The sequence below is a fragment of the Schistocerca piceifrons genome, chromosome 4 (genome assembly GCF_021461385.2).
Source record: "Schistocerca piceifrons isolate TAMUIC-IGC-003096 chromosome 4, iqSchPice1.1, whole genome shotgun sequence".
NCBI classification, from domain to species: Eukaryota; Metazoa; Arthropoda; class Insecta; order Orthoptera; family Acrididae; genus Schistocerca; species Schistocerca piceifrons.
In genome coordinates this window covers 795,221,016-795,355,478 of record NC_060141.1, presented here as the reverse complement: position 1 = coordinate 795,355,478, position 134,463 = coordinate 795,221,016, and the positions used below count along the sequence as shown (strand labels likewise).

General features: G+C 42.6%; 1 protein-coding gene across 1 annotated transcript; it reads left to right on the top strand.

Annotated features, from left to right (window-relative positions):
* Positions 1-32,066: 32,066 nt before the first annotated feature.
* Positions 32,067-117,523, top strand: LOC124796173 (zinc finger protein on ecdysone puffs-like). Its single transcript, XM_047260264.1, has 3 exons — positions 32,067-32,391; positions 106,614-106,750; positions 117,014-117,523. The coding sequence occupies exons 1-3, from the start codon at positions 32,067-32,069 to the stop codon at positions 117,146-117,148; spliced, it is 597 nt and encodes a 198-aa protein (XP_047116220.1). The 3' UTR covers positions 117,149-117,523.
* The last annotated feature ends 16,940 nt before the right edge of the window (positions 117,524-134,463 follow it).

Sequence of the window (134,463 nt, the reverse complement as noted above, 5' to 3'; positions counted from 1 at the left end):
GTGACTTACCAAACAAAAGCACTGGCATGTTGAAAGGCACACAAACATACACAAAATTCAAGCTTTCGCAACCAACGGTTGATTCATCAGGAAAGAGGGAAGGAGAGGGAAAGACGAAAGGAAGTGGGTTTTAAGGGAGAGGGTAAGGAGTCATTCCAATCCCGGGAGCGGAAAGACTTACCTTAGGGGGAAAAAAGGACAGGTATACACTTGCACACACGCACATATCCATCCACACATACAGACACAAGCAGACATATGTCTGATGAGGCAACAGTTTGTTGCGAAAGCTTGAATTTTGTGTGTATGTTTGTGTTTGTTTGTGTGTCTATCGACCTGCCAGCGCTTTTGTTCGGTAAGTCACCTCATCTTTGTTTTTTTATATATATAACATTTAAAAATTTGTTACGTCTTTGTGCCATTCATAACTTGGTTGAAACAGGCACATATGTGAACTACTCTTTACATTTATGTTGCATGCAATGCAGCATGAGGTGAATCATAAGGAACTTGTTTTCTTTGCTTTGTGTTAATATCTGTCTACCTTTTACACTTCTTGGAGCTGCTGTGGCATGGAACTTGCTTTCTGTTAATGACTGTCTAAAGGCAACAAAGCAGGAACTGATTTTGTAATATGGGTGTTATGTGTTGTTTAACATCAAACTTCTTGTAGACATGTCATGAAGCAACCAACTACCACTTCACAATATATTATCTCTGTTAGAGATTTTTGTCTTTAATAACTTATAAGAACTATAAAATAACAGTAACACCTCATGTTTCACCAAAAAACTGCCAAGAGGTAATGATTGGTATTCAATTTGACCAACTAAGAAGCATACAATTGCCCCTTTTCCATGTAGGAAATTGAAACTACTTGGTCCATGCACGTTAGTACTGTCCATTGCCGGACTGTATGTGGCATGATGCCTTATCGAAGGCGACCGGAACAGTCGTGGGGTGGCCAAGAAAGTGCGGCGGGACCAAACGGAGAGTGGCCCACGAGCAAACAAATGAATGGAAAGGACGGACATGAAACAAAGACGGACAATCGAGAGAGACCTTACGACGACAACACGCAAGAAGCAACAGGATGACAGAGACAACCAAATGAATCAAAGACATCCACTAGTAATGAAAGCAAAGAACGGTAACACGCTGCCTGTTGAGGCAGGTGCTTAAATACATGATCGGGGCACCGCTATTGGCTGCTGAGACCACGTGTTCCACTGTGGCATCATCGCATTAAACATGGGCCAGGAGGTGTGCGCCGCCACGGCTTATGGCACAATGGTGCAGAGACCTCTAGGGGTCTTCGATGTCCATGCTGTCTGGCACGTATTCCAAATCTGCAGCGCACGGTACCAGAGATTGTGTTGAGCTGCAACCCCGTATGTCAGTCTGTTCATATAGCAATGTGTTGTCAATTTTTATTTAATGTATGGCTTGAAATTCATTTTTCTATCTTTTGCCATCTGATGTTTTATTAATGAAATGTATACTACCGATGATAATTTTACATTTGTTTTATACTGAGATGATGATGATTTTTCGCTCTTCTGTAAAACTAAATTTTTTGACATATGAGGTTGTTGCTTAACACCATCTTTATGTCATTTGCATGACAGATAAAACTTCGCATGACAGATAAAACTTTTTCTCTTTGATCTTTGAAGGAACATGCTCATACTCAATGGGTATAGTCCTTTGTAAGCAAGGAACAATTCTAGATTAACAAGTAGCTATCATAGTATCATAAAGTTACATATGGAAGACCTTTAATAGTATGGCAAATTGTTGTGTTATTTGGGTTCTAAAGGCAGTTTATCAGCTGGTATAGTATGGGTTCAAGAAGCATAGGTCCTTGTGTGACTCTTCAAGCTTTCCCACTGGATATGTTGTAAATAGTCTTCACGGGTTTACTGCCGGATCAAGTTGTGCAAATTCCACAATATTTCCTCAGAGCAACTGTCTGACATCTTCAGGTGATTTAACCTTGCTGGTGGCTAGGTACGACTGACAGTATCCGCACGTCAATGCCCTGTTTCTAGAACAAGCGCGCAAAGAATGCACAGGCGGCGTGGGTCCATCTTTAATAACCTGGTCCTTCTGATGGAATCAATATATAAAGTATTCTTATGTTTCTAATGATTTTTGGAGACTTTTTTGATGTTGTTATGACTTATGACACCACTTGATGGCACAGGATTGTATATCAGTTTCATGGCTAAAATTTTCATGATCATATTTCACAGCTTTTGTAAATCTTCCTTTCAAAATGAAGTGTTAGGTATCACTTAGGAATATATTCCCAGACTGTATCATACAATAAAGAATTATCTGTCAGGGGGACATAATTAGGGTAGTCTGGTTTGGGATCACTATGTTCCGTGTTGATTATTGTGATATTGGGCGGCAATGTCAAGTTTGCTTGGGAGCTATGGTTTCCTGTTGTTCATTTGGTTTCTTTGTTATCTCACAGTTGGACTTCATTTCTCAGAGCACTGCAGTTATCACTGGAAGATAAGAATACAATCCAATATCCAAATTCTCAAAATAAATACAACGCTTCTCAGAAACAATGTGTCGTATAATGTATCCTTATTTACATTGTCCGTGTGTAACAACATTTGCTTATTATTCAGAACTTCACAAATACATTAATATGGACTATGTCCAAAAATGCCTGTTCAAAGTAAAATAGATTTGAATTGAATATTACGTACCACAGTTTATTTCTTGTTTCCATGATGTCATTGTGATTGTCACAACTGTTCTCCTTCCATAGCTTACATCACATCTGCAAGGCAGGACCCACCAACGCAGAATAAACTACCCAACCAGCAGGTATTCCGAATATCGTAAGATTGCCGTTGCTGTTGTGGCTTAGAGATACGCTGTGTCATCCATTCCATTATTCATGCGCATAAAGAAAACAAACACCCCAACAGCAGGCTATAAAAATTTGTTTCTTAACTCAACTTTTTATGGTGATGTTTATCATTTATTGGTTTGGTAGATGCTAGTGCAACCCATCACTTCACCAAAGTGATATGTTACACCACAGATTCTTCCCATTAGGCAGATGGTGTCAATGGTGTCATCACTATTGAAAAGCACAAATAAAAATTTGAACATTTGAAGTTCAAAACTAATTTTAACCTTCTTAACTAAAATTATTGACAGCTTCTCACCCCCCGCCCCAACCCCCCCACCCCTCCACCCACTCCTTCCCCGTCCATCCCACCCCCTCACACACACACACACACACACACACACACACACACACACACACTTTTTTTTGTGATGTACGATGACAACTGTAGTTGCATTTCTTTTGTGATAAATATACCTATTCATGTGGAATGCCCCACAAAGAATACACCCCTAGCAGGCAATCATTCTTTTAGTATGAATATGAATCCTCAGATAGCAAATATGTATTACCAATAATTAAACAGTTTTACAGCATCTTTTCATTTTATATGCATGGACCATCCATTACTAGAACCTGTAGTACAGTAGCCCTTTCAGCATAATCATCCATATTTCATCCAGCCAACTATATTTTTTGCAGAACACGGGCTTCACTAAGCATACTCATTATATCTTTGGAAATCGTTCAATGTGTTCTACACTTTTGGCAAGCCTGTGAATACAGGTTTTGGTAAGGGTTCTGCAGTGGAGACTATTGAATATGGAAAAGAGGTATGATAGCCATGGCACTCCAAGTGGGGAAAAGAGAATGAAAAAGAAAGACTAGGGATGGTAGAACCTAAGAAAGAAATAAGATGGACTACAAAGACTAATGCCCATTCCTCTCCAAGGATCTCACCCTGGAAGGTTCTGTACCAATGGGTCAGAGAATGAAGGTATTTGTCAATTGTATAGAGCTAACTCCATCAACTTCTACTCATCAGGCCCTGAAAAATTGTTCTTACACCCTACTATTAATGCCTAGTGGAGAAGTTAGCAACATGATACAGTAATCACCTTTTTGTTAGTATACTCACAGTCAAATTAAACCAATTCCATGAACTAAGTTAACCAAACTTCCCATAAAATAATCCTCTAATACAAAATGTTAGCAGACTTAATTCCCACTTCCTCTAGGAAGAGTATATGAAACTCTACAAATCCAACAAAGCTATAATGGCCTATTGTGCTGTGTAATGTATTATAGGAAAAACAACATCTATTTTTATGTCATTGGATTCCTTGTCAAGCACTTATGAGACACATTAGAGCATGTAGAGGTAAATAATACTTTCAGTATTTTTGAGGCTGCCACCAAACCAGATGAGTCACATTTTGTTGTTGGACAGTCTAGAATTAATTAGTTGTTGTTCCAGTCCTGAAGGACATTATACAAAACTCAGATGCTTGCATCTTTATGATTCTGGCTTTAAGTTAGCCTATTGGACAGACAACAAACTTGGGTAAGTTCATCTCCTTTGCTACTTTGGAGGAACCTCTAAACTAACAGTACCTACTTCTGCAGTAAATGTCAAGGTACACCTCTTTCCACAGAAAGACTATGTCTACATGGTCATTTAACTCTTCACAGCAATAGTGTCCCTACTTACATATCCTCCTTTCTCACCACCAGGTATATGTCATCCTCTTCCTCTAGGTTCACACAAAAAGACTAGGATACAATATTCTGTTAATACCCCTAAACTGTACCCTCTTTCTCACTCCTATTGTATCCCAAATTCATACCTGGTTTTTAATCTGCATTCTGTGTACTCCTCTGTATATAAACAATCATTATTTGCCTATATGCTCCTTCAACTCTGAATGTCTTCCTATTATGTGTTTTTAACCTGTCATATTTACACTTTATGGATAAAGGTATAGCTTCCTTGATTTCCCTGTCAAAACCCATGATACAAACAGCCAGTACCACTTAGAAGAAATAACTCATCCATTACAGGTTTCGTAGCCCATCTTCTGGCCAATATTTGCTAGTTTTTATTGTTTGTCAAATATGAATGAAACCCTATGTTATGCATTACACACCATTTTCCCATTGAGCATGAGTTAGTTGTTTTATCATATTGCTCAGAAAGTATAATACACATGCTGTGCTGTGGGGTGATGGACATGAACACACTTCATACGCCGTGATCGCATTGCAGATGTGTAAATGTGTCTGCAGTGCAGTCACGTCATATGAAATGTGTTCATTGTCAGTTGCAATTTAAAGAAGGTGGGAAGAAGGGTGAGAGAGCTATACAGAAATCTAATTCTGAAGAAATATAGCAGACTATAGCAGACAGCTCAATACGAAGCGGACATCAATTTGCTAAATTCACACAGGATGTGAATTTATCTGAGATGTGGTTTCTCAGTCACACATATTTTGATCATTTCTATGTTATACAGACATTTTTCTTTACCTCTTGAAGCATGTATTAAGAAAACAGCCTTCGGATATGGAATCCCTACAATTTTGTATGGACCTTCATAACTATAGAAAAACTTGCTCATTTCTTCCTTAATTGTGAACAAGGATGAATAGCTTTTACTACACAATGTCATTCTGCTTAAAATTCAGGACAGTTGCTTTATAATTATGTTCTCACACTCAACACTGAGCTGCTTGTTTCAGATACCTCTCTACCTTTTCTTGTAAATCGCTGTAAATTACCTCCTTCATATTTTTAATACTAGTAAACAACTGTACAACAATAAAAACAATACATACTACCTAAAAATTATCACCCAGTAAAAGACTTAAAAGTATCAGAACTTAAATATAGACCTCATTTATATTGTCATGTCTTCTTAGGTTGATAGTTTCAGGGACAGGAGATCCCAGTTCTGCTACTGACTTCCTGAAAGTCAAGACCCAATATTTCCTTATGCAGTTTTCATTATCTAATCTTTTGACTTCCCCTGTTCACATCCTTGTTTACTGTAAGGTATAGCACAAACAAAATGATTCTTTGTGTCTACCTCTACCCACACCTAGGGTATAGACAAACCTTAAGTCTCTCCCTACAACATGTCTGTTCAGTAATCCATTACTTTTTAATGTATACAATACATCTATGTCGCTTAGCATACTTTGCCCCTCATTGTTTTATCTATCTAGAACCAGTTTTCTGACGGCTAATAACTATAGACTTACTAGTTTGTGTACACTGTATTCATAACTTAACTGTTCAGTTGAATACTCATTCAGGTACAAATATCTGTGATAACAATGCTTAAAACCAATTTATGTCTGAATATAATTACTGTGAACCGTGATTTCCAAACATTCACCCACAGTGTGTGCGAAAGTTATGTATTCATTTGAGCATTGATTAGAGTCCAAATATTTCTCACAATCAGGCTTACAGCCATTGTACATTGTAATAACAAATTTCTTTGTAAGCCAGTAACTTTACCCGTACCTTTATATGTGTAGAACTTTTAACTCATTTACCTCCATAGTTGTTTTATTTATACTTAGATTGAGTAATTTGTCCTCTGTTCTCTTCTTTTCTACATTAGAATGAGGTGTACTGATAGAGGATTCAATCTTTCCTGGTACTTTATGATAAATTAAGTTAACTACACTCCTGGAAATTGAAATAAGAACACCGTGAATTCATTGTCCCAGGAAGGGGAATCTTTATTGACACATTCCTGGGGTCAGATACATCACATGATCACACTGACAGAACCACAGGCACATAGACACAGGCAACAGAGCATGCACAATGTCGGCACTAGTACAGTGTATATCCACCTTTCGCAGCAATGCAGGCTGCTATTCTCCCATGGAGACGATCGTAGAGATGCTGAATGTAGTCCTGTGGAACGGCTTGCCATGCCATTTCCACCTGGCGCCTCAGTTGGACCAGCGTTCGTGCTGGACGTGCAGACCGCGTGAGACGACGCTTCATCCAGTCCCAAACATGCTCAATGGGGGACAGATCCGGAGATCTTGCTGGCCAGGGTAGTTGACTTACACCTTCTAGAGCACGTTGGGTGGCACGGGATACATGCGGACGTGCATTGTCCTGTTGGAACAGCAAGTTTCCTTGCCGGTCTAGGAATGGTAGAACGATGGGTTCGATGACGATTTGGATGTACCGTGCACTATTCAGTGTCCCCTCGACGATCACCAGTGGTGTACGGCCAGTGTAGGAGATCGCTCCCCACACCATGATGCTGGGTGTTGGCCCTGTGTGCCTCGGTCGTATGCAGTCCTGATTGTGGCGCTCACCTGCACGGCGCCAAACACGCATACGACCATCATTGGCACCAAGGCAGAAGCGACTCTCATCGCTGAAGACGACATGTCTCCATTCGTCCCTCCATTCACGCCTGTCGCGACACCACTGGAGGCGGGCTACACGATGTTGGGGCGTGAGCGGAAGACGGCCTAACGGTGTGCGGGACCGTAGCCCAGCTTCATGGAGACGGTTGCGAATGGTCCTCGCCGATACCCCAGGAGCAACAGTGTCCCTAATTTGCTGGGAAGTGGCGGTGCGGTCCCCTACGGCACTGCGTAGGATCCTACGGTCTTGGCGTGCATCCGTGCGTCGCTGCGGTCCGGTCCCAGGTCGATGGGCACGTGCACCTTCCGCCGACCACTGGCGACAACATCGATGTACTGTGGAGACCTCACGCCTCACGTGTTGAGCAATTCGGCGGTACGTCCACCCGGCCTCCCGCATGCCCACTATACGCCCTCGCTCAAAGTCCGTTAACTGCACATACGGTTCACGTCCACGCTGTCGCGGCATGCTACCAGTGTTAAAGACTGCGATGGAGCTCCGTATGCCACGGCAAACTGGCTGACACTGACGGCGGCGGTGAACAAATGCTGCGCAGCTAGTGCCATTCGACGGCCAACACCGTGGTTCCTGGTGTGTCCGCTGTGCCGTGCGTGTGATTATTGCTTGTACAGCCCTCTCGCAGTGTCCGGAGCAAGTATGGTGGGTCTGACACACCGGTGTCAATGTGTTCTTTTTTCCATTTCCAGGAGTGTATATGCTCCTCCAAGCTAACAAATCTTTGCTTTGCTCCAGCACTCTTAACTTCATTTGTCTCTTTATCAGTTCTGAATTGTGCCCTAAAAGTAATAAACCATTGTCACATTACTGCCTGTACGCCTCTTGTCACTGCTGTCAAGATGCTGACAGGAAGCTGGATCAATGTAACAGTTGGATTGCATTGTCATGAATGAGTGTGTAGCTGCCGTTGCTGTTGCTGTAGGTTGATGAGTCACAGCTGTGATCTGTGATGCCTGCTGCAAACTTGTCATGGGGCAAATGGTACCTCTGAAGCCCTCTGAAATTGTAGTCAAAGCTCTTCTGACTCGTGGACTAGTTAGTTTCTTTTTCGTTGTAATTACAGTCAAACAATTTAACAATTGTTCATCAAGTACTCTAATCTCTTCAGTATTGTTAAGTTGCAGCACTGTCAGTTGCTTTTGTGCAGGAGCGTAATCTTGGCTGTTGACTTCCATTGCTAAGGCTACAGCTGTCAACTCGGGTAGATACTCATACAATAAATTTACCAACCTTCTTCAACAATTTAATTTGCTGGGGAGTTGCGATTTCCTGTTATTCATCAGCGATTTCCTGTTATTCATCATATTTCTTCACACTTGTCAATACCTCTAAATTAGACTTCATTTCTCAAAGTATTGTAGTTATTGCTGGAAATTAAGAATTCAGTCTAGTATCCAAAATCTCAAAATAAATACGATGCTTCTCAGAAACAACAAGTCACATACTGATGAGCCAAAACATTATGACCACCTACTTAAAGCTTTACATACAGCATAGTGAACACATTATTGTCCCCAAGATAGACACGAAGCCCACGCCTACTACAGTAGTACAAGTTTATATGCCAAATAGCTCTGCAGATGATGAAGAAATTGATGAAATGTATGATGAGATAAAAGAAATAATTCAGGTAGTGAAGGGAGAAGAAAATTTAATAGTCATGGGTGACTGGGATTCGAGAGTAGGAAAATGGAGAGAAGGAAACATAGTAGGTGAATATGGATTGGGGCTAAGAAACGAAAGAGGAAGCCGCCTGGTAGAATTTTGTGCAGAGCATAGCTAACACTTGGTTTAAGAATCATGAAAGGAGGTTGTATACATGGAAGAACCCTGGAGATACAAAAAGGTATGAGATAGATTATATAATGGTAAGACAGAGATTTAGGAACCAGGTTTTAAATTGTAAGACATTTCCAGGTGCAGGTGTGGTCTCTGACCACAATCTATTGGTTATGAACTATAGATTAAAACTGAAGAAACTGCAAAAAGGTGGGAATTTAAGGAGATGGGACCTGGATAAACTGAAAGAACCAGAGGTTGTACAGAGTTTCAGGGAGAGTATAAGGGAACAATTGACAGGAATGGGGGCAAGAAATACAGTAGAAGAAGAAGGAGTAGCTTTGAGGGATGAAATAGTTAAGGCAGCAGAGGATCAAATAGGTAAAAAGACGAGGGCTAGTAGAACCCTTGGGTAACAGAAGAAATATTGAATTTAATTGATGAAAAGAGAAAATATGAAAATGCAGTAAATGAAGCAGGCAAAAAGGAATACAAACGTCTCAAAAATGATATCGACAGGAAGTGCAAAATGGCTAAGCAGGAAAGGCTAGAGGACAAATGTAAGGATGTAGAGGCTTATCTCACTGGGGGTAAGATAGATAACTACCTACAGGAAAATTAGAGAGACCTTTGGAGAAAAGAGAACCACTTGTATGAATATCAAGAGCTCAGATGGAAACCCAGTTCTAAGCAAAGAAGGGAAAGCAGAAAGGTGGATGGAGTATATAGAGGGTCTATACAAGGGCGATGTACTCGAGGACAATATTATGGAAATGGAAGAGGCTGTAGATGAAGATGAAATGGAGATATGATACTGCGTGAAGAGTTTGACAGAGCACTGAAAGACCTGAGTCGAAACAAGGCCCCCGGAGTAGACAACATTCCATTAGAACTACTGACAGCCTTGGGAGAGCCAGTCCTGACAAAACTCTACCATCTGGTGAGCAAGATGTATGAGACAGGCGAAATACCCTCACACTTCTATAAGAATATAATAATTCCAATCCCAAAGAAGGCAGGTGTTGACAGATGTGAAAATTACCGAACTATCAGTTTAAAAAGTCACAGCTGCAAAATACTAACGCAAATTCTTTACAGACGAATGGAAAAACTGGTAGAAGCCGACCTCGGGGAAGATCAGTTTGGATTCCGTAGAAATGTTGGAACACGTGAGGCAATGCTGACCCTACGACTTATCTGAGAAGATAGATTAAGGAAAGGCAAACCTACGTTTCTAGCATTTGTAGACTTAGAGAAAGCTTTTGACAATGTTGATTGGAATGCTCTCTTTCAAATTCTGAAGGTAGCAGGGGTAAAATACAGGGAGCGAAAGGCTATTTACAATTTGTACAGAAAGCAGATGGCAGTTATAAGAGTTGAGGGGTATGAAAGGGAAGCAGCGGTTGGGAAGGGAGTGAGACAGGGTTGTAGCCTATCGCCGATGTTATTCAATCTGTATATTGCGCAAGCAGTAAAGGAAACAAAATAAAAATTTGGAATAGGAATTAAAAATCCATGGAGAAGAAATAAAAACTTTGAGGTTCGCCGATGATATTGTAATTCTGTCAGAGACAGCAAGGGACTTGGAAGAGCAGTTGAACGGAATGGACAGTGTCTTGAAAGGAGGGTATAAGTTGAACATCAACAAAAGCAAAATGAGGATAATGGAATGTAGTTGAATTAAGTCGGGTGATGCTGAGTGAATTAGATTAGGAAATGAGACACTTAAGGTAGTAAAGGAGTTTTACTATTTGGGGAGCAAAATAACTGATGATGGTCGAAGTAGAGAGGATATAAAATGTAGACTGGCAATGGCAAGGAAAGCATTTCTGAAGAAGAAAAATTTGTTAACGTGGAGTATAGATTTAAATGTCAGGAAGTCGTTTCTGAAAGTATTTGTATGGAGTGTAGCCATGTATGGAAGTGAAACGTGGACGATAAATAGTTTAGACAAGAAGAGAATAGAAGCTTTCAGAATGTGGTGTTACAGAAGAATGCTGAAGATTAGGTGGGTACATCACATAACTAATGAGGTGGTATTGAATAGAGTTGGGGAGAAGAGGAGCTTGTGGCACAACTTGACTAGAAGAAGGGATCGGTTGGTAGGACATGTTCTGGGACATTGAGGGATCACCAATTTAGTATTGGAGGGCAGCGTGGAGGGTAAAAATCATAGAGCGAGATCAGGTATAGAAGGATGTAGGCTGCAGTAGGTACTGGGAGATGAAGAAGCTTGCACAGGATAGAGCAGCATGGAGAGCTGCATCAAACCAGTCTCAGGACTGGAGACCATAACAACAACTACTTAAAGCATGTTGGTCCACCTCTGGAATGCAATTCGTCAGTGATTCTACATGCCGTTGATTCGACAAGTACTTGATAGGTTTCCAGAGGTTTGTGGTACCAGATACCTTCGCACAGGTGGCACATTTCCCATAATTTATGGGTAGCTGGTTAGTTGGTGCGGAGCTGACACTCGATAGCATTTCACTTGGGCTTTGTTAGATTCAGGTAAGCCGAATTTGATGCCAAGACATCAATGTGAGTTCACTATCAAACCACTGCAGCACGATTTTAGCCTTGTGATTGGGGCACTTGTCATGTTGGTAAATGCCACTGCTGTTGGATAAGACATGAAGTGTAAGTGGTTACAGATGGTCCGTAATAATGTTCACAAAGTCCACAGCTATTACCTCAGGTCCTATGGAAGCCCAGGCGAATGTCTCCCATAACATAGTACTGTTCCACTGGCCTGCGTCCGTGGCCAGCTGCATGTTTCGAGGAGCCTTTCACTTGGATGATGACGTATCTGGCCACGACAATCAACCTGGTTTAACAATAAATGGGTTTCATATGATCAGGTGACAGTTCCAGTGATCCGCATTCCAATCTTCATGATACCATGCGCTCTGTAATCATAATTGACAGTGTTCTTGGGTATACGTGGGAACACATAAGGGACGTCAGCTGCAGAACACCGGGTTTAACACTGTGCACTGAACGATGTGCTCCAAAATGCTTGTACCTGCACCAGCACAATACTCTGTCACAAGATTTACCACAAATTGCTGCCTATCCTGCTTTAGTGAGAGGGTAAGCCTCTGATCCCTATGTTCTGTGATGAGGTGTGGATGTCCAACTTCTTGGCTCCTACTCATGGTTTCAGCATTCTTCAACCACTTTTCATAGGTGCTCATGACATTAGCATGTAAACTGCTGATGAGTTTCGCCATTTGTGAGATACTCGCTCCCAGGCACTGGGCCACAATGATCTGGCTTTTGTCAAAGTCACTTAAGTTGGGAATTTCTGCATTGTGCCACTTGTCATCACTAGAAGGATTCCAAATTGACCTGTGCTCCACTCATATAGTTCTCATACCATGTCTTGTACCCTCAGTGCAACCATGGAGCATCCAGCCTCGTGATGGGGTCATAATGTTTTGGCTCATCAGTGTTTGTTATACCCTCATTTACAAAGGCCACGTATAACAAAGTTTGCTCATTATTCAGAACATCACAAATACCTAAATATGGACTATGCCCAAAACTACCTGTTTAAGCTATCGGATTCCTGTAGAATATTACAAATAAGTTTGTTTCTTATTCCTGTGAAGTCATTGTGAATCTCACAGTCATTTTTCTTCCATGGATTGCATCATACCTGCAGGGCAGGATCCAACGACATGCAATGAAGTGTCATTATGCTTTCTAATAGAAGAAATAAGGACTGAACAGTAACAAATTTTTGTCGTAATGAACTTCATCCTTTTGAAATGGTACAACCTCACTTGATGAATGCTTTGCCTAAATGCTATGTTACTTTTGTTCTTGGGCTGCCTTCTTTCTTTACTTCCATAGAGGTGACTTTGTTCGTGGATATTTCATATTACTCGGGATCTGGTATCAGAGTTTAAACTTGTGCAGTGCTTACATGTTGTTTTTAGAGTCATATTTACGTTACATACACGTTCTATAATCTGAAATTACTGTATTCAAAACTATTAAGTGCAAAGAACATATAATGCATGAAGAGAGTCATGCTAAACATTTTCTGATGAAGTATCAAGATGTAATAATATTTATACCCAAGGCGCATCCCCTCCACATGTCTGGGGGTGGTGGGGTACTGTCTGGTCACAAAATGGGCAAGGGGTTGCAGCAGAAGCTGTGTTTGAATCTCTGTCAGGCATTCTACACACATCTTGCATGCTGGATGTTGTTGGTTGTATTGCCACCAGCACAGGATTCCTTGTCAAGTTAATTTGGTATTCTCCATCCTTACTGACCAGATTCATGAATCCCTATTTCAGTGGAAATCTTGATAATGCTGTCCCTACAGCCAGTTGCTTGGTATCTCACTTTATGCTGTGGTCTGTAATCACTGATTGCTCTTCGCGACCCATCTGTACATGCCTGATGAGCTCCTTACTGCATTGAGGGACACACTGTCATGCTTGTGTTTGCCTGATGCGTGGATAGCCAGATTCACATGAGATGCTGTATATGCTGGATACGTTTAGTTTTAGTGAGTCCTTCACAGAGCCAAAGCACTCTTTTATCATAAGCGGTGGCTGGAAGATGGTTTTTATGTTGGATTTTTCAGTCAGCAATCAGCCTCACAATTTTGACTGATAGAGAGTCTCTTGTCTTTCTCCCCCGCCCCCCCCCCCCCCCCCCAGCTTTTTCTGATTTGTTGCATCTTTCCTCTTCTCAACTGCCCCATTAATCTGTGCTACTTTTCACCTATTTTTGGAGAACACTTCCTTCAGCAGGTGTTGTAGGCTGACAGGTGTTTTGTGTTTTTGTCGAATGTGACTTGTGCTCTATTTTCTAGTGTTGGTAGCACTGCGTACCATTGTGCTGTATGATGACAACTCATTGCATACAGGTTCAGCAGGTATAGATCTATGTGGGTCTTCCTCCTATGTATTTCTTGGTCTAGTGTACCATCTGCCTTCGTTATTAGTTTGTGTAATAAATGAAGACAAACATTCTCCTCTATTGCCACAGTGAATGTAATGTGATAAGATCTTATGGGACCAAACTGCTGAGGTCATTGGTCCCTAAGCTTACACACTACTTAATCTAACTTAAACTAACTTACGCTAAGGACAACACACACACCCATGCCTGAGGGAAGCCTTGAACCTCTGACGGAGGGAGCTGCGCAGACTGTGACAAGGCATCTCAGACTGTGTGGCTACCCTGCGCAGCGAATGTAATGTTTTGGTGGGTACTGTTAAAGAGATCCAGAAACCCATCCAGTTCCTGTCTGGTATGCTCCCACACCATGAAAGTATTGTTGTCATAGTGGAAGAAGTGTTTGCTATTTCAAGAGCCAACATCAAATCCTGCCTGTCCCAGTTCATACCACTATCCAACTGTGACCCTCCAACACTCACACGTAACCTTCCCCTGGTCACCTTCCAGGAATTCCTAACTTCCAATCTTGCCTCACCATCCTTCCTCAGGTTCCTTTCAGCAGAAAGAAGTACTGCCTTACACAAACTAAAAACAGATCCTGACCTGATCATCCTCCTGGCAGACAAAGGTTCCACTACTGTTGTGATGAACCAGAGTGGCTACCTGGCAGAGGGTCCCTGCCAATTGTCCAACACCTCCACCTACAAGCTCTACCAAAGTGACTCCATCCCAGAAGTCCAACATAACCTCCAATCCTTGATGGAATCTGTAGGCCCTTCCCAGAACCTCTTCCCTGAATCCATCTTCCTTCTCATCCAAAAAACAGCCCACACACCCACCTTCTACATGCTCCCCAAAATCCTCAAACCTAACAATCCTGGGCACCCCATTGTGGTTGGTTACAGTGGCCCCACCAACAGAATTTTGGCCCTTGTTGACCAATATCTGCAATCAACTGTCCAAAACCTAGCCTTTCATATTAAAGATACCAACCACTCCTGCAATGGCTCTCCACAGTCCACACACCCTTACCTCCCAGGTCTTTACTCGTCACTGTAGATGCAAGCTCCTTATACACCAACATCCCTCATGCCCATGGCCTTGCAGCAATTGAACACTACCTATTCAGTGCTCTACATATTCAAAACCCACCAGTTCATTCCTCGTACACCTAACCAACTACATCCCAGTCCGTAACTACTTCACCTCGACGGGAAGGTATACAAACAAATTTCTGGCACAGCCATGGGCACACCTGGCAACCACTTAATGGGGCATCTAGAGGAAACATTCCTAGCTACCCCAAACCCCAGTCTGGTTCAGGTTTATTGATGATATGTTTACAATCTGGACCCAAAGCCACGACACCTTGTCCTCATTATTCCACAATCTCAACACCTTCTCTCCCATCTACTTCACTTGGTCCTCCTCCACCCATCACACCATCTTCTTAGACATCAATCTCCTCCTCTCAGATGTCTCCATCCATACCTCAGCCCTCATCAAACCCCGGTGTCATTGCAGTCCATAGGGTGATGAAAAAGGTAGATGCATCCCTGCCCATACACACTCTTTTTCTCACTTTTGATAGAGCGGTGCATTCGTCAGAGGTCAAAGCAGGCAATGAAGTTGTCACAGTCTGACTGCTCATTCTGAACCTGATGCACTGCTACTGGGATGTCCTGTTGACACCCGGCCAATTGTGTAACCTGTGATAGGGATGCTCACGAGGGCGATTGTCTGCCTCTTTTTCCCTGCTGCATCATTTGCAATGCGACCATGCAGACATGCAACCTCAAATTCAGCAACACACTTGTAAAGTCACCCAGTTTCACATTAGCATCCCTGTCTTCCACTCCAGCTGTGCAACAGGCCACGAACTTCTGCCTCAAGGGGCGAGGTCACCTGCTACACAACCGGCAGGCTGAAAGGACAGAAGGAATACTCCCACGAAGCCTTCTTTCATCCCTCCAGCCAACAAACATCAGAGTCTTCCTCCACCAACCAGAAGGGCTCTAAGAAATCAGACAAAGGCAAATGGTCTTCTCCTTCACTGATGTGAAGATCGTCTTCAGTGGTGTCACCACATGATACTCTCACCTGGCCAGCCTACGTGTTGCCGCTGTGCACCGCGAACTGTTTTTCTGCCCTGGACTTGCAGACCGACAGAAGGAGAATGCTGATGTCTCTATAGATCTCATGGAGCAGGATCCTCCAGCCTGTGAGCCCTGTAGCAGTGTCTTCAAAGGCTGGCACTCAGCAGCTGCCAAGGTGACACCCCTCTCATTTTTTCGCTCCTCCCCTTTCTTTGTCATGACTCTCCTCCAATGGAATGTTCGTGGCCTTAGATCCAACAAAGAGGACTTGGGACTGCTCTTTAAATCACAGTTCTCTGCCTTGTGGAAACAAAATTGCATCCTCACAATGGCTTTGATCTCTCGCATTTCTTTCTGGTCCAACTTCACCTTCCCTCCAAGGACGACAGTATTCTGTCTCATGGGGGAGTCATGCTGCTTATCCGGGATGACATGCAGAATCATACTATCTCCCTGCCTGTCCAGCTTCAAACTGATGCAGTCTGCATTTCCGTTCCTCACTTCACATTTTACTTTCATACTATTTACAGCCCCCCATCATTCAGTGTCACCAGGGCAGACTTCCTCCAGCTTATTGGGCAACTCCTTTCTGCTGTTCGGTGACTTCAGTGTACATCATCTCCTTTTGCACTCTCCCAGAACCTGTCATAGTGGTGCCCTCCTGTTGGTCCTTCTCAATCAACTTAACCTCATCTGACTTAACACAGGAGAACCCACGTTCCTTTCAGACTGGAGGCACATATATTCCCATTTGGACCGCTCCTTCTGCACTGCCCAGCTTGTCCATTGTCTTGAGTTGTCCATTATCTCTGACACATACTTGAGTGACCATTTCCTGTGTGCTATCCATTGCTGACCTACATGCACACCCAAATGGCAGCTTTCTAAAGCGAATTGGAGGCTTTACTCCTCCCTGGTGACCTTCAACAAACATCATTTCCCCAGTTGCGATGACCATGTAGAATATCTTACAAACATTATTCTTACCACCAAAGAACTTTCCATTCCTCGCACTTCCTCTTTACCATGCCGTGTCCTGGTCCCTTGGTGAACTGAGGCATTCTACATTCTAATGACTTAAAGTGTGAGTGTGAATCTGGATTATATTGGTTTATTCCCCCAAACCAACTTCCACTTCTTCACGAGGTTACTTACTTGGAACCGAGTGAGGTAGCGCCGTGGTTAGACACTGGACTCGCATTCGGGAGGACGACAGTTCAATCCCGCGTCCGGCCATTCTGATTTAGGTTTTCCGTGATTTCCCTAAATCGCTCCAGGCAAATGCCGGGATGGTTCCTTTGAAAGGGCAAGGCCGACTTCCTTCTTCATCCTTCCCTAATCCGATGAGACCGATGACCTCGCTGTCTGGTCTCCTTACCCAAACATCCCAACCCAACCCCAACTTACTTGGGACTTGCAGTCACTCTTCTTTACTGGCTAGCCGGCTGGAGGAAACTCTCTTGACTTATTCTCTATTGAATAACGCTAGGTACAGGAATTTTTAGACTCATTCTACTTATGAAATAAGTAGACATACAAACTTTACTTTTTATCAGTTAACGATGTATTTACCCTCCATACGCAATAAAGCTCTCACTTTCCACATAAATTTGTAACTTCCTGTAAGTCTCTCATACAGCCGAATGTCAGAAACAAATTGAGTTACAGTTAAAAGAAAGTTGGCTTAGATACCATAACTTTTCTTAACATGAATCAGAAAATAAGTCTTGCCTATAGCAAGCTTACGTCAAGAGTTCTTTTTCAACTGTCCTTGTTTTAATAACAATAATCAATGAGACAATAAGCACAGAGCTGCATGTAAACTCCATGGTTCTTCCTTACAAACTCACTAAAACATCTATGGATTGCCCGACAGGTAGTTGTTGGTGCCGTTCATCCACCGTGTCTACTTTCTTCCCGCGACTGATTTTAAACCTGCACACACAAACATGTGATGCACAATAGGTAGGATTCTACCATCCCACACTCATATCTGGAGTATCATGTCTTCGAGATGGTAGAAGGCTGAGTGGTTCTAGAATTTACACAGAAATTCTCGAATCACTACAGCATGCTGCAATGCAATTCGTGCACAGAGATGTGCTCTCCATGATTTTATCTGTCACCCTACAATGGCAAGCTGCATTTGTTATAAACAGTTACGTGCTCATTGTCATTGTGTTCTTCAGCATAGCAAAGAAGCTAGCTGGTTTTCATTTACTAGTTCTTTCAACAGTTCCACTCCCTCTTCCATCGTGTGGGCCAACCTCCGACGGCTCTCTGGGACCAAGGTCCATCCCCCAGTTTCTGGCCTGACCATAGCAGATGATATCTTATTGAACCCTATTGGTATCTTCAACATCTTGGGCCATTAGTTTGTGGAGATTTCAAGCTCCACCATCTATCACCCTGCCTTCCTCCATCGGAAACAAGTGGAGGTGGCTCAGGCGATATCCTGCTCTTCTCAGAGTCGTGGGTGCTACAGTGCTGCGTTTAGTATGGGAGAGCTAGATCATGCTCTCACTTCATCCCGATCCTCCAACCCAGAGCTGGATGATGTTCACAGTCGGATGTTGCAGAACCTTTCCCTAGTGCTCAAGCACTTTCTCCTTTGTACATACAATCGCATCTGGGAAGAGGGCACCTTTCTTAAATGCTGGTGTGCAGCCACTGTCATACACGTACCTAAGCCCAGTATGGTGGTTAGAGTCTCGCAATTTACTAACCACTGCACAGTGTGGATTTTAAGTGCACCGTTCTGCAGTTGACCATTGTGTCACTTTGTCATCCCATGTCATGAGTGGTTTTCTTTGGAAACACTTGACTGTGGCATGTTTTTCGATATGTAGAAAACCTATGACACCTGGTGGAGGACTGGTATGCTGCATACTCTGTACATGTGGGTCTTCCGTGGGTGCATGCCCCATTTCCTTCAGGATTAAAAAAAAAAAAGTATTCAAGGTACGTGTGGATTCTGACTTGTTGGACACCTTTATCCAGGAAAGTGATGTGAATCAGGGTTCCATCGTGAGCATCATCCTCTTTGCTATCACCATTGACTCTTACAATAGCCTGTCCCCCACTGGGCATCTCTGGCTCCCTTTTCATTAATGATTTTGCCATCTGTTGCAGTTCTCCACAGACTTGTCTCCCTGAGTGGCTTCTTCAGCATTGTCTTCTACTCATGGAGCATGGACAATGGCTTTCGTTTTTCCATCAACAAAACCACTTGTGTGAATTTCTGACAGTGCAATTGGTTTCTTCCACTGTCTTTACATCTTGGGCATGTTGCTCTTCTGTTCATTGAAGCTACGGAATTCCTGGGACTCATGATTGATAGGAAACTGTCTTGGTCCTTCCACGTGTGTTACTTGGCTGTCCACTGTATGCGGTCCCTCAGTGTCATGTGTGTCCTCAGCAGTACTTCCTGGGGAGCGGATCAGTCCACCTTTCTCTCTCTGTAGGCTATAGGTGTTTCATTTATGCATCTGCACATCTGTTCCTTTTATGCCGTCTCATTACTATCCACCAACGTGGCATCCCTTTGATCACTGGCACCTTTTACTCTAACCTTGTTGAGAATCTGTATGCAGAAGCTGCTGCACTGCTACTGCCATACTACCTTGATTTCCTCCTCAGCATATACACATTCCATTTGCCTGCCATGCCTGGCTACTCATCTTATGGCTCCTTCTTTGATTGCCAGTATGGAGCGTGTGCCTCTTCCTGTTACCTCCCGGAATTCACTTTTGGCTGTTGCTCCAACCGCTTAACTTCACACTACCTGCCTCTTCCTTGATGGGTGTGAATCCTTCACCACTTTGGCCTTGTGCAGCAGCCTGTGTTCACCATGGCCGTCATTCACTTCCTAAGGACACTACTCCAGCCTCGCTCTGTCACTATAATTTTCTTGATCTTCGCACAGAACCTCACGATAGTACCTTTGTGTACACTGATGGCTCTCGGACTGACTGTGGTGTCGAGTGTGATGTTTTTCAGTACTGGCTTCAGTAATACTGCTTACTATGTACAGCAGAGCTCTTTGTCCTGTGTCAGGCCATGCACACAGGCTTTTCAATTGCATCATGTGCTCTCACTCTCTCAGTGCCCTTCAAAACCTCTGTGTGCTGTACACTGTCCATCCCTTCATGCATCAGGTCCAGGCAAGCTGTCACTTGCTTACTCTTGATGGAGCAACAGTGATGTTTATGTGGGTTCCTGGTCACATTGGTCTGACAGGAAACAAGGCCACTGACTCTGCTGCTGATGCTGCAGTCCTTGTCTCTCAGCCTGCTAGTTCTTACATCCCCCCTGATGATCTCTGTGTTGCCATTGTCAGCAGGTGGTGTCACTTTGGCACCACAACTGGTCCTGCCTCCATGGGAACAAGCTCCAGGTTATTAGGCCTCTCCCAGTGGCTTCGAAGACCTCTCAGTCCTCCCACTATGAGGATATCATTTTAGTTAGGTTGGGTATTGGACACTGTCTTTTTAGCCATCAGCATTTGTTAAGTGGTTCTCCCCTAATACTTCATACTCATTGCACTCAACCTTTGACTGTCTGCCATTTCCTGATGGAATGCCCTTTTTTTAACCGCCTACATTCCTGTTTGTGTTAGCCGTCTGAGTTATTGGCCGTTTTAGCAAACGACATGTGGGCTGTCGTCCGCATTTTCCTTTTTGTCCATCATGTCAGTATGCAAAGGAAATTTAATCTTTAGTTTAGGACCTCCATTTCTGTATGGCTTTTTTTATGGGCCTTTCTCCATGCCCCTGTTTTTAGCTGCATTTCCTTCCATCGATTGAGTTTAACTTGTAGTCATTTTTAACTCCTTTTTTGTCTTTGTGTTCTGCAATTCTGGCGTGGGCACGTATGACTCTAGTTGTTTTTGTGCCTAAAACAAAACAAACAAGAAGGAAAACCAAAAGTACCTGCACTTCGACAGCTGCCACCAGTTTCACAACAAAGAATCCCTCCCATACAGCCTTACCGCCTGTGGCAGATGCATCTGCAGTGATGAGAACTGCCTCACCCAGTATGCTGAAGGACTAACGAAGGTCTTCATAGACAGGCCATAGCCTCCATACCTAATATACACACAGATATTTCGTGCTGCATCCCCACACGGACTTGATCCACACATACATCCCAAGAACCAACAACAAAGAAGTGCCCCCTCTTCATGCAGTACCACCCAGGATTGGAACAACTGAAACATACATCGTCAGGGCTTTGATTATCCATCATCATGCCCTGAAACAAGAGAATCCTACCCAAGATATTTCCATCCCCTCAAAAAGTGGTTTTTTTGCCACCCACCTAACCTCCACAGCATCCTAGTCCATCCTTACGCCACTCCCACCCCAATCTCCTACCACTGGGATCATATCCTTGTGGAAGACCCAGATGCAAGACCTGTCCTATCCACCCAGCACCACTTCTCCAGTCCTGTCAAGGTTTATCCTAACCCATCCGAGGCTGGCCCACCTGTGAAAGCAGGCATGTTATATACCAGCTGTGCTGCAACCACTGCACAGTGTTATACATTGATGTGACAACCAACCAACTGTCAATGAGAATGAATGGCCACCACCAAACTGTTGCCAAAAACAATGTGACTACCCAGTGGCACGAAATGCAGCAGAGCTCAGCAAGTGAGATTTCAATGACTGCTTCAAAACCTCTGCCATATGGACCCTCCCCACCACTTGAAGATTTTCTGAGCTTGACAGATGGAAGCTATCCTTACAGCTCTTCCTTTGCTCCTGTAACCTCCCTGGCCTAAATGTAAGGTAACTCACTGTCCCCTCATGCCGTGTCCATAGCAGTACACACCCAGCTGGTGTGTACTGCCATCACACACTCTAGTCTATGAAACCGTGTGCCCAGCTGTTTGCCATCAGCTCATTCTACCTGCACCCCCTAGCTAGTCCATAGACGGCTTCCCATTCTCCCATGAGCCTCTCCGCGCTTCCCCCAACCCCCTCCCTCCCTCCCGCCTCTCTCCATCCCTCATCCCACTCCACCCTCCAGCCCCACCTCACCCCCTTACCCCAGTACTCTCACTGGGGGACAGAAAAGAGCTGGCAGTCAAGTGAGCACAAAGTAAGGAGACAGGAATGTGTGTGAGTGAGTGTTTTTTTTTTCCCCCCCTTCTCCCACAAGCTTGAGGAACGAATCTCTTTCCGAAGCTAGCAAAGCTCTGTACTTTTTGTTTGTGTACCTGTCGACGACACAGCGCATGTGCATTTCAGTGAGTCATCTTCTTTATTCCTAAATAATGTAACTTCTTACATATATACACCATCAGCAGGTTGTTGTTGTGGTCTTCAGTCCAGAGACTAGTTTGATGCAGCTCTTCGTGCTACCCTATACTGTGCAAGCTTTTTCATCTCCTAGTACGTATTGCAACTTACATCCTTCTGAATCTGCTTAGTGTTTTCATCTCTTGGTCTCCCTCTACGATTTTTATTCTCCACGCTGCCCTTCAATACTAAATTGGTGATCCCTTGATACCTCAGAACATGTCCTACCAACCGATCCCTTTTTCTAGTCAAATTGTGCCACAAATTTCTCTTCTCCCCAATTCTATTCAATACCTCCTCATTAGTTATGTGATCTATCCATCTAATCTTCATAATCTTCAGCATTCTTCTGTAGCACAACATTTCGAAAGCCTCTATTCTCTTCCTGTCCAAACTATTTATTGTCCATGTTTCTCTTCCATACATGACTACACTCATACAAATACTTTAAGAAACGACTTCCTGTCACTTATATCTATAGTCAATGTTAACAAACTTCTCTTCTTCAGAAACGCTTTCCTTGTCATTGCCAGTCTACATTCGAGGCGCTCAGTCCGGAACCGCGCGACTACTACGGTCGCAGGTTCGAATCCTGCCTCGGGCATGGATGTGTGTGATGTCCTTAGGTTAGTTAGGTTTAAGTAGTTCTAAGTTATAGGGGACTGATTACCACAGATGTTTAGTCCCATAGTGCTCAGAGCCATTTGAACCAGTCCACATTTTATATCCTCTCTACTTCAACTATCATTATTTTGCTCGCCAAATAGCAAAACTCATCTACTACTTTAAGTCTTAATCTAATTCCCTCAGCATCACCTGATTTAATTCGACTCCATTCCATTATCCTCGTTTTGCTCTTGTTGATGTTCATCTTACATCCTCCTTTCAAGACACTGTCCATTCCATTCAATTGCTCTTCCAGGTCCTTTGCTGTCTCTGACAGAATTACAATATCATCGGCGAACCTCAAAGTTTTTATTTCTTCTCCATGGATTTTTAATTCCTACTCCAAATTCTTATTTTGTTTCCTTTACTGCTTGCGCAATATACAGATTGAATAACATCGGCGATAGGCTACAACCATGTCTCACTCCCTTCCCAACCACTGCTTCCCTTTCATGCCCCCTTGACTCTTATAACTGCCATCTGGTTTCTGTACAGATTGTAAATAGCCTTTTGCTCCCTGTATTTTACCCCTGCCACCTTCAGAATTTGAAAGAGAGTATTCCGGCCAACATTGTCAAAAGCTTTCTCTAAGTCTACAAATGCTAGAAACGTAGGTTTGCCTTTCCTTAATCTATCTTCTAAGATAAGTCGTAGGGTCAGTATTGCCTCACGTGTTCCAACATTTCTATGGAATCCAAACTGATCTTCCCCAAGGTCGGCGTCTACCAGTGTTTCCATTCATCAGTAAAGAATTTGTGCTACTATTTTGCAGCCATGACTTATTAAGCTGATAGTTCGGTAATTTTCACATCTGTCAACACCTGTTTTCTTTGGGATTGGAATTATTATGTTCTTCTTGAAATCGGAGGGTATTTCGCCTGTCTCATACATCTTGCTCACCAGATGGTAGAGTTTTGTCAGGGCTGGCTCTCCCAATGCTATCAGTAGTTCTAATGGAATGTTGTCTACTCCCAGGGCCTTGTTTCAACATAGGTTTTTCAGTGCTCTGTCAAACTCTTCGTGCAGTGTCATATCTCTCATTTCATCTTCACCTACATTCTCTTCCATTTCCCATAATGTTGTCCTCAAGTACATCGCCCTTGTATAGCCCTCTATATACTCCTTCCACCTTTCTGCTTTCCCTTCTTTGCTTAGAACTGGGTTTCCATCTGAGCTCTTGATATTCATACTAGTGGTTCTGTTTTCTCCAAAGGTCTCTCCAATTTTCCTGTAGGCATTATCTATGTTAACCCTAGTGATATATGCCTCTACATCCTTACATTTGTCCTCTAGCTATCTCTGCTTATCCATTTTGCACTTACTGTTGATATCATTTTTGAGACATTCGTATTCCTTTTTGTCTGCTTCATTTACTGCAGTTTTATATTTTTCCTTTCATCAATTAAATTCAAAATATCTTCTGTTGTGCAAGGATTTCTACTAGCACTTGTCTTTTTACCTACTTGATCTTCTGCTACCGTCACTATTTCATCTCTTAAAGCTACCCATTCTTCTCCTACTGTATTTCTTGCCCGCATTCTTGTCAATCATTCCCTAATGCTCTCTCTGAAACTCTGTACAACCTCTGGTTCTGTCAGTTTATCCAGGCCCCATCTCCTTAAATTCCCACCTTTTGCAGTTCATGACCAATAGATTGTGGTCAGAGTCCACATCTGCCCCTGGAAATGTCTTACAATTTAAAACCTAGTTTCTAAATCTCTGTCTTTCTATTATATAATCTATCTGAAACCTTCTAGTATCTCCAGGCCACTTCCCATGTATACATCCTTCTTTCATGACTCTTGTACCAAGTGTTAGCTATGATTAAGTTATCCTCTGTGCAAAATTCTACCAGGCGGCTTCCTCTTTCATTCCTTACCCCAAGTCTATATTCACCTACTACGTTTCCTTCTCTTCCTTTTCCTACTACCAAATTCCAGTCACCCATGATTATTAAATTTTCTTCTCCCTTCACTATCTGAATAATTTCTTTCATCTCATCATACATTTCATCACTCTCTTCATCTATCAGCAGTTATGTAAATTATTAGTGTTACACCTAAGTGAGTTAGCATTGTTCAGGCTTAGTGTTTTTACCAGTCTTGATGTGGTATATAGGGGCATGAACAGTGATCACTGTGAAGGACACAGAGATGATTTGTACTCATGGGAGACAGCAATATCATCGCATCACATACCTTAAAAAGGGCCTCGTTGTGGTTCTCCATATGATCAGCTGGTGAAATCATGCAGTATCTGGATTTGTGAGGCTTTAGGATGTGACAGTGGTCCATTGTTGATCTGCATGGAAATGTGGGGGCAGGCATACTCATTGTTAGGGTTCTGGTCAACCACGTCTGTCCATCACAAGGGAGGATCACCATATTGTGCATTGCACATATTGTAACCCCTCCACATCTATACCTGCCATTTGAGAACTCCTTTCAACATTCTGTGTCATCTACACCCTTGGTGAGAGACCAGCTGCAGCCAGACAAGGGAACTACCATAGCAAGCATAGGGTGCCGCTAACATCAATACACAAACAGCTGTGTTTTGAATGATGCTGTGACCAGGAAGCTGCCAAATGGTGAATCAGGGTTTTGCACTATCCAGGATGACCATCGTCTGATAACGTGGTGATGACCTAGGGAGAGGTCCCATTCTTCCAATTTTTTTTGGAGAGATATAGCTTTGTTATTTGTGGCATCATGGTGTGCGGAGTCATCAAATGTGACTTCTGGTCATGGCTAGTGGTGATTGAGGGAACATAGTTGGCGCAGTGATGTTCTGTACCCATATGTGACCCCGTGCATTACTGTTGTGATGCCATTTTTCAGCATTTTCATCCACACGACACATGTGTCTGTGAACTTTTGCATGATGTTGAGGTACTCGCATAACCAACAGGATCCCCAGATTTGTCCCTGATAAAATGTGTGGGATACTCTTGGACCTCAACTCTGTCCCAGTGCCAGTATCCAGGATGTCAAGTACGAGTTACAAAAGTTGTGGACCAGCTTGCTCCAGGAGAGGATACAGAGGCCTTACGACACCCTCCCCAGCCATATCAGTGTGTAAACTTGACTTGGTTTTGTAATCAGTGAAATAACAACACATACCCTCTCAAACTGTAATGTTTGATTTCATTTCATTTCCTCTTCCCCTTGTGGATGCTTCACTATTTTGTCAGGAAGAATATTTCAAATTCAGCTACAAGTTCTACAAGCAAACAGATGGCTTGGCAATTTCGGTCAATATGATTTGCTAATTGAAATACATAAAACTTAGAAACAGCTCCACAAAAATATAAAGTTTGCCTTGGAGCACCAAGCAGATGAATTCCTACCCATAAGTATTTAGTTACGGAATAAAGAAAATCCTATTTTGAAGTTTATTGGAAATTCTCAAGGACTCTCACTACTATCTGTCACTCTTCTTGCAATCCCCAGCACACAGATAGGCAGTATTTTTGTACTAACTCAATAAACGTTGTGACAAAGCAAGCAGGGATAATTTTAATTCCCCCCTAGTTTCGCCATCTGTCTCCTTAAATTCATTTTTTCATGATTAACTATTTGTCATTAACATACATGAATATAATCTGTGTTTTCATAAAAGGGAAAGATTAGCGCTTCGTTTTAAAGACTATAACACCAGATCTAATTTTGTGCTTAGTTTTAGGTATGTAATTGATTTTCTAATTTATTTTGACTATTCCTAGTTAGTATATTTTGTTATAGGGTGAAATCAGTAATTGTTTCTAAACTTAAATTCTATTGTTGACATATAAACAAATATAAATTCTGTAATAATTATAAACATTTGGAAGACAAAATACTAGTAATCTTAAAGTATCTATTTAGCTCTATTTGAAAACATGTTTGCAAAGCCAGCCCTTAATTAATTCCAAAGTAATTAACAGTTCTGTCAAAAGTATTGTTTACGTAACTATATTTGTTAATTTCATGATGTAAACAAATAATTCGGCCTAGCTCCTGTAGTAGAGGAAACTGTTAAAAAGAACTAATTTTTCAATGTATTCAGTTAATCGAATGAGTTAAGTATTAATTTTAATTTCTGTAAATTAAACATCAAACAATGTGTACTTTCAGGGCCTATTATTGTGACGATATATAACGGCCTGATTTTTAGTCACGATACAGTCAGTCCACGGCCGAGTTTCAGATGAGAAACCTTTATTCGTTAGACCACCACACACACACACACACACACACACACACACACACACACACACACACACACACACACACACACACACAGAGAGAGAGAGAGAGAGAGAGAGAGAGAGAGAGAGAGAGAGAGAGTCAACACAAGATAAAAAAATAGAATGTTGGTATTCCAGTTGCTATGGGTTTATTTATCAATTTTCATTTTTTATTTGTAGCTGCCTGAGTTTACATATTGTCATTTTACCATAGTCAGTAGAGCTGTGGACAGTAGAAAATGGAGTGCCAAGTGGAGAAATTGGAACATTTCTGGTGTATCCTTCTGTTTGAGTACAGTAGAGGGATGATAGTAGCGGAGGTAGCCAGAAGCATTTGTGCCATGTAAGGGGATAAGCAATTGGATGGGGCACAGCAACAAAATGGTTTTCTGGAAGAACGTTTTGACATTAGTGACTATTTATGTTCAGGAAGACCTTTGGGATTTGATAAAGATCATTTAAACACATTAATCCACAGTGATCCATATTGCTGTACTCAAGAACTGGTAGATGTGATGAACTGTGATCATTCCACCACCATGTGATATTTCTTTGCAATGGGGAAGGTTAAAAAATTGGAATTTTTAACTTTGTGCAGCCCTGTCAGCAACTGTGATAATTGAACATGTAACATGGCAGCCTGAGCTGCAAATAGAATCCAAACTTTACCCAGGTTTCAGCCAAAATATTATGGCCTTGTTCAGAAGCAAGTGACACTAAACTGCTTCTGAAGAAGGCCAAATTATTTTGGCTGAAACCTGGGTGAAGTTTGGTTTCTCATTTGCAAATGAGGCTGACGTGTTACATGTTTAAAAAATTGGGTGCATGGGTACTGCATCCTTTAAGCTGATATCACAAATATCAGCAGGTGACCACATATGCATCTCAGTTTGCTTGTCATCAGTTGGCTCATGAACAACACCAACCATTCCTGACCAACTATTCCTGATCTGTATTGTTACTGGTAATGAGAAATTGTGTTTTTATACTAACATAAGGAAAAGAAAGAAATGGTTGGACCAAACAATGACCCACTGGCACCCACAACAGGTAATGTTATGCATCTGATGGAGTAGCGACAATGGTGGACTACAAATTGCTTCCCTTGTCAACAACTGAGATGTCTTGCAGAGACAATCCAAGAACACTAACCAGGAAGACTGTGTGAAGTGATGCTACTCCATGATAACGCCCACCCACATTCTGCTAGATGACAAAGAACAATATACAGGAGTTGGGCCTGGGAAGTCATTCCGCATTCACTTTATTCACCTGATCTTGCACTCTCAGATTTCATCTTTCCTGCTCTCTAGCAAACAACCTGCAATGAACTTCCTTTCTCTAAGAAAATGGGCTCCAAACATGGCTCAATGAGTTCTTTGTCTCAAAACCACATGATTTCTACAGTCGCAGAGTAGGAAAGTTACTCCAGTGTCAGCAGACTGTTCTGAATAGTGAAGGATAATATATTATTGATGACTAAAGTCTTCTTTATGTGTATCTGTTGTGTTCATTAAACTTACAGAAAAATGCTATGAACTTTTGCACCAACCCAATATAATACACTCATTGCACTTGTTAGCTTCTAATGCTCACTACACAGTATTTGCTGATTTCATTTTCTAGTGCTAATTGTAGTCATGCCTTAGTTTCCCTCTAGAATTTTAAACTCCCCCACCCTCTGTTTACAAACACTATCTCCATTATCAAATTGACTGTTCATCGATACCTCTGGTTGTATCTTATAAAACTGGTCCCTTTTCCATACAATCTTTAGCATTTATCTGTAGCACCACTTTTGAAAAGCTTCTGTTTGAAGTTTTAACAACTCAAGAATCAGCCTGTGATCATTTAAAGGTATTCATAGTTATACTGTATTACTCATTATCTATGAAATCAAAGCCACCATGTAACTTTTCAGTTATGTTTAAAAGTAATTGTATGTTTCTACTGTCAGACATTGTCAAGGATTACTCCGAAAAGATGTGTATACAAATCATCTATGTCTTGTCAATTTAAATAAATCCACCAAAAGATGAAAGTATAATTTTAGTGACTAGTTACAGTTAGTTGTGTTTTCAATTCATAGCCAGTTACTGTTCAAAAACAACAGTAACATTTGTAGTATAATACACAGTGGAGAAATGACTTACACTATCAGTCACCATTGCGAAGTGTGGTAAAGAAAGAAGCTAGGTATTCACCCATAAACCTCTTTGGCCAAGTGTCCATTGATGTGAATAATCTAATGTACAGGGTGATACGCATAAGATGTAACATCCCTTTTACTTTGTGAGCGTTAACACATATCGAAATGTGATTTTTCAGCAAATATTAGAGTGTAGTGTCGAGGGGCATGTATGTTTCTGTTTGGTTAATGTTTCTAGCACTGGTATCAAAGGAGATACTGAAAAAAGTATTTTTTTTTTATTTTTATGAAACCACATAACTGTTTGTAACTGCATTCGATAGCTCTTGAGAAGACAATTACAGTGATATAGCATTTGTTAACGCTGACATTGAAACCTGTCATTAAAAAAAAAAATGAGAAATGTCCTAGAGTGTGAGAGCAAATTGGCTGAAAATGGCATTTGCAGTGCAAACACTGCTGAGCTGACTGTGTAATTGTATACCTAAAGGTAGGCCCTTGAACCAACTTATGACCTAGATGCAGGTTCCCCTACAAATGTTGTTTATCAAAATACGACGTATGCGAGACTCTAGCACATCACAAAAGGTTTAGGAAAAATATTTCACATTAGTGTATCCTCCCAGATTTATGTCAGCTGAAACAGAGAAATCAGCTGTTCACCCTTCAAAAATAAATAGGTCTTATATGCTGCAAAAAGAAACTAGTGTATTAAATTGCTTCGTAGAGGTTAAAGAGTCCTGTCAGACAACTGTCTCTACCTACGCAGCTATAAATTATATCATATGGGATACATTTGTTGAACTAAAACTTTTATTAAAAATACTTTGGTGATTACCTGTGCACTGCAAAATAAATATTCGTTTGTGGTTTCACGCTGAATGGAAGCATGTAATGACAGAGTTACCACCTACATGCAGTACACGCTGTCGAACTTATTTGACATTGCAATGCAATTTTATACACATGTAAATGAAATAAATAATTTACTATCAGTGATTTGGTAACCACTCAGATCACATAACATAGATTTTGCTTCCAAAAAACATGTGTTCAAACTGTTGATCATGGACTGAAAGGCATATTTGCAGCTGCCATTCAAAAGAATGATAAACAGCTGGAATTACAGTGAATGATATGGTAGAGAATGCTCTGGCAATCCAAATTTCATCGTATCCAACATCCAGGAAAGTTCTTATTCAATATTTGCATTGCAACATGGGTTGAGTGAGTTGGACAACTGTTGTGTTGGAGCCACATACACTGTCGAATATCCAGTGATACCTCATCTAGAAAAACCAGCAGAATGTTCATCAGAAACTGTGCATATGAATATCCATTTAGAATGCTTGGGATGAAGTAAGATCACAATGCAATTTCTTATGATGCCGCACCATATGTTTATGCTCCACGTCTGTTGATACTACACCTGACAAAACCAATATGAATTTTGCTGCTCATTAGTGCATTTTATGCAGATTTAAATTAGTGTGGTTAGTAAATGTTGATTCATTGGTAGAGAGCACACGTTGGAAAAACATAGGTTGTCTCTCAGTTGCTGAAGGGTAAACCGACATAATTCTGTACGTTGTTTGAAATCACAGCCATTGAGTGCATGATGTAGTGACAGATGATGGGAGTAGATATTCTGTAGATGCAGGATGTGATGGCACTTGTCTGGTTGAGTCCGCATTCCTTGGCAGTATGTCTTGCACCACTGTTCAGATTCATTAGCATCATAAGCAGAATAACTTCTTTGTGTTCTCTGTCAGTTCCAACCTTCTTTCTTGTACTCTTTTTGATGTTCAAGCAGCGTGTCTGCACTAGTGTCTTAATAACTGGTCCAGTTGCCTGGCACATCAGACATAGGCAAGCTGGATAGATAGCTCTACACCACTCTGTTGTTTTTATGACATTTCTTTTACATTTACTGTATAAAAGTACTATATCAAACTTATCGTCATTGGTTTACATGCCTGCACACAATGAATGTTGAAGCAGAATTAAGTGGCCTGCAGTGCAGAGAAGTAGACAGGCAAATGCTTGGCAGTGTTTGCACCGCTAATGCTGATTCCAGCCACCATGCTGTCAAATTCTAGGACATTTCTGGACTTTTTTTACTACAGATTTCAATGTCAGCATTAACAGATCACTGTAATTGTCTTCTCTAGAGCTATTGAATGCATTTATAAAAATTATACATTCAGTTTTAAAAAACATACTTGCTTCAGTATCTCCATTGATACCAGCACTAAAAACACTAACCAAACAAAAAAGATATGTGCTGCTCAACACTCAAACATTTGCTGAAAACCGCATTTCAGTATGTGTAATCATTCACAAAAAAAAGGGATGTTAGGTCATCCAATGTGACTCAACCTGTCAATTGCAGACTGAAATAAACTTATTTTGGGACTTATTGCATAGCATTATTGAAAAAGTGATGTTCTCTTGAAGTTCCGGAACCTTTTCAAATCTTTATGCCCCTTATTGTTTTAATAGTCCCTGAATGATTATGGATAGAAGAAATACTAATCGAAATGTTTCATTTGTAAAACATTTGCAGCTGGTGAGAGAAATCATAGGCTCCGCAGCTTCCGAGAGGAAGAGGAGGAAGAAGAGAAAATGCTGGAGGAGGAGGAAGAGGAGGAGGAGGAGGAGGAGGAGGAGGAGGAGGAGGGTAGTGGTAGTGATGGTGATAGTGACATTCATGATAATGATGAAGAAAGAGAGGAAGGAGAAAGCAGCATTCACAACAATGACCAACGAGAGAAGGCCGTTGAGACAAGAAGTGTTGAACATGAAGTCAATATAAACACGGACCAACAGTCAGCAGATGAATGTATTGGTAATATTGAATGCACCAAAGACGCTAAAAGTAAACATGCTGATGAAAAAGAAGCACAGCAGCAAACCGATTTACCTGAATATAACTCTGATGTTCCGGTAGGTAAGTAATGCTTAATGACTTTCTTCTAATTTTGCTTTACAGTGGAATTTAGAGGCACACTTTCCCCATTTGACTGACTTTTGTTATCAGATCTTAGTTATAATTTTGAAAGTGCGTTGGCTCATACTTTATAATAATGGGATACTTTGGCTGAAATATCTCTAGTGAATTTACCATATTTATTATTCCAACAAAATTCGTTTTAATTTGTCATTGCAAAAATATCCTAGATAAAAGCACAGCGTACGTGTAATAGTGGTTCATTGTTTTTAAATTGACATATGTTACAGGAGTTTCACATTAAGAAATTTATCAAAATACAACATGGAATTGCATGCAAAAGTAGTATCTTATTTTAGTCTGGAAAATATGTACTTATTGTCAAAAAATAGTTATTTTCAAATGTGTTCAACAGATCCCGGCTATCTCGCTTAACTTCTATAACATCCTGATTGGAACCTACATTTTTTCATTATATATATATAAAACAAAGATGATGTAACTTACCAAATGAAAGCGTTGGTATGTTGATAGACACACAAACAAACACAAACACACACACACAAAATTCAAGCTTTCGCAACCCACGGTTGCTTCATCAGGAAAGAGGGAAAGAGAGGGAAAGTCAAAAGCATGTGGGTTTTAAGGGAGAGGGTAAGGAGTCATTCCAATCCCGGGAGTGGAAAGACTTACCTTAGGGGGAAAAAAGGACAGGTATACACACACACACACACACACACACACACACACACACACACACACACACACACACACACACACACATATCCAGCCACACATATACAGACACAAGCAGACATTTGTAAAGGCAAAGAGTTTGGGCAGAGATGTCATTAGAGGCGGAAGTACAGAGGCTACAGAGGCAAAGATGTTGTTGAATGACAGGTGAGATATGAGCGGCGGCAACTTGAAATTAGCGGAGGTTGAGGCCTGGTGGGTAACGGGAAGAGAGGATATATTGAAGGGCAAGTTCCCATCTCCGGAGTTCTGATAAGTTGGTGTTAGTGGGAAGTATCCAGATAACCCGGACGGTGTAACACTGTGCCAAGATGTGCTGACCGTGCACTAAGGCATGTTTAGCCACAGGGTGATCCTCATTACCAACAAACACTGTCTGCCTGTGTCCATTCATGCGAATAGGCAGTTTGTTGCTGGTCATTCCCAAATAGAAAGCTTCACAGTGTAGGCAGGTCCGTTGGTAAATCACATGGGTGCTTTCACACCTGGCTCTGCTTTTGATTGTGTACACCTTCCAGGTTACAGGACTGGAGTAGGTGGTGGTGGGAGGGTGCATAGGACAGGTTTTACACTGGGGTCGGTTACAAGGGTACGAGCCAGAAGGTAGGGAAGGTGGTTTGGGGATTTCATAGGGATAGACCAAGAGGTTACGAAGGTTAGGTGGACGGCGGTAAGACACTCTTGGTGGAATTGGGGAGGATTTCATGAAGGATGGATCTCATTTCAGCGCAGGATTTGAGGAAGTCGTATCCATGCTGGAGAGCCACATTCAGAGTCTGATCCAGTCTCGGAAAGTATCCTGTCAAAAGTGGGGCACTTCTGGGGTTCTTCTGTGGGAGGTTCTGGGTTTGAGGGGATGAGGAAGTGGCTCAGGTTGTTTGCTTCTGTACCAGGTCGGGAAGGTAGTTGCGGGATGCGAAAGCTGTTTTCAGGTTGTTGGTGTAATGGTCCAGGGATTCTGGACTGGAGCAGATTCATTTGCCACGAAGACCTAGGCTGTAGGGAAGGGACCGTATGATATGGGATGGGTGGCAGCTGTCATAATGGAGGTACTGTTGCTTGTTGGTGGGTTTGATGTGGACGGATGTGTGAAGCTGGCCATTGGACAGATGGAGGTCAACGTCAAGGAAAGTGGCATGGGATTTGGAGTAGGACCAGGCGAATCTGATGGAACCAAAGGAGTTGAGGTTGGAGAGGAAATTCTGGAGTTGTTCTTCACTGTGAGTCCAGATCATGAAGATGTCATCAATAAATCTGTACCAAACTTTGGGTTGGCAGGCCTGGGTAACCAAGAAGGCTTCCTCTAAGCCACCCATGAATAGCCTGGCATATGAGGGGCCCATCCTGGTACCCATGGCTGTTCCCTTTAATTGTTGGTATGTCTGGCCTTCGAAAGTGAAGAAGTTGAGAGTCAGGATGAAGCTGGCTAAGGTAATGAGGAAAGAGGTTTTAGGTAGGGTGGCAGGTGATCGCCATGAAAGGAAGTGCTCCATCGCAGCGAGGCCCTGGACGTGCGGAATATTTGTGTATAAGGAAGTGACATCAATGGTTACAAGGATGGTTTCCGGGGCTAACAGATTGGGTAAGGATTCCAGGCGTTCAAGAAAGTGGTTGGTGTCTTTGATGAAGGATGGGAGTCTGCACGTAATGGGTTGAAGGTGTTGATCTACGTAGGCAGAGATACATTCTGTGGGGGCTTGGTAACCAGCTACAATGAGATGGCCGGGATGATTGGGTTTGTGAATTTTAGGAAGCAGGTAGAAGGTAGGGGTGTGGTGTGTCAGTGGGGTCAGGAGGTTGATGGAGTCAGGTGAAAGGTTTTGTAAGGGGCCTAAGGTTCTGAGGAGTCCTTGAGCCTCCGTCGGGACGTCAGGAATGGTATTACCTTGGAAAACTTTGTATGTAGTGTCGTCTGGAAGCTGACACAGTCCCTCAGCCACATACTCCCAACGATCAAGTACCACGTCTTGGAACCCTTGTCTGCCGGAAGAAAGACAATGGATCGGTCAGCCTTCAGATCACGGATAGCCTGTGGGCTTCAGCAATGGTGATGTTGGGAGTAGGATTAAGGTTTTTCAAGAAAGCTTGAGAGGCAAGGCTGGAAGTGAGAAATTCCTGGAAGGTTTCAAGAGGGTGATTTTGAGGAAGAGGAGGTGGGTCCCGCTGTGACAGAGGACGGAACTGTTCCAGGCAGGGTTCAATTAGGATAGTGTCTTGGGGAGTTGGATCATTAGGAGTAGAATTAGGTTTATTTTTCTTCGTGGCAAAGTGATATTTCCAGCAGAGAGTACGAGTGTAGGACGAGGGCTGTTTGTTTGAATCTGGGAGTAGGGCTGAAGGTAAGGCCTTTGGATAGGACAGAGGTTTCGGATTGGGAGAGAGGTTTGGAGGAAAGGTTAACTACTGAATTAGGGTTTTGTGGTTCCAGATTGTGATGATTAGAATTTTGAGGTTTTTGGGGGAGTGGAGCTGGAAGTGGGAGATTGAGTAGATGGGAGAGACTGGGTGTGTGTGCAATGAGAGGAGGTTGAGGTTTGCTGCAATGAGAGGAGGTTGAGGTTTGCTGGAAAGGTTGTGGAGGGTGAGTGAGTTGCTTTTCCGGAGGTGGGAAACCAGGAGATTGGATAGTTTTTTGAGGTGGAGGGTGGCATGCTGTTCTAATTTCCGGTTGGCCTGTAGGAGGATGCTCTGAACAGCCGGTGTGGATGTGGGAGAGGAAAGATTGAGGATTTTTATTAAGGATAGGAGTTGACGGGTGTGTTCATTGGCTGAGTTGATGTGTAGGCGAAGGATTAGGTGGGTTAGGCCTATGGATTGTTCAGTTTGGAACTGGTATAGGGACTGATGGAAAGAAGGGTTACAGCCAGAGATGGGAACTTTAAGTGTGAGGCCTTTGGGGGTAATGCCAAATGTCAGACAAGCCTGAGTAAATAAAATATGGGAGCGTAATCTGGCTAGGGCGAAGGCATGTTTGCGGAGGGAATATAATTAAAACTGAATGGGGTCATTGTGGGGATGTTGTGAGGGTGACATGGTATTAGAAGGTGGAAAGTGTAACATAACACTGAAATGAAAAGGAAAATAAAAATAAAAATATATGGGGAGAGATAAAGGTGAACTAGAAAGCAGCTGGAGATCTGGTGTGAAAAAAGTCGAAAAAGTGTTGGTTAAAGCTGAGCAATGTTGATCCTGTGGTGAACTTGGGTTGGTAAACAGCGATGTGCACAAAGGTTAGGTGGTTGTGTTGCCGCCAAAACACGTTAAAGGGTGGAGAAATTTGGGAAAATTTCGAAAAAACTGCGTGTAAATGTATTAAAAGGAGTGGTATTGTGGTGGCAGATTATGAAAATGAGGCTAACAATTGTCTGACGAAGAAATAATGACGTTAAAACCTGTGGGAAGCGGCTAAAAATGATCAGTGATGTGGGAAAAATGGAAATGGAAATAAAGCGAAAGTTGTTAGAACTAGCTGAAATGGTTGTTTAATAGGTGATAGGAACTGTTTGTGAACTGGGAACGGTGGATTTTATAGCAGCGGTAGTGTTGAAAGCGGATTTTTTTTTTTAATTGTTTGGAAGTGGGTTACGTATTATTGAGTATATATAGGCAGGATAAAATTTTATGGTAGATTACGGTAAAAAGGAGAAGGTGAATACAAAGTAAAACTACTTGCATAAACAGAAAGAGAAAGTAAGATGACAGAAAAGATTTCGAAATGCAACAGTGACAATAACAAACGTAATTTTTGGGTTCATATTAATGATATGAATATAATAGAGGGAAACATTCCACGTGGGAAAAATATATCTAAAAACAAATATTATGTAACTTACCAAACAAAAGCATTGGTATGTTGATAGAAACACACACACACACACACACACACACACACACACACACAAAATTCAAGCTTTCGCAACCCATGGTTGCTTCATCAGGAAAGAGGGAAGGAGAGGAAAAGACGAAAGCATGTGGGTTTTAAGGGAGAGGGTAAGGAGTCATTCTAATCCCGGGAGCGGAAAGACTTACCTTAGGGGGAAAAAAGGACAGGTATACACTCACACACACACACACACACACACACACACACACACACACACACACACATATCCAGCCACACATATACAGACACAAGCAGACATTTGTAAAGGCAAAGAGTTTGGACAAATGTCTGCTTGTGTCTGTGTATGTGCGGATGGATATGTGTGTGTGTGTGCGCGAGTGTATACCTGTTCTGTTTTTCCCCCTAAGGTAAGTCTTTCTGCTCCCGGGATTGGAATGACTCCTTACCCTTTCCCATAAAACCCACATCCTTTCGTCTTTCCCTCTCCTTCCCTCTTTGCTGATGAAGCAACCGTTTGTTGCGAAAGCTTGAATTTTGTGTGTTTGTTTGTGTGTCTATCGACCTGCCAGCGCTTTTGTTTGGTAAGTCTCATCATCTTTGTTTTTAGATATATTTTTCCCACGTGGAATGTTTCCCTCTATTATATAAATACATAAACTTCTTACTAATCAGAAGATTTCAGTAATAATCATTATACAGTTTACATTCGAGAATTTATTATACAGCTGTACACATTTAGTTAATCATAGTTACATTATTTCATTGTTTATACATTCCTTCCAAATTACTTCCAAGATATTCTTCAATTGAGTCATATGCTTTATTTTGAAACCACATGTCTAATACCTCCTTAAATTTAAAGAGGGTGAGGGTTTTGACTAATTGTGGCAGTTCGTTATATAACTTTAGACTTAGATGTTTGTGACTGTTGTGTGTCAGTGACAGCCTAGATACGGTATATCAAGTATGCAGTGCAAATGTAAATTTATTCTCTGTGTAAATTGTTGTTTATTTTCATTTACGTATATTAAGCAGTTATACATATAGAGACTTAGGAAGGTCATTATGTTTAATAGGCTGAAGTGCTCGTTACAGGTTTCTCTTGGACCCAATCCTTGTATACATTAATTGCTTTTTTTGCCATTTGAATACACAGTTAGTGCCTGTTGAATTACCCCATAACAGAATCCCATGTTGTAGCTGTTGCTGAAAAAATGCATAGTGACAAAGCATCAATAAACTTTTACTGATAGAATATCGCAATTTATACAGGGTGTTACAGAAAGGTATGGCCAAACTTTCAGGAAACATTCCTCACACACAAAGAAAGAAAATATGTTATGTGGACATGTGTCCAGAAACGCTTACTTTCCATGTTAGAGCTCATTTTATTACTTCTCTCCAAATCACATTAATCATGGAATGGAAACATACAGCTACAGAACATACCAGCGTGACTTCAAACAGTTTGTTACAGGAAATATTCAAGAATGTCCTCTGTTAGCGAGGATACATGCATCCACCCTCCGTCGCATGGAATCCCTGATGCACTGTTGCAGCCCTGGAGAACGGCGTATTGTATCACAGCCGTCCACAATACGACTATGAAGAGTCTCTACATTTGGTACTGGGGTTGTGTAGACAAGAGCTTTCAAATGCCCCCATAAATGAAAGTCAAGAGGGTTGAGGTCAGGAGAGTGTGGAGGCCATGGAATTGGTCCACCTCTACCAATCCATCGGTCACCGAATCTGTTGGTGAGAAGCGTATGAACACTTCGACTGAAATGTGCAGGAGCTCCATCGTGCATGAACCATACATAGGTTGTGTCATACTTGTAAAGGCACATGTTCTAGCAGCACAGGTAGAGTATCCCGTATGAAATCATGATAACGTGCTCCATTGAACATAGGTGGAAGAACATGGGGCCCAATCAAGACATCACCAACAATGCCTGCCCAAATGTTCACAGAAAATCTGTGTTGATGACGTGATTGCACAATTGCGTGTGGATTCTCGTCAGCCCACACATGTTGATTGTGATAATTCACAATTTGATCACGTTGGAATGAAGCCTCATTCGTAAATAGAACATTTGCACTTAAATGAGGATTGACACATTGTTGGATGAACCATTCGCAGAAGTGTACCCGTGGAGGCCAATCAGCTGCTGATAGTGCCTGCACATGCTGTACATGGTATGGAAACAACTGGTTCTCCCGTAGCACTCTCCATACAGTGACGTGGTCAATGTTACCTTGTACAGCAGCAACTTCTCTGACGCTGACATTAGGGTTATCGTCAACTGCACGAAGAATTGCCTCGTCCATTGCAGGTGTCCTCGTTGTTTTAGGTCTTCCCCAGTCGCGTGTCATAGGCTGGAATGTTCTGTGCTCCCTAAGACGCCGATCAGTTGCTTCGAATGTCTTCCTGTCGGGACACCTTCGTTCTGGAAATCTGTCTCGATACAAATGTACCGCGCCACGGCTATTGCCCCGTGCTAATCCATACATCAAATGGGCATCTGCCAACTCCGTATTTGTAAACATTGCACTGACTGCAAAACCACGTTCGTGATGAACACTAACCTGTTGATGCTACGTACTGATGTGCTTGATGCTAGTACTGTAGAGCAATGACTTGCATGTCAACACAAGCACCGGAGTCAACATTATCTTCCTTCAATTGGGTCAACTGGCGGTGAATCGAGGAAGTACAGTACATACTGACGAAACTAAAATGATCTCTAACATGGAAATTAAGCGTTTCCGGACACATGTCCACATAACATCTTTTCTTTATTTGTGTGTGAGGAATGTTTCCTGAAAGTTTGGCCATACCTTTTTGTAACACCCTGTATAGCAGGAATATCACACTTGCGAGTTTGCCTGTCAGATAGCTTATGTTGTTGTTGTTGTTGTGGTCTTCAGTCCTGAGACTGGTTTGATGCAGCTCTCCATGCTACTCTATCCTGTGCAAGCTTCATCATCTCCCAGTACCTACTGCAGCCTACATCCTTCTGAATCTGCTTAGTGTATTCATCTCTTGGTCTCCCTCTACGATTTTTACCCTCCATGCTGCCCTCCAATACTAATTTTGTGATCCCTTGATGTCTCAGAACATGTCCTACCAACCGATCCCTTCTTCTAGTCAAGTTGTGCCACAAGCTCCTCTTCTCCCCAATTCTATTCAATACCTCATCATTAGTTATGTGGTCTACCCATCTAATCTTCAGCATTCTTCTGTAGCACCACATTTCGAAAGCTGCTATTCTCTTCTTGTCTAAACTATTTATCGTCCACGTTTCACTTCCATACATGGCTACACTCCATACAAATACTTTCAGAAACGACTTCCTGACACTTAAATCTACACTCGATGTTAACAAATTTTTCTTCTTCAGAAACGCTTTCCTTGCCATTGCCATTCTACATTTTATATCCCCTCAACTTCGACCATCATCAGTTATTTTGCTCCCCAAATAGCAAAACTCCTTTACTACTTTAATAAGTGTCTCATTTCCTAATCTAATTCCCTCAGCATCACCCGACTTAATTCGACTACATTCCATTATCCTCGTTTTGCTTTTGTTGATGTTCATCTTATACCCTCCTTTCAAGACACTGTCCATTCCATTCAACTGCTCTTCCAAGTTCTTTGCTGTCTCTGACAGAATTACAATGTCATCGGCGAACCCCAAAGTTTTTATTTCTTCTACATGGATTTTAATTCTTACTCTGAACTTTTCTTTTGTTTCCTTTACTGCTTGCTCAATACACAGATTGAATAACATCGGGGATAGGCTACAACCCTGTCTCACTCCCTTCCCAACCACTGCTTCGCTTTCATACCCCTCGACTCTTATAACTGCCATCTGCTTTCTGTACAAATTGTAAATAGCCTTTCACTCCCTGTATTTTACCCCTGCCACCTTCAGAATTTGAAAGAGAGTATTCCAATCAACATTGTCAAAAGCTTTCTCTAAGTCTACAAATGCTAGAAACGTAGGTTTGCCTTTCCTTAATCTTTCTTCTAAGATAAGTCGGTCAGTATTGCCTCACGTGTTCCAACATTTCTACGGAATCCAAACTGATCTTCCCCAAGGTTGGCTTCTACCAGTTTTTCCATTCGTCTGTAAAGAATTTGCGTTAGTATTTAGCAGCTGTGACTTATTAAACTGATAGTTTGGTAATTTTCATGTCTGTCAACACCTGCTTTCTTTGGGATTGGAATTACTATATTCTTCTTGAAGTCTGAGGGTATTTCGCCTGTCTTATACATCTTGCTCACCAGATAGTAGAGTTTTGTCAGGACTGGCTCTCCCAAGGCTGTCAGTAGTTCTAGTGGAATGTTGTCTACTCTGTGGGCCTTGTTTCGGCTCAGGTCTTTCAGTGCTCTGTCAAACTCTTCACGCAGTATCATATCTCCCATTTCATCTTCATCTACATCCTCTTCCATTTCCATAATATTGTCATCAAGTACATTGCCCTTGTATAGATCCTATATATACTCCTTCCACCTTTCTGCTTTCCTTTCTTTGCTTAGAACTGGGTTTCCATCTGAGCCCTTGATATTCATGCAAGTGGTTCTCCTTTCTCCAAAGGTCTCTTTAATTTTCCTATACGCAGTATCTACCTTACCCCTAGTGAGATAAGCGTCTACATCATTACATTTGTCCTCTAGCCATCCCTGCTTAGCCATTTTACACTTCCTGTCAATCTCATTTTTGAGACGTTTGTATTCCTTTTTGCCTGCTTCATTTACTGTATTTTTATATTTTCTCCTTTCATCAATTAAATTCAATGTTTCTTCTGTTACCCAAGGGTATCTACTAGCCCTCGTCTTTTTACCTATTTGATCCTCTGCTGCCTTCACTATTTCATCCCTCAAAGTTACCCATTCTTCTTCTACTGTATTTCTTTCCCCCATTCCTGTCAATTGTTCCCTTATACTCTCCCTGAAACTCTGTACAACCTCTGGTTCTTTCAGTTTATCCAGGTCCCATCTCCTTTAATTCACACCTTTTTGCAGTTTCTTCAGTTTTAATCTACAGGTCATAACCAATAGATTGTGGTCAGAGTCCACATCTGCCCCTGGAAATGTCTTACAATTTAAAACCTGGTTCCTAAATCTCTGTCTTACCATTATATAATCTATCTGATACCTTTTAGTATCTCCAGGGTTCTTCCATGTATACAACCTCCTTTCATGATTCTTAAACCAAGTGTTAGCTATTATGAAGTTATGCTCTGCACAAAATTCTACCAGGCGGCTTCCTCTTTCATTTCTTAGCCCCAATCCATATTCACCTACTATGTTTCCTTCTTTCCCTTTTCCTACGCTTGAATTCCAGTCACCCATGACTATTAAATTTTCGTCTCCCTTCACTATTTGAATAATTTCTTTTATCTCATCATACATTTCATCAATTTCTTCGTCATCTGCAGAGCTAGTTGGCATATAAACTTGTACTACTGTAGTAGGCGTGGGCTTCATGTCTATCTTGGCCACAATAATGCGTTCACTATGCTGTTTGTAGTAGCTTACCCATACTCCTATTTTTTTATTCATTATTAAACCTACTCGTGCATTACCCCTATTTGATTTTGTATTTATAACCCTGTATTCTCCTGACCAAAAGTCTTGTTCCTCCTGCCACCGAACTTCACTAATTCCCACTATATCTAACTTTAACCTATCCATTTCCCTTTTTAAATTTTCTAACCTACCTGCTCGATTAAGGGATCTGACATTCCACGCTCTGATCCGTAGAACACCAGTTTTCTTTCTCCTGGTAACGACGTCCTCCTGAGTAGTCCCCGCCCAGAGATCCGAATGGGGAAACTATTTTACCTCCGGAATATTTTACCCAAGAGGATGCCATCATCATTTAATCATACAGTAAAGCTGCGTGCCCTCGGGAAAAATTACAGCTGTAGTTTCCCCTTGCTTTCAGCCGTTCGCAGTACCAGAACAGCAAGGCTATTTTGGTTATTGTTACAACGCCAGATCAGTCAGTCATCCGGACTGTTGCCCCTGCAACTACTGAAAAGGCTGCTGCCCCTCTTCAGGAACCACACGTTTGTCTGGCCTCTCAACAGATACCCCTCCGTTGTGGTTGCACCTACGGTACGGCTATCTGTATCGTTGAGGCACGCAAGCCTCCCCACCAACGCCAAGGTCCGTGGTTCATGGGGGGGAGATAGCTTATATGTGAAACAAATACTAACAAAGAGATAGAGGGGCTGGCCAGTACTTACCTCAGCTCAGTACAGCCGATAGATACACAAAGCAGAACAGAAAATTTACGTTCCTAGCTTTCGGAACTTTGTTCCTTCATCAGGGAGGAGAGAGGGAAAAGAAAGGGAAGAGGGGAAAGTGGATTCAGTTACTCACAACCCAGGTTATGAAGCAACAGGGAAAGGAAAACAGGGAGGGTAGCAAGGATGGAGGCATGGTTGTCTTAATTACCCTGAGAAAATTTTCTAAATTATCCTGTGATGTGTTACAAACATATACTGCAACTCATTGTTGTCGCACGTAAACTTATTAAAAATTATCAACCAAAAAGTAGGTTTTAATAAATACACTATTTTACTACTCTTTAAATGTTCCAATTTTTAGGATGGGAGGGGAGAGAGGTACTACTGCTGTTAGATACAAGTGAGGCGCTAGCAAGTGCAGCTATGCAAGCTGTTAGTTTGAATTTTCCTATTTTCTCAATGGGTTTCACAATTTTTTTCTAATGGTTTCCATAGAAATTTTATTCTTCATCTAGGCATATCCTTCTCTTGTGATCCTTCCTCTCCTTCTCTTGGCAGTGTTGTTTCATGTAACAAAGAAAACAATAGATAATTAATACAGTGGAATTTTTTTACATGTTTTATATATTTTAATTGATTCAATTCCCTATACTTGGCACCATCCTTTTTATGGTCACCAGTTATACTGGTATTTAAGTACCGGTGCCTTAAGGAGGTGCAAATAATGTGGATTATTTCGAGGTATGTGGCTAGCGGAGACTTTCACCAGCAGAAATTCATGTGTCTGAGTTTGCACTTCCACAGTCTGTCAGTATGATACCACTGTAACAGTCTAAATTGATTACTATATTAACTCTCCTTTGCACAGAGCGATAATTAGCTCTTCTTTCTTGGAGAAAAGGAAGTATCGTCTATCTCCATGGTAAAGAACGCAGTATAATGCAATCATAAATAATGTCACCATTATATCTGAAGATTGCAGGCTACAGTGTATCCGTTTACCATTTTCAGGATGAGCAATTTAGAAATGAAAGAAACTGCCTCCGTTTCTGGAAGATAGTAAAAACTTCTAAACAAATATACATATGTTATTGTCTGATATATACTCAGTATGTCCACTCAGAATCATGAACGGGAAGAGACAAATAGTTGAAGAGTGAAAAATTTGATATCAACTTGAGGAAACATTAGATTACAGATATATGTTTATCTTTCTTTTTGTATGTAACTCTTTTTGGTGTAGGCATGTTTATATTGCATCTTTGCCCTGCACAATATTCCAAAACTGACTGAATAACATACTTCATGGCTAAATCAAAATAGGATCTATCACATCATGTAAGCACTCAGTGTTCAAACACATTGGCCACCACTATGAGACATTCTTATGACCAAGGCAACAGTACATTTGCTGGTGCTTGGATTAGTCTCCAAGGCATTCAACACACTTTCTTACCTAATGATTGAATGTGCCAATCATGGCCTGACCTCGTTAGCTCTGCCACTTCTTAGTGACCTGTACTCACAGATATTTTGGTGCAGATGTGCAAACAAACTAGGGTGTGATGATCCATAACTGTCTGGGAAGCATTTCTGGGTAAATGCATCCAGTGGCTTGTCATTGCACTCAATGTGCTGACTGGCACTGGAATGAGGAAGTTATCAAGTTCCCTTCCAGCACTCTCATGTGCAGCACCACCTAGCACCATACGACAATACTTGTGGCCATTGGTTGCTGTGCAATTGTCAGTCATTATTATTGCCCCACCTCCTCTAGAAGTTTTCTGCAACAGTTCTGGGACACCCTATATACACCGTATAACAAAAATGTATGGCACACATCACGGGACACATTCCTCACACATAGGTGAAGAAATTGTATTATATGAAAGTGCTTTGTTTCCATGTTACAACTAATTTTCTCCAACTCATTAATCATGGGAAAGGTACATGAACGGAACTCACCAGCGTACCACATGCAACACATTCTCACAGGAGATGTTCAATGTGCCCTCCATGGGCATTGACACATGCATCAGCTCGCCATGTAGTGAATCTTGGATGCGCTGATGCATCCCTGGAGTATTGCGTATGGTTTCCCAACCTTCCATAATACGGGTACAGAGACTCTGAACATCTTGTACTGGGGTTCCATACACAAGAGCTTTCAAATACGCCCACAAATAAAAGTCCAGTTCATTTAGGTCCAGAGAGGGTGGAGGCCAGGCAGTTGGTGCACTTCTACCTGTACATCTGTCACCAAATTTGTTATTATTGATGCTAAAATAACGAGTTGCTCCATCATGCGTGAAGTACGTGTTTTTTCCCACGGCTAAAGGCACATCTGCTAACAGATCATGTAGAACATTCTCTACAAGATAGTGATAATTTTGTCTGTTGAACCTGGGTGGAAGAAAGTGAGGCCGTACCAAACAGTCACCAACAATGCCCACTCAAACATTGATAGAAAATCTTTGTTGATGACTTGCTTCAACAGTTGAATGAGGACTGACGTCTGCACGTAAATGCTGATTGTGAAAATTTACAATCTGATCTCGCTGAAATGATGCCTCATCTGTGAAGAGCTTGGTTGCACTAAAACAACAGTTTGTTGAATAAACTATTCACAGAAAAATACCTGTGCAGGAAAATCAGCTGCTGGTAGTGCCTACACATGCAGTAAATGGTATGGATACAGCTGATCCTCGTGTAACACTTGCCAGACAGTCATGTCCTCAATATTCAGTTTTGCAGCTACATGTCTTGCACTGTCACTAGGGTCACCGTCAACTGCATGAAGAATTGCTGCTCCTCTTTGCGGTCTCCTTGTCGTTCTTGTCTCTCCTGGTCATGAGTATCAGGCTGAAATGCCCCAGTTTCTGTAAATTGATGATAAATGGCTTCAAATGTTATCCTGCTGTGGAAATTTCTCCCAGTATAAACATTGGGTGTGAATACCATTGCTGTCAGCTAATCCATACATCAAATGGGCATCTGCCATCTCTGTGTTTGTGTACACTGCCATTGCATGAGCCCTGTCTGTGATTAACTGAATGTAGTAACCATGGGCTTGCAACAGTCGGACTGATCACTGGAACGGTTCATGTTACCTATAAACAAACAATGATGTACGTTGCATTGCAACAGGGACATAAAAATCAAAATACTGCCAGTAACAATATTATGAAAGGAAACTTGCCATTCACCACATAGCAGAGATGTTGAGTCACGTCAGTGAACTGTGTAACCAGATGTCACCAAGAGTGCTTGTTCACTATGGTTCTAATGTTCTGTTCTTATGTGTTTCCTGTTATTAATGAGTTGGAGAAAATGAGTTTAATATGGAAACAAAGCATTTCCAGACCAATGTTCATATAGCATAATATCTTCATCTATGTATGAGGACTGTGTCGTGCAATTTGTGCTGTTCATTTTTTTACGGCCTGTTTACACTGATGATTAATAGCAAAAGATAACTCTGACTATTCATATGTTTTCCTCAAGTATGTCTTTAGGATCCATATTTTTAATGATTTTCAAGTATTTGGTGCTGAACTGCATGCAATCCTGAAGGAACTGGAGTGGCTAAAGCATTATTGAAGAAGAAATTTTGTATTGATGTTTTAAAGGTGACACAACAGATGTATTTAGTAGCAAAAATAATACAAAATTAATAGTATTCTCTTCTTGCTACAACCACTGAATGACAAATACTATTCTGCTGAACACCATGGCACATTACAAACAGGGAAAAGAGCAGTCAGTTGTAAACAACTAAGGAGCCTTCAGTAAACACAGTATGTCTCAGTGTGCCATTCCCCTGCAGGCTGTCATCTTACTATTGAGTTAGAGAGTTATTTTTAGGTGGAAGGAGGAATGACAGATGATGAACATGTAGCTGCAGCCTGTGAAATTGGCTGGTCTACCATAACATACCTTCCTCCAATCATTGCAGAGAGTTGATCTCATCCTGATCTGCCTATAAATTGGGCACTATCCTTTTACACTTACAAAGGAAGCTCCCCATTGCATCCCCCTCAGATTTAGTGGTATAAAGGCCCAGTTGATAGCCCATCAAAAATTGAACTCAGATCAAGCATGAAAACAGAAAGAAGGTGTACTGAACTGTGAGAAAGGAAGCAAAATAGAAACACTGAATGATCCAAGCTCAAGATTTGCAACATAGAGTGAATTGCAGGAATCATGGCATTGTGGTTGTGTGATTATTGTGTTGGACTGCAATGTGGAAGATCCTAGTTCAAATCTCCCTCATGCCTCTTCTCTTCTTTCTTTCTTTTTTTTCCCCCTCACCACAAAATTATGAACTTTCCATCTGGCCATTGACATTTCTCTTCTTCTGTAGTCTTGGCAATTGTCGTATTATAAAACGGTTATAGAATATGAGTTATGTGGTGAGAATATTTTACCGTCAAAAGTAAATGTAATAAATAGTGAGAGCAAACAAGATGCCACGTAGACCTCTCACAGAAATGAAAACAACAAATAGATCAGTGTGAACTACATTACAATAAAGGAATTAGAGTCAAACTTCCAAAACAGATCACAAGAGTTGTAACATGTGGTACTTGTGTAGAACTAACAGGAGGTATGTACGTCTGGAGGTCCCTTTGTTACACCTTGCTGTTGCAAACAGATGTTACACAGACACAAATTTGAATATAACAAACACACACACCAATGGATTTTTTTCTTTAAAAAAAAAAAAAAAAAAAAAAAAAAATGGCACAGAAGGGACATTTGAACACAGTCCAACATGGTGACCACATAACCATGACACCGTAGGTATTCTATTGTTTTTAACTTTGCACATCTTTGTCTGCAGCTCGTGGTCGTGCGGTAGCGTACTCGCTTCCCGCGCCTGGGTTCCCGGGTTCGATTCCCAGCGGGGTCAGGGATTTTCTCTGCCTCGTGATGACTGGGTGTTGTGTGATGTCCTAGGGTTAGTTAGGTTTAAGTAGTTCTAAGTTCTAGGGGACTGATGACCATAGATGTTGAGTCCCATAGTGCTCAGAGCCATTTTTTGCACATCTTGAGCTTGGACTGTTCACTGTTTCAAATGTTGCTTCTTTTTTCACAGTTCATTATACCTTCTTCCTCTTTTTGTCCTTGAACTGTGTTCAGTTTATGATGAGCTATCCACTGAGCTGTCTTACCACTAAATCTGAAGGGGGTCGATGGGGAGTTTCCATTGTTAGTTTCGTACTTAAGTAGAACAACCTCTGTGTATGTAATGCCTATAGCATTAAAAGTACTGCACATCACATTTTAGCAGTTTAACTTCATGTTGGGACAAGAAAGCAGCAGCAAATTTATTGTATGTCGTATATTTTCAATCCAACAAGATGAATGGAATATGGCTTTTAAAACTTTGTGTAGTCTCTGCTCTAAGCCTTTGGATTGGAGGTTTTTAGTGTGCTACAGAGTGGCTAGCTCATGTTTTTTTAGTTCAGCAGTTAGGTATATTTTTATCATTTGTAGAATTGTAATCAATGATGTTCTTGCAATGATGGAAACCCACTGACCACATCATGTGCAAAGGTCAAAATCTTCTCTGTAAAATGAGCCCTATAGCTTGGAAAGACAGAAAAAAAATTAGGGTTTAACATCTTGTCGACATCAAGGTCATTAGAGATGGCACACAAGCTCTGAGTGTTTCCAGGGTGGGGAAAGAAAGCGGGTGTGCCCTTTCAATGGAACTATCAAAGCATTTGCCTGCAGTGATTTAGGGAAATCATGCTAACCACTGCACATCTGGCTTGGTATATACCTTGGTCCAAGGCATATTTATTTATTTGGTGTCCCCCTAAAAATCAGTTTTTAGACATTGTCATAGCTTTGTCCCACATATGTACACATTTGTACTAATTGTACTCCTGTTACCAGTAAAAGACAAATGCATACACTGATATAAGAAGAGAGGATCAGAAATTATCAGTTTTCTGTTACAAAAAGAAGCTTATTTCTGTATTCACTAAAGTGTTACAAGGTTACGTAGTAGTTTGGAATATTCTATTGAATAAAACCATTTCTTTAAGATGTCTTAAATTAGCTATCTTAAAATCAAATGATAGTCTCTTGTAAAAAAGAAGAAAGAGAAAGAAAGAAAGAAAGAAAATGGAAGTAGTAGCTCCTATTATATGTAGACTGCCTTCTGCACCATTTTTATTATTTGTAATTCTGTGGAAGTTCTCTCTACCACACATGTTGTAGTTACGTATGTACATCACTTTATTACAAGGCTATCTCTTTTGTATCGTAGATACCCCTCTTATTTCTTGTGTATCTTAGCTACTACTTTTAATTGCCTCTTATTTTCCATAAATTATCATGATTCAAGAAGGCTGGGGCCCATTTTAGTAAATATATATTTGCACTGAGTTCCGTACAAATTGTGGTAGTAATAGTTGTAGTAGTAGTAGTAGTAGTAGTAGTAGTAATTTAATAATAATAATAATACTTCCATATGGCTCAATGGCAAGTTTTTCAATTGGACCGAACCTGTCCCAGTGTGGAAGCCATCATCTATAGAGAGGGTACTGGGACTGAAATATTAACAATTCAAACAACGGAATATCCAGGATGGAGCCAGACTCCAGCTGCCGGAGACTGTGGTCGTGTGTGTGTGTGTGTGTGTGTGTGTGTGTGTGTGTTTTCTATTTTTGACAAAGGCCGAGTTGGCCAAAAGCTAACTTTCCTACTGTCTTATTGTCATGCCTTTCTATGACTCAGTATACCCACTATATGGTGAGTAGCAGCTATCCTTTTCATTATAATTTTAACGGTTTAAAAATATTTCTTCACATGCAGTACTTTTGTGCTTGATCCCATAGCCTACATGGCAGATTCAACAATAATTTCAGCCAGAAAAAGGTTCTTTCTAGTTAAAGATGGGTCATGACATCTGTAGCAGCCAATAAGATGAGAAGATGAGTGGAGGAGGTATCTTAAGCTGACGGTAGATATGCAAGCAGAACATCTTCTGAGAAGGCATCTGTGTCTCTGCTCTTAGCTTTCAGCTTGACATAACAGAAATCCCCACCCCCCAATTGACCTTCAGCTTTTACTCTATCACCAGTTGTCTACCACTGAGATTGACTACCGTATTTACTCGAATCTAAGCCGCACTTTTTTTCCGATTTTTGAAATCCAAAAAACGGCCTGCGGCTTAGAATCGAGCGGAAGTTCTGAAAAATGTTGGTAGGTGCCGCCACAACTAACTTCTGCCGTCAAATATATGTAGCGCTACACAGGCATGCTTTGCAGGCACAAAGATAAATACTGGCGCCAAAACCTCTGCGCCAGTAAATAAATTTAAAAAAAACGTGGAAGACGAGCTTTTTTCTCCGCCCCGAGTTTCGATCACTGCATTTTCATACATTATCCAACGAAGTAAATACAAATTCCGTATTGTTCATCTTCGAATGTAGCAGCATTTCAATGTAATACAAAAATCTGACTGGCAAGACTATTCGGGATGTTTGTCAATATGGCCAACTCTTACATTCTGAATTTTTTCCTACCTGTGAGAAGATATGGTTGCTAATAGTAACTTTTATGAATTGTGAATCACATGCAGTATTCTCTTTGCCATAAGAATAATACGAACATAAACATTTTGCCATGTATTGTTTCGTGTTTGCTGCTATCTCATTTAAATCCTGTCTGCCTAATAAACTACAAACCTAGATGAGACAACAGCAAACGCGGAAGAATGTACGTATCATGTCATGTTTATATTCGCATGATTCTTATGCCTAAAAGTGATACAGTCTGAACTAAGGCACGGCAATTGACTAGATTTTTAAATCTAAGATGACTCTAATTTCTGTGCAGTATGTTATGTACTAAAGAGGCGTGTGCAAAGATTTTCAAATGGAGAAAAATTTTCACTAAACTCTCGTTCAGAACGTCTTCTATCATACGTAGTCTATTATTTGGTTCTTGTTGATCATTATCAAAGAAAGCAGCAGTGTAAGTAACAACAAATAGCAGTCTCTCTCTCTCTCTCTCTCTCTCTCTCTCTCTCTCTCTCTCTCTCTCTTTCTTTCAAGCGGCTGTATCACGCACAAAAGCAAGCCATAAGCCATGCCGCGAGCGGCGACAGGCCGTAAACACTCATTATCAGTATGTGGCAAACAAGGCATGACACAGTACAGTGACGCGTTTTCATTTTAGAGTGACGTAAACACCTATAACAAAGAGAACGGCAGTTATAAGATCAAAGAAAAATAAGCAATCAATTCAAACCTGATGAAGCACGTGAAAAAGGAAGGGTACCGGTACCCGTATAAATATGGACGGAGCGCCTGACGCATGGCAATGGCTACCTGGTAAAGCTTAACTGCTAAACTTACGACTCGAACCACACTACTGTAGCTGTATCGTCATTGATTCGACCTAAATTGTGTCTAATATTACAATGCACCAACTTTGTTTCGATTTGGAGGTGCGGCCTAAAACTATTCTCTACCCTTGAATTTCGAGTCTCAAATTTCAGGTGCGGCTTAGATTCGGGAAAATTTTTTTCCCTTGATTTCGAGTCTCATTTTTCAGGTGCAACTTAGATTCGAGTAAATACGGTAATGACTTGTTCATTAACCCAAGGTTGCACCCACTGTAACAAATAATTTCAGATTATACAGTATTCTTACCTCTTGAACTGGCTGTTTTATTCCTACATGTATTGGACACCCATTTCAATGTACATCCTGACAAGGTACTCTCCTGAAACCTACACACCAGTATCCTCCTGAGGAATGGAGATATGTAGTTTTAATATGAACTTGAACCACGTGTCATTTCTGGCAAATCATATCACTGAGAGGTGCAGGCTAAGCTAAATGCAGACTGAAATATTCCATGGTTCCCATGGCCCTAATGTGTTTCCTTGAGGCACATCACATTAAAGTAGACTATAGGATGATTTAGTCATCAGCAACAGTTCATTCCTTATATACATTCTAAAAAAAAAAAAAAAAAAAAAAAAGGGCAATGAAGGAATTACCCAAATGGGATGGAAATCAGTAGGTGTGATGTACATATACAGATGAGCATATGATTACAATTTCAGAAAAATTGGCTGATGTATTCAAGAGAGAAAGCTTTACAAATTGAGCAAGTCAATAAAGTGTTGGTCCACCTGTGACCCTTCTGAAAACAATTATTTGGCTTAGCAATGATTGATAGAGTTATTGGATGTCCTCCTTAGGGATATCGTGCTAAATTCTGTCAAACTGACACATTAGATTATGAGAATCCCAGTGTGGTTCGAGGGTCCTGCTCACAATGTTCTGAGCATTTTCAGCACATGTGGGCAGGCATTATCTTGCTGAAATGTAAGCTCAGGATGGCTTACCATGGACAGAAATAAAATAGGGTGTAGACTATTGTTCATGTACCACAGTGCTGCAGATGACAAGCAAAGGTATCTTGCTATGAAATGAAATGGCATCCCAGCCTCTCAGACTGGTTGTCAGGCCGTATGGCAGGCGACATCAGGTTGGTATTTCACTGCCCATTGCTGTCTGGAGTATCTCCAGACATATCTTCACTGGGCATTGGGCTGATTGATCACTGATGACAATTCTACTCCAGTCAGTGAGATTCCTGGCCGAAGATTTGTCTGGAGGTGCCCCACACAGCAGTGTGGTACCAACCTGACTGTTGTCTGCCATACGGCCTGACAGCCAGGAGTGATGGTCTGAGGTGCTGTTTCATTTCATGGTAGGGCCTCTTGGGTCGTCATCTGTGGCTCCCTTACACTACAGCAGTATGTTGACCATACTGTACATCCAGGTCTTACATTTAAGCAAGATTATGTCCGCCCGCAAATGGCAAGAGTTTCTACTGCATGTCTTCATCAAGGTTACTGGAACTCTCGCCAATTGAGAATGTTTGGAGCATTACAGGCAGGACCCTCCAACCAGCTCAGGCTTTTGACAACCTACTGTGCCAATTGAACAGAATTTGGTATGATATTGCTCAGGGGGGCATCAACAACTCTATCAATCAATACCAAGCTGAATAACTGGTTAGATAAGAACCAGAGGTGCTTCAGTGCATTACTGACTTGCTCAGTTTGTGAAGCTCCTTCTCTTGAGTAAATCATCCATAATCATTTGTTTGTCTGTACATGTACATCATATCTACTGATTCCCATCCCACTGGAAGTTTTCTGTCTCTCTCTCTCTCTCTCTCTCTCTCTCTCTCTCTCTCTCTCTGTGTGTGTGTGTGTGTGTGTGTGTGTGTGTGTGTGTGTGTGTGTGTGTGTGTGTTTGTCTAGAACTCTTGTTCCCTGTCTGTTAAATAACAGTTAACTATTTTTAAGTCTACTCCTCTCATCTCATGTTTTTCTAATTCATGCATTAAAATTCTATGATTTACAATACAAAAAGCTTTCACCATGTCCACAAAATTGCTTGTTGTTTGTCTCCTTTATCCATTTTAACATTTCATGTATAAAAGTATGCTGCTGTTAAGGTAGATCGCCCTTTCCTAATACAGTGCTGTAGATTACTGAATACATTAAATTTTATTGAACACACGTCAGCTTGAATCAGTATTACTGCCTCTAAAAATCTACTAAGTTAATGATATTGATGTGTAATTTTTTGCGTCCTTTTTTTTCTCTTTTTTATACACTTGTAGAATTTCAGAGATTTTCAAGATGTCAAAGAATTCTTTATGCCAGAGTGAGTTATTTGTTAGGTCTGCCACAGGCATGATTTTCTTTCGCATTCTTTTAGCAGCACAGGTGAAATATCATCACAGCTGCAAGACATGCAAAGCTCAAAGTTTTGAGATGATTGCTTGTAGACTCCTCTCATTATTGCCATGGATGAAAAAGACTGTGTTGTAGCCAGCAACTCAGAGAACAAAACTATGCACTCGTCTTCACAACCAATGGCCCATACACTTGCAGTAGACAGTGAGCGCTCAGGAACAGGCATAGACATGCCCTCCTTCACCATATCATGACACATGATGTGATTCCATGGTCTCCAGAACGAAATACAGTTGCCCACTCAGCGACAGCAATTCAGTCTAGTATTCATCACTACATGGTTGCTAGACATGTGCTGATTATCATTCTATTGACAAACTATGCTGTAAACTCGAACTACGTTTGATGTTTGTCTGTGGCTGGATTTCTCATAACATTACAGTGCTGTTAGAGTGTAAACAAGTACTTGAAGTACAGGGCGATTATAATTAAAGTTAAACTTTCAAAATGCTGTAGAAATAACACTACTGGTCAGACATCAAATTGCAACGGAATATTATCGGAGAAGGGAGGAAACGTATGACAGAAGAAGAAAAAAATAGTGTGAAAATTGATCAATAGATGGTGCTATATGTGTCAGAATACATAAATGAAAACATGTCGGGTACATGGCTTTTCCTCCTTGCACGTCTGCAACATTCGCCGTGACTGTCTCAATGCAGGACTGTGCTCTGCTTGTAAAGCTGGATTACAAGAATGATGACCATGCAGATGTTGCTCTGCAGAAGTTCCGGACACTGAAGGCATTGATCCAATGACTGACATGGGTCTGGAGAAAATGATTCAGAAATTTGGAGAGACAGGTTCTTTTTCTGTGTAACCTGGTAAGAGGGGGGAAACAAATTGATTCGACATCAGTGTAAGCAGTGGCCACAGCAATGCAGGAGGAGATGAGTGATGGTGTGCAAACATGTAGTACACGGAGAATTGTGCGAACATTGGACATACCCATGAGCACAGTGCTTAAAATCCTACTAAACACCCTTCTTTGCTATCCATTCAAAATTACCCATGTGCATGAGTTGCTTCCTGTTGACCTGCCAGCAAGAGAGACCTTTGCTTTAGAATTTCTTGCTCACATGGAAGTGGACGATGATTGGCTGTGGAAGATTTTGTGGACAGACGAAGCCCACTTCCGTCTGACGGGATACGTCAATATGCAGAATTGTCAAATATGGGCAACTGAAAATCCACACGTAAATCAGCCAGTACCACTTCATCCTGAAAAGGTCACTGTGTGGTGCAGGTTTATGGCATTATTTATCATAGGACATACTTTCTCGAAGAGGCGAATTCTTCTGGTCCTGTTACCTGTACCATCACTGGTAAGCGTTATGAGTGCCTTTTGCGCAACGTCGTCATTCCAGCTCTTCAACAGTATGGGTGTGTGGATGGGATTATTTTTATGCAAGATGGCACACCTTCGCACGTTGCAAATCCAGTGAAGCAGGTGCTGAAGTGCCATTTCAGAAATGCTAGAATCATCAGCCCCTGGCCATCCCAGTCCATGTGAATTCTGGCTGTGGCGCTACCTGAAAGATGCTCTGTTCAGTGTTCCAACTTAGCTGCATTGAAGGCACGCATTCCGCAACACATTCTGAATGTGAACCTGGAAACACTTCGATCAGTTGTGCAACATGCTGTTTCTTGATTTCAACTTGTTGCAGAAAATGGTGGACAGCATATTGAACATGTTTTGCACCAGTCATATGGAAATTAATAATCCGATTTGATTTTACTTGATGCTTTTCATGCGGATTGTGGTCTCAAGACAAAAACCAGTTTTTCCCATCCAATGTGATATTACCTTGCCGTAGTGGATGGACTTACGTAACTAACAGTATCACACCTGTACACCCATGCACACTGAGTAGTACAGTTTGTTTACCTTAGGTATTTTTGTATGATTCATTTGTCATTTGTAGTCAATAACTATTAAATTATGGTGCTTACAGTGCCATCTATTGCTACATTTTGTAACTATTTACTTTGCTTCTGCCATACATTTTCCCCCTTCTCCAATAATATTCTGTTGCAATTTGATGTCAATATGACCAGTGATGTTATTTCTACAGTGGTTTGAAAGTTTAACTTTAATTATAACCGTCCTGTATTTCATGGTGTTCATCTTATGTGTAACTGCAGACAGCCAGAATCATTTGTTGTGCACCAGACACTTAACCTGTGCAGAACCTGTCATTTGTGGTTCTGTTCAAATAGAGGAAACAGAAACACCATTATAACAGTTATAACAATGTTCTACATATCCATAATGTTTCACAACGGAACCAGGGTTCCCTAAATTCCTCAAATCTCATGAGGAGACACATCAAAACAGCTGAAATTGCAGGAAGGAATGAAATGGACAACAGCTCACCACGCAGTAGTGTCTTATCATATTTTTATATCAGCAGCTAACAGTGTCCCTATTCATATTTTTCAAGATGACAAGGATGATTGGGTGTATATCTCTGATGACTATGCCACCTCTTCACATCTTTTAAAGATAGTGATCCAGAAATCTGTTGGTCCTGATCCTCTGAAGACCTTTGTGTTTGTTCCATAAGCTCCACATGTTAAACAACATGGACAGACTGTCTTTTCCAGACTTTAATCTTTCTGCCTCCACAAATCACCTTCCAAATTGTACCAGAAATGGATTGCAGAACTAAAAAGGCTCAAGTTGGCTCTGTAACTTTGTGCGTGTGAATGAGACAAGTAAAAAGCTACCCAGAATATGTCATTTGTGACTGTGTTATCCAATATGATTCAGACAAGGAAATTCGCAAACAGCTACTCAGTGACAGGGTTCAAAATTCAAATCACGCTTCTGCGATTATAGCTCTTTATTTGTGCCTCAACAAATTGCAAATGGAAGCTGTCATCCTGTCATCATTGTTTTAGACTATCCTCACGACTGATGCTCCAGGCATCATGAATGGTGTTCCCTGTTGGAAATATGGCAACAGGGGTAGTTTCTGCAAGGGACCTGGAACAGAATTCTGTCAACAAAATCAAAACTGCCATAAACTCTGAGAGAGGTGCACATTAGAAGTTATTAATTGAATTGAAAATGTTCAACAAACTTATTTTCTTTCAAGTTGATGTAGGGGTCTCAGCTTCACTGATAAATTGAAACACATACATAGAGTTCAGTTCACAGGCATTGCATATTTATTCAGAGAAGTTTACATCCTACAGTGAACATTAACTAGGCATTTGAGACAGTTTTCAAATGAAGGTGATGTATAAATGCATGTTCTGTCACATCACTTTAATTGTTATTAATTCCCTTGCAACAGATAACATTTTTGGTCTCAACGCGTTTAATCAGTTACAGTTTGCCATTAATGAGACAGTTCATCTTGTATCTAACCACAGTTCCCTTACAGGGTGTCGACAATCTCTGTACACATTTTCCAGGTTTTTTTTTCCTTCATGGCTAGGCTTGGCTGCTGACATGCAACCCAAGATACACTTTCAATCCAAAGCAGTTCCCCATTTTGCAAGGGTACGTCCTTTATGCCAAGTTCTGTGTGAAGGCATTAAAATTGAGCTCATCTGCCTTCAATAACAAGTGATGACACCTACCTAGTCTGATTCATGGGTGTCCCCTTTAGTTGTGGTACACAAACCAAATGGTTCCCAGAGACTGCGCGGAAATTTTAAAATAATCAGTTCACAGTTGGTGGTTGATCCTGCCAATTCCACACTCTGAGGAGCTCTTCTATAAATTAAAAGGATACAAATGTTACTCTAAAATCGATCTGTTGGAGGTATTTTTGAAATTATCTTTTCACCCAGGCTGCCAAAGATTTCTCAATTTGAATACTCCATTCAGTATCTACCAACACCAGAGGCTCTAGTTTGTTATTTGTGGTGCTCCTGCCGTATTCCAAAGATATGTGGAACCACAGACCTGAGAGATTTCTGTGCTGTGATTATCTCGATGTTATAAGCATCACAGAGTCTAACATACACGAACATCCTAAAACATACACTCACTTTTTTTCTGCCTTACAGTAAGCTGACCACATGTTCAACCTCATGAAGTGTCATTTTTTGAACATTCGGTCATTTACCTGAGTTTAAAATTAACAAATGCAAGATACTTCAAAACCAGTGACTATGTAGAGGCCATAGATGATATTTCCCCATCCCTGAACATTTAAAAAAATAAGCCACCATCTTTCATTGACAAGGTGAACCACTATGGAAAGCCCAGATTACGTTATTAGGTATTCTGTTCATTTCGATGTAGTTGTTTAAAAAAACTAAAATGTTGACAAATTCCATTGAATGGCCCCTATTTCAAAGTTTTAAATTACAATTTTTTTTTTTTTTTTTTTTTTTTTTTTTGGGTATTCTAAGGTTTGTTATGTATTTCACATTATATTACATAATTTTAAATATGTAAATGTTATTGCGGAATCATTATACATTTTACAAGCCCCAACATTATCTTCACATAGTGAGAAAGAAACAAAAAATAAGTTTCATTATTGTGATTCTTGAGTTTCTCCCGGCGTATTTGATAGTCAAAATATCCACGGGTGTGCTGCCGGTCTACAGTGTCCAACGGGCACAATATTTCGGCGATCATACATGTCGCCATCATCAGGTGAACTGACGGACTGAGCTCCTGTGAACGTGCCGGCACGGAGATCCATACACTATGGCTGCTCAGAGGGAACTGGGTTCGGTCGCGGCGGCGGCCGATTTAAATACCCTCCGCCCGCGGCGCGCTCCCTCCGCCGTCCGCGCCCCGCGCCATGGTCGCGCGGTGGAACAGATTGCGACGGCGTCTGAGATGACGTCGGGGTGGTGGCTCTGTCCGCCGTGGTCGTCACAACTATACGTTTGCTCGATTTACTCTTGATTAACCCGATCGCTGGTTCCCAAGCCTTGCTAAGATTATAGCCACAGTCACGGTTTATGAGGTCGTCATTGGTGCGAATTTCGATGGCCTCTCTAACAACGCTGTCCCAGTATCTCGACGTGTGTACCAGAATCCTCGTGCGGTCATATTCCATGGCGTGATTTTCCGACAAACAATGTTCAGCGACCGCCGACTTGGTCGGATACATCAGACGAGTGTGCCTCTGGTGTTCACGGCATCGATCCTCGACGGTACGCATCATCTGACCAATATACGACTTGCCACATTGACACGGAATCTGGTACACGCCGGCCTTCCTCAAACCGAGGTCATCTTTGGCGCTCCCCACCAGTGCACGAGTTTTATTTGGAGGACAAAACACAGTTCCGACCCGGTGTTTCTTCAGAATGCGAGCGATTTTCCCCGAGAGTGCGCCTGTGTATGGAATAAATGCAGTGCCTACCTCCTCCCTCGTGACTTCATCCATCTCAAGAGGTTGTGCTGCAGTGGTTGGGCGGAGAGCACGTTGAATCTGCCACTCTGAGTACCCATTTTTTCGAAATACAGTTGAGATGTTCCAATTCCTGGGGTAGACTCTCTGCGTCAGAGATAGTGCGCGCCCTATGTACTAGAGTTTTAAGTACCCCATTCCTCTGTGAAGGGTGGTGGCAGCTGTCTGCGTGCAAATACAGATCAGTGTGCGTAGTCTTCCGATACACCCCATGACCTAGGGTGCCGTCAGCCCTTCTCTTGACCAAGACGTCAAGGAAAGGTAATTTACCCTCCGTTTCAGTCTCCATAGTGAATTTGATGTTGGGGTGTATGGAGTTTAGATGTGTAAGGAAGTCACGGAGTTTATCCATACCATGTGGCCAGATGACGAACGTGTCGTCCACGTAACGGAAAAAGCAAGTAGGTTTCCATACGGATGACGACAGGGCTTCCTCCTCGAAGTTCTCCATGTACAAATTCGCTACCACCGGTGAGAGTGGGCTACCCATGGCGACTCCCTCCGTTTGTTCGTAGTATTCTCCATTAGAAAGAAAATACGTGGAAGTCAAGACATGCCTGAAAAGTTCAGTGGTCTTCTCGTCAAACTTCTGACTAATCAATTCTAGTGACTCTCGCAGGGGTACCCTCGTAAACAAGGAAACGACGTCAAAACTCACCATGATATCTGACTCATCCAACCTGAAGCTGTCAAGGCGTTTAACAAAATCCACGGAATTACGGATGTGATGAGGGCATTTACCCACATAAGGACTTAATATTTCCGTCAGGTATTTGGCCAACAAATATGTAGGTGCCCTGATGTTGCTGACAATGGGGCGTAATGGTATCCCCTCTTTGTGAACCTTCGGGAGTCCATATAGTCTAGGCGGTACCGGACCTTGGGGTAACAATTTCTTAGCGTCACCCTCCGGTAAATCTGCGTCCTTGAGAAGCGCCCTCGTCTTGTTCTCCACCTTCTTTGTAGGGTCAATGCTGATCTTCCGGTAGGAATCGTCATTTAGCAGGCTCTGCATCTTATCAGTGTAGTCCTTATGGGAGACAACAACTGTAGCATTGCCTTTGTCAGCCGGTAAGACAACAATTTCAGAGCGCTCCCTCAGATCACGAATGGCCGCCCTCTCTTTACTGCTGATATTTGACTTCATCGGCTTGGATTTCGTCAACGCAGTCAAATATCAGCAGTAAAGAGAGGGCGGCCATTCGTGATCTGAGGGAGCGCTCTGAAATTGTTGTCTTACCGGCTGACAAAGGCAATGCTACAGTTGTTGTCTCCCATAAGGACTACACTGATAAGATGCAGAGCCTGCTAAATGACGATTCCTACCGGAAGATCAGCGTTGACCCTACAAAGAAGGTGGAGAACAAGACGAGGGCGCTTCTCAAGGACGCAGATTTACCGGAGGGTGACGCTAAGAAATTGTTACCCCAAGGTCCGGTACCGCCTAGACTATATGGACTCCCGAAGGTTCACAAAGAGGGGATACCATTACACCCCATTGTCAGCAACATCAGGGCACCTACATATTTGTTGGCCAAATACCTGACGGAAATATTAAGTCCTTATGTGGGTAAATGCCCTCATCACATCCGTAATTCCGTGGATTTTGTTAAACACCTTGACAGCTTCAGATTGGATGAGTCAGATATCATGGTGAGTTTTGACGTCGTTTCCTTGTTTACGAGGGTACCCCTGCGAGAGTCACTAGAATTGATTAGTCAGAAGTTTGACGAGAAGACCACTGAACTTTTCAGGCATGTCTTGACTTCCACGTATTTTCTTTTTAATGGAGAATACTACGAACAAACGGAGGGAGTCGCCATGGGTATCCCACTCTCACCGGTGGTAGCGAATTTGTACATGGAGAACTTCGAGGAGGAAGCCCTGTCGTCATCCGTATGGAAACCTACTTGCTTTTTCCGTTACGTGGACGACACGTTCGTCATCTGGCCACATGGTATGGATAAACTCCGTGACTTCCTTACACATCTAAACTCCATACACCCCAACATCAAATTCACTATGGAGACTGAAACGGAGGGTAAATTACCTTTCCTTGACGTCTTGGTCAAGAGAAGGGCTGACGGCACCCTAGGTCATGGGGTGTATCGGAAGACTACGCACACTGATCTGTATTTGCATGCAGACAGCTGCCACCACCCTTCACAGAGGAATGGGGTCCTTAAAACTCTAGTACATAGGGCGCGCACTATCTCTGACGCAGAGAGTCTACCCCAGGAATTGGAACATCTGAGAACTGTATTTCGAAAAAATGGGTACTCAGAGTGGCAGATTCAACGTGCTCTCTGCCCAACCACTGCAGCACAACCCCTTGAGATGGATGAAGTCACGAGGGAGGAGGTAGGCACTGCATTTATTCCATACACAGGCGCACTCTCGGGGAAAATCGCTCGCATTCTGAAGAAACACCGGGTCAGAACTGTGTTTTGTCCTCCAAATAAAACTCGTGCACTAGTGGGGAGCGCCAAAGATGACCTCGGTTTGAGGAAGGCCGGCGTGTACCAGATTCTGTGTCAATGTGGCAAGTCGTATATTGGTCAGATGATGCGTACCGTCGAGGATCGATGCCGTGAACACCAGAGGCACACTCGTCTGATGTATCCGACCAAGTCGGCGGTCGCTGAACATTGTTTGTCGGAAAAACACGCCATGGAATATGACCGCACGAGGATTCTGGTACAGACGTCGAGATATTGGGACAGCGTTGTTAGAGAGGCCATCGAAATTCGCACCAATGACGACCTCATAAACCGTGACTGTGGCTATAATCTTAGCAAGGCTTGGGAACCAGCGATCGGGTTAATCAAGAGTAAATCGAGCAAACGTATAGTTGTGACGACCACGGCGGATAGAGCCACCACCCCGACGTCATCTCAGACGCCGTCGCAATCTGTTCCACCGCGCGACCGTGGCGCGGGGCGCGGACGGCGGAGGGAGCGCACCGCGGGCGGAGGGTATTTAAATCGGCCTCCGCCGCGACCGAACCCAGTTCCCTCTGAGCAGCCATAGCGTACGGATCTCCGTGCCGGCACGTTCACAGGAGCTCAGTCCGTCAGTTCACCTGATGATGGCGACATGTAGGATCGCCGAAATATTGTGCCCGTTGGACACTGTAGACTGGCAGCACACCCGTGGATATTTTGACTAAGTTTCATTATTGTTTTTCTCATACTGCTGTCAGTCCAGTTACACTCATAGTTAAACTGCCCAGGTTCAATGAGGACAACAGTGACTTGTTTTAATTGCCTTTCTTTAGTGTTCTGAAAGCTTCACAATATGTAAAAGTCAGTTGCATTTAAGTTAGCAGTGGCACCAATTCTGACTTTGTTGTCAATATAGCTGAAAACGTGGATTAATTGACAGTGCATTAACCACTAATGGTAAAATAGTTCTCAGCCTAACTTATGATAAATGTATAGGATGTAGGATGAAATTTCAAAATAAACACTAATAACGAAGCAATCTACATATTAGAAACAAACAGTGGATTTCTTGGAAGAAACAGATTCTACTTACACAACTGCAAGGACGGCCTACATCATTCAATAGTAAATTTTACAAAGCACTGTGTTTTGAATTGGTTGCAGGGAACATACCCTAGAACAAACTTTAGATACCTGGGCTTAAACATTACTTACTGAAACAATGGAACCAAAATATTCCCAACGAGTCGACTCTTAGAAAGACGTACTGAGATTGCTACTATATTGACATTTGGATTCTTGCTAATGAGACAATGGGTGATCTAGTCTGTTTCATAGCTAATTGAATTGGAGGCCATTTGGACTCTGAGGCTTCATCCAAACCCCATTTAATTTATTGTAAACCTTTGGAGGCTGCAAATATTCCAACAATTGCTAGCTTCATTAATGATGGGCTTGAATTACTATGGCCACATGGTGTAAAAGGAGAGGGTCTCTTATTGATGTACATAGATGCCATTTCATACATGTTGAAAGTGGCGAAATTGCTTACTGTATTTTATCCAGACCAAGTGCTTGTTACATGTACAGGTCATGCATTGCAACTAGTGGCAGAGACAGAGAGACAGACAGACAGACAGACAGACACACACCAATTCCCGGAAGTAAATACACAGATATCAACAACAAGTGATGTTTTTCTTGACATGTCCATATCGTGTACAATGCTACAAGTGGCAGCTGCCTTGATGGACTTCTGCCTTTGGAGCCAGAAAAAACACTTTGAAATTGTGAAGCTCGTGGTGGAGAACTATCTTCTGATCCTGTAGTGTCTGTGAGTGAATACTTATCAGCATTCAACAGTTCTAAAGTGCTTAACTCAGTTTCATACATTGCAAGTCACTTCAGCTGGCGCCATGACAGTATTAAGAAACTGGATGCTTGAAGTATGCCTCTCCAGGAGGCTGTGGTAATAATGGAAGATGCAGTTCGGAAACCAGTGTTGTACCAGGTGAAGCGGATGGTGCAGTTTTCAGCAAACTGTGATCTGTGGTGAATAAGAACCCTCGATACTCAAATCTTGTTATTTTGCCTCATTTATTTAATGGTGAAATTGTGGAACTCTCTGAGAATGTTATTCCTAGAATAATCCTCTGTACAAATATGCACCTTTGACTTCAAAAGAAGTCGGCAATCTTTGTCTACTCATTCAGACATACTGTCAGACAGAAGACTGGGCATGGCAGCAGAACATTTGCAAAAGTATATTATAATAACTGTGCATCCCATTCCAATGTGACTTAAATGCTTGAGTTGGAGATACTTATACTTCAGGATTTTGTAGTAAAAGTGAACTGATTAAGAATTAACATGGACATTTGATTAGCCTACCTGTAAACTTTTATTTTATAGAAAAAAAGTTGGATATTACATATAATGTGTCCTTAAACATTTTGAGCCTAATTATAGGTGTTAGCAAAATCAGAAACAGAGTTAATTTACAATAAATATGTATGATATGTAGGACTACTCCTCTTAAAGGAAAAACTAGGTGTAACACAAAATGTTAGAATATCTGCTACAGTAACTAAATCACCTACACCAATTTACTACAAATTACTCAATATGCAATGGACAATGATAGCTTCTGAAAATTCTCAAAAATGTATGTTTGTTTGCATTGATATACAATGAAATTCAGGGGTGATGTATTCTTTGGCAGTGAACGACAGATGCAGATTTGTTACGAAATAGATTATGTAACGAAGATACTCGTGCCCAGTAACTTACAAAAATAAATTTTTGTAATTGTCTGAAAATTCTCAAAATTAACCTATTTATCATGTAACTGTGCAATGAAATTAGAGAACGATTGTTTTGAACGAGGATAGGCCTCCTGTTATCATAAATTTTTAAAACCCACAATTAAGTTTAAGCCTACAATTGATGATAACAGTAAGAGTTTATCAAGACCCTCAAGAAATGTTGTATATTTCACAATATATCACAATACATAAGGGTATTGATCAATCATTCAGAGATTATGCAAAAACTGGTAATAGATGCATACTCTGTTTGACAAATGTAGTATTTTCAAACAGTGGAAAGTCCTGAATAGAATAATGATAATATTATGTAAAGGACAGATTGCTACTCACCATATAGTGGAGACATTGAGCTGCAGATAGCCACAATGAAATGATTGTCAAACAAGTAAGCTTTAAACCAAAAGTCTTCTTCCGAAAAACACACACACACACACACACACACACACACACACACACACACACACACACACACATATATGACCACTGTCTCTAGCTGCCGAGGCCAGACTGCAAGCAGGTGTGCATGATGGGAGAAACAATCTGGGTGGTGGGGGTAAGGAGGAGGCTCGGGCAGGGAGGGGGAGGAATAACAGGATAGAAGTGGGGGACAGTAAAGTGCTGATTACTGCTTGTGGGACCATACAGGGACGAGACGGAGAGAGGGTAGGGCAGCTGAATGCAGTAGGGAGGTTTAGATGATGGAGGGCAGGGGACTGGCAGGGGGGGGGGGGGGGGGCAGCAGCAAAGGAGAGAAGTAAAAAGGCTGTGGGTGTGTTGGTGGAGTAGAGGGGTGTGTAATGCCAGAGTGGGAGCAGGGAAGGGGATAACCTAAAATATCCCAATGTATTCTGCTTCTGATAGTGCCCTCTAGTCCCGTGGAAGTCATTCCCTGGTATCTTAACAGATGTCTTATGATCTTGTCCTTTTTTCTTGTCAGTGTTCTCCACATATTCCTTTCCTCTCCAATCCTGCATAGAACCTCCTCATGCCTTACCTTATCAGTCCACCTAACAACATTTACCTGTAGCATTACATCTCAAATGCTTCGCCTATCTTCTGTTCCAGTTATCCCACAGTCCACACTATGCTGTGCTCCAAATGTACATTCTCAGAAATTTCTTCCTCAAAATTAAGGCCTATGTTTGATACTATTAGACTTCTATTAGCCAGGAATGCCCTTTATGCCAGTGCTAGTCTGCTTTTGAAGTCCTCCTTGTTCCATTTTGCTGCCTAGGTAGTAGAATTCCTTAACTTCATCTACTTCGTGACCATCAGTCCTAATGTTAAGTTTCTTGCTGTTCTCATTTCTGCTACTTCTCATTACTGTGGTCTTTCTTCGATTTACTCTCAATCCATATTCCATACTCATTAGAATGTTCATTCCACCCAGCAGATCATGTGATTCTTCTTCACTTTCACCCAGGTTAGCAATGTCATCAGCAAATCATACCACTCATATCCTTTCACCTTGAATTTTAATCCCACCCTGAACCTTTCTTTTATTTCTGCCATTGCTTCTTTGATGTATAAATTGAACAGTAGGGCCAAAAGATTACATCTCTGCCTTACATCCTTTTTAATCTGGGCCCTTATTTCTTGATAGTCCACTCTTATTATTCCCTCTTGGCTCTTGTACATATTGTATATTACCAATCTACCCCTATAAATTTTTCTCAGAATTTTGAACTCTTTCACCATTTTATATTGCTGAATGCTTTTTACAGGTCAACAAGTCCTATGAATGTGTGTTGATTTTTCCTTAATCTTGTTACCCTTATCAACTGCAACATTAGAATTGTCTTTACCTTTCCTAAAGCCAAACTGATCATCATCTAACACACCTTCAATTTTTGTTTCCATTCTTCTGTATATTATTCTTGTCAGCAACTTGGAAGCATGAGCTGTTAGGTTGATTGTGTAATAATTGCCGCACTTGTCAGCTCTTGCTGTCTTTGGAATTGTGTGTATGATATTTTTCTGAAAATTTGATGGTATGTTGCCAGACTCATACATTCTACACACCAATGTGACTAGTTATCTTGTTGCCACTTCTCCCAGTGATCTTAGAAATTCTGGTGGAATGTTATCTATTCCGTCTGCCTTATTTGATCTTAAGTCCTTCAAAAATCTTTTAAATTCTGATTCTAGTATTGGACTCCCTCTCTCTTCTAAATCAACTCCTGTTTCTTCTTCTATCACATCAGACAAATCTTCCTCCTCATAGAGGCCTTCAGTGTACTCTTTCCACCTATCTCCTCTTCAACCATATTGCCTACTCTGCAATTCCTTATTGCTGTATCTATGGCCGTAGTGAACTTCAAGCATATCTTGTCATTCCTTAGTACTTCTGTATCCCACTTCTTCATCTACTGATTCTTCCTGACTAATCTCTTAAACTTCACTACTACATTGTTATCTGAGTCTATATCGTCTCCTGGATATGCCTTGAAATCCAGTATCTGATTTCAAAATCTCTGTCTGACCATGATGTGGACTAACTGAAATCTTCCCATATCACGTGGCATTTTCCAAGTACACCTCCTCCTCTTGTGATTCTTGAACAAGGTACTATTATTAGCTGAAATTTATTAGTACAGAACTCAATTAGTCTTTCTCCTCTCTAATTCTTTGCCCCAAGGCCATTTATCCTGTAACCATTTCTAAAACTCCTTCTTCTACAACTGGTTTCCAGTGCCCCATGACTATTAGATTTTCATCTTCCTTTACGCACTGTATTGCCCTTCCAGTATCCTCATTCTCATCCTCATATTCTCTCTCTCTCTCTCTCTCTCTCTCTCTAGCTTTACGACATCAGAAGGTATACCTGAAGTATTGTTGCTGGTGTTGGTTTGCTGTTGACTCTGACCCCTACTATACCTGGATTGAGCTTTTGCATTTCCCTTTTCAGATTTTCTAGCTTGCCTACCACGTTCAAGCTTCTGACATTCCATGCCCCAACTTGTAGAACATTATCCTTTCCTTGGTTGTTCAATCTTTTTCTCGTAGTCACCTTCCCCTTGGCAGTCTCCTCCCAGAGATCTGAATGGGAGACTATTCCGGAATCTCTTGCCAATGGAGAGATCATCATGACACTTTTTCAATTAAAGGCCACATGACCTGTGGATACACATTGTGTGTCTTTAATTCAGTGGTTTCCTTTGCCTTCTGCATCCTCATGCCGTTGATCATTGTTGATTCTTCTGCTTTTAGGGGCTGTTTTCCACTCCAAGGACAAGATAGTGCCCTGAACCTCTGTCCACTCCTCTGCCCTCTTTGACAAGTATGTTGACAGAAAGAGGGTGATTTCTTATGACATAAGTATTTGGCCACCAATGCTGATTATTAATCAAAATTTAAAGGGTGGTGGTTTTTGAGCCCAGGACGGAAGATGTTTTGATTACAAATCAAAGATGATACCACATATCTGATGCTAACTGCCTTCACCAAATCAGCCATCTGTCAAAAGGAGCTGAGGATGGCCTCAGAACCCAAGCGACAGTCATCATACATGCCAAGCTGTGTCACTATTTGCAACCAGTTGCATCCAGTCTGCTTGATTTGCTTGAGGTGGGCCTCTCCTCATTGCGAATGAGACCCCCCACCCCCTCTTGCCAAACATACTGAGTGTGCACTGACATTCTTTCCCACACTGCATACTGTTTCCCTGAGGGACTCCATTACCTGCCCCTCATTGGAGCTCCAGAAGACCAGCATACTCGCCCTCTGCACTTACCCGAACTGGGCAGTAAAGTGGGCCACTGGCCCATTGGAAGAGGCATCCTATGTTGGCTCAGAAGTATTATCAACACTGGGAAGCACCTCATACCTGTCCAACACTCACTCTAGAGTGAGGACAGACTGGTCTGATTTTGCATATCAGAAGACGCAGCAACAACTAGCTCACCAGGGCTTCCAACAGCACCAAAGATGTCACTGGTCTCATCACTGGTGCTCCAATGTTGCCACAGGGTTTAGCAGTAGCCAGAAACCTGTCAACTGTGGCCAAAGCAACTTCTAGCTGATCACGGAGAGCAGCTAATTCTGTTTCCACTCACAACAAGCACTGTGTCTAGCCATATCATACTGTGTAAAGAAATCGAATAATACAAGCAAAGCAATGGGGAGTAACTGAAAAGGTACAGATTCCCACAAAAGAGAGAGTGACCAGACTGTGGTGCTACTGAGGATGGAATGTACACAAAATGTTACAAGGAGAATAAACCAACAATAAAATCAGCTCTGCAAAGTTTCACTGTAGCCTGAAACAGCAAGATCCGCAAGCTCTTAAGAAAGAAATGAATTTCTCTACTGAAAAACGATTTATCAACAGTTATGTTTTACTAGACAAACTGCTTATGCAAAAGCTACTGCAGGAATTAAATATGTGAACTCAAATGCTCTGATCTAAACTACATGCTGTATACTATCATGAGATTTAGATGTAGTCAGGTGATGTGTTGCTTCTGCTGGTGCAAAAATCACATGAGGAAGCTGCCTCACACAAGGATACGCAGTAAGATTTATGAAAAAGCAAAACTTAGAGTAATTTGGTAAACACTAATTTATACATAAAATGTGTGAAGAAAAGTCTGTGGGATGAAAATGCAACAACATTTTTCATCCATGTTGAGTTTCTGTTGTGGCTGGTTGGTTGGTTGTTTGGTCTTGAAGGTGACTGCTGCAGATGGATGGGCTGCTGTGCTCTAGATAACGTTGCATTACCAGCAGCTGTGATGTTGCGAGTGTTCTGTACCCAGTGATGCTATGCATTTGGCCAGTGTCTTCTGCACTTCAAAAGGTGGATTTACTGGTCAGTGGACAATACTGTGTCTACCACTTTCATGAAGAGAGTGAGTGTCCTATCGTTTTGCCCTGTATGGGCTTGGTAAGGTGACTCCAGTGATGGACGAAATGAGCCGTTTAGGAGGAAAACGTGCTTTGTCATTGGCAGGTTTCTGAAAACAAAAGTAGCCTTTTTTCCATGCCATGTAGTGCCACTCAGTTTCATGGCCTCCATTTGCCTCCAGAATTCCAAGAGGAAATCTTGAGCGGAACATGGAGGGCTGAGTTGTTGTTTGGAACATGCCGTGGTAGACTCAGAGATTTGCCATTGCCCGCTCCACTGGGAAGGCTTACAGTTTTCTTATAATGCACTGCACAATTTCAGGGTACTACTGGAAGGGTGTCAATCCACAAATCTATCATGTGGCATATTGTAGTGGCCATCAAGGAGTGGTGTAGACACTCAACAATGCTGTTTGAGGCTGCATGCTACGGTGAAGTCCTTGTCACATGCGTCCCATACAGCTGAGCCATTCCACAGAATATTTCTGCATTCCACTGCTGTTGCTGATCAGAAGTCACTTGCTGGGAACAGCCAAAATGTTGTTGTTGTTGTGGTCTTCAGTCCTGAGACTGGTTTGATGCAGCTCTCCATGCTACTCTATCCTGTGCAACCTTCTTCATCTCCCAGTACCTACTGCAACCTACATCCTTCTGAATCTGCTTAGTGTATTCATCTCTTGGTCTCCCTCTACGATTTTTACCCTCTACGCTGCCCTCCAATGCTAAATTTGTGATCCCTTGATGCCTCAAAACATGTCCTACCAATCGATCCCTTCTTCTAGTCAAGTTGTGCCACAAACTTCTCTTCTCCCCAATCCTATTCAATACCTCCTCATTAGTTACGTGATCTATCCAGCTTATCTTCAGCATTCTTCTGTAGCACCACATTTCGAAAGCTTCTATTCTCTTCTTGTCCAAACTAGTTATCATCCATGTTTCACTTCCATACATGGCTACACTCCATACAAATACTTTCAGAAACGACTTCCTGACACTTAAGTCTATACTCGACGTTAACAAATTTTCTTCTTGAGAAACGATTTCCTTGCCATTGCCAGTCTACATTTTATATCCTCTCTACCTCGACCATCATCAGTTATTTTACTCCCTAAATAGCAAAACTCCTTTACTACTTTAAGTGTCTCATTTCCTAATCTAATTCCCTCAGCATCACCCGATTTAATTTGACTACATTCCATTATCCTCGTTTTGCTTTTGTTGATGTTCATCTCATATCCTCCTTTCAAGACATTGTCCATTCTGTTCAACTGCTCTTCCAAGTCCTTTGCTGTCTCTGACAGAATTACAATGTCATTGGCTAACCTCAAAGTTTTTACTGCTTCTCCATGAATTTTAATACCTACTCCGAATTTTTCTTTTGCTTCCTTTACTGCTTGCTCAATATACAGATTGAATAACATCGGGGAGAGACTACAGCCCTGTCTCACTCCCTTCCCAACCACTGCTTCCCTTTCATGTCCCTCGACTCTTATAACTGCCATCTGGTTTCTGTACAAATTGTAAATAACCTTTCGCTCCCTGTATTTTACCCCTGCCACCTTTGGAATTTGAAAGAGCGTATTCCAGTCAACATTGTCAAAAGCTTTCTCTAAGTCTACAAATGCTAGAAATGTAGGTTTGTCTTTTCTTAACCTTTCTTCTAAGATAAGTCGTAAGGTTAGTATTGCCTCACGTGTTCCAACATTTCTGCGGAATCCAAACTGATCTTCCCCGAGGTCCGCTTCTACCAGTTTTTCCATTCGTCTGTAAAGAATTTGCGTTAGTATTTAGCAGCTGTGACTTATTAAACTGATAGTTCGGTAATTTTCACATCTGTCAACACCTGCTTTCTTTGGGATTGGAATTACTATATTCTTCTTGAAGTCTGAGGGTATTTCGCCTGTCTCATACATCTTGCTCAACAGATGGTAGAGTTTTGTCATGACTGGCTCTCCCAAGGCCATCAGTAGTTCTAATGGAATGTTGTCTACTCCCGGGGCCTTGTTTCGACTCAGGTCTTTCAGTGCTCTGTCAAACTCTTTACGTAGTATCTTATCTCCCATTTCGTCTTCATCTACATCCTCTTCCATTTCCATAATATTGTCCTCCAGCACATCGCCCTTGTATAAACCCTCTATATACTCCTTCCACCTTTCTGCCTTCCCTTCTTTGCTTATAACTGGGTTTCCATCTGAGTTCTTGATATTCATACAAGTGGTTCTCTTCTCTCCAAAGGTCTCTTTAATTTTCCTGTTGGCAGTATCTATCTTACCCCTAGTGAGACAAGCCTCTACATCCTCTAGCCATCCCTGCTTATCCATTTTTCACTTCCTGTTGATCTCATTTTTGTGACGTTTGTATTCCTTTTTGCCTGCTTCATTTACTGCATTTTTATATTTTCTCCTTTCATCAATTAAATTCAATATTTCTTCTGTTACCCAAGGATTTCTATTAGCCCTCGTCTTTTTACCTACTTGATCGTCTGTTGCCTTCACTACTTCACCCCTCAGAGCTACCCATTCTTTTTCTACTGTATTTCTTTCCCCCATTCCTGTCAATTGTTCCCTTATGCTCTCCCTGAAACTTTCTACCTCTGGTTCTTTCAGTTTATCCAGGTCCCAACTCCTTAAATTCCCACCTTTTTGCAGTTTCTTCAGTTTCAATCTGCAGTTCATGACCAATAGATTGTGGTCAGAATCCACATCTGCCCCTGGAAATGTCTTACAATTTAAAACCAGGTTCCTAAATCTCTGTGTTACCATTATATAATCTATCTGATACCTTTTAGTATCTCCAGGATTCTTCCAGGTATACAACCTTCTTTTATGATTCTTGAACCAAGTGTTAGCTATGATTAAGTCATGCTCTGTGCAAAATTCTACAAGGCGGCTTCCTCTTTCATTTCTTCCCCCCAGTCCATATTCTCCTACTATGTTTCCTTCTCTCCCTTTTCCTACTGACGAATTCCAGTCACCCATGACTATTAAATTTTCGTCTCCCTTCACTACCTGAATAATTTCTTTTATCTCGTCATACATTTCATCTATTTCTTCATCATCTGCAGAGCTAGTTGGCATATACATGTGACAGTGAGCAGTGCTACCAAGTCCATATGGACATGTGAGAATCACACCCCTGGGACATCGAAACTTGAGTGGAGCTCATATGTGCCTTGTTACTTTGCACTTCTTGCAATGGATGCAATTCTGAGTCCATGTATGGCTGTCCTTCTATATACCAGGCCAAGAAAAATGCTGTGTTCCTAATGCCCTTGTACTGCAGATTCCCAGATGGCTGTTTGTAATGGTTTTGTCATTTATATATGCTGTGAACTGCATGTCAGTTCATAGAGATGAGAGGTGATGTACTCCATCCTCTCTACAGTGGGCATTGTAGTAAACACCTGTGGGAAGGAACCTCAGATACTTTGTCTGTGATCTCTGCTAGGTGCTCAAATTCATCTCTTGGGTTACTGAGAGTAGGGTGCAATGCACCTCTGTCAAGTGAGAGAGTCATATGGACAGTAGGAGTTGGTTCAGGATGTCTGGTCCAGTCGAGCTGTGGAGGTGTTGCAGGATCTGTGCAAGCTTCCTGTCACGAGTTTCCTTCCTGTGCAACATTTGGCCTAAGAGTTGTATGCTAGAGGGAGAAAACCACCAAATGCACTCACCTGCTAATAACTCTTACTTTCCAGAGGCAGGCGAGTTTGTGATGACATTACTAACCTCACTAGCTAAGGGTTGTCTAGTAGTACCATTACATCCGCAATTTGGTGGAGTTTTGCATCATACTTTAGCTGCTGAAATGGCTTTCTATGTGTGTGAACCAAAATGATGGACAATCCGTCCTGAGCACTGGTGCTTTAAATACCCTACAGTTCACTTGTGTTGCTTAGACAGTTCCAGGGGATGGGGGCAGATGGTAAAACTCACCAGGCTTGCTGCTGCAGTTAGCATCATGCCCATGGAACAGGTAGAAGAGGTGTTGTCTGCTGGTGGGCAGCTGGAAGGCTATGCCAGGGTGGCCAAACACGTGTTCTTGTTTCTTGGAGTAGCACCGTAGGTTGTCCCTCTGCTTCCAACCAAATTTGTAGCTGCTCTGGTGTCACTGTTGCAGTGCAGCCAACTCCTCCACACACTGACACTCTTGATCTTGCTGCTGCTGCTGCTACTGCAAATGTCTTTTGTCAGGGTGAGTACTTAATAAATGCCACATTTCACTTAAGAATAAGACGCTTTGTTGGTCTGTATACCAACAAGATAAATAACTATTACCACAAATATACTAGTGTTGTCCCAGTAGTTATTTTGCAAAATGCACATCTGACAACCACGTATGTTATCTCATCCCACCACAGACAGTTAGACTTTTTTGTGTGCTCACTCAGTGTAGCCATCCAACTCAGTGCACTATTTAGGATGGTCGCATGTTTGTCTCTCACCACATGTGTGTCTCATGCAGTATGGCTTCATTGCCTTCAACTGTACCGGCACAGTTGCTGCTGCTGCTACTACAGTGCATACAATGGAACAATGTTCGGCAGAAGCTAATCTGCATGCCGCTCATCACCTTGAGCGAGGCCCTCGCCGTCTCTCTCAGCCGAGCCCATCTGCACATTGGTGATATCACTGTGGTGCATCAACATCCATCTGAGCACATTGTTTCCCATCTGACACCCCACTAATGCAACACTCATCTGGCCAACGTCATTTCTTCGCAGCCAGTGTCACACTGGCCTGACATTCATCTGCCCAAACCCATTGCTCCCCCGCCAACATTCCACTGGCCTGTTGTTTTCTAGCCGAGACTGCTGTCGGCATGCTACCGACGTCCCACCAGCTCATTACCTGCTGCTGCTTGGTGTTGGGTCAAGCACCTGCATTATCGGCGTCTCCTCTGCTGGCTTTTTGACCCCACTAGCAGATTCCACCTAGCCTCCTGCTGTGCTTATTGCCACCACAATGCTCTCTGGTACAGCCAGTTCTGCCATCGCAGGCTCCATTACAGCCACGCCTGTTACTGCACTGGTGTCATCTTGGACGCCTGCAGAAATGTTTTCGATCCTCTGCCACTAATGTCACCACTGGTAACCTCCATTGATTCACCACCTCCAATGCCACCGTACTCCCACTAGCCCTTTCAGAGTCACCATTATGTCCTCTTTTCCTGCACCACCGCCTCCTTCCATTCCTACATGGTTGCCCTATTGTATCGTCCATGCTTGAGCTTTTGCTCCCATTCCTTGTCCTTTTCCTCTGGCATATGGTAGGGTGCTTGTGGAAGTTTTGATGCTATACCTTGTGTCTCATCTGGTCTCATCACCATCGCTGCCTCCCAGTGACCAGCCAGCTTCCTTCATGACAGCCATGCACAGATCCCCAATCGGTGCAGCCCCTTCCTGTCAGCTGCATCAGTGCTACATCACACATAGTGTGAGCACATCATATCTATAGTGACCACTGTTGATCATGCATTGCCTCTCATTATCAACTGCTGCTGTTGCTGCTGCCACCACAGGTTCACCAGTCTCAGGTTGCCTCCTCTTGGCAGCAGCATCTTCACTTTCAAGCCAGCTCTGCCACCTCTTTTAAGGGGTGAGGAGTATATTATCACCCAAGGATCCACTTGGTATGCAACACAAAACTAATGCAGGCTGCAGCCTCTCCAGGCTGCTGGTGACACCACCATGAAGTTGCAGGGAACACAGTACAACCATAAACGTAAGCACATCATGTTTTCTGTCAACCACATTTCCTGCAGCTGCCATGGCAGCTTCACTACTGCAGGCACTGCAATTAGTGCTGCGATTGTGTGCATGAATTCTCTTCTGCTGATCGCATCACCACCAATTGTCACGGAAGTGCCTCAGGGGCTCAGCATTGATTTGCTGGGTACAGGCTTGGTAACCCTGGGGTTCCTGAGCTGGGGACTGATAAGAGCCGCCAATCCCCTGTCACCAAAAGCTCTGATGTGGTGCTGTGGTGGAATGGGGATCTTGGTTTGACTGCCCAGATCACGAGGACAGGATAAACCTCTATATAAAAATAAAAAAAACCCTCAATCTCAAGGTGTGCTGTGCACTGATGGGATGTGTGGCTGTTGAGGTGGAACTGTCATTAGCGGACAACCTCTGGGGAACCTGCCACACCTCAGTTGTATAAGGCTTACTCAGGCGTGTGAGGCTCTGTCTGAGGAGGTCCTTATTTCCCTAGCTGCTCGTGGGACTGAGATGGAACCCTCAAAATCATCATCTTCTCCTCCCAGCGGGAGTATTCACACCCATTCATCCAAAAGAATGAGAGAGGCTAGTCCTCCTAATAATAAGAATACTTTGGACTGCAGTAACAGGGCTCATGGAGTCATGAATAACAATGTGTTTCTGGTGATAAAGAGGAAGGAGAGGACATTTGCAAAAGTGTCGCCCTTTCATATTCATAAGTTTTTGGAAGGGCTTGATGGAACGTTAAAATCTACAAAACTATTGCGCAATGGCTCATTGTTTGTTGAAACTAATACTTCAAAGCAATTAGACCTTAAGAAATTGCATAAAGTTGGTGACTATGATATCATTGTTGAGATGCACACCTCTCTCAACCCCAGTAAGGGTGTTGTCACACGCCAAGATATTATGGACATGGACATAGCAGAACTGAAGCAACAATGGGCATTCCAGGGAATAGTCGATGTTGAGCAACGATCACACAGGAATAATGAAGCAACTGAAAAGACTGCCAGTTTCATTGTCATTCAATTCTCAGACAATGCCTGAACATTGTACGGCAGGGTCCCTTCGACTTAATGTTCGGCCTTACATTCCAAACCCTGTGCAGCGCTATAAATGCCAGCGTTTCAGCCATACAACCATGAGTTGTGGAGGTGAAGCAATCTGTGGGAACTGTGGAAAAGCTGCTCATAACGCTGGGACTGACTGCCCATCTCTGGCGATCTGTGTCAAATGCTCTGGGAACCACCCAGTCTGGAGCCGGACTGATCTTTTTTTGCTGAAGAATGCAAAATACAGGAGATAAAAGTGGCCAAGGGGATCTCATATGCTGAAGCCAAAAAAGAATATAAGGGGACAAAACCCCCTGTCTATGCTACCTCATATTCCTCCATGGTGCAGAAACCTGTTCCCAAGGTGGCCACTTTGACACAGATGCCCGTATCTACCAAAAGCACCTGTACTTGCATATGTACATGTCAAGGTGAAAAAGAGTAAGGACAAAGCAATCCAGGCAGCCGCACCAGGAAAGACCAACAACAGTTCCACAGCGAGCATCCAGAAGGTACAAGAAAAGCAGAGTGCCTCTCAATGCCCCCTTTCCCCCTCACCCTCGAAAGGACAGGGAGCAGGAAAAGGCTCATGATGTTCAGGTCAAAAACTGTCCTGAGCACCGTCAGACATCATTCTTTCCCGTCTTACTGATGAGGGGGATATCGTGGAGTTAGATGCCTCGGATCCAGGCAGCCCCTCCACTCCCCCTCGCTCTTCAAGAGCTTCACCTCCCCGGTGTAAAGATATGTGTAAATTAAAACCACACCAATGACATTGCTTCCATACTACAGTGGAACATGAATGGGTTCAGGACTCATGTGTAGGAACTGAAACTCATAGCACAGGCATGTCCCTTGTGCTTTTGTTTGCAAGAAACTCATTTTAAAGATACAGATGTCCCTGTGCTACAGCGATATATGCTATACCGCAAGGATGACCTATCAGGGGAAAGGGCCAAGGGAGGTATTGCAGTGTTTGTCACCAATGCATACCACTTCTATGCGCTCCCCTTGGCTACTGACCTGCAAGCAGTTGCAGTTCAAGTTTATGTGTGTTGAAGGATCACTGTTTGCCCACTGTATTTACCTCTGCAAGATGCACTAGAGTCTGAGGCTCTCAAGGATCTTATTTCACAACTCCTGCAACTATTCCTCCTCCTGGGAGACTTCAATGCCCATCATGTCCTGTGGGGCTCAACCAATACTTGCCCTCGGGGTCGGGTTTTGGAGTGCCTCATGATGTCTCACAAGCTGTGCATCCACAGCATGGGTACTCACACAAATTTCTCTACTGCTGCTTGGGTCACTCTCAGCCATTGACCTCTCTTTCTGTTCTCCTGGCCACGCCAAATCTGTTCAGTGGAAGGTCATCGACCACCTTCATTCCAGTGACCACTTCTCTATCCACCTTCACTTACTAAATGGCTCACCATCTGAATTTAAGCCCCCAAAATGGATGGTCAACAGGGCTAACTGGACACATTTCAGCCAGCTGGCTGTGTTCGAACACTGCGACAGCATGGGTGGACCACATGACACGAGTGATCCATCGTGTGCTGACCTCACCATCGGACAGTCTGGACAGATGAGTGCAGTTCCATGATCTGGGAAAGGCATGTGGCTCTTCAACACTTTAAATGCCGACCAGCAGCAGACAACATTAGGGCATTTCGAGTCACAAGGGCCAAGGCTCGACGTGTCATTAGGGAGAATAAGAAAAGGTCATGGCAAGCGCTCCTGGACTCCATCAGTCATTCCACTTCTTCTATAGAAGTATGGGAAGCCATCCGTAGGATTTCTGGTAAACACAGCCATTTACTGATAGCATAAGTGCTGAAACAGGGGTGCCTCCAAACAACACCCAGAGACATTACTCAGCGCTGTCTGAACATTTTGCACAAACTACTACCAATGCAAGCCAGGATCCAGCATTTCGTCATTATTGAGTGACACTAGGGAGGGAAAAGTTGGACTACCAAGCGAGGTGGCGCAGTGGTTAGACACTGGACTCGCATTCGGGAGGACGACGGTTCAATCCCACGTCCGGCCATCCTGATTTAGGTTTTCCGTGATTTCCCTAAATCGCTCCAGGCAAATGCCGGGATGGCTCCTTTCAAAGGGCACGGCCAACTTCCTTCCCCGTCCTTCCCTAATTCGATGAGACCGATGACCTCGCTGTCTGGTCTCCTTCCCCAAAAACAACCCAACAACCCCCAAAAGCTGGACTTTCGGTCCAATAGTTCTGAGGCCTACAACTCCCTTTTCTCCATGTTGGAGCACGAATCAGCACTGTCTGCACCTAGTCATGACCAAATCCAGTGCTGCATGCTTCGACATTTGCCAGTGGCATCAAAGGAAATCCTCCTCGAATGCTTTAATCTAATATGGCAGACAAGCAACTTCCCCAACTCTTGGAGGGAGGCAATTCTGATCCCATTCCTCAAACCAGGAAAGGACCGCACATGTCGCAGTAGTTACGGAGTATCGCCTTAATGAGCTATATAGGAAAGACTCTGGAGCAAATGGTTAACCATCATCTAGTCTGGTTGTTAGATACCAGGCAACTCCTTAACTGCTTTCAGTGTGGATTTCGGAGATTTCGGTCCACTGTCGACAATCTGACCCTCCTAGAGGCAGCTATTCAGCAGGCTTTCCTCCACATATTCTTCAATATAAGTAAGGCATTGTGTTTTCGCCAACTGCATCAATGAAGCTTACGTGGCCACCTCCCCATCTTCATATGGTCTTTCGTGTCTCAGCAGTTTTTTAGGGCCCGAGTTGTTACATGGTATCTGACCAATTTAAGCAGGGGAATGGTGTTCCTCAGGGCAGTGTTTCAAGTGTTATCCTCTTTGTCATAGCCACCAACAGTATCACATCTACGGTAAGAAGTCCTCAACATGTTCCTTAGTTTTAGACGATTTTGCTGTCTTCTGTTTCCTCCAGTGTTGCAAAGGCAAGTCATAAGTTGCAACTTACATTGTGGAGGTTAGAGGAGTGGGCTGCAAAGATGGGATTCCAGTTTTCTGCAGATGAGAGAGAGAGAGAGAGAGAGAGAGAGAGAGAGAGAGAGAGAGTGTGTGTGTGTGTGTGTGTGTGTGTGTGTCTCATTCTCATCATCTTTTTAATTTGCCTGCCTTGAGTATGGGGGACACCATCCTACATTTTAGAGACACAGTGTGGTTTCTGGGCCTCGTGTTTGACTCCTGGTTGTCATGGTTACCACACCTGAGAGACCTGAAAGCCAGAACCCTGAAGGCATTGATCATCATCAAGTACCGTAGCCACAGGTTGTGGGGAGTGGACAGGCTGTATCTCCTTCAGTGTTATCGGGCTTTTGTGCGTTCATGGCTGGGCTATGGTTGTACGGCGTATGGGTCAGAGAGGTCCTCTTAGTTGTGGATCATTGACGTTGTCCACCATGAGGGGATTTGCTGGCCATGGGTGCTTATCAGACCAGTCCCATACCTAGCAACTGTCCGTAGGCAGGGAACCACCACTTACCGGCACCAACTCCTCATGGTGCATCAGGTGTGTAAGTTCCTTGCAGCTCCAACTTCACCCACACACCGTACCGTTGCTCGTCCACCTCTGGAACACCTGTTTTCCAACTGTCCATGAGCCACAATGCCATTTGGGATCCGTGTGCAGCATGTGCTGGTGTCACTCGGTGTGGAGCCAGTACAACCCCAAATCCAGGGTTTTAACTGTCTGCCACCCTGGTTACTGGAGAGGTCCAGAGTGATTTTACATTTGGTGCAGCACAGGAGAGACTGCACTCCTGCTTCCATTTTTAATGCGGTATTCCCTGATATTTTATCTGAGTACCACGACCGTGTAACTGTTTTTACGGATGGGTCTAAGCAGGGGGACTCTGTTGGTTGCTCTGTCGTTTTTCTGGATCATGTCATCAAGATCAGACTGCCTCCAGAATTTACCATCTTCAATGCAGAATTATATGTGATCTTGTGAGCACTGGAGCAGATGAGACATTCTTCCGGCCGATAACACTGAAGGAGATACAGCCTGTCCACTCCCCACGACCTGTGGCTACGGTACTTGATGATGATCAATGCCTTCAGGGTTCTAGCTTTCAGGTCTCTCAGGTGTGGTAACCACCACAATCAGGAGTCAAACACGAGGCCCAGAAACCGCACTGTGTCTCATCTGTTTAGATTCTCTGAGTGCCCTATACTCCCTCCAACATTTGTACCAAGCAGATACAGTAACCCAGAATATTCAGGATGCCCTCCTACAACTACGACGACTGGGGAAGGAGGTGTCGTTCTGCTGGGTATCTGGGCACATTGGAATTGCAGGGAATGAAAGGGTGGAGCGAGTGCTATCCCCCTGCACGCTATCACCTTGCTGTTGAGGTACAAAGTCATGTGTAGATGGGGAGACAAGTGGCTGGCAGCGACTGATAACAAGCTCCATGTCATCAAGCCCACAACTCAGCTGTGGACTACTTCCTTGCAGCCGCATTGGCAAAATGGGGTCCTTCTTACTCGTCTTCATATAGGCCACAGCCCTATGACACATGGATTCTTACTCCGGCGAAAAGACTCTCCAATGTGTGGTGCTTGTGGTGTGCAGACCACGGTGAGCACATTTTATTGGACTGCTTATGCCGACCAGCGGACTGCGATGGATTTGCCAGCGGATCTGCTGTCTATTTTATGTAATGCTCAAACAAATGTGTTAGGGTTTTAAAGTTTTGTGAATTGTCCAACATTTTTAACAAGCTTTTAGGGAGATGTTCTTAATGTGTCAAAGGGTGGCTGGCTCAGCCTAGTTTTTTTGTAAGTGGTCAACCATTCACATTCCCCTGTGTTTTTCTTTTAGTTCTTCTGTGTTTTGTTTTCTCTGTGTTTTAATTCCTTGATTAGCTCTCTTCCCTCCTAATTGGTTTTAATGCATGTGAGAGAGCATGTGATACAGAGGGACTGTGTGGTCATTTCAAGTGCATGCATGTACAAACACTTTTAGTTCATCTCCACATTCGTTTGCTTTCATAAGTGTAAGGGCACTGACGACCTAGCCGTTGGGTGCCCATCAGATCCAAACACACACATACATCTGCTATAAAGGGTGCTGCCCAGCCAGCAAGAGCCATTGCATATCAGAGGTCACTACAGACCAGAACCCCGACGGCAATCACCAGCCCGTAAATCATACCTCCCATTGCCCAGCACTTCACTCCACATACCATCCAAGTTCACCATATCAATCACTGATGTCTTCACTCCAGGCTATGTTCTGAGCCTTAACTCTGCATCTCATTCAACACTGGCCCCCAATGTCTACACTCAGTCCTCCAGCCCAAGTCATCACTCGGCATCTCATCAGAGTTCTCCACACTGGCCTCTACATCTGCTGCACCTGTAGCCCATCTGTGTGCAGCTCGCCATGGCTCCTACTCTGCCATTGATCTGTCCAAGGCAACCATCTCTATGCAGCAGACATGTCTACCTCCAACCAGCTACAAGCTTCCGCCTTGCCAGAAAGTCTTTCCTGGCCTGTTCTCAAGCCCTACTGCTCTCCACTGATATGGCTGCCCAGACGTTGCCCTTGTAAGAAGTCTCCCACTGCAACATTCGTGGAATTGAACCAAATAGTTTGTATTCAAGTCTGAATGAGTGTTTTATTGTATCCAGTTTGAGTACAAATAAATTTCATTTATTTATGGCTATTTGGGGCACATGATTTTCCCAGGGTGTCTCAGACATGATAGAAAAATGTACAAATGTCCTCATTTCCACTCACTGCTTGTCCCATTCCCTCCATCCATCTTATTTCTTCTCGTCCACCCCCACCTCACTCCCCTCTCCATTCCCCATATTTGTATCTCCATTGACTTAACATTATTTCTGTGGATTTTCTAAATATGTGTATAGTTAGCAATAACAGTGATTTTGCTTTTCCCTGTTGCTTTCCTATAACTTTGATTCAGATCTGAAATGTCCTAGCTCATAGGAGTTAATTATTTAGTTCTATATCTTGTAATCCTACTGGATGTGTTGATGGATGATGACGTACAATTGATAAGCTACACTACATCTACATCTGGCAGAACAACATAGGGTGTCCAGCCAGCAGTCATGACAATTTACTATCAAGCAGACACTAGACCAACCTTACTTCTGTCCACAAATGAATGTGTTCATCTCTACAGCCAACTGAAGTATTGTTGAGAAATCTGCTCAACACCAGTTATTTTGTGGACTGTTTTGTGTTATGACCGGGCGTGCTTAGGATCTGGGTATTGTGAAGCCCACCTACTGCTTGCCCCCTCCCCACCTAGAACACACACCCCCACTCCATCCCCATTACGTGGTGCAGTGGTTATCACACTGGACTTGCATTCAGGAGGTGATGGTCCAAACCCGTGTCCAGCCATCCTGATTTAGGATTTCCACGATTTGCCTAAATCATTTCAGGCACATACGGGAATCGTCCCTTTGAAAGGGCATAGCCGACTTCCTTCCACACCCTTCCTTAATCCAATGGGACTGATGACCTTATTGTTTGGTTCCCCCTCCCCCTCAGTTCAACCAACCAATCTTTCCTCCTGACTCACTCTGTCTAGCAGCCTGTGCATTTCATTTTGTAACAGTGATTATTAGTATCACCTTCAGTGTAGTCTAAAAGACAATGAGAGCTAGTTTCAGTTTTCTTGTTTTGTGTGTCGTAGTTTTAGTAGTGTAGAGTTCTGCTGCGTGAAGTACCACAGCCAAGTAGTTTGAACATGCTAGAGAAGTCAGTTGGTAGTCTCAGTTTGTCTGATTGTGTGCTGTCCATGTGCATTCAGTGAGCTAATATTTATGTTATGCTTTAGTGAGAACTCTAAAGAGCAGATTTTTATGTTGGTATATTCTCCTCATTTATATTCTGCGTACATTACAGCCAGTAGTGGTGCAGTCAGGTAATTATCTCTTTTGCAGGTTCTCTTTGTACTTTCTCAGTTACTCCTGGCTGCACTGTTTGTATTTTTTGAAATCTTCTTCAGTTTTTTACACAGTATGACATGGATAGGAACTCTGCTTATTATGAACAGACCCAAGGAAAATTGACTGCAGTCAAAGAGCTGGAAGCTGCTTTCGCCATGGTCGACAGAGCTTGTGGCTACTGCTCAAAACTGCAGTATCATTGGGACACCAGTGATGAGACCTGCAACAACTTCGGTACTGATATAAGAACGTAGGCTTCCGCGGCCGGTGTCGTAGTGATTAAAATTCTTCTGGGTATTATGCCGTGTCATTGCTAAAAACTAACAACAATAATAAACTAAAACCGACGTTTCAGCCGAATTGCAACGGCCTTCCTCAGGGCACGACGGGTTTTGCATGGGGATAGGTGCTTCTATTTATTACAGACTATTGATGTCTGTCGTCACTGCTGTAAAACTTTTAATTGGCCCTCTAATATGATTGGCTAGTCATGACGTAAGGGAAGATGGGAGGAAAGAGGCTATTTGTGGATGTCCATGTCATCTGCCAATCAGCGTTCGGCTTCTGGTCAGCACGTTTTCCTCCTGATGTGCGCGGAAGTGGACTGACAGTTGCTCTACAGCTGTTTGTGCAGATACGTCCGTGTCCCATGTAGCTTCTGCCCCGTGACCGCTCGTGGCCCGTTGGACTGGGATGGCCAGCAGCCAGGACGCCAGGAGTTTGTAGCTATCTTCTCTGTTGATTTTGTCAGGCTGCTTAATAATTTTGATCGCCTCCTGTATTTTGCATTCTCGTATCCATGATTCTTTCACCAGTACTCGGGCTTCCTGGAACCTGATAGGCTGTCTACAGTCATGGTGGTGTTCCGCTATCGCTGATTTATTATGTTGTTGTAATCGTACATAGCATTCATGTTCTGCTACTCGTAAGCTGACAGGTCTCCCTGTTTTTCCTATGTAGGCAACTCCTCACTCACACCATAGTTCATAAACACCTGCAGTGTTAAGATTGTTGACTACATCCTATCATTTTGTGGATCCTGTGACTGCTTCGAAAAATCGGTTTGAAACCTCATTGGCAGAGGACATTGCCTAGCCGTTCACTGACTCTTTTTACATATGGTAAGTGTACCAGATCCCCCAGGGGATCCACAGCTCTTTTGTGGATACGTGCATAGCGAGCACGGGACCCCGAGCTAATGTGGCCTTCCTTCCTTTCCGGGCTGCATACCTTCCCTTTCCGCATCCTTCCCCATCCCCCATCTTCGCCCCCCCCCCCCCCCCCCACCTCTGGCTCTTTCCTTCCCTTTCTCCCCCTCTGGGAGTATGGTTTGTGCCTACGTCCGGAGACGGACGCTTGTAAATGTACCGCATTCTTCGCCTTGCATGTATGTCTTCATCCTTCCTTTGTCCTTCTCTTTTCCTTGCCTCTTCTCTTTACCCTTTTCTCCGCTGCGGCGTTTGAGACCTTTCTTCTTTCCTTTCCCTTTCTCTTTCTTCCTCCCTGTGCGTGTCTGAAGGCCGACCCACACACTTCCATGCGTAGCCGGTGACGGGGTAACGTGTAATTCCCTGCCCCGGGTAGACAGGTAGGACACGTACGTACCCCCTGGTAACGACCAGGCCCAGGGAGGGGTGATTACCCGAGCTGATACTTTCCGAAAGTGCCGATTGATCCCTCCGTCCGTTTGTCGGGAGGTGTGACCTGAAGTGTGAACAATCACCTAAGGCGGGAGTGCCCTCAGAGAGGGCCCCCACAAGGGAGGAGCGCGCCATCGGAGACGCCGGTAATCATGGGGGATTCTTCCGCAATGGTTTCCTCACCTTCCACTATGTCTGCTCACAAACGTAAGTTCACTGAGTCTCAGCCACAGTCAGTTCTTCCATCGTTGCCACAGTTCCTTGTTGTTTCTCGGTCTGATGAAGGTCACGACTTCTCCACGGTCAACCCTTTCATTATTCAGAAAGGTGTCGACACAATTGCACGTCCTGTAAAGTCTTGTTCAAGATTATGGAATGGCACCCTGTTGTTAGAAACAGTCAGTGCCCTCCAGGCACAAAAATTGCTGCGTACCTCATTACTACACACCTTCCCTGTCCGGGTGGAACCGCACCGTACTTTAAATTCCTCGCGTGGAGTCGTTTATACACGCTCCCTCAATGGATTGTCTGATGAAGAAATTCAGCACTACCTGTCTGACCAGGGCGTAACGGCTGTTCATAGGGTTGTGAAAAGGGTTGACACGAACATCATTCCAATCCGCACTGTCTTCTTGACATTTGACAAAGTTCAACTCCCATCGAAAATCAAAGCAGGCTATGAGATAATTTCCGTTCGCCCTTACGTCCCAAACCCTACGCGTTGCTATCGGTGTCAGTGGTTCAATCACACCAGCCAGTCCTGTTCCAATCCGGCCAAATGTGTTACATGTGGCAAGGATCCACATGAGGGTGCTTGTCCACCTCCATCCCCTCGTTGCATTAACTGTATGGGTGACCACGCTGCTTCCTCTCGAGATTGTCCCGTTTTTAAGGACGAAAAGCTCATCCAGGGAATTAGAGTAAAGGAAAAGGTGTCGACCTTTGCTGCTCGAAAATTATTCGCCAGTCGACAGCCCACTGTGCCTCAGAAAGGAAAATACAGCACTGTCCTTGCTTCTCCTCGGCCAACAAAGGAGGCGGCCACGCAAACTTGCGACCTCACCTTTAGTGCCACGGTCTTCAGATCGGCCAGCGCAAAGATCGCCCAATCAACCTCACCACTTTCGCCTGCCCACTCTCTGGCTCACCCTTCGTCGAGTTCTGCTAAATCTCGAGTCCAAAAGTCAGACACCAAGACTTCGAAAAAAGAGCATACTCGTGAAGAGTCTTTACGTATCCCAACTTCACAACCATTGGTTCCTCCTTCCTCTAAACATCATACTTCCAAGAAGGCTACAAAGAAACCCAGTTCCTCTCCTTCTCCGCCAAGGCGTGTCCCACCTACAGCACCACCTGGCGGAAATCGCCCTCGGCCGTCCTCTGTGCCGCCGAGGCGCACTGCTGGTGGCCGCTCAACCGGCCGATCGCTGGTGGCAGGAGCTGCTCCTGACCAACCTATGGATCAGGATCTTCTGCCTTCGGCTGAATGCCATTCCATGCTGTCGGTCGCAAACTCTGAGCAGTCGTTGAGTTGACAGCGACCTTGGTCACATTCCTCCATTTTCTGTTCACCCTATGTCCATTATCCACTGGAATATCCGTGGCATTCGAGCCAATCGCGATGAATTGTCGGTCCTCATACGATCCTACTCGCCGGTCATCTTCTGTCTTCAGGAAACAAAGCTGCGTCCCCATGATCGCTTTGTTCTCCCTCATTTTCAGTCCATCCGATATGATCTCCCCTCTGTTGAGGGCACTCCAGCACATGGAGGACTCATGATTCTTCTCCATGAAACTCTCCATTATCACCCAATCCATTTAAACACTTCCTTCCAAGCTGTCGCCGTCCGTCTTTCCCTTTCCGGATACATGTTCTCTCTTTGTACTGTCTACATTCCATCGTCCACACCAATGGCACGAGCTGATCTCCTTCATCTTCTTGGTCAGCTTCCACCCCCATATTTGCTGGTTGGGGACTTCAATGCCCACCACCCGCTTTGGGGATCTCCACATCCTTGTCCACGTGGCTCACTATTGCTAGACGTCTTCCACCAAGCAGATCTAGTTTGCCTCAACACTGGGGTCCCTACATTTTTGTCTGCCTCCAAGACAAATTTATCTCATTTAGACCTTGCGGTCGGTACTGTTCCGCTAGCTCGGCGCTTCGAATGGTTCGCCCTTGATGATACACATTCGAGTGACCACTTTCCATGTGTCCTTAGACTGCAGCCTCAACTGCCCTACATGCGCCCGCGACGCTGGAAGTTTGCCCAAGCTGATTGGACACTTTTTTCGTCTCTAGCGACATTCGATGACCGTCACTTTCCCAGCGTCGACGATGAGGTCACACATATTACCAGCGTTATTCTTACAGCTGTGGAACATTCAATACCACTTACCTCCGAAATGCCCTGGCGCCCCCCCCAGTTCCTTGGTGGAACGAGGCATGCCGTGATGCAATACGTGAGCGGCGACGTGCTCTCCGCGTTTTCCGCCACCATCCTACTTTGGCCAACTGTATCCGCTATAAGCAGTTCCGAGCGCGATGCCGTCGTGTCATCCGCGATAGCAAGAAGGCAAGCTGGAAATTCTTTATTAGCTCATTTAACACCTTCACTCCCTCCTCGGAAGTTTGGAGTCGGCTTCGACGGTTCTCAGGCGTGCCTAGTTTCTCCCCGGTCTCTGGGCTCACTGTTGCGCATGACACATTAGTGGACCCCGTCGCAATTTCTAACTCATTGGGTCAGCACTTTGCTGTGATTTCGAGCTCTTCAAATTACCCGCCAGCATTTCTCCCGAAGAAACGTGCAGCGGAAGTGCAAACTCTTGCTTTCTCCTCTCAAAATCGCGAAAGCTACAATACTGTTTTCTCCTTGCGGGAACTCCAACATGCACTCTCTTCTTCCCGCTCCTCCGCCCCAGGACCGGATGGTATCCACGTCCAAATGTTGCTGCATTTACCATCCCATAGTCTGCGTTACCTCCTTCGCCTTTATAATCGAATTTGGACCGACAGTACTTTTCCCAGACGATGGCGGGAAGCTATCGTCGTTCCTGTTCCGAAACCTGAAAAGGACAAACATCTCCCCTCTAGCTATCGCCCCATTTCTATCACGAGTAGTGTCTGTAAGGTTTTGGAGCGTATGGTGAATTACCGTTTAGAGTGGTGGCTGGAATCCCACAGTCTTTTAACACCTGCCCAATGCGGATTCCGAAAGCATCGTTCTGCAGTTGACCATCTTGTTGCTCTCTCCACTTACATCATGAACAATTTTCTCCGGAAACGCCAAACAGTAGCAATATTTTTTGATCTGGAGAGAGCATACGATACCTGTTGGAGGACAGGCATCCTCCGCACACTGTTCTCTTGGGGCTTTCGAGGTCGGCTGCCCCTTTTTCTTCGCGAATTTATGGCAGAGCGCACATTTAGGGTGCGGGTGAACACTACTCTCTCCCGTACTTTCTCCCAAGAAAACGGGGTACCCCAGGGCTCCGTGCTGAGTGTTGTACTGTTTGCCATTGCCATCAATCCAATTATGGATTGTCTCCATCCTGATGTCTCGGGCTCCCTCTTTGTGGACGATTTTGCAATCTACTACAGCTCTCAACGGACCATCCTTCTTGAACGACGTCTTCAAGGATGTCTCGATCACCTCCACTCTTGGAGCATCGAAACCGGCTTCCATTTTTCTCCCAGTAAGACCGTTTGTGTTAATTTTTGGCGACGTAAGGAGTTTCTTCCGCCCTCCTTACATCTAGGTCCTGTCAACCTTCCATTTTCAAACGTCGCTAAATTCTTGGGTCTTATGTTTGACAGAAAACTGTGCTGGTACTCCCACGTTTCCTATCTTTCGGCTCGCTGTCTGCGATCCCTCAACACCCTCCGTGTCTTGAATGGTACCTCCTGGGGAGCGGACCGAGTGGTCCTCCTCCGCCTCTATCGCACCTTAGTGCGTTCGAAATTGGACTATGGAAGCATAGTCTACTCCTCTGCTCAGCCGTCTATTCTTCGGTGTCTCGACTCTATCCACCACTGTGGATTACGTTTAGTGTCTGGAGCTTTTTACACCAGCCCTGTGGAAAGACTTTATGCTGAGACTGCTGAACCTCCACTGTCCAATCGGCAAGCAGTCCTTCTGAGTCGTTATGCTAGCCATCTGTCTTCCATGCCTGCTAATCCAGCCCATGACATTTTTTTCGATGCCTCCTTTGATGTAGGGTATGCAGGCTGCCCCTCCTCCCTACTACCACCGGGAGTCCGCTTCCGTCAACTGCTCCATTCTCTTTCCTTCCGCTTTCCTAAAACCTTCTTGACAACTTGGGGTACAGCACCGCCTTGGCTCCGTCCCCGGATCTGCCTGCTCCGTGACCTTTGTCGATTTCCCAAGGATGGTACCCCTTCACTTGTTTATCGTCGGGCATTTGCTGCTCTATGTGCACAAATGACAGACGCCACATTTATTTACACCGACGGCTCGAAAACATCGTTAGGTGTAGGGACTGCCTATATTGTTGGCGACACCCCAAATCACTTTCGGCTTCCCGACCAGTGTTCGATTTATACTGCGGAGCTTTACGCTGTTCTCCAGGCTGTCCACTACATCCGCCGCCATCAGCGGATACAGTACGTTATCTGCTCACACTCTCTCAGCTCTCTCCTCAGTCTCCAAGCTCTTTATCCTGTGCACCCTCTGGTCCACCGGATTCAGGACTGTCTGCGCTTGCTCCACCTGGGGGGCATCTCAGTGGCGTTCCTCTGGCTCCTGGGACATGTTGGTATCTGTGGAAATGAGGCGGCCGATATTGCAGCCAAGGCTGCAGTCTCTCTTCCTCGGCCAGCTATTCAATCGATTCCCTTCGCCGATGTACGGAGCGTTCTATGTCGACGTGTAGTTCATTTATGGCACACGCATTGGTCGACACTTACCCATAATAAATTGCGGGACATGAAAGCTCTTCCTTGTGCTTGGACCTCTTCCTCCCGAACGCGTCGTCGGGAGGAGGTAATTTTAACTAGACTCCGGACAGGGCACTGTCTTTTTAGCCATCGACATCTTTTAAGCGGCGATCCTCCCCCACTCTGTCCCCACTGCTCTCAGCTGTGGACGGTAAGACACCTTTTAATTGAGTGCCCCTATTTTAATCCGTTACGCTCCCGTCTACAGCTATCGCCTGATATATCGTCGATTTTAGCAGATGACACGCGCTCAGCCGACCGTGTTCTCAAGTTTATTAGTGCCAGTGAAATGACGTCAGTCATTTGAAGCTTTTTTGGGGACAACCAACCCCTTTCTGTAGTGGATTTTTAAGCCTTCCTTCTGCTTTTAGTTTCTCCAATTTTATGACTTTCGTTCCCATTGCTGCTGGTTTTCAATTTCGGTTTTTTACTGTTTCCTAAGTCACGGACCGGGCGCTAATGACCATAGAAGTTTTGCGCCCTAAAACCAAAACAAACAAACAAACAAACAAAATGTACCAGTGGAAGCTTCTCTTCTTTGCCTTCTTCTTGTGTTCTGCTCCCTTTGGTTTTAGCTACCTTTCTTATGATGTTGTCATCATAGCCGTTGGCACGAAATGTGTGTTGTAGCTTCTTTAATTCTTCTTTGATGTTATTTTCATCACTTATCCGGTAGGCTCGGGCAGTTAACGTATGCAGAACAGAATACTTTTGAGCTGTGTGGTGGTTGCTCTCCGCGTGCAGGTACCGATTAGTGTGCGTTGGTTTCCGGTACACTTTGTGTCCCAGTTTACCTTCGGCAGCTCTGTACACTTCCACATCCAGAAATGGCAAGGTACCATTGTTTTCAGTCTCATGTGTGAACTTTATATTTTTGTGCAGGCTATTTAAGACATCGATAGTCTGTAATAAATAGAAGCACCTATCCCCATGCAAAACCAGTTGTGCTCTGAGGAAGGCCGTTGCAATTCGGCCGCAACGTCGGTTTTAATTTATTATTGTTGTTAGTTTTTAGCAATGACGCGGCATAATACCCAGAAGAATTTTAATCACTGTAACTTTCGTACCATTGTAATCCCCTAGTGACCTATTTGTTGCTGCTTCTTCCAATATGCAACATCTGACTGTTCCATCAAGAATGAGTGGCGGACAGTGGAGGGTCACTGGGCAGAAGGCAAAAGAGGGAAGGGGCCACATATGTGGCTCCTTATGTCTTAGCAACAGGTACAAGTTGCTACCCATTGTTGACAATACTTCTGAGCCAGCAGGGGATGCCTCTTCTGTTGGCCAGTAGCCTACTTTCCTGCCCAGTCCAGAGAAGTACAGAGGTCATGTAGGCTAGTAATTTGGAGCTCCAATATTAGGCAGATGATGGAGACAAAGTTGTTCCACAGAATGTGAAAACACAGGTGGACAAGGAGCTGGTATTGTCACATTGTGAAATTCCATTTTCCACTGAAGTGTAGAGCAGGAAATTTTGAATTTCATGTCAGATTTTTTACCTCATGAAGGAAAATATGGCCAATATAATGTGTCATTGTTTTACACCACAAGCAGAACATAGGAGCCACCATAATGTATTATGTTAAACTATATTTATTTGGTGGTTTTTTCTTCCTAGCAGAGTATGTGATTTGATTTTAAGCTGCATCAGAGCATCAGCAAATTGAGGATTTCTTGAAAGTGCTTCATTTTAGATACAATTTGTTATAATAAAATGACTATTGGTAGGTAAAGGCTTTCTGTAGATTCTTCTTAGTGTTATAACTTGTTTGCTACAAAAATATACCATTTCAATCCTACAGCACAATGATGACCTATCAAAAGCACATCTTTTTGGTGCAGTTAGCATATTAAGTATCAAATAATGATACCTGTACATTCAGTCTTTCAACACTGTTTCCATATATGGAGGCATTGTAGCAGTGCTGCAGCTGTAGCAAGGTTGATAGTGTCATGAGTTCAGTTGTGATGAAAAAGGTAGTAGGGTTGCATCCGTCTCTTTCTCTTTTTTTCCTGTGTGTGTCCTTAAAGAGTCTGGGCCCATTATAATCATTTAATAGGAGCATTATCTCAATAGTCAATGTTATTTCTTATAAGTAATATACACACACAGTGTACAGTATTTGCTGCAATTCTTGTTTGAAAGGCTAAGGATTGGAATGTTTCTCCATGGCCATAGGTCTTAACAAGACTGCTAGTCTATGTCTAAAGCAAACACAAGTTACACAGTGTACAGTTTTTCTATTATGAACTATCTGTAAAATATGTATACCTATCTGTGGGCTTCTGAACTGGATCATGCTTGTATATGGCCAGGAAATATTTTTTCAATTAAAGGTAGCAGCTTTGAAACAAAATCTGCTCTTCCATTTGAATGAAATTACAAAACGAATCTCGATCTTTAAATCTAGTTAATGAAGTATGTTATTTCAGTTTTGGTAGTCATTGAACACTGAGAACATAGATATTGTGCATGCACAATATGACCTCAACTATATCCTATTTAAAACCAAATTTGGGATGAACATTCGCTTGAGTTAATGAATAACTCGTACTAGTACATATCTCAGATTGTTGTACAGCATTATGCAATGTTCCTCAAACACTAATTTGCTGTTCAAGCCATTAATGAGTCCAAAGTCTTCTTCATGATTTTCTCCGCTCTTCTTTGAAAGTCACTAATAGCAGTTATTTTACATGCATTGATTCTTGTAAAGGAGCTGTGCAGTTTGCAAGCCAAATAAAACCAACCATGGCCACTGAAGAGTGCAGAGAGCACAGATCATTGTTAACCAGCCCACCCCTTGGAATTTTTCCATGGTCTTTATTTCCCTAATTTCCCCATACAATACCAATGTTACAAGGGTCCTTCTGTTCAGTATCCTTGAACTGCATCACAGCTTCTCCTCCATGGACTTCAATCCATTGAGTCAAGAATGATAAAAGAGAATTTTCTTGTTGCAGTGGAATAACACATGCAGAGAAGTTGAACTCAATGTATTTCCTGTATTGTCATTCTATGAATGACATGTTACCCCTCAACGTGTGCCGAAGGCATGCTTTCTCCTGAGATTGGATGCCCTGTCTATGTCACCTTTAATTGCCTTATCCTGTGTGGGGATGGCTTTAGGGAAATAGCAAACAGGGCCAGAAACAATGCCAGTGTGCACTCAGAATATTTGCTAGGAGATCTCATCCCATATGTGGAGGAGGCACTGCCGGCGGCTGTCAAGTGCGCTGGCTGCAACCAGCTGCAAATAGTGGCACACGCCGGTGCAAATAACAGTTGCCACTTGGCTCCTGAAGTCTTCCTCGATCCCTTTCAGTGGGTGGCTGATTTGGTGTAGGCAACTAGCATCACACGCAGGGTGCAGGATAAGCTTACTATTTGTAGCATCATACCCAGGTTGATCACAGTCCTCTGGTTTGGAACAGAGTGGAAGATCTAACACAGAGTCCCAGATAATTTTGTGACAGTATCAGATGTGAATTTCTAGACCTTCACTATCAGGTGGAGAATTGTAGGGTTCTCATTGACAGGTCAGGCATGCACTACAAACAGGTAGCAGCTACAATGGTAGCAGAGTATGTGTGATGGGCACAGGGTTTTATTATTTTTTTTTTAAGTTAGAGGAACACCCCCTTGGGAACAGAGATGAATTGCCTGCCATAATTGAAGATATGTCAGCCACAGTTCTCTCAGAGAATGCTTGATCTTGCAGATCAGATACAGAAAAGGTTAATATGACATTATTAATCTACAGGAGCATCCAAGGGAGGGTCCAAGAATTAGTATCGCTTATTGAAGGCTATAATGCCCAGATAGTGTTAGGAACAGAAAGTTGGTTGGGGCTGTAAGTGAAAAGCAGTGAACTCCTTAGTTCAGTTTGGAGTATTTGTTGTAAGGATAAGTTACCCGCCAACAGTGACAGCATATTTATTGCAGTAAAGAATTCAATAATATCAAGTGATGTTATCAGGGATTCCAAATGTGAATCAGTCTGGATGAAATTAAGCAACAAATGTTGGTCAAAAATAGTAATTGAATGCTTTTATAATATGCCTGGGTCAGGAGCTGTGGTGGTAGAATGTTACAGAGAGAACTAATGTTGCCGTTAATGGGGAGTGACTTCAATGTGCCAGGTATAGATTGGGAGAGTCATGCTATCAAAATTGGTTCCAGAGACAGGCAATTTGTGTGACATTATTCTGAATGTCTTGTCCAAAAATTACATTGAGCACGTAATTGAGAACCAACTCATGAAGGTAACATCTTAGACCTCCTAACAGCAAATGGACCTGAACTTGTCAAATCAGTTGACGTAGAGGAAGATATCAGCGATAAGAAAGCTGTGATAGCAACTGACTACGTGTATTACAACGAATGTTAAAAAATGTAGATAAACAAATTGCAGAGTATTTGAGTAGTCAAGAGATGATGACGAAGTTGTGGAGCACAAATGGAAAAAAATTTAAAAGCATTGTTCATTTGCCTTCGATATGTGTGTACTGAGCAATGTCTTAAGGCACGGGAAAGTCGTGCCATGGTTTAATAACCATGTTAGAGAACTGCTACATAAGCAAAGCGAGCTTCATCACAGATTCAATAGAAGTTAAAACCTAGCTAACAAACCAAAGCCAAACGAAATGAAAATGAGTGGAAGGTGAACGATGAGACAAGCGTTCAGTGACTTTGAAAGTAAAATTTTGTCAATTAATCTGACTAAAAACCCTAAGAGGTTTTGGTTTCACGTGAAATCAGCAAGCATTTCAAAATTAATCATTTGGTCACTCAGGGACCATGCTAGCACAGAAATGGGAGATAGCAAAGAGGGGGACGAAATACTGAATTTGATCTTCCAAAGTTGTTTAACCATGGAAGATTTAATAGGATCTCTGCTTTCAATCAGTGTACAAATGTTGAAATGGCAGAATCAGAGGTAGCTGATCATGAAATAGAAAAGCAACTAAAATCGCTTAGTTGCAGAAAGGCATCAGAACCAGGTGATATACCTGTAAGATTCTACAAACATTATGCAAAAGAACTTGCTCCACTTCCAGTAGCAGTTCAATTAATGTAGTTCACTAGAGTAACAAAGTATGTAGTGACTGGAAAGAAACTCGGGTCATTCCCGTTTTCAAGAATGGTCATAGGACAGACACACATAATTATAGGCCTATATGCTCAAGAATTATTTTGGAGAATAAAAAAATCTCCATTCCTCCACGAGATACATGATGCTGTAGACAATGGCATTCTGGTAGTTTCTGTGTTCCTTGCCTTCAGGAAGGCATTTGGCCCTGTCCTGCACCGCTGTTTGGTGAAAAGATATGAGCTTATCAAGTATTGAATCAGACTTGTGACTGGATCTTCCTTGCTGATAGAACTCAGCATGCTGCTTTTAATGGAACAAAGTTGATAGATGTAAAGATAATTTCTGGAGTACACCTAGTGAGTGTCATAGGACTGTTGCTGTTTACAATGTACGAGGGGCGTTTGAAAAGTCCATGGAGAAATAAAAACTACTTACGTGTTTGGGGTAAACCTTTTTTTATTTTTTGACATAGTTTCCTTTTAGAGTTATACACTTTGTCCAATGCTGTTCTAATTTGTTGATCCCTTCCGAATAATAGGAATTGTCCAAGTCTGCAAAATAGCTATTAGTTGCTGCAGTCACCTCCTCGTTTGAATAAAATCTTTGTCCCGCCAGCCATTTCTTCAAATTGGGGGAACCGAGTCTGGAGAATAGGGGGGATGTGAAACGAGTTGGAATCATACGCTCCTGGAAATTGAAATAAGAACACCGTGAATTCATTGTCCCAGGAAGGGGAAACTTTATTGACACATTCCTGGGGTCAGATACATCACATGATCACACTGACAGAACCACAGGCACATAGACACAGGCAACAGAGCATGCACAATGTCGGCACTAGTACAGTGTATATCCACCTTTCGCAGCAATGCAGGCTGCTATTCTCCCATGGAGACGATCGTAGATATGCTGGATGTAGTCCTGTGGAACGGCTTGCCATGCCATTTCCACCTGGCGCCTCAGTTGGACCAGCGTTCGTGCTGGACGTGCAGACCGCGTGAGACGACGCTTCATCCAGTCCCAAACATGCTCAATGGGGGACAGATCCGGAGATCTTGCTGGCCAGGGTAGTTGACTTACACCTTCTAGAGCACGTTGGGTGGCACGGGATACATGCGGACGTGCATTGTAGTTTTGGAACAGCAAGTTCCCTTGCCGGTCTAGGAATGGTAGAACGATGGGTTCGATGACGGTTTGGATGAACCGTGCACTATTCAGTGTCCCCTCGACGATCACCAGTGGTGTACGGCCAGTGCAGGAGATCGCTCCCCACACCATGATGCCGGGTGTTGGCCCTGTGTGCCTCGGTCGTATGCAGTCCTGATTGTGGCGCTCACCTGCACGGCGCCAAACACGCATACGACCATCATTGGCACCAAGGCAGAAGCGACTCTCATTGCTGAAGACGATACGTCTCCATTCGTCCCTCCATTCACGCCTGTCGCGACACCACTGGAGGCGGGCTGCACGATGTTGGGGCGTGAGCGGAAGACGGCCTAACGGTGTGCGGGACCGTAACCCAGCTTCATGGAGACGGTTGCGAATGGTCCTCGCCGATACCCCAGGAGCAACAGTGTCCCTAATTTGCTGGGAAGTGGCGGTGCGGTCCCCTACGGCACTGCGTAGGATCCTACGGTCTTGGCGTGCATCCGTGAGTCGCTGCGGTCCGGTCCCAGGTCGACGGGCACGTGCACCTTCCGCCGACCACTTGCGACAGCATCGATGTACTGTGGAGACCTCACGCCCCACGTGTTGAGCAATTCGGCGGTACGTCCACCCGGCCTCCCGCATGCCCACTATACGCCCTCGCTCAAAGTCCGTCAACTGCACAAACGTTTCACGTCCACGCTGTCGCGGCATGCTACCAGTGTTAAAGACTGCAATGGAGCTCCGTATGCCACGGCAAACTGGCTGACACTGACGGCGGCGGTGCACAAATGCTGCGCAGCTAGCGCCATTCGACGGCCGACACCGCGGTTCCTGGTGTGTCCGCTGTGCCGTGCGTGTGATCATTGCTTGTACAGCCCTCTCGCAGTGTCCGGAGCAAGTATGGTGGGTCTGACACACCGGTGTCAATGTGTTCTTTTTTCCATTTCCAGGAGTGTATTTACATTAATTTTGCGACCACAACTGCTGAGGTGTGTGCTGGTATTGTTGTGATGGAAAAGGACTCTTCTGCAGGCCAATTGTCAGCATTTTTCTTGCACCTCGGTTTTCAAACTGTCCAAAAACAATGAATAATATGCACCTGTAATAGTTTTACTCTTTTCCAGATAGTCGATGAGGATTATCCCTTGTGAATCCCAAAAGACTGTCGCCATATCCTTTCCGGGTGAAGAACTGGTCTTCGCCTTTTTGGTGCAGATTATCCCTTGGTAACCCATTGTTTAGATTGTTGTTTGGTCTCAGGAATATAGTAATCTATCTATGTTTTATCCACAGTGACAAAACAATGCTTAAAGTCCTGTGGATTCTTCCTGAACAGCTGCAAACCATCCTTGCAACACTTGACATGATTCTGTTTTTGGTCAAGTGTGAGCAATCGTGGAACCCATCTTGCTGATAGCTTTCTCATGTCCAAATGTTTATGCAAAATGTTACATACCCATTCATTCGAGATGCCTACAGCACTAGCAATCTCACGCACCTTAACTCTTCTGTCATCCATCACCATATCATGGATTTTACCAATGATTTCTGGAGTTGTAACCTTCACAGGGCGTCCAGAATGTTCAGCACCACTTGTGCCCATATGGCGACTCCGAAAATTTTGAAACCACTTATAAATTGTTCTAATCAAAGGTGCAGAGTCCCCGTAATGTTTATCAAGCTTCTCTTTAGTCTCCTGAGGCGTTTTGCCTTTCATAAAGTAATGTTTAATCACCAAAGAAAATTCTTCTTCGTCCACTTTTTAACAATCACTTGACTTCCTTGATTCACACGAATGCCAAACACAAAGAAATAGACCAATATGGCCGAAACTTGGTGTGCGTTCTTTCCAAAGATGCTACTAACTAAACACGACCTTGATATGTGCTGGTGGTACCATGCCTTGGACTTTGCACAGACTTTTCAAGTGCCCCTCATATATAAATGATCTAGTAGAAAGCATTGCAACCTCTTTAAGGCTGTTTGCAGATAATACGATTGTCTGTAAGAAAGTAGTAATGCTAGAAGACAGTATCAGTTTGCAGAATGACCTGCAGAGAATTGGTAAATGTGCAGGCTCTGTCAGCTGACCATGAATGTGAATAAATATAACATACTGCATATACGTAGGAAAAGAAACACTCTGCTGTACAACTACACTATTGATGACAAACTGCTGGAAACAGTATCTACTATAAAATATCTAGGAGTAGCTATCCAGAGTGACCTTAAGTGGTATGGCCATTTTAAACAAGTAGTGGGAAAAGCAGGTGCCAGACTGAAATTGATAGGAAGCATCTTGAGGAAATGTAACTCATCCATGAAAGAAGTGTCTTATAAGCCACTTATTTGACCAATTCTTGAGTACTGTTCATCAATCTGGGAGTCTTGCCAGGTGGGACTGATAAAAGAGAGAGAGAAGATCCAACAAACAGTGGTGCATTTCATCACAGAGTCATTGGTCAGTGCGAGAGCGTTACAGAGATGATCAACAAACTCCAGTGGCAGATGCTACAAGAGAGGCATTGTAATAATAAGTTTATTGCAGCCAAATAGCCACACAAGTTCGATGTACAATGATGATAACACACAAAATTAGAAATTTTATATATTGTGGTGTGCATAGTCACTTACTGACCATCTCCTTTCAGTACAGAGTTCCATATGGTAACGTTTGCATATTTGATGACACAGTTTACACTTGCACATTGTGTTTGGTTCATGGTATGATGTGTTGTTCAAAATAAGTTGGTGGAAACCATGGACCACCATTCTAGTGATCATGTGTCACATTTCCAAGTTTTCCTTTGTCCAAGTTTGATCAGTCATGGTGTCTGTGCTTAAAATTCTGGAGGTAAATCTTCCCTTTTTTCCTTCAGTGCTTTTTGTAGACTTTTTGAAGCACTACTGCTGGGTAGCATCAGGTTTGTCTTCAGTGAGGAAGAGTTCCCTTGCCAGAAGGTGCACAAGTCTTGATTGTGTTGTTTTGAACACTCCAATTGTATTCTTTATATAGGTCACCTTTACTCTTTCTCGTGTCATTAGCTTTTTCACTGTGAGATGTGGTCCAATAATTTCTATGTCATATATCAGTATTGGGAAGATTTTGGCTCTCATGGATAGCCATTGTTGTCTCCATTGCCTTCTCTATTACAACCATTGTGAAACATTTTGCAGTTGTTTGTATTGTACCCTTAGGTACCTGAAGTCTGGTACAATTCTCATTTTCCTCTCCCATATGGAGATCTCACCTGATGCGGGTGCTCTTCCTCTATTTCAGAGCACCCTCATTTATGTTTTTGCCACATTTGTTTTGAGGCTGTGTTAGATGCAACAGTTGTCCATATCATTCATTGATTCTTCAACAATGGAAAATACAGGATGTATAACTATAGAAAACACACACGACCACAGTTTCTGGCTGCTTGGCTGCTGAGGCCACATTGCAAGCAGCAGTGCATGATGGGAGATGCAACTGGGTGGTGGGGATAGGGAGGAGGCTGAGGCAGAGAGGAGGTGGTTTAGCAGGGTTGGGATGGAGGATGGTAAAGTGCTGTTAGGGAGCATACAGGGACGAGATGGAAAGACGGTAGGGCAGCTAGGTGCAGTTAGGAGGTTAGACGGAGGGCAGGAGAGGGTTAGCGGAAATCGAGAGAAGTAAAAATGCTGTGGGTGCATTGGTGGAATAGAGGACTGTGTAGTATTGGTATGGGAACAGGGAAGGGGCTACAGGGGTAAGGACAAAGACTAACGACCTGTTCAATTCAGAAAAGCTGGTGTTGGTGGGAAGGATCCAGATGGCACAGGCTGTGAAGCAGTAACTGGAGTGAAGAATGTTACGTTGGGCGGTGTGCCCAGCAGTGGGGTGTTCCAGCTTTTTCTTGTCAACAGTTTGTCTGTGGCCATTCATGCCGATATACAGCTTGTTGATTGCCGTAACCACGTAGAATGCAGCACAGTGGCTGCAACTCAGCTTGTAGATCGCATGAATGGTTTCATTGGTAGCCTTGTCATGATGGGGCAGGTAATGCTTGTGACCAGACTGGAGTAAGTGGTGGTGTGAGGATGTATGGGACAGATCTTCCATCTTGGTGGATTACAGGGATGTGAGCCATGAGGTAAGAGGTTGAGAGCAGGAGTTGTATAGGGATGGATGAGCATATTGTGTAGGTTCAGTGGGTGGTGGAATACCACAGTGGAAGGGGTGGGAAGGGTATTGAGTAGGATATTTCTTATTTCAGGGCACGATGAGAGGTAGTCAAAACCCTGGCAAAGAATGTGATTCAGTTGCTCCAATCCTCAGTGCTACTGAGTCACAAAGGGAATGCTCTTATGTGGCTGGACGGTGCGACCTTTGGAGGTGGAGGGTGACTGGAGAGGTAAGGCATGGGTGATCTGTTTTTCTACAAAGTTTAAAGGATAATTACAGTATGTGAAGGCCTCAGTGAGACCCTTGGTGTATTTTCGAGAGGGACCACTCATAATTACAGGCGCAATGGCCACAAGTGGCTAGGCTGTTGGAAGGGGGTTTCGTGGTATGGAATGGGTGGCACCTGTCGAAGTGGAGGTATTGCTGGTGGTTGTTAGGTTTGATATGGACAGAGATAGTGATTTACCCATCTTTGAGGTGGAGTCCAACAACAAGGAAGATGGATTGTTGAGTTGAATAGGACCAGTTGAAGCAAATGCGGGAGAAGGTGTTGAGGTTGTGGAGGAGTGTGAATAGGGTGTTCTCACTTTCAATCCAGATCATGAAGACATCATCAGTGTATCTGATCCAGGTGAGGGGTTTGGGATTCAGGGTGTTTAGGAAGGATTCCTCTAGATGGCCCATGAATAGGTTGGCATAGGATGGTGCCATGTCAGTGCCCTTAGCTGTACCCTGAATTTTTTACAGGTAGTTCCTTCAAAGGAGAAGTAATTGTGGGTGATGATAGAGTCGGTCATGGTGATTAAGAAGGAGGTCTCACGTTCGGAATCCATCAGTCATTGGGAAAGATAGGGTTCATTAGTGGTAAGGCCATGGGCATTAGGGATGTTAATGTAAAGGGAGGTGGCATCATTAATGACGAGCAGGGTATCATGTGGTAAAGGAACAGGAACTGTGGAGAGTCGATCGAGGAAATGGTTGGTATCTTATATATAAGAGGGTAGGTTCTGGGTAATAGGTTGAAGGTGTTGGTCTATGAGAGCATAGATTCTCTCAGTTGGGGCACAGCAACTGGCCACAATGGGTCAACCTGGGTGGTTGGGTTTATTGACTTTAGGAAGCATGTAGAAGGTGGGGGTGCGGGGAGTGGTAGGGTAAGTAGAGAGATGGACTCTGGGGTGAGGTTCTGCGATGGGCCTAAGGATTTGAGGAGAGACAGGAGATCCTGCTGGATTTCTGGAATGGAGTCAGTCTGGCAGGGTTTGTAGGTAGATGAATCTGACAGCCGGTGGAGCCCTTCCACCAGGTTATCCATGCGGTTCAAAACAATGATGGTGGAGCCTTTGTCAGCAGGTAGGATTATAAGGTTAGATTCAGTTTTTAGATGGAAATTCTGGTTCTTTCCGTGATGTAAGCTTAGGTTGCATATGGAGGGATTTGGGGAATGATGGTGAGGCAAGGTTCGAGGTTAAGAAATTCTGGAAAGTTAGCGGAGGGTGATTTGGTGAGTAGTGGGGGTGGATCACGGTTTGATGGCAGAGTCAACTGACTCAGGCAGGGCTCAGCATTGGTCTTTGGTTGAACGTGATTGGTAGGATTCGTGGAGAAAAAGTTTTTCTACTGTAGGGACCAGAAGAAGGAGAGAAGATCTTTAACAAGTCCTGCATGATTGCATTTGGGAATGAGGCAAAACAAGAGGCCTTTGGAAAGGATTGATATTTCTGCGGGGCTAAGGCTTTTGGAGGAAAGGACCATGACTGTGTTTCAGGTCTGTTTAGTTTCAGATTCTGTATGGTTGTGGGAGAGAGTTTTTGAGGGTGAGGTAAATGTAGTAAGTCTGCAGGTATTGTTTGTCAACTATGAGATGATGTGGGGGAGGTTTGGAGGCGGTCGTATAGGAGGTGGGTAGTAGTAGTCCAAGGCGGGAGCAGGAAATGAAAAGGGTGGAAAGTTTTTTGAGTTGCCCAATGGATTCCAAGCCTACGACCATCTTCCTAATCACCAGGACAAACTAGATCTTCACACACAATCACTTCGCCTTTGAAGGCATTAGCTACAAACAAATCCAGGGTATGGCTGTCGGCACTTGCTTGGCACCATCCAATGCCAACCTCTTTATGGGCCATCTAGAGTAATCCTTCCTAAACACCCAGAAACCCAGACCTTTCACCAGGTTCAGATTCATTGATAACATCTTCATGATCCAAGTCAAGGGTGAGGACACCCTATCTGCATTCCTCCACAACCTAAACACCTTCTCCCCCATTCGCTCAACCTGACAAGCCACCTTCCTCACTGTTGACTCCACCTCAAGGGTGGCTACATCAGTACATCTGTCATTATCAAACCCACCAACCACCAGCAATAACTGCACTTCAAAAGCTGCCACCCATTCCACACTAAAGAAGTCACTTCCATACGGCCTAGCTACCTTGGTCATTGCATCTGTAGTGACGAGCAGCTACTCTCAAAATACACCAGGGACCTCACTGTGGCCTTCACAGACCATAATTATCCTCTCAACCTTGTACAAAAACAAATCTCCCATGCCTTATCGTTCCAGTCTCCCACCACCTCCAAAGTCCCACCGTCCGGCCACAGAGGAGCATTCTCTTCGTGACTCTGTAGCACCCAGGACTGGAGCAACTGAATCACATTCTCCACGAGGGTTTTGACTACCTCCCATTGTGCCCTGAAATGAGGACTGTGCTACCCATTACTCTTCCCACACCTCCCACAGCTGCCCACCAAATTTACACAATATTCTCATCCATCCCAACACAATTTCTACTCCCAACTCCATATCTCATGGCTCACATCCCTGTAATAGGCAAGACCTGTCCCATACATCCTCCCACGACCAACGACACTGGTCCGGTCAAAAGTATCACCTATCCCATCATGTAGAGCTACCTGTGAAACCAGTCATGTGATCTGCAAGCTGAGCTGCAACCACTGAGCTACATTCTACATGGCTATAACAACCAACAAGCTGTCTGTCTGCAAGGACGGTAACCAACAAAGTGTGGACAAGAAACAGCTGGACGACCCCACTGCTGAGCATGCCACCAAACACAATTTTCTTCATTCCAATGACTGCTTCATAGCCTGTGCCATCTGGATCCTTCCCACGAGCACCAGCTTTTCTGAGTTGCAGAGGTGGGATCTCTCCCTGCAATATATCCTACTTTCAAGACACCCTCCTGGCCTCAAACTTCGTTTGTGTTTGTCCTCATCCTGTTGCCCTTCCTTGTTCCCATTCAAGCACTATACTGTTCTCTATTCCACCAATGCACCCACAGCCTTTTTATCTCTCTCCTTTTTCACAAACCCTCCCTCGCCCTCTGTCTAACATCCCAACTGTACCTAGCTGCCCTACCCTCTCTCCACTTTGTCCTTGTATGCTCCCACAGACATCACTTTACTGTCCTGCATCCCTGCCCCACTAACCCTCCCCATCCCTGCCTTAGCCTCCTCTCTAACCCCACCACCCAGTTTCATCTCCCATCCTGAACTGCTGTTCACAGTGTGGCCTCAGCAGCAAGAGATTGCGGTCATGAGTGTGTAAGTTACATTTTGTGTGTGTGTGTGTGTGTGTGTGTGTGTGTGTGTGTGTTTGTGTTTGTGTTTGTGTTTGTGTTTGTGTTTGATGAAGGCCTTGTTGACCTAAACCCCATTTTCTAACAGTCTATTGTTTCTTGTAACTTTTTTTCAATGTCCTTTCCGCCTATTACAATGTACAATGTCATCTGCATGTGCATATAAGATTACCCCCCCCCCCCCCCCCCCCGCCAGTTAGGGTATTCTTACAATTTCTTCCGTGGCAAGGATAAACAACAGAGGGCTCAGTGAGTCTCTCTGAAGTATCTGATTAGAGTATCAGCTCTGATAGGGAGAAGTTGTCCAAGATCCTTATCTCGTTCCATCCCAATATTGCAGTTATCGTTAATGTCAATATGTTGTTTTCATTTAGGGTTTCCTCTAGTTTTTTGCCCACTAATTTTCTGTTTATAAAGTCAGAGACTTTTGTGAAGTCTATGAATACTACATAAAACTTTCACCTGTCTTCAATGGCTTCCCATACTCTCTTTAGCAGGGGTTCTATCTGGGTCAGAGCTGATCTTCCTTTCCTAAATCCTATTTGGCTTTTGGGTAGGTATTCATCGATTGTTTACTTTATTCTTTCTGTTATTACTTTTCTGAATACTTTGAAAGGTAAGTTGTGTAGGGTTATGCCTCTGTATTTGCTAGGGTCTATGGGGTCTCCTTTCCCATTATATAGCACTTGTACTATTGACTGCCTCCACTGTTCTGGAATGGAGGCTGTTTCTATGCACCTATTGTAGAGTTTTGTCCACATTGGCATTAGTATTTGGGCAGTGTCTTTTAAATATTCACTATAAAGCCTGTCAGGGCCTGCAGCCTTTTTGTTCTTTGTGCTGTTAATAGCATCTTTGACCTCTTCTGTGGCCATTTGGATCCATTCCACAGTTGCTTGTAGCATTGCATCCTGTCTGCCCTATAGTCCTTCCTTGTTCAGTACATTGTCGAAGTGTGTCTCCCATTCTTTCGTATCGATATAATGTGTTTCAGCTCATTTTCTGGGGCTTAATGCAATGTATGGGTCTCTTGTGGCGTCCTCCACTAGTTTTTTTCCTTCTCGACCCCAGAATGATCTCTTCTTTTAGAGTTTTCTTATAGATATATCATCTTTTGGCATTAGTCCTCAGTCATTCTGCATCACAGAGAGGTTTACTATTGAACTACAAAGAAAGTACTTACTAGGAATAGTCAGACAATATATTGCTTCCTCCTGTGTACATCACAAGAAATGACCACTTTGAGAATACAGAGGTTCACTAACAATCACTCTTCTTATGCACCATTCAGGAATGGAACAGGGAAAGGGGTATCAGTTAGAGAGGTGTCACAAGTACCCTCCACCACATACAATCAGATGGCTTGTGGCATACACACAGTACTGTTACACATTCAGATATGATTACAGCTTGTTTCTATAGTTAATTTTACTGTCTACTCATTTCTTTACATCACTGGGTAGGTTATGGCTGAATACCTCAATTCTATATCTACATCTATACTCCATAAATCACTGTGAAGTGTATGGCAGTAGCAAGTACTACGAAGCTGATGTCAGTATGGTGAAAGGCTTAAAGAGCTATCTGCATATTGCATGATAATATATTTCATTCTTTGCATTATTTTCTGTTTTCATTGTTATATGATCACCTTGTTTTTTAGATGAATACTGTGTTTCTATGACAGCACATCATTTGTGACATGTAATTTTTGGTGTGATTGGTGTCTCTTCTAGTTTTTATGAAAACTTTAGTTGCAACAGTAATGCCAACTGCAGTAAAGTGTACCTGTTGATTGTTTGTAACCTCCTGAGATATTTAAAATTCAGCATTTTTCTGGATATTCGTATATCACTTGTGCCCATTGTAGAATTAAGTCTTTCTTAAGATGAAGCAAAAAATGGTGTAACATTTCATCACTGAAATTTTGTAATAAAGTCAAATTACACGATTTTCTAAGAAATGTAAAAACAATTGCAGTTTATCTCAGAGCAGTTCTGGTTGAGACTAAGAAATTATTTAGGAATAAAGGAGATGACTCACCAAAAGGCAGAAGTGCTGCGTCATTGACAAGTACACAAACAAAAGGTACAGAGCTTAGCTAGCTTTTGGAGTGAAATTTCTTTCTCAAGCTGTTGAAGAAACATGCACACAAACACTCCTAAATAATTCATTATTCTCAACCAGTCCTTTATTCCTAAATAATTTGTTATTCTCAATCAGTGACTATGCCCGCCCAATACATGTCAGCTAGTTGTGTGCTGCGAGCTCATGAACTAGTCTTTGGAATCGCATTCCCAGCCGTCTGCCACCTGCCTCCTACACCTGCACCCCCTAGCTAGCCCACAGATGGCTCCCCACTTTTCCCCAGCCACTAGATGCTTCTCCACAACCCCCTCTTTGCCTCCCACTGCCTCTCTCCATCCCTCACCCAACTCACCCTGCACCCTCACCTCACATCCGTACTCTCACCATGGGCCAGGAAAGAGCTGGCAGTTGACCGAGCACAATGCAGAGGGACAGGTTTTGTGTGTGTGTGTGTGTGTGTGTGTGTGTGTGTGTGTGTGTGTAGAAAAGCTCTGTACCTTTTGTTTGTGTACCTGTCGACAAAGCAGCGCTTCTGCCTTTTGGTGAGTCATCTCCTTTATTCCTAAACAATTCATAGATTTTAATTCAGTGTTTCTGATTTGTTAATATTTCACTGTAATCAACTGACTGCTTCTTTTTCTCAGGCAGGTCGCTTCTAAAGTGGACTCTGGGACTGAGATGTAGAATGTGTCATAAATTTTTCCTGGAGTATGAACAAGCAGAACAACATTGCCAGACTCTTGAACATTACAACAATTATGTGAAAAGACTCAGTGAGCTGGTGAGTACACAAAATATTCTAAATCTTCAAAGTAATTTGTGTTGTGCACTTCACCTATTGCATGGTTCTTTGAGATTCTGAAATTGAAGAAATTAATTTTGTGAATGTTTCTTGATTAAACATGCAACTAGCATATTTTTGCAACTTTTATTCTGCTTGGGAAGATGTCCTTGTGATTTATATTATCATTATTTATTATTATTATTATCATTATTACTTCTTTCCTTTCTCAGACGTTATGTCTTGTTAAAAATAGAAAGTGACGCGGACCTTGATCAAGTGTGACTTCCTTTTAACTGTGCGGTATATGTTACATTGCATTTAGGAACTTTCGGGTAATTGAACATGTATCAATAATTACAGATTTCTGTAGTTGTATATATACATTGGGATGTAGCTGTATTGCATTATTATTATTATTATTATTATTATTATTATTATTATTATTATTATTTCCCCCCCCCCCTCCCCCCTTGAAGAAAACTGCTCTCCGACAGAAGGACCTCTAATTGTGGGACTTCTTGTGCGGTCAGCTCTTGGCCCAGAGAACCACAGAATTAGCTTCCAATGTTGAACTGATTTGAGAGCAGCAGGTCAACATCCTATAAAACCACTTTGCTGAGGTTTACCAGAGAATCGTGCCAAATGTGGCTCATGGAGATGAACTAGTGCTGATGATAAAAGAACTGTATTCAGCAGATGTGGCACCAGCAGATATCAAAATGGTTGGTACAGGCTTTATTAGTTGCAGTGAGTTGCAGGTGCTTGGGTTGGGACGGCGGGAGAGGAGGAGGGGGCAATTGTGACACACTGCTGTGCGGTTGGTGCCTGGATTGAAAGGCATCAGTCACAGATACCACATTCTTCTTACCTACATAGGAGATGTTGGAGCCACCTCACTTTAAAGTCAGCTGATGTGATGTAGGTCACAGCCAAGGGTACAGCATCCTCCACTCCCAAGGGAGAGATGGTGGCATCATCAGCAAGAAGCAAACCTGAGAAATGAGAACCATGTAAGGTCACTGCTGAGAAAACGGACCTCACTGCTGAAGGACCTAGTGGGACCAGGCTTATCGGGAAACTTCCACAACAGGAGAACAGGAGTGCTGGGGAAGTCCAAATGAAGTCTAGTGGAAGATGCCCAGAAGTGAAGAGGCAGGCACTCTGCAGAGAATAGAAAGCCATGGAAGATGCATGCCCCATATATAATGAAAACACCAAACAAAAAACACGGGTGACTCTGTGGCAAGTAACTTGTCTCATGATGCATCCATACCTGTCCCAGAGTTCAAAGGATAACATTGATTTAACAACCTTCTGACAAATATATCACTCACTTTTCAAAGACTACGGCAACAAAGAAACTGTGTGCAAAGACAAGTCTTGAATCAAAGATTAAGTCTGTGTTGTGCTCTTGTACATTGTTGGCTCAGAGAAATGATTTCTGGTGAACGCATATATCATGTTTATCACTGAACTACTCATCATGCAGGTTCTGCATCACATCAGAACTCAGGAGAGTATTAACCTCCTATTACTAAGTGATTCAATGAGAGGCCTATGAATCATCAACAAATAGTCACTTATAATACACTGGCACCTAACATCCAGTACTGGTTAGCAGAAATTCATGATGTTAGCATCTCTGTCACGTGAGTATCCAAGAAATGAACATGTTGATCAAAAAACCAAGTCGGATATTACAAAAAATATGGCTGAGGCATTCAGTTTTAAAAGTTTTAGAAGAGGATTGACAGTCCCAACAACCCTTAACAAATTAACACTGATTAAGTGAACCCCAGCTGCGTAGATGTCCTGCCAAAGCATTTCACAGAAAGAATTCATCGTGTTATGCAGACACACTGGCCACACCAAGTGCACCTATAATTTAATCCTAAAACAAGGAGATCAACTCTTATGTGAATGTGGTAGCCCCTTGACAGTGGACCATATATTTATGGAATGTACTGTTTAGACCTGTGTGAGGAAGTACTGAAATTGCAATCTACCCTACATCTTGTATCACAGATGATGAACTGGCAATCAAAAAAATAGCTAGGAGTTGTTATTATAAGAAACAATAATAGTCCCTTTATTTATTTTTTTGTTATACAAAATGGTTGTAGAGGGCAAACCTCTCTCTACTGTTTCGGCCCAGAGCAGCAGCATTCTTGGCTCAAAAATGCAGTCTGAATTAGTCACAGCATCGTAGACCTGGCAATGGACTGCCTAGCTTATGCTGGTGACATTGCAGTCTCATTTGATTCCCTAGGGCCAACTGAAAAACAAGTCAGTTAACTCAAAATACAAGGACCAGTGTGACCTCCAGGTCTGCTGTGATAACAAGGAGTTTATAATTAATATTAATCCATTGACTGGAGAGCTTACATGTAGATCAGGGGAGATTTGACGTGGCAGAAAAGTGCAGGTACCTATGGCCAGTGCATTGAACTGAACATTACTGAGCAAGAAGCCTCTACATCTCGGATCAGGAAGATGGTAGTGACATACCAAGTGAGTGGAGGTGTCCATTCATTGTTATTTGATGCCAAGCTGAGGTATTATTGTGTATTAATTCTACCAGTGGCTCTGGACATTGTGATATGTTATGAAACTGTGAATAATAAGTTGGCCTCTATGGGAAAAAGATATTAGTCCCAGCTAGAAAGAACAGTAAGTACAGAAGACAACATAACAATGAACTGTATTTGCATGTGAAGCTGACGGACACCATGTGGAAAAGTGTGCTCGCTTTCTATGGGTGTGTAACACAAATGATCTTGAGTAGACTAATCAAGCAAATTTTACTTATTTTCTGCTTCCCCCCACCCCTCAAAAAAGGGCCCCTGAACTGGGGACTGGTAAATACCACCAGTCCTCTGTCACCATAAGCTCTGTGCATGCTTCAGCAACCTCTGTAAGACACATAGGTGGGATGTTGTGTGTCTCAGGGAACAGTGATCTTGGCTTGACCACTTGGATCACGAGGGTGGTAAAAACCTCTACGAAAAAAACTTCAACCTCAAGGTGTGCTGCACACCAATGAGATGCATGGCTATTGAGGTGGAACAGTTGTTAGTGGGCAACCTCTGATGAACCTGTCGCAGTTCAGTAGTATAATGCTTACCTAGGCATGTGGGGCTCTGTCTAGGTGGACTTTTATTTCCCTGTTTGCTTGTGGGACCAATATGAAACCCCCAAAATTCTCTCCATCTCCTCCCAGCGGAAAGGGTGGACTGCTGATAGGTACCTGCACCCAGTCAAACAAGAGGGCTTGCATAGCCAGTCCTCCTGGCCTTGGAGTACATTGTAAAAGTATTGTTTCAAGTAACAGAATGAATGCCAGTAGTCAGAATGTGTTTTTAATTGTGAAAAGAAAAGAGGACAGCTTTGAGAAAGTTTCACCTTTCTCTATTCACAATGGCATAGACGGCATTGCTGGTACCTTAAAATCAGTCATGTGATTGTGAAATGGGGCACTGTTGGCAGTAACTTCCAGTTCCCAACAAGTAAAGAAAGCTCAATGCCTTGAGGAATATGCCATTAAAACTAAGCTACATACATTCTTAAATTACATCAAAGGTGTTGTGATGTGCAGGGATCTGGTGGACATTCCCAAGGAGGAACTGAAAGATGAGTGAACTCCAGAAGTTGTAGTCGACGTGCAAAAATATAATGAAGAGCATGGACGGGGATGTTGTACTCAACATCAGGATAAAGGAGTCAGATTTTACATGAAACTTCTTCAGCATGTTACAGCAGGTTTCCTTCATCTAAGTGTGTGGCCTTACGCCCCCAACCTGATGTACTGTTTTAAATGCCAGTGCTTTGGGCATACTACTCTTGAATGTAAGAGAGGAGTCATTTGTGGCAAATGTGGTAAGACAGGCCATGCTGCCCCCAATGTTCGGCACCTCCCTTACTTCAGTTTTTAAACAGACAGTGCAGAAAGCTAATGCTGCTACACAAGTGGAGGTTACTAGTGTCACCACTACTATATGTGTTTGTCAGAGTAGTTGTCAAGTTGCAGTTATCTCGACATCTGTACCTCCTCCAAGACCTTCAGAAATGGCCATGTTTACTGACATTGCAGAGCTACCTGCCCCACCTAAGATTCAGTCTGGTATAATTTCCAGTGCTGCCACTACCACAATCATGGCTGTGGCTCCAAAGAATCCACAGGGAAAAAAATCAAAGGCCAAGTGTCCACCACTGACAGAGCCGGAAAGTAAACAGTCCGACTATGTCAATGTCATCGTCTCTAGCGTCTCTCATCATATTTCTGTAGTGCTAATAGATGTTGATGTTGGACTAGGGCAATCATCTCATCTCAAGACTGAGCCTCCACCCATTACAGGCTCCCCTCACTGGTAGAAAGGCAGGATAATAGAGCTACCCACATGATAAATGGCTCCCATATAACAGTGGAACGTTAATGGGTTCAGCTCACATGTGGAGGAGCTGAAACTGCTGACACAGGCACACCCCCTGTGCTTGTGTTTACAAGAAACACATTTTAAAGCCACTTATGCCTCTGTGCTATGGTGTTATACCATCTACTGAAAGGATGACCTGACTGGGGACAGAGCCAATGGAGGAGTTGCTCTGCAGTCTCCTTAGTTACTGACCTACAAGTAGTAGCTGTTTCAGTTCATATGGATCAGAAGATCACTATCTTCTCCCTTTATTTACGTCCTCAGGATGCAATAAACTCTGAGGCTCTCACTGGCCTTATTGAACAACTACCCCACCCATTTCTCCTATTGGGTTATTTCAGTGCCCATATTACATTATGGGCCTCGCACAGTACTTGCCCTGGGGGTTGAATCATCTCAGGAGCTGTTCGTCCTCAACATGGGCAGTCACACTCATTGCTCAGCTGCTACTGGATTGTCATCCAACATTGGACTCTCTTTCTGCTCCCCACCCTTGTGGTCTCAGCCCAATGGAAAGCAACTTCATTCCAGTAACTACTTCCCTCTGTGGATCCATCTACTGGATGGAGCTTTACCTGAATGGAAGCGACCTAAATGAATGGTCTGCAGGACTAACTGGACACTGTTCAGCCAGCTGGCTGTGTTTGACCACTGCAGCAATGTCAAGGAATGGGTGGACCACATTACACGAGTGATACATCGTGCCGCTGACTTATCCATTCCGAAGTCTTCAGGTCATCTTAGGAGGCACCCCATACGTTAGTGGACCAGAGAGTGCCACTCAATAATCAAAGAGAGGTGTGTGGCTCTTCGTCAGTTTCAGTTCTGCCACCTCACAGCATTTTGGGCTGTTCTTTTTGTTTTACAAAAGTATGGGAAGCCACCAGGAGTATTTCCAGTAAATGCATGTAAATAGCAGCAGTGCTGGAACAGGGAAGTCTCCAAAGTATGTCTGGAGACATCATTCAGATGATGGCAAAGCATTTTGCATAGACTACTACCAATGCCAGCCAGGATCTGGTGTTTCATCCACTACCATGCAACTGTAGAGAGGGCAAGTTGGACATCTATTCATCAATTCTGAGCCTTACAGTTACCTTTTCTCCATGTGGGAACTGGATTTGGCCCTGTCTGAGACTCTTGACAGTGTTCCTAGTCATGACCAAATCTGGTACTGCATGCATCAACATTTGCCTACAACATTCAAGGAAATCCTCCTCAAATGTTTTAATTTGATATGGCAGACAGGTCACTTTCCCAACTCCTAGAGAGAGGCAATTTTGATCCTCTTCTCAAACCAGGAAAGGATTGCACGTGTCCCATTAGTTACCAGAGTATCACCTTAACGAGGTGGGGTCAGTAAGACCCTGGTCTGGTTGTTAAAGACCAGGCCACTCTTTAGCTGTTCTCAGTGGGAATTCCAGAGATTTCAATCCAGTGTCGACAACCTGGCCTGCTAGAAGCACTATTCAGCAGGCTTTCATACATAAACATCACTGTCTTGGTATATTCTTTGAGATCAGTAAGGCATACAACACTACTTGGAGACATAGTATTCTAGAGCAACTTCATCAATGGCCAGCTCCCCATCTTCATAAGTCCCATAGTGCTCAGAGCCAATTTGAACTCCATCTTCATATGGTCTTTCCTTGCCTAAGTGGTTTTTAAGTCCTGCCTTGGTGAAACGCTGCTGGATCATTTTGAGCAGGAGAATGGTGTCCCTCAGGGCAATATTTTAACTATTATCATCTTTGCCACAGCTATAAACAGTATCACGTCTACAGTAAGGAGCCCTGACGTACTTGTGGGTGATTTTTGTGTTTTCTGTTCCTCCTCCAGTGACTCGTTAATTGGAACTTAAACAGTGTGGAGGTTAGGGACCTCATTTTTTACTGAAAATTGTGTGGTTCCACACCTAAGATGTCTGAAAGCAAGAACCCTGAAGCCACTGAATACCATGAAGTCTGTCAAGTCACAGATCTGGGCAAGCAGACAGGGTGCATCTGCTACAGTATTATAGAGTTCTCATGTGTTCACGGCTAGACTATGGGTGCACAGTGTATGGATCACTGACACTGCCCACCATGAGAGGGATTATACTGCCCATGGGTGCTTATAGGACCAGACCCATACCCAGCCTCTTGAGCTGTGGCTGAGGCTGGTGAACCACCACTTACAATCCAGCAGCAGCTTCTCATGATGCTTGTAAGTTCCTCGCATCTCCGATTCACCTACATACCATACTGTTGCTCCTCTGCCTCTGGAGTGTCTTTTATCCAGTCATCCACAAGCAACAAGGCTGTTTGAGATTTGCATGCAGCATGTGCTGGATTCATTAGGTGGAGAACAGGAGAGGTTGCACTCCTGCACATGCTTTGAGTACATTATTCAAGAACATTTTAACTGAGCACCACAACTCTTCAGGTGTCTTTACAGGTGGGTTGAAAGAGGGGGACTTGATTGATTGCTCCATTGTTTCCCCTGATTGTGTCCTCAATGTCCAATTGCCTCAAGACTTTACTGCCCTTGATGTGGAATTATGTGTGTTCTTGCAGTCACTGGAACAGATGAGACATGATTAGAGTACTAAAGTCCTTGTCTGTTCCTATTCTCTGAGTGCCCTTCACAGTCTATAACACTTCTACCGTAAAGGTAAAGTAGTCCAAAATATCTAGGGCACCCTCTTCTGACTGCAAAGGCTAATGAGGGAGGTATCTTTCCGCTGAGTGTCAGGGCACATGGATATTGCAGGGAATGAAAGGATGGAAGCCAAGGAGGCATGTCACAATACTCAATCATTGTGGTGTGCCATCCACCTACATGCTATCGCCTCGCTGCGCGCAGCGCAGCTGTGGCATCCTTCCTTCCAGCCACTTCGGCGGGACAAGGTTTTCCTCACTAGTCCTGGCGTAGGCCACAGCCCTATGACGCATGGCTTCCTGCTGTAGCAAGAAGAGACTCCAGTGTGTGGGAATTGTAGCGTACAGATCACTGTGTGCCAATTTGTTTTAAACTGTGTGTTATTTTCAGGCCAGAGAGCAGTGACAGATTTGCTGACAGACCTGCCCTCTGTGGACTGGTATTGGTTCTCTAACTATGTAATTAAAAAAATAATACATCTTTTCTGTTAACCTCTTCATTTCATTTTTAATATGTGTTTAGAATGTGAAGTTTTCCTTCATACGTTCAAAATTGCTATGATTATACCAGTCTTTAAAAAAACAGATAGGCATCTGCCCCAAAACTATCATCCAATTTCTATTGTCCCAATTTTATCCAAAGATTTTGATTATCTAATGTACAACCATCAAAATAACTGTTTCAGAAAGCAAAATCTCCTCTACAACAGACAATTTCTATTCCAACATGGAAAAAATACTGCTACTGCTGTCACTGAAGTTGTTAGCCAGATGCTGAATGCATTTAAATGTAAGGCTCTAGTACAAGTTGTAGTTTGTGATCTCAGCAAAACCTTCAGCTGTATATTGTTTAATATGTTACCTGCAGAACTCGCATATTACGGCATACATGACCCATCTTAAGCTGTAATCAAGTGGTAGCTAAGAAAAGGGCAGTCTTTTGTATCAGTTAAAAATAGATACTCCTCTTTGAAGGAAGTTTGAACTTGAGTGTCAAGGGCCCAGTCCAGGACCCTTTCTGTTCATAATTGCAATTAATGATGTGTCATACAATGTAGGAGCAGATTCAACAGTGTGTTATGCAGATGATATGACTGCTCAATACACACTATGACATGACAGAATTGCATCAGGCAGCACAGGAAAAATTAGAACCACCAATTAATTGCTTTTCTTCCAAAGAATTCCTATGTTAGCTTGATAAAACACAGGAACTTATTCTGGGTTTAGCTACAGCTGAGGAAAGTATGTCAGTAAATTGTTAGGCTTTCACACTGATTCCAAATGAAACTGGAAGTAAAATATTAGCCAAGCCTGCAAGAGTATACTGTCTCATGTGGAAGTGACAGATGCTGTCACTGGTATCTGAAGGTGGTATATTTTCACCTATTTCACATTTCCTATGGCATACTGCTATGGGGACATTCTTATCAAGTCAGTGAAATTCTGAAAAATAAAGAAAAGTAATCAGGAATAATGAACCAATTTAAATCACAGGAATACTGAAAGATATGGAATTAAACTGTAAAAACTTCACTGTAAAAATTATTGTTAATTGTATATTTAATGTTCAAACCTATTATGCTGTATGTGATCAATGGTGGATAAACTGTTATTGAATGTTGATGCTGCTGCTGCTGCTGTTGTTGTTGTAGATACTTCAGGCAATTTTGCTCTTACTGTTGTTCTTGTGTATGAAGTACTTGGCATTGAAGATGTTTCCTTATACTATCAAAATGTCACATTTGGATGGGAGTGCATTTCACACTAGCTTCTCTCAGTAATACATAATTCTTATCATTGGCAGAAATAACTTCTGAAACATCACAATCTACATTTATATTCTTATTTACTGTTTTTAAAATATTTTCTGTTACAAAATTTTTCCTTGATCTATTGAGATATAAACTGTATGCAGTGAGGGATCTTTTTCTCAATATGCTTGTATCTCAAATGCTACATTTTCAAATCTTGAAAGTGGCAGTAGTCAGCAACTGTAGAATTACGGATATAGTGGGAGTCATACAGCCAACCAGTTGCAGGTCAGAGTTAATGCAAAACTTTACATAGGCATCAACAGATATAAATCTGTCTTCCTCGAAAGTGGTAACACTTCATATATTGTGTGCAAAGAGAAACAAAGCCATAGTCAACAATGAATGCTCCATATAAATTGTATGGCGTAGCCATCAGTAAAAATGATGTGTGTAAAATCTAAGGTTGGTGCATAATATACGCAGTTGTCTGTTTGTGTATATGATGCACATCTACCTTATATTTTATGCAAATCATTTTTACTGTTGGCTAATCCAAATGGCCATGCCATAGCATTTATACGAATCATTTTATTGTTGACTAAGTCCTATGACTTCATTTCTCTTTTCACAAAATATGTGACATGAGTTATTACTTATTCTGAGGAAGACAGCTATACATCATTCGAAACGTAGATAAAAGTTTGAATAAACATTTGATGTTCAACTGTTTGGCTCTATGATCCCCTTTGTTACATTTACAAGTCGCCTGCATATATATTGTATCTCAATGGTAACACTTTTCACATTTTTGGTGGCTTAGGACCTTTTTGACAAGTCATTGTGGTGTGAAACTTAAAGGTATTAAGTTCATTTGCTCTTCTTTTAAATGAGATCACTAGGTCTTGTTTTTCATTTCTTGCAACAACATTTGTTCCATCCAGGAAACTAGAAATATTATTTCCTGCTTAACGAGGAAGTTTTTTCCTGGACTATTGATTTTTCATGTCTGGTTGTATAATTGATTTGAAACTAAAGATTTTAGGCTTACCTTTTCAGTGTAAAACATCTTGTGTTGCATTGTTTATTTCATCCTTTTAGATCATACAGGCCTTTAATTCATCAAAGGAATGACTTCAGTTCAGTGAAGTTTCATTGACTTTATTTATGTTGGTTTCTTATTTATATATGTCTCTGAATTTTCTTGTCCTGCTGTACTCACACTATCCATTTTCTTTTCCAATGAATCAACAGAACTGCCTACTGCACTTCCATAATGTGTAGCAGAAAGTGTACATTTTATGTTAATTATTTTCAAAATATTGTAGCTTGTGTGGGCATTAAGTTTTGCAGTATGGCTTGCCGAAATTTTCGTGATTTTATTAAACAAGTGTGCACATTTAATTGTAAACTTTCTACACTTTCTTTTTTCAGCAATGTGCATTAAATATTGATCCAATGGATGGACCAAAGGCTCTGGAGCTTGATAGATTATTAGAAGATGAACCTCCATCAAATATACCACCAGAAAGTTCCTATCTCAGTGAGTTGTGTAGTGGTCTTATGTGAAATAAAGTGATATAATTGTGAATAAAGTAAAGTCAAATTTAAAAAGGAAAGAGAATTCAATTTGTCTGAACAAAACTAAACATTTATGTGACTCAGTGAAACTTCTGAGGCTGTCTGATTACATGCATGGTTTGTATTTCTAGAGTGTTGTTAGTTGATTTCAGCCCAGAACATAACAAACTGTGTTGCATAAGTGATTGATTTGCTCACAGTTCATTAATGTTGCTGGAAACAGATTTCAGTGGGTGGCATATCTAGAAAACTTTACTCTTTTTGGCAAAATGTGGAAAGTCAGTATAAGAAATTTGCATTGTCTGAAATAGATATTTTTCACCATGGGTATCTAGTATGTGCAATGTATCTAGAATGTGCAATGAACGCTTCAGATATAATATTCAAGAATTCTGTGAACAGTTTTCCTCACAAATATTAGCCAACAAATATTTTCACTTCTTTGCATTGTACGCAAATTGTCTGTTACTCAAAGGATAAAAAATTTTGCATCACATTTTGAACCTTCACAAATAACAAATCTTCACTAGAAAACTGTTGATTTCAGTATGTATTACAGATCATTGAGATATTTGACAGATTATTTCACCTCCCTCTAGGAGATTATTATTTACATTTGTTGAAACTGTTGGCATTTAATTGTGAAGTGCAAATTGAGTACAGCACTCCAAAAACAGAAATTATATTTTAAAAATTATTACATTGTAAAATGTAATTTTTTAATCTGACAATGATATGAAGACCATTGTTGCATCTTCTATGGACAGAAATGATAAAATGCATAGTAGGGGAATATTTTAGTTCACATTTTTTGCTGAAAGTATATTGATTTAAAACACAACAACTCCAATTTTTGTTTTTCCCCCCCAGTGTTTTGTTATGGTAGTATATTATACAATGATTGTGAAGACTGAAAAATAAGTGAACAGAAGTTTTGAAATTCTGTGAAGTGTATAGAATTGAAATACACTGGAGTAATTTTGTTACTTTAATTATATTTTGTGATACTTATGATATAATATGTAGTATACTTATAATAATATTTGAAAGTAATCTAAGAATGATAAAAATAAAAAATAACTTTGACAAGACTAAAAGTAATATGAATATGAGCAGTCTCATCACATTCATTCCACAAATGAATTGGATCTATTGTACGACATCTGTGGTGCCTGTGTGACACAACCAAATGCTGTGTGTTAATTCTTCCTTTGATATGTGTCCATTATTTCTATTTATTTGTTGATGGCTTTTGCATATCACTCTTCGCCCTTATTTGTGTTTGATTGTATTCCATATTTTAATATTATTGAAATTCCACGTAATAAGTTAAATGTGATTCCTGTGGTAAGTAAATAGTTGCAAACTATTCTGATGCAGTCTTGCACATGCCTTTTACAGATTTTTACTGGGTGGAGCAATTTACGTTTGTTCCAATGTAGACATGTGCCTCTTATCACCTCAAGCCAGCTGTCACCTCATGTAACAGAAAATTGCACAAGAGTAACTAGTCTTAAAGCTGTTTAAAAAAAGTGGAGAAATAACATTTGGAAAAATTTAGAGAGTAGCCAATTAATCAGTTCAGTGTTGCCAAGAATACTGCCTACAAGCAGTTGTTAAATTCTTTTTGGATTTTTCAGTTGATATTTATGTGATTTATATTACTTTTGATGTTGTTATTTTATTGTGTTTCTGGGTTGCTATTGCATTTGTTCCATATAACTACATAAGACAGCTTATACCAAAGAAACACAAATTACTCTATTCTGGGATGCAAATATAGTAGATGATGGAATTGATAGGTTTATCATGTAACATTTTTTTGTTGCCTGTTACAGAGATACGACAGTTGTTTGGAAGTAATAAAGAAGTTTCTATGCATAGCCATTCAGAGTAAGATGCGTGACATGGCACGACAATAACATATATGAGTTAAAAGTGGTTCACATATTGTTTGATCCACAGCAGTCAGTTTTTGCCACTTATCCTTTTGCACACTGTGCCATGAAAATTTAATAGTGGGGTAAAACTGAGCAAAAAGATGATGTTATGACATATAGATATGGGAGGAAGTTTCTTATACAAGAAATAAAACAGTAGTGTCTTTAAAAACCTTCACAAATAACATTGTGATTAAAGTATTTGTTCGTTGTCTCACTTTGTTATGGAAAGTGTTATTCTCAAACAATTGGAGCTCTTCGTTTTGTACAGTGAGTTAGAGCCTACAGCTGTGTACAATTTCAGCAGACTCCATAACCATTTTTAAAGAAATTATATAACAAAAATTTCTATCGTACAGTTTCCGTTTCAGTGATTATCTAGTGTTTCTTCAAAGATAATACAAACATCTGTGTTACATGAATGTATAGCGCAACATTTCTTTCACATGTATTATATTGTAACATCTGTTAAATATACCTTGATTGGTTGATGGTGTCATTTGTTGTTGTGAATTGTTAAGAAAGCATTGTAATGTCATATTTTCCTGGTTTATGTATACTATATGATATTTTATGATATGAGTATAATAGAGGGAAACATTCCACGTGGGAAAAATATATCTAAAAACAAAGAAGATGTGACTTACCAAATGAAAGCGCTGGCAGGTTGATAGACACACAAACAAACATAAACATACACACAAAATTCTAGCTTTCGCAACCAACGGCTGCTTCATCAGGAAAGAGGGAAAGAGAGGGAAAGATGAAAGGATGTGGGTTTTAAGGGAGAGGGTAAGGAGTCATTCCAATCCCGGGAGCGGAAAGACTTACCTTAGGGGGAAAAAAGGACAGGTGTACACTCGCATACACACACATATCCATCCGCACATACACGACACGTCTGCAGATGGATATGTGTGTGTATGCGAGTGTATACCTGTCCTTTTTTTCCCCCTAAGGTAAGTCTCTCCGCTCCCGGGATTGGAATGACTCCTTACCCTCTCCCTTAAAACCCACATCCTTTCGTCTTTCCCTCTTTCCTGATGAAGCAGCTGTTGGTTGCGAAAGCTAGAATTTTGTGTGTATGTTTATGTTTGTTTGTGTGTCTATCAACCTGCCAGCACTTTCGTTTGGTAAGTCACATCTTCTTTGTTTTAGATATATGATATTTTATGATAGATATAGATGTACTGTATAGTTTGCCTGTTATTAGCAGTTTTTTTCTGTATTTCGGATGACAGGGGCATATTTATTTTGTATCTTAAGAATGTAACTAAGATTTATTTTCATTACAATATTGTTAATACATGAACAAGGAGAAAGTTTTATAAGCCCAAATCAAGAACTATGAAGTTTAATCATTGACACAAAGATATAGTCTCAGAACACAAAGTTTAGAAACTAATGAAAATAACTGCTGAAACTAACATTTACATGAATAATTTTGAAACAACATGGTTACATACACAAAACCTCTGATTTATTGAGTAACATTTACATGAATAATTTTGAAACATGGTTACATACACAAAACCTCTGATTTATTGAGTAAAACTGTACTAACTAGATAAATTTAGAGCCAACCAGTAAATTTCAAGCACAAGTTAAAAAAATGCCAGAAGGATGTCTGTTCTTATTTTTCAAAAAGGAGTTAAACACTTCATTGTTGCAAATCCTAGAACTGTAGTGTCAGGAGTGGAATGCAAAAAGTGAAAAAAGACCAAGAGTCAGCTACATCAGCAGTCCTAACTATAAATTTAGTTCCATATTGGCTGACATCTTAAAACACAAATACATAGTCTCATATTGACATTTGAAAAGTGATACTTACAATTTTATGGGAAAAAGAAGCAAGGTATTGATGATGTCGGGTTATAACATGACAGTCTGGTTTATTTTAACAAGAATGAGTGCTTTAGTATGAGGCTGCAGCCCTGAAACTAGTAGCAGGAAAACAAATTTTAAAAAAAGTTGTTGTTTTAGTTATTGCATCTTTGTTGTGCTGCAGCCAGGTTCATTCCTAGAGCTTCAAGTTGCCAAGTTTTGCTGTCTCGACAGTTTGCTGTATGCAGCACGCCATGTGTACTCACCATACCTCTGCCAGGTCAGTAGAATGTTTGTAATCATTGTTTGCGGATTTGGTCTTTAACATCACATATGACAACCAGAGCATTTACATCATGACTTTACCACAATTTATAGCAATTGGACTATGATCAAACCTGCTAGCTCTATGTGAATGTATTTTAAATCTGTCTGCTAGCTTTAGTCTAGATGTCTCCAACAACTTCACTGCCTTGGAAACTGTGGTTAAAGTGCTCAAATAACCCAGAGAGTTTGGCAATGCTCTGACAAGAGAGGAAAAGTGCAAGCTAATTCTTTTGGATCAACTGTCAGACTATGTTCAACATTATGATTATCCACTACGGCTCCAATGTCAGATGTTGTCTGACATATTTCCATTAATGTGCTTACTGTCTGTTCCATTGTTGGAATTCGCTAGGCAAATGGCAGCACGAAGACTTGACAACTCAAATGTTTCTGGTAGCATAATGGCCAGTAGAAAACAAGTAAGTGATGATGATATTGTCAGGTAGCTTCTTCAAGACATGATGAAGGGAAATTTAGTGATGAAAATGTTCAGGAAGAAACTTCTGCCATTTGCGGGATATAAGTTCTAGTGAATCATAATGTGCTGAAGGAGTGGAAAGTGATAAGGTACAGAATCTGTTGCCATTACCTGGAAGGTTTGTTGTGATGGTGATCCCAAGAAGTTTCCTTTTTCTGTCAAGCAACAAGGTTTCACCGTTCTTCATAGTATTTGACCAAAATCCAAACTTGAATATTTCCAACCTCCCTTCACTGACAATCTTATTAGCAAAATTGTGAATGCTGTGAATATGTATTTTAAAGAAAAGTCACTCGACTTACAACACACTCAATGTGGCACTCATGTAGGGATGTTTCATTAGAAGAACTGGAAGCTTTCCTTGTGTAATACTGAACATGGCCTTGCATTTGAAGGCAGAGAACACTGTCTAGAACAAACTCCATTCTTCAAGGATGTTTTTGCTTATCTCTATCTCCCCCCTCCCTTCCAGTATTTTGGATGCTGCATTTAGTTCCACCTGTCACAGCTCAGAGGTTCCAACATACCAGAGGGATTAAAGTGAGGAATGTTAGTGAGCATACTGACAGTAAATGCAAAGAACTTTACATACCAAAAAGAAATGTGGCTATAGATGGAAGCACTATAGGATTCAAGGGAAGAATTCAATTTAAGTGCTACAATCGAAGGAAGCCTATGAAGTGGGGTTTATGAGTTTTCTGTCTGTGTGATCCAAAAAACGGTTATGTTTTTCCTCAAATTCCATATTATGGAAATGCAACTCCAGAAAGAACAATTTATCCTGATTTACCTTTTGTAAACCGAATGGTGGTTAATTTAGCACATAAATTGCTAGCTTGTGCAAGTGCTTCAGGATATCACATCTACAGGTCCTACACAACCCATCAACTTTCTCGCTAATTGCACAAAATGAAATTTCATCCAACAGCCTTCTAGGAACCTTACACCTTCTACGAAGGATTTTTCATGTGATTTGAAGACAAAACTTCCGGAATAAGAGTTACGTGCCTCTTAAAGTGAGATGATAATTATGTCTTTCATTCCGTGGCAAGAGCTTAGTGACAATGTTGAGTACATTCATTGGTTCTCAGACCCAATTGATCACTGGTTATAGGAAGAAAGAGCCTGTGCAGTTGCCAAAACCCATTGTTATTTTGGAATACATGAAATTTATGGGATGAGCAACAGGACTGATCAGCACTGTGGTTGTTACGGTTTTACAAGGCAACCATATGAGTGGCAGAAAAAATTGTTATTCTGATTGATTGAAGTTGCTGAAGTGGACAGTTATCTTCTTTTCTCAATAGACAGAAATTAATGTGGAGAACAACTATAGACTCACCTTTCCTATACAAGAAATTCAAAGAAGAGAAGGAGACATGATCGTGTGACACTGAGGAGACATGAAACAGGAAAATATATTTTGAAATGCAAAATGAAACGAATAAAGGATTGCATGGTTTGCAGCAAACACAAGAAGAAAGGAGGAAGAAGAGAAACAATTTTCTACTGCAATATAGCCAAAAGGAAGCCTGGACTGCACCTGGGAGAATGTTTTAAGAAGTATCATATGGGAAAAAATTATAAATAATGATAAACAAAAACACTGTATGCAACTTGAAAAACTAGTGCAAAAGAAAATAAAGTTGTTAAGTGATCTCCCATTGCATTTAATTTAAAAAAAAAAGTAGTGTAACAGTCCACAACCCCTTAAATCCTTGTCTGCGTAATGTAAATAAGAATTGGAGGAAATGCAGTGGGTAGAAAAATTCTACTGGAAAAGGTTAAGGCTAGTAATAATCAGATGCCAAAGTTCCTTCTGCTAGGGAGTAGTCATGGGAGGGGAAGATCTGAACTAGTTCAGAATTCCTTGGGTAGAGAATTCCAAGTAACTAGAATTTTTAAACCAAATTTAGGGCTCAGCAATGTCACCCTTGATTTAGTGTGTATGGGGAAAGATCTTCATAAAGAATATCACATTGTGATTATTGGGAAAGCCATGAGCAGTTTGGCTTGTAAGCTCAATTACCCAATTAAGGTTGGCATCAGGCACATTGCCAGGAATGCTCATCACACTGACATGAAGTTAGTGTCATTCTTTGAATGATACAACAAATCATGAATGAATTGTTCTGTTGACTGCAAATAGAGCGCTTGAGGAATCACTGAATAGAGTACAGCAGTCACACATGGATGGGACTGAAGCATCACCCCAGATATAATCACACCACACATAACATGAACTACAAGTGACAATTTTCGGTAAGAAATTACATGCACAACTTATTTCTGAAGCATTCATTGTAAGCAGAGCAGAGTCTGTCAAAACCATCCCTGTGATTTCCAATATTGTCATTGGTCTATTAAGGTAAGTGTTCCAGAAATTCAGAGCCACTAAATGACAATTGATCTTGTTGAAACAACCAGAGGAAAAAAAAAAATCCTTTGACAGTACACAGAGAAACATCACACCCAATTTGGAGTTTTCTACAAAACATAAGAAGCTTTTTGAATAAGAAATCTGAGCTTCTCACATGGCTACTAGAGAGGTGCTATGCATTAAAGAACTTCATTTTGAAGTCATAGAAATACATGTGCATACCCGAATGGATACATCTACATCAAAAGAGATACTTTGCAAATCACATTTAAGTGCCTTGCAGAAGGTTCATCGAATTCTCTATTATTCCACTTTGGAACAGCATGCGGAAAAAACGAATTCCTGTATCTTTTCATGCAATCCCTTACTTTATTATGATTATTGTTTCTCCCTATCTAAGGTAGCATCAACAAAATATTTTTGTATTCGGAGGAGAAAGCTGATAACTGAAATTTTCTGAGAAGATCCCACCGCAACAAGAAACACCTTTGTTTTAATGGTTCAAAAAAATGGTTCAAATGGCTCTGAGCACTATGGGACTTAACATCTGAGGTCATCAGTCCCCTAGAACTTCGTTGTTGTTGTTGTTGTTGTGGTCTTCAGTGAGACTGGTTTGATGCAGGTCTCCATGCTACTCTATCCTGTGCAAGCTTCTTCATCTCCCAGTACCTACTGCAGCCTACATCCTTCTGAATCTGCGTAGTGTATTCATCTCTCGGTCTCCCTCTACGATTTTTACCCTCCACACTGCCCTCCAGTACTAAATTGGTGATCCCTTGATGCCTCAGAACACGTCCTACCAACCGATCCCTTTTTCTCGTCAAGTTGTGCCACAAATTTCTCTTCTCCCCTATTCTGTTCAATACCTCCTCACATCTAATCTTCAGCATTATTCTGTAGCACCATATTTCAAAAGCTTCTATTCTGTTCTTGTCTAAACTATTTATCGTCCACGTTTCACTTCCATACATGGCTACACTCCATACAAATACTTTCAGAAACGACTTCCTGACATTTAAATCTATACTTGATGTTAACAAATTTCTCTCCTTCAGGAACACTTCCTTGCCATTACCATTCTACATTTTATATCCTCTCTACTTCGACCATCATCAGTTATTTTGCTCCCCAAATAGCAAAACTCCTTTACTACTTTAAGTGCCTCATTTCCTAATCTAATTCCCTCAGCATCACCTGACTTAATTCGACTACATTCCATTATCCTCGTTTTGCTTTTGATGATGATCATCTTATACCCTCCTTTCAAGACACTGTCCATTCCGTTTAACTGCTCTTCCAAGTCCCTTGCTGTCTCTGCTAGAATTACAGTGTCATCGGCGAACCTCAAAGTTTTTATTTCTTCTCATCGATTTTAATACCTACTCCAAACTATTATATGGTTCCTTTACTGCTTGCTCAATATACAGATTGAATAGCATTGGGGAGAGGCTACAACCCTGTCTCACTCCCTTCCCAACCACTGCTTCCCTTTCATGTCCCTCGACTCTTATAACTGCCATCTGGTTTCTGTACAAATTCTAAATAGCCTTTCGCTCGCTGTATTTTACCCCTGCCACCTTCAGAATTTGAAAGAGAGTATTCCAGTCAACATTGTCAAAAGCTTTCTCTAAGTCTACAAATGCTAGAAACGTAGGTTTGCCTTTCCTTAATCTTTCTTCTAAGATAAGTCATAAAGTCAGTATAGCCTCACGTGTTCCAACATTTCTACGGAATCCAAACTGAGCTTCGCCGAGGTTGGCTTCTACCAGTTTTTCCATTCGCGTTAGTATTTCGCAGCTGTCACTTATTAAACTGATAGTTCGGTAATTTTCATGTCTGTCAACACCTGCTTTCTTTGGGATTGGAATTATTATATTCTTCTTGAAGTCTGAGGGTATTTCGCCTGTCTCATACATCTTGCTCACCAGATGGTAGAGTTTTGTCAGGACTGGCTCTCCCAAGGCCATCAGTAGTTCTAATGGAATGTTGTCTACTCCCGGGGCCTTGTTTCGACTCAGGTCTTTCAGTGCTCTGTCAAACTCTTCACGCAGTATCTTATCTCCCATTTCATCTTCATCTACATCCTCATCCATTTCCATAATATTGTCCTCAAGTACATCGCCCTTGTATAGACCCTCTATATACTCCTTCCACCTTTCTGGTTTCCCTTCTTTGCTTAGAACTGGGTTTCCATCTGAGCTCTTGATATTCATGCAAGTGGTTCTCTTTTCTCCAAAGGTCTCTTTAATTTTCCTGTAGGCATTACCTATCTTACCCCTTGTGAGATAAGCGTCTACATCCTTACATTTGTCCTCTAGCCATCCCTGCTTAGCCATTTTGCACTTCCTGTCAATCTCATTTTTGAGATGTTTGTATTCCTTTTTGCCTGCTTCATTTACTGCATTTTTATATTTTCTCCTTTCATCAATGAAATTCAATATTTCTTGTGTTACCCAAGGATTTCTACTAGCCCTCATCTTTTTACCTACTTGATCCTCTGCTGCCTTAACTATTTCATCCCTCAGAGCTACCCATACTTCTTCTACTGTACTTCTTTCCCCCATTCCTGTCAATTGTTCCCTTATGCTCTCCCTGAGACACTCTACAACCTCTGGTTCTTTCAGTTTATCCAGGTCCCATCTCCTTAAATTCCCACCTTTTTACATTCCTTCAGTTTTAATCAACAGTTCATAACCAATAGATTGTGGTCAGAGTCCACATCTGCCCCTGGAAATGTCTTAAGTTTTAAAACCTGGTTCCTAAATCTGTCTTACCATTATATAATCTATCTGAAACCTTCTAGTATCTCCAGGGTGCATCCATGTATATAATCTTCTTTCATGATTCTTGAACCAAGTGTAGGTAATCATACAGTAAAGCTGTATGCCCTCGGGAAAAATTACGGCTGTAGTTTCCCCTTGCTTTCAGCCGTTCGCAGTACCACAGCAGCAAGGCCGTTTTGGTTAGCGTTACAAGGCCAGATCAGTCAATCATCCAGACTTTTGCCCCTGCAACTACTGAAAAGGCTGCTGCCCCTCTTCAGGAACCACACGTTTGTCTGGCCTCTCAACAGATAGCCCTCCATTGTGGTTGCACCTACGGTACGACTGTCGGTATCGTTGAGGCACACAAGCCTCCCCACCAACGGCAAGGTGAACTTAGAACTACTTAAACCTAACTAACCTAAGGACATCACACACATCCATTCCCGAGGCAGGATTCGAACCTGCGGCCGTAGCAGTCGCACGGTTCCAGACTGACGCGCCTAGAACCGCTCGGCTACAGTGGGTGGCTTGTTTTAATGGTGTCCACCCCAAATCCTGTATCATGTCTGTGACAATCTCTCCCTTTTTCTCAATAATATAAAACATGTTGCTCTTTGTTGAACTTCCTCAATGTACTCCATTAATCCTATCTGGTAAGGATGCCACACCAGGCAGTAGTACTCCAAAAGAGGGTGGACAGTCATAGTGTTGGCAGTGTTTTTTGTAGATCTGTTTTGTCTTCTAAGTGCTCTGCTAATAAATTACAGTCTTGGTTCATCTTCCCCACAACATTTTCTGTGTGTTCTTTCCAGTTTGAGCTGTTTGTAATTACAATTCCTTGATATTTAGTTGAATATATGGCCTCTAGATTTTATTGATTTATTGGGTGGATGACCTCGCACTTTTCATTATTTTAGGTCAATTGCCACTTTTTGTGTCATATAGATATCTTATCTGTATCGTTTTGCAATAGGTTTTGATCTTCTGATGACTTTACTAGACGGTAAATGACAGCATCATCTGCAAACAACCTAAGATGGTTGGTCAGATTGTCTCCTAAATTGTTTATGTAGATGAGGAACAACAGAAGGCCTATTACACTATTTTGGGGAATGCCATAAATTACTTCTGCCTTATTCAATGACTTTCCATCAGTTACTATGAACTGTCACCTCCCTGACAGGAAATCACAAATCCAGTCGCATAACTGAGATGATGTTCCATAAGCATGCAATTTGATAATAATCCACTTCTGAGGTACAACATTTGGTGTGAGTGAAGAGCTAGTTTTGTTTCACAAGAATGATGTTTTCTAAATCCATGTTGACCGTGTGTCAATTGACCATTCTCTTCGAGGTAATTCATAATGTTTGAACTAAATATGTTCCAAAATCCTGCTGCATATCGACATTAATAATATGGGCCTGTAATTTAGTGGATGATATGGGCCAGTAATTTAGTGGATTACTCCTATTACCTTTCTTGAATATTGGTGTGACCTGTACAGCTTTCCAGTCTTTGGGTAAAGATCTTTCATTTAGCAAGCAGTCGGGACCAGAAGACGCTTTCATTAAGTTATTTAAGTTGCTTTACTACTCCGAGGATATCTACTTCGAAGTTACTCAGGTTGGCAGCTATCCTTGATTCAAGTTCTAGAATATTTGCTTCGTGTTCTTTTGGAGGGCTGTGTTTCTTCTTCTTCTTATTAGCACTGTCATTGAGAGTATTTCCATTGCTATCATGCAGGGAAGGCATTGATTGTATCTTGCTGCTACCATACTTTATAAAATAAGAATCTCTTTGTATTTTCCTCCAAGTTTCAAGACAAAAAATTTCATTGTTATAACGTCAAGTTGAACAAATATATTTCTAGGACGACACAATACATGGAAGTCACAGATCAAGTAAACAAAGTAAGACACGTGTACACTGTAACAGTCAAATCAGCACTGAGTCCAACTCTAGCGGCCGCTGGCTGGCTGGCTGGCCACTTAGGTGGCACGGCTTCTGCATGGCTGGCAGACAGCGCCGCATGTAGAGGACATGCGTAACTGTGCAGTGCCACTTTGAAAGATCGGCGAGTCACAACACTTTTCCCCCCTTTGAATATTTTGCACTGGTCTTGATGGAGGTGACCTGTAGATTGCTAACGTCCATAGGTGTTGTTTGACTGGCCGTAAAGTCTCAAGGCGGAGGCTTCCCATACGGACGGAAGTGTCCCCGATGATAACGGATCGAGATGACAGGAGATGTGGGGGTCGAATCTGCTGGGGCTCTGTGCCCCAATCTGCCGATTGCGGCAAGACCGGTTGTTATAACAGGAGACATGGGTGATGTGTTGACGTCTGTAGGAGAAGGAGGCGAGTAGAGTTGCTCCAACAGATGATGGTCATCTGGTTCCTGCATGGGCACGTTTCCTGGTGGCGTCAGTTCTTGTACTGGCACCAATATGATGGACTGCGTTGTGATTAATGAGAGAGTCCAGTATCCTGAGCATCAGGTAGAGCCGAAGGTGGTGTAGCGGCATTTGGAACAGGCGTTGCCGGCACACGAGGCCGAAGCTGGTCTGAATGACGCACTGCAACACCCATGTACATCTGGATTTCATACAGGCGTCGGCCACGGTGTTGTAAGATGCAGCCAGGACTCCATTTTGGCCGCCTGCCATATCCCAGTACCCGTACAAGGTCGCCGGCGGTGAACCAGTCTGGCGAAGGCACCCGCGGCCGTGAGGTGGAAGGCTGCAGAAGATGAAGTAGCGTGCGGGGCTGTTGGCCATGTAAGAGCTCAGCCGGGCTGTGGTCGCCCATGGGGGTGAAACGGTAAGAAGCCAGAAATTGGAGAAGCGCATCATCAGCAGCAGAAGAAATCAGGAGTTTCCTCATCTGAGCCTTAAATGTGCAGACCAGTCGTTCAGCCTCACCGTTTGACTGTGGATGAAACGGAGGGGCTGTGACATGTATAACGCCGTGATGGGTACAAAAATCTGCAAAATCGGAAGAGGCAAATTGCGGACCATTATCAGTAACAAGAGTAGAGGGAAGGCCTTCCAAAGAGAAAATGCGAGCTAGAGCATTAGTGGTTGCCGCGGTGGTGGGCAACGTGCAATGGTCAATGAAAGGAAAGTTAGAGTAGGAGTCAATAATGAGAAGCCAATAAGTACCTAAAAAAGGTCCCACGAAGTCAGCATGAATATGCTCCCAGGTCTTCTCAGGCGAAGGCCACGGTGACAAAGATACCTTTGGGGCAGCGGCCTGTGACGCACAAGGGCCACAGGCAACAACCATGTGTGCAATTGCAGAGTCAATGCCAGGCCAGTACACATGACGGCGCGCCACAGATTTTGTGCGAGAGACACCCCAGTGCCCTTGGTGAAGGATGCGCAAGACCGAAGCACGCAAAGACGCAGGTACCACAACACGTGGCGAAGCATTTTCGGTGGAAAGGAGGATAACACTATCCCTAGCCGTGAGGCAGTAATGCAAAGCGTAGTAGTTCCGCAATGGATCATAAGTCTTAGCGGATGGACGATCTGGCCAACCCTTCTGAATACAGCGTAAAACCCGGGAGAGGGTAGGGTCAGAACCCGTAGCAGCCGCCAACCGGTCCCCGGTGATGGGGAACCCATCCACAAACTGCTGCTCGGCAACATCCAGGTGGAAACACAAAAGTTCGCCAGATCAGGACCCATGGGAAGGCGAGACAGTGCATCAGCATTCGCATGTTGAGCCGTCAGCCAGAAATGAATCTCATAATTGAAACGAGACAAGTAAAGAGCCCAACGCTGGAGGCAGTGTGCAGCCTTGTCGGGAAGCGACGTTGATGGATGAAACAAGGAAACAAGTAGTTTGTGGTCCGTAACAAGATGAAATTTGGATCCATAGAGAGAAACACCAAACTTATGAAGAGCATAAATAATGACCAAAGCTTCTTTGTCAATTTGAGAATATTTTCGTTGGGCATCTGTGAGTGTTTTGGAGGCATAAGCAATGGGTTGTTCAGTACCGTCAGAAAAACGGTGCGCAAGAACTCTACCAACCCCTTATTGAGGGAGTCCGTGGCAAGAACAAGATGTTGGCCAGGTCGATAAGTAGCCAGGCATGGGGCCTGTTTCAGCATAGTCTTCAATTTCTGGAAAGCCGCATTGCATGACGCAGAGAAGTGAAAGGGCATGTTTTTATGCAACAAGTGATGCAACGGCTGAGCCACCGAAGCCGCAGATGGTATAACCTATTTTTCCCAAAAAGGCCTGCAGTTTCTTAACAGATGTAGGGCGAGGAAGGGCATCGATCGCAGCAACAGTTTGCTGAAGCGGATGAATACCATCCCGAGAGAGTTGAAACCCCAAGTACATGATAGATGCCTGAAAAATTTTTGATTTCTGAAGATTACACTTAAGACCAGCAGTCTGTAAGACGTGAAAAAGTGTGCAGAGATTTTGAAGGTGTTCTTCAGTGGTGGAGCCAGTGACAACAATGTCATCCATGTAATTTATACACCCAGGGACAGGGAGCAATAATTGTTCCAAGAATCGCTGAAAGAGAGCAGGGGTGCTGGCAACACCGATTGGCAATCATTGGTATTGATAGAGGCCGAAAGGCGTGTTAAGGACCAGGAACTGTCGGGAAGCAGCGTCGAGAGGAAGTTGATGATAAGCTTCTGACAGGTCAAGTTTAGAAAAATACTGGCCTCCAGCAAGTTTAGTGAACAATTCTTCAGGTCGGGACACAGGGTAAGTGTCCATGAGGCATTGAGTGGCTTTGAAATCGCCACAGAGACGAATATCACCATTGGGCTTAGCAATGACAATGACAGTCAGTGTGCTCCCTGCCGCCGTTGGATAAGCAGCTGCAGCAGCAAGTCGTATACTCCTAGCTCACTCATTTGTTACATAGTTTAATTCTTAATTTCTTTGCGTGTTTTTGGTACTTGCATTGTTTAATTCATAAATTTCGGGCGTATTATAGTATTTGAGAGTTGTAGCATCGCGTTTTAGTACCTGAATAGTGTAAATTCGCGTAGTCTCTTTCCGCCACCGAGCAGTGTCAGCAGTGCGCAAGTAGCAGCATTACTGCATTTACTAGGCAATCTTGTATTTTAATAACCGTTTAAATTTTGTCGATTTGTTTGTGCTCTCTGTAGATTAGTTCAGACGTTATTTGCAAAACAGTTTTTAGCATGGATAGGGACTGCAACTGCTGTGTTCGGATGCAGGCTGTGTTGGCATCCCTTCACTCCCAGCTTCAGGCAGTGTTGGCTTTGGTCACACAGCTTGAGGCTGTTGCCAATGGGCATCACTGTGGGGGTCCGGATGGGGGTTTGTCGGGGACGGGCAGCTCGTCCCACACATCCCCCGATCGGACTACGACTGTGGTTGCCCGGGATACTGCCCGCATTGAGGCTGATCCCTCACCTGTGGTAAAGTGGGAAGTCGTCTCAAGGTGTGGCAGGGGGCGAAAGACATTCCGGAAGGCCTCTCCAGTTTGTCTGACGAACCGGTTTCAGGCTCTGTCTCAGGCTGATCTTCGGCCTGACATGGCTGCTTGTCCTGTTCCAGAGGTTGCCCCTCAGTCTGCAAGATCCGGGCGGTGGCAGAGGGTGGGCTTACTGGTAGTTGGGAGCTCCAACGTCAGGCGCGTAATGGGGCCCCTTAGGGAAATGGCAGCAAGAGAGGGGAAGAAAACCAATGTGCACTCCGTGTGCATACCGGGGGGAGTCATTCCAGTTGTGGAAAGGGTCCTTCCGGATGCCATGAAGGGTACAGGGTGCACCCATCTGCAGGTGGTCGCTTATGTCGGCACCAATGATGTGTGTCGCTATGGATCGGAGGAAATCCTCTCTGGCTTCCGGCGGCTATCTGATTTGGTGAAGACTGCCAGTCTCGCTAGCGGGATGAAAGCAGAGCTCACCATTTGCAGCATCGTCGACAGGACTGACTGTGGACCTTTGGTACAGAGCCGAGTGGAGGGTCTGAATCAGAGGCCGAGACGGTTCTGCGACCGTGTGGGCTGCAGATTCCTCGACTTGAGCCATAGGGTGGTGGGGTTTCGGGTTCCGCTGGATAGGTCAGGAGTCCACTACACGCAACAAGCGGCTACACGGGTAGCAGGGGTTGTGTGGCGTGGGCTGGGCGGTTTTTTAGGTTAGGTGGCCTTGGGCAAGTACAGAAAGGGCAAGAGCCTCAACGGGTGCGGGGCAAAGTCAGGACATGCGGGGACCAAGCAGCAATCGGTATTGTAATTGTCAACTGTCAAAGCTGCGTTGGTAAAGTACCAGAACTTCAAGCGCTGATAGAAAGCACCGAAGCTGAAATCGTTATAGGTACAGAAAGCTGCCGAAATTTTTACAAAGGTACAGACGGTGTTTAGAAAGGATAGATGGCATGCAACCGGTGGTGGAGTGTTCGTCGCTGTTAGTAGTTGTTTATCCTGTAGTGAAGTAGAAGTGGATAGTTCCTGTGAATTATTATGGGTGGAGGTTACACTCAACAACCGAGCTAGGTTAATAATTGGCTCCTTTTACCAACCTCCCGACTCAGCAGCATTAGTGGCAGAACAACTGAGAGAAAATTTGGAATACATTTCACATAAATTTTCTCAGCATGTTATAGTCTTAGGTGGAGATTTCAATTTACCAGATATAGACTGGGACACTCAGATGTTTAGGACGGATGGTAGGGACAGAGCATCGAGTGACATTATACTGAGTGCACTAACCGAAAATTACCTCGAGCAATTAAACAGAGAACCGACTCGTGGAGATAACATCTTGGACCTACTGATAACAAACAGACCCGAACTTTTCGACTCTTTAGGTGCAGAACAGGGATCATAAGGCCGTTGCAGCATCCCTGAATATGGAAGTTAATAGGAATATAAAAAAAGGGAGGAAGGTTTATCTGTTTAGCAAGAGTAATAGAAGGCAGATTTCAGACTACCTTACAGATCAAAACGAAAATTTCTGTTCCGACACTGACAATGTTGAGTGTTTATGGAAAAACTTCAAGGCAATCGTAAAATGCGTTTTAGACAGGTACGTGCCGAGTAAAACTGTGAGGGACGGGAAAAACCCACCGTGGTACAACAACAAAGTTAGGAAACTACTGTGAAAGCAAAGAGAGCTTCACTCCAAGTTTAAACGCAGCCAAAACCTCTCAGACAAACAGAAGCTAAACGATGTCAAAGTTAGCGTAAGGAGGGCTATGCGTGAAGCGTTCAGTGAATTCGAAAGTAAAATTCTATGTACCGACTTGACAGAAAATCCTAGGAAGTTCTGGTCTTACGTTAAATCAGTAAGTGTCTCGAAACAGCATATCCAGACACTCCAGGATGATGATGGCATTGAAACAGAGGATGACACGCGTAAAGCTGAAATATTAAACACCTTTTTCCAAAGCTGTTTCACAGAGGAAGACCACATTGCAGTTCCTTCTCTAAATCCTCGCACAAACAAAAAAATGGCTGACATCGAAATAAGTGTCCAAGGAATAGAAAAGTAACTGGAATCACTCAATAGAGGAAAGTCCACTGGACCTGATGGGATACCAATTCGATTCTACACAGAGTACGCGAAAGAACTTGCCCCCCTTC

Bases quoted from the DNA above. Each gene is read 5' to 3' on its own strand.
- LOC124796173 (XM_047260264.1), top strand. From the start codon at position 32,067: ATGCTGGAGGAGGAGGAAGAGGAGGAGGAGGAGGAGGAGGAGGAGGAG. The intron at 32,392-106,613 runs GTAAGTAATGCT...TCTTTTTCTCAG, and splicing joins TAACTCTGATGTTCCGGTAG to GCAGGTCGCTTCTAAAGTGG. The intron at 106,751-117,013 runs GTGAGTACACAA...TTCTTTTTTCAG, and splicing joins TGAAAAGACTCAGTGAGCTG to CAATGTGCATTAAATATTGA.